Source organism: Hemiscyllium ocellatum, chromosome 17 (assembly GCF_020745735.1).
Source record: "Hemiscyllium ocellatum isolate sHemOce1 chromosome 17, sHemOce1.pat.X.cur, whole genome shotgun sequence".
Taxonomy (NCBI): Eukaryota; Metazoa; Chordata; class Chondrichthyes; order Orectolobiformes; family Hemiscylliidae; genus Hemiscyllium; species Hemiscyllium ocellatum.
In genome coordinates this window covers 74,362,489-74,484,528 of record NC_083417.1, presented here as the reverse complement: position 1 = coordinate 74,484,528, position 122,040 = coordinate 74,362,489, and the positions used below count along the sequence as shown (strand labels likewise).

The 122,040-nt window shown below is 46.2% G+C and overlaps 4 protein-coding genes across 11 annotated transcripts in view; 2 read left to right on the top strand and 2 right to left on the bottom strand.

The window, feature by feature from the left end:
- The window catches only part of ciapin1 (cytokine induced apoptosis inhibitor 1), an 18,239-nt gene extending 17,739 nt beyond the window's left edge, over positions 1-500 (bottom strand). Inside the window, exon 1 of the mRNA XM_060838305.1 lies at positions 158-500. The gene's annotated coding sequence lies outside the window, so the exon portion shown is untranslated. The remainder of the gene's footprint in view (positions 1-157) is intronic.
- coq9 (coenzyme Q9 homolog (S. cerevisiae)) lies at positions 190-19,781 on the top strand. Of its 3 annotated transcripts, none has more exons than XM_060838307.1 (9): positions 190-295; positions 2,273-2,411; positions 3,333-3,468; positions 4,311-4,453; positions 5,530-5,614; positions 7,895-7,999; positions 8,618-8,773; positions 19,039-19,092; positions 19,563-19,781. In XM_060838307.1, the coding sequence occupies exons 1-9, from the start codon at positions 250-252 to the stop codon at positions 19,596-19,598; spliced, it is 900 nt and encodes a 299-aa protein (XP_060694290.1). In that variant the 5' UTR covers positions 190-249; the 3' UTR covers positions 19,599-19,781. The 3 variants fall into 3 exon arrangements, with proteins under 3 accessions (XP_060694290.1, XP_060694289.1, XP_060694291.1); XM_060838306.1 differs by having other exon boundaries at positions 3,330-3,468; XM_060838308.1 differs by lacking the exon at positions 190-295 and adding an exon at positions 373-432 and having other exon boundaries at positions 3,330-3,468.
- A 3,956-nt stretch (positions 19,782-23,737) lies between these two features.
- On the top strand, positions 23,738-36,899 carry polr2c (RNA polymerase II subunit C). The gene is made up of 9 exons (XM_060837874.1): positions 23,738-23,911; positions 28,117-28,166; positions 28,645-28,713; positions 30,942-30,994; positions 31,402-31,530; positions 31,972-32,023; positions 34,438-34,606; positions 34,873-34,947; positions 36,551-36,899. The coding sequence occupies exons 1-9, from the start codon at positions 23,826-23,828 to the stop codon at positions 36,693-36,695; spliced, it is 828 nt and encodes a 275-aa protein (XP_060693857.1). The 5' UTR covers positions 23,738-23,825; the 3' UTR covers positions 36,696-36,899.
- Positions 36,900-38,041: 1,142 nt separating this feature from the next.
- On the bottom strand, positions 38,042-120,340 carry dok4 (docking protein 4). Of its 6 annotated transcripts, none has more exons than XM_060837868.1 (9): positions 119,983-120,340; positions 85,307-85,496; positions 70,416-70,523; positions 62,590-62,704; positions 60,919-61,038; positions 55,646-55,835; positions 51,146-51,284; positions 42,912-43,035; positions 38,042-40,177 (listed from the first exon to the last, which is right to left on the bottom strand). In XM_060837868.1, exons 2-9 carry the CDS (start codon positions 85,370-85,372, stop codon positions 40,068-40,070), a joined length of 972 nt encoding a protein of 323 aa, XP_060693851.1. In that variant the 5' UTR covers positions 85,373-85,496; positions 119,983-120,340; the 3' UTR covers positions 38,042-40,067. The 6 variants fall into 6 exon arrangements, with proteins under 6 accessions (XP_060693851.1, XP_060693854.1, XP_060693852.1 ...); XM_060837871.1 differs by having other exon boundaries at positions 38,042-40,174; XM_060837869.1 differs by lacking the exon at positions 119,983-120,340 and adding an exon at positions 108,076-108,113.
- Positions 120,341-122,040: the final 1,700 nt, after the last annotated feature.

The window sequence follows — 122,040 nt, the reverse complement described above, 5'->3', positions numbered from 1 at the left end:
ATCCCCCCTCTCTCTCACTTTCACCGTATCGCCCCCCCGCCTCTCTCACTTTACTCGTACCCCCCTCTCTCTTTCCCTTTATCCCCTTCTCTCTCTCCCACTCTCCTCACTTCCCTTACCCTTCTCCCCTCCTCCTTCCCCCTTCTCCCACACTCACCCTCTCTCGCGCTGGCTCTGTATCGGTTGCCCCGCCCCCTCTCTCCGACGTCATCACCCTGCGCCGCCCGCTGTGGAAGGACCCGCGGAGCGATGGCGGCGCTGTGGCGGCGCGGACTTCAGGGAGGACTGAGCATCGGTAATTCCCACCGCCCCCCGGGGATCGGGGCTCGGGGCCTGCCCCTGGTTACCGGGGCCTTGCTGGGACCCGGCTGCGGCGGTGAGCCGTCTCCGCCATCTCCTGGACCGAAAGAAGCCATTCGGCCCCTCGGCCCGGTGCTGTGACATTGAGTCCCTTCACCGACACAACAGGGGGCTCTCAGTGAGAGAGAGAGAGAGGGAGCTCCTTCCGAGCGGGGCCTCCCCCACCCCCCTCCCGCTCCCCCCACCCCCCCTCCCCCTCTCCCCCACCCCCACCCCCCCCCCCGCTCCCCCACCCCCTCCCCCTCTCCCCCACCCCCTCCCCCGCTCCCCCACCCCCTCCCCCTCTCCCCCACCCCCTCTCCCCCACCCCCTCCCCCTCTCCCTCTCCCCCACCCCCTCCCCCTCCCCCTCTCCCTCCCCCACCCCTCTCTCCCCCACCCCCCTCCCCCACCCCCTTCCCCCCCCCTCCCTCCCCCACCCCCTTCCCCCCCCTCTCCCCCCCCCACCCCCTTCCCCCCCCCTCTCCCTCCCCCCCCCCCTCTCCCTCCCCCACCCCCTCTCCCTCCCCCACCCCCTCTCCCTCCCCCACCCCCTCTCCCTCCCCCTCTCCCTCTCCCTCTCCCTCCCCGAGAGCTACAGTGTAGCTTTTCAAAATGGAGAGGGAACACCCATCCCTGGAGGAGGACATCCGGAGAAAGGAACGGAGTTAACTGTTCGAGTCCAGTGACTGTTCTTTTGTGAATTAGAAGCAACCAGGGAGTTTTAAAAAAGTCTTCTTCAGCCGATGACAAGTTTGGGGGTCGGCGTGTCAGGGGAGCGAAAGGAGTGAGCAGCAGATCAATGGAGACTGTGCCCAGAGGGAGAGAATCAGAAGGATAGACAAGATAATGGGTGTTGATAGAATGACAGTTTAGAAATGATAACTGTGACTGTGAATAGGTAAAAGTGGATTTTCTGTACTAACAGCGAACCCATTTCGTGACAGAACTGGGGTGTGGGGTCAGGTAATAGACAACAAAAGGTTTGGTCATGCTCTGAAATTGTTAAAGTTGATGGGGTCCTGGAGGCTGCAGGATCGCAGTGTAGAAAATGAGGTGCAGTTAGTTCTTCCAGTTTGCGTTGAACTTGGCTGAAGCACTGCAGCCGGCCCGAGGCAGCAACGAAAACCAGAAGAACAGCAGATGTTGTAAATGAGAACCAAAAGCAGAAAGTACTGGAAAAAGCTCAGCAGGTCTGGCAGCATCAGTTCTGAGGAAGGGTCACCGGACCCAAAACGTTTACTCTGATTTCTCTTCACAGATGTTGCCAGATCTGTAAGCTTTTCGAGCAACATTTATTTTTGTTTCTGAGACAGAAATGTTGGCCAGGGAAATGCAGGCAACTGGAAGCTCGGGGCAATTTTTGCAGGCAGATAAAAGACTGTCTGTATTTAATCTCCCTAGCGTAGTAGAGGTTGTATTTTGAGCAGCAAATATAGCAAACTAGATTGAGTGAAATGTCGGTTAATTGTTGCTTCATCTGGATGGTCTTTCTGGGGCTTTGGATAGTGAGAAGGCGATTACAAGAGAAGGTGCTGTGGGGAAATGTTAGGGATTGCAGAAGAGTAGACCAGTGCAAACAAGAGGGAACGGTCTCTGCAGAATGCTGACAAGAGAGGGAAAGAGGTGTTTGAGGTTTCATCCCACTTGCAGTGGTGGAAATAGTGACTTCTGATCCTTTGGATGTGGAGGCCAGTGGGGTGGAAAGTGAGGATGAGACAACAGTACTGGTGTCGGGGTGTGGGTGGGGAGGGCAGGCGTGAGGGCAGAATGTCAGAAATGGGTCAGACACGGCTTGGGATTCATAGAGAGAGCTTTACTCTATATCTAATCCCATGCTATATCTGTGCTGCAGTATTTCATGTGAGTGATTGGTTTAATGTTCTTTGTCATGAATGAATCAGAGAACTGAAGGCCTTTTTCTCTGCCAACAGTTGGTCTGTACTCACGTGATGTGATGCGTAGGGGTCTGCGATCATCACTGTATTTACGGGTGTCTGGTGAGGAGCAGGAGACCAAACATCGCCCTCAGAGCTCTCAGACGCACACAGCGACCCAAGAATCCTACTCCAGGTACAGTCAGCTGCTCCCACTCTAGTGTAGATCAGCTATAATTCTACATCATTCAGGATATCATAGACTTTACCTTCTACAGCACATCAAAACAGTTTTTAAATAAACTTTTTAAGAAATTTATTCATGGGATTTCTGCATTGCTGGCTGGTCCAGCCTTTTGAGAAGGTGGTTGTGATACTATGAAGTCTTTGGGTTGTAGGTGACAAAGCTGTTAGGTAGGGAATTCCAGGATTTTGACCCAGTGACGCTAAAGGAACAGCGATGGATTTCCAAGTCAGGATGGTGATGTCTGAAGCCTTTGTTTGGAAAGTGAAGAATCTTCAGTGAATTTCTGCAGTACATCTTGTGGACTGCTACTGATCTTGTGGCGGAAAGACTGAATGTTTGTGGATGTGGTGCCAACCAAGCAGGCTGCTTTGTCCTGAATGGTGTCATGCTTCTTGAATTTTGTTGGAGTTCCATTCGTCCAGGTGCATGGGGAATACTCCATAACACTTGTACTTTGTAGATGATGGACAGGCTTTAGGGAGTGAATTAGAGTGAGGGGTATGCTGGTCATGGGGTTACAAATTGTGATCAAATACAATTCTGTTGCTCCTGATGATCCACATTGTCAGGTGTCAGTGAGAATACAGACTTGGAATTAGATGAAGACTCTAGTTCTTACACCCTGTGTCTATTTGAATTGGGACTGTCACCAGTGAGATTGGATCAGTGATCTTCCAACCATCCTGGATCACGTTGAATCATGTTCCAGCACTGTCCTTGTGGATCTGCTGCAGAGAATCAATAGGATACATCTACTGCTCAGTATTTTCCAGGTTGGACATGATGTGACTCTTCTCTCACTGATGTGAAAGGAAATGATACAGGAACTGAGAGAATTTTATAACTGTTGCAGTCTCCTTCTCTCAGCAGCCAATCTGATCAGAACGGGGAGAAGGCAGAGGGCTTTGAATCTGAGGAACAGTTGAGGCAGCAGCTCCTATCTGCAGCCCTGGAATTTGTCCCTGTGTATGGCTGGTCAGTGGAGGCCATTGCAGAAGGGGCCAAGGTAGGAACCAAAATCTGATCTTGCTGTAAAATATGAAAAATATGTGTCTGCACATTCTTCCAAACCACTTGGTTTGACCTCCTGCTCTGGCAGTTTTTCAGTTAAAACTGCATGTATAAAAGGGTCACTCTTATTATGACCTGCTAATGTTAAAACAGCTCCTCTTTAAATTCTTCCCCTCTCACTTTAAACCTTTGCAACCAGTGTTTGACATATCCATCCTGGGGAAAAAGACTCCAACTATCCACCCTATCTATCCCTCTTATAATTTTATATACGTCTTTCAGGTCACCCCTCAGCCTCAACTCTCTAATGACAACAATCAAAGTTTGTCCAACCTTTCCTTACAGCTCATATGCTCCAGTTAGGACAACAACCCAATAAACATCCTTTTGCACCCTCTCCAAAGTTTCCACATTCTTCCTGTGGCCTGACTAAATCAGTTGCAATATGATTTGCCAACTTTTCTATTAAATGACCTGAACGATGAAGGCATGCCATACACCTTGTTTACCACCTTATCTGTTTGTTTGCTACTTTTTGGGAACTGTGGGCTTGCAACCCAAGATCCTCCTGTACATCTGTTCCTAAGGGTCCAACCATTTACTGTACACTTTCTTCATGCACATGGCCTAGTAAAATGCATCACCTCACACTTGTCCGGATCCATCTGCCATTGCTATGCCCAACCTTTCAACTGATCTATATCCTGCTGTATCTTTTGATAACCTTCCTCACTATCCATGAATCCACCAAGCCTCCCAGTGAGTGGCTGCTGGGATTTAAGATTCTAATCTGCTGCAGTGTAACCCTGTGTTTTCTGCCTGTTGTCTTGCCTCAAGGTGTTAGATCTGTCACCGGCACTGACTGGGATGTTCCGTCATGGTCCTGGGGAATTGGTTCTACACTTTGTGTCTCAGTGTAACAAGCAACTCTCTGAACAATTGAGTGATCAACACCAACAGGTGCAGCTGGGAGACCAGGAGTAAGTGTTGCAGAATGGCTTCAGGTTCCATGCTGTTCTATTGACTGGGAGTGTGATGTCGTACAAATGTGAAACAGAGGATCCCTATTATTGGCTAATACCGCAGAGTTCAAAACCACTGCAGATGATAGCTTTTACAGACAGTTTAAAGCATCAGGAAATTAAATAGTAAAGTGATGGGGGAAACTGTGGGGATGATTATCCAAAATCTAGTTAGTTCTTTCATGTGCTTTGGGTTAGAAAAACTGACATCCCCTCAGGACAAACCCACACCAACGTAGTGAATGGGGAACCGACTTTCAACAAGACCCCCTGTGTCTGCCATCGGCCAATGGTCATAGGAGAAGGCCCCCCCAGAGCTCACATCAATGCTGCAGTCATGCTCTCCACCATCCCTCTCCCCCCACCCCCCCAATCACCACTACCCCTTCACATCCTCTCCCTAAACTTTCTTCCCCCATTATACCCTTCCCACCCATTATTCCCTTACCCCATCATTCCCATCACCCTGTCCTCCCGTCATACCCTCCCCATAATTGCCTCCCATCTCCCCTCACCCCTCTCAGACCCTCCCTTGTCACACCCATCCCGTCACCCAGTCACATCCTCCTCTGTCACCCCCTCGTGTACTCACCTCATCACTGCCTCACAGCCCCTCATTCTCCCCCATTGTCCCCTCATTCAGTCACCTCTCACCTAATTTCACTCCTTACCCAATGTACCTACTTATTCCATCCAGACCCTCACCTCTTGCCTTCCCCCCCCTTCCCAACCCCCACCCACCCTTGTACCCTGTCGCCCCTCGTCCCACTGTCCCCTCATCCACCGATCCTTTCAGCCCATCAACCTCTCGTTCCATACCCCTCAAAACCTTGCCATTTCCACCTCACACCATCACTTCATCTGCTCTCGCCCCTCTCACTCTCGTATCCATATTGCTCATCCCTGATCCCCAGCCCTGTTAAAAACTGGAGTGAGATGACTCCCGGGGGAACCCCCGAAAATGCTCGGAGAAATCAGGAAAGTAGTTCTCAGCATCCAGTTCTTTACCGCTATGTCTTTCTGTTTTTACACAGAGCCAAGCAGACGGACAGGTTTCTCAAGGATGCAGTGGAGGCAAGGTTACGCATGCTGATCCCCTATATTGGCAGCTGGCCACAGGTAACACGTCTAGTCACCTAGCTCCAGTCTCGACCTGCCAGGTGACAATAATCAGCTAGGGCCTAGATAGTTGGGATATCATCCCCCCCTCCCCCATTGAATTCAGCGTCATAACCAACTGATGTCTTTGGACTCTATCCTGATCCAGTAAATTACATTTGGTTCTGAAGAGATTCAACTCGATTCTCCCAGAACACTGTCATCCTCAATTACTGTAAAGTCCCATCTGATTCACAAACGCCCGTTGGGGAAGGACAGGTCTGACCTGCATAAGAGTCCAAACCCTAAGCAATGTGGTTGACTCTTAACTGCCCAGAAATTGTTCCAGCAAGTCCACCCAGTTCAAGAATGATTAGGAATTGCCAACAAGTCCATAAACTACAAGACCATGAGACATAAAGTGGAAGTAGACCAGGTGGTCCGTTGAGTCCATTCAGCCAATCAATGAGATCATGGTCTATCTGATAATCCCCAACTCTACTTTCCTGCCTTTTCCCTATAATCTTTGATTAAAAATCAGTCTGTCTTCATCTTGAAGATATTGAGGATCCATCCTTGACAGCTCCTTGCAGTAAAGAATTCCTCAGATTTACGACCCTCTGTCAGAAGAAATTACTCCTCATCACTGTCACGAACGGATCATTCTTTATTCTGAGATTATGCCTTCTGACCCTGGACTGTAGTGGTTGAAGAATGCAGCTCACAATCACTTTCAACAGCATGATTAAAGATGGACAAAAAAATTGTCATGAATTAATTTTAATTTAAAAAAAATGTCTTGCCCCAACTTTCATGTCAGTTCCCAGAACGCCGTATCAGCCTTGGGTGAATGCTTCTTTGAGATAGTGCTCTCCAGGTGCTGAATCTGTGCAGCGTTCCTTCTTCAAAAGGGTATGAAGAGAAAGCAGGAACAGGGTACTGAGTTGGATGACCAACCATGATCCTATTGAATCGCACAGTGGGCTTGAAGAGCCAAATGGCCTACTGCTGCTACGATTTCTATGTTTTGAGGTATTCGATGGCTTCCTACCTCTTGAGGATTGAAAGTCTGCACAATAGCTGGTCTGTATCATGAATAAGAAATGTTTAGAGCTCTATGGGCCAAGTGCAGGCAGGTGGGACTAGTTTAGTTTGGGATTATGGTCAGCCTGGATTGGTTGGACCGAAGGGGCTGTTTCCATGTTGTATGACTCAATTCCTGACCCTCAGAAGGAGCAATTTTCCCTCAGTCCTGACTCTCAAATGGTGCAGTGTTCCCTCAAGCTTGACCATCATTCCTGACCCTCAGATGATGAAGCATTCTCTTAGCTCTGACTGTATTTCCAAGTCCTGACCTTGGACATCACATTGATCCCTCAGAGCCTCTGATAGAGCGGCGTTCCCTCAGTCTTGACCCTTGGACAGTGCAGCATTCCCTCAGGCCTGACCCTCAGATTGAGCAGCGCTCTCTCAGCCCTGACCCTCAGATGGAACAGCGATCCCTCAGGCCTGACGCTCAGATGGAACAGCGATCCCTCAGTCCTGATCCTAGGATGGGGGCAGCATTCACTCAGTCTTGATCCTCAGATAGACCAGTGTTCCTTCAGCCCTGACCATCAGAGCAACATTCCCTTGATTCTGACCCTCGGACAGTGCAGTGTTCCCTCAGTCCTGACCCTCGGACAGTGCAGTGTTCCCTCAGCCCTGAATCCTCGGACAGTGCAGTGTACCCTCAGTCCTGACCCTCGGACATTGCAGTATTCCCTCAGTCCTGACCCTCGGACAGTGCGGTGTTCCCTCAGTCCTGACCCTCGGACAGTGCGGTGTTCCCTCAGTCCTGACCCTCGGACAGTGCGGTGTCCCCTCAGTCCTGACCCTCGGACAGTGCGGTGTCCCCTCAGTCCTGACCCTCGGACAGTGCGGTGTACCCTCAGTCCTGACCCTCGGACAGTGCGGTGTTCCCTCAGTCCTGACCCTCGGACAGTGCAGTGTTCCCTCAGTCCTGACCCTCGGACAGTGCAGTGTACCCTCAGTCCTGACCCTCGGACAGTGCGGTGCTCCCTCAGTCCTGCATTGTTGAACTAGCTGAGAGTATTTGCCCAAGTCTCTCGGGTGAGGCATGAACAGACAGCACTCTGACTGAGAGGAGTTTGTGTCATGCCATCTAGTCACAGCCAGCTATCCTGAGCTAACAGGGATGTATCTTCCTGATCATTCCCCATGTGCACTGATGTTGGAATAATCCATGCACCACTGTTACCAAACACATACTGATCTCACAATCTCATTACTCTCTGACAGGCAATGAGTATTTTACTGCTGCCTCAAAACATTGCGGAGAGTTTGAGGAGCTTAACGGAGATGGTGGATGAGATCTGGTACTATGCAGGAGACAGGTCCATAGACGTGAGTAACAAATCCCAGCATTCCAGAAGGGGAACAAATTTGCAGGGTGTGTAATCTGTAGGTAAACCTGTTTGGGTATGGGACACGGGCTGCGGTGAGGTGGGTTTGTATGGAATGGTGTCTTGAAGAGAGTGAGTTTGCATGGGATGGGGGTACACACCGGGACAGTGTGTATGGGATCAGGGCATAGTGTGTGCAGCAAGGGGTTACACGGAGGGAGGGAGTGTAAATGGGGTGGTGTTTGCATGGGGTTGGAGTTGGCACAGGAGGGTCTAGTAGGCTTTGCTGGGATTTGCACAGGGATTACATGTGCATGGGGAGGGAGGAGGAACAGGGTGGGATTTGCACAGGGATTACATGTGCATGGGGAGGGAGGAGGAACAGGGTGGGATTTGCACAGGGATTACATGTGCATGGGGAGGGAGGAGGAACAGGGTGGGATTTGCCTAGGAGTCGGCTCAGCATGGAGGTGGCATTTGCAGATGGGGTTGGGATTTACATGGGGTGGGCTTGCATGGAGGTGTGGTTTACACAGGGATGAGATTTGCATGGAAGCAGGGTGAGGACCTGTGAACATCTAGTAACTGTGAACATTGTGCATTGTTTACCTGGGAGCAGTCGGGCTGGTACACCAAGCGAGCTATCTTGGCTGGAATCTACAACACAACAGAGCTGGTGCTGCTTCAGGATTCTTCCCCGGATTATGAAGATACCTGGAACTTCCTGGAAAACCGTGTTCACGATGCTACCAACATGGCCCATTCTGCCAAACAGGTGAGGACCCAGTCAGCATCCACATTGCCTGAGAGACAGCTCGGCCTGTCAGGGTCAACAGCTACGTTTGGGTCTACACGCGTTTTGCTTAATCCTCATACTCTGTGTTCCCCAAAAGCCACAGGATGGCTGCTTGTTACAGAAGCACTACCGCCATGCATTAACAGTATTCCCACGATATTCCCACCATTCCACATAGGATCGTAAGAAATAGGAATAAGAGCAGGAATGATATAACAAGCAAGGAGGTTTTTGGTGGATTTAAAAGTGTACAAATCCACAGGTCAGGATGATTATACCCCAGGCTGCTGTGGGAGATGAGGGGGCCCCTATCCAAATTTCAAACCCTTTCTGGCCCAGCAGAGATACCAGAGGACTGCTAAAGAAGGGCATAGAGAGACTCCAGGGAGCTACAGGCCGGTGAATTTCACATCAGTGGGAGGGAATCAGTTGGAGAAAATAGTTAAGGAAACATTAACTTCCAGTTGGAGAAGCGAGGATTAATCAAGAATAGTCAACAGAGGGAGGTCATGCCAAGCAAATCTAGTGCAATTTTTCAAGGAGTTGACAAGGTGAGTGTAGGGCAGTTGATGTTGTCGATGTGAATTTCTGCAAGACCTTTGACAAAGTCCCACGTGGAAACTGAGAAAGAAGATAGAGCTCATGGTATCCAGGGTAATTTGGCAGGTTGGATGGACCCAAAATGGCTTCCTAGTAGGAGACAGAGGGTGGTGGTAGAAGGCTGTGTGACTGGAACCCAGTGTGCATCGGCATACCACAGAGATCAGTGCTGGGTCCTTTATTGTTTGTGATATTCAGAAACGATGGAAATGAGAATGTGGGGCTGTGAGGGGGAAATGGTAAGTTTGCAGATAACACAAAGATTAGATGGTGGTTGTCAGTGAGGAGGACGATGTTGAGGAGTACAGGAGCATATCAACAGATTTGTCAGGTGGAATTTAACTCTGATAACTGTGAGGTGATGCACTTTGGAAGAAGTAACAAGACAAGGGAATACTCAATGATTGTCAGAACACTAGGCAGCTGAGAGGAACTGAAGGATGTTGGTGGCCTTGTCCACAGACCCTTGAAGGTGTCAGAACAGGTTAGATTAGATTCCCTACAGTATGGAAACAGGCCCTTCAGCCCAACAAGTCCACACCGACCCTCGAAAGAGTAACCTGCCAAGACCTATTCCCCAACATTATATTCACCCCTGACTAATGCACCTAACACAACGGGCAATTTAGCATAGCCAATTCAACTGACCAGCACATTTTTGGATTGTGGGAGGAAACCGGAGAACCCGGAGGAAACCTGTGCAGACACTGAGAGAATGTCTGTGTGGAATTTGCACAGTCACCCGAGGCAGGAATCAAACCCAGCTCCCTGCCGCTGTGAGGCACCAGTGCTAACCACTGAGCCACCGTGCCGCCCCTCAAATAGGTTAATTGGTTAGTTTATGAGGCATATAGGACACTTGTCTTTATCAGTTGAGGCATAAATTATAAGAACAGGGAGGTTGTATTGGGCTGTACAGGACTTTGGTTAGGCCTGTGTGTAGTTCTGGTCACCTCACGGTAGGAAGAATGTGATTGCATTGGAGGGGATGCAGAGGAGATTCACCGGGATTTGGCTGGGATGCAACACTTCAGCTATGAAGAGAGGCTGAATAAGCTTATGTTATTTTCTTTCTGTCAAAGAAGATTGAGGGGGACCTGGTAGAAGTGTTTAAGATTGTTCCTTAGTCAAAGGGTCACAAGCAAGGCAGTGTAATTTTAAAGTGAAAGGCAATAAGTGTAGCGATTTGGAACAAAATGTTTTCACCCAGTGGGTGGGAGAGATCTGGAATGCGCTGCCACGGAGGGAGTTGAGATAGGAAACCTCACAATTCAAGGCCTAGTCCAGGAAAATGGGACTAGAGTAGAAATTTCTTTGTAGTATCATAGAATCCCTACAGTCTGGAAACAGGCCCTTTGGCTCAATTAGTCCACATCGACCCTCCGAAGAGTAATCCACGCAGACCCGTTCCCCTACTACTGTGCATTTACCCCTGACTAATGCATCCAACCTGCACATCCCTGAACACTATGTGCATTTAGCACGGCCAATTCGTCTAACCTGCACACATTTGGATTGAGGGAGGAAACCGGAGCACCCGGAGGAAACCCACACAGACACAGGGAGAATGAGCAAACTCCAAACAGACAGTCACCCGAGGCTGGAATTGAACCCTGGTCCCTGGCGCTGTGAGGCAACAGTGCTAACCACTGAGCCACCATGCCATCCTTAATAGTAGGTAAAAGTATATTTCTGTCAGTACAAACTGGATAGGCTGAAGAGCCTCTTCTGTCCTTTTATGATTCTATGATTAAAGGTCACTTGGCCCTTTGAGCCTGCCTGAACACTCCTGACTACTTTTCTGCCTTTTCCCCATAACTCCTGATTTCCCCTACTGATCAAGGAACTATTCATCTTGGCCTTAAATATATATACCGACTCTGCAGTCATTGCTCTGCAGCAAGGAGTTCCAAAGACACACAACGCTGAGTCTTAAATTGGCACTCCTTTATTCTGAGACGATGCCCTCTGGTCCTCCATTCTCCTGTATGGGGAAACATCCTCTCAGCATTTACCCTGTCAAACCTTTTAAGAATCTTAAATGTTTCAATGAGACAATAAGGTCATGAGACGTTGAAAAGCTGGTTAAATGGAACTTTGTTTGTTGTTACTCACTATTCACACTCATCATGCTGCTATCACACTGTGCATACACTGTGACTCCCATGAAGTGTTTGCTCAATTGATGCATTCCCTTCGGAATTAGTCACTCCCTCCTTCTGCGGTCAGTCACCTGGAATAAACACCAGTGTTCTATTACTTTAAACTAATAGAAGAGCCATTATGGGGGGATGAAAGCTAAACTTAACAGGCGAATTAGGTTAGGCAAGAGATAATTGAAAATGTAGTGACAGACAATAGAAGCAATGTTTCAGAAATGATTGAATAGATGTATTTTAACAATTAAGAGACATTGCAAGGAGAGGATGCAACATGCATGATTGAGTAATAAAGTTAACAATGGTATCAAAGTCAAAGAAAAAGCTTAACATTGTACTAAGATACGTGACAGGTCATTGGGATATAATAAAAAAAAGCTTGAAATTAATAAGGAGGGAAATATTTGAATAAGAGAGCAAGTTAGCTAGAAATATCGCAGCGTGAGCTTTGATAGATATATGAAACAGAAAGGATTTGTACTAAGTGAGTCTAGAAAATTATTTTGCATTAGTTTTGTTGTAGAAGGTACAAGCAACATCCCATTGGTAGCTGTAAATCAGGAAATGGAAGGGAGGGAGGGACTTAAGGTAACTCCAATCACCAGAGAAGTGTTGTTGAGCGAATTGTTGGAGCTGTGTGCTAACAAGTGCTGATGACCTTTATTCGATTGGTCTTAAATGAAATGGCCAGAGAGAGAGTTAATATGTTGGTTCTAATTTTTGAAAATTTCCTTGATTTGGCGAAGGTTCTGTTATACTGGAAAATAGTGAATGTAATTCCTTTATTCAAAAAAAAAGAGGAAGACAGAAAGCAGGAAACTACAGATTTTTAGGCTTAACATCTGTCAGGGAAATTGTTAGGAGGTATTATGAAAGACAGAAGGAAGGGCAGAAAGGTAAGTTCACAGTAATCAGGCAGAATCACAATGGTTTTGTCAAAGGGAAATCACGTTTAGCCAATTTATTGGAATTGTTTGAGAAAGAAACCTGAACTGTGGAGAAAGGGGAATACATTTTGTAATAGATTTCCAGAAGGCATTTAATGAGGTGCCATACCAAACGTCATTGCAGAAATAAGGCTCCTGGTGTAGGGGGTAGCATGTTGGTGTGGATAGAAGATTGGCTGGCTAACGAGAATCAGAGAGTTTCCTGTTAGATGAGGAGAGGGTGGTTCTGTTGGAAATTCGGGGAATAGGCTCATTGTTTAAAAGTAATGGACCTACCTTTTTATGACCGAGATGAGTTATTTTTCTGTGAGGATTCCTCTTTAAAAGGGGGTGGCAGCAAAGTCATAGAAGCCAGACAGCACAGAAACAACAGGTCCATGCTGGCCACATTCCCAAACTAAACTCATCCCACTTGCCTGCACTTGGCCCATAGCTCTCCAAACCTTCCCTATTCAGGAACTTATCCAAAAATATCTCAAATGTTGCAACTGCACCCATGTCCACCACTTCCCATCGCAGTTTGTTCCACAAATGAACCACTCTCTGTGTAACCATGTTGTATGCTGAGCTATCCAATCAAAACTGCAGCATCCCTCACCATGTTGTGTGATGGATTGTCCCCACAGGTGCTGTGCTGATACATTAATCGGGTAAATTCGCTGCTAGTTTCCTCTTTTTAGGGTGGCATCTCAAGTTTCTGACCAGTTCCCATGTGGTACACAAACTCCATTTGCTATAAAGTCTTGCTGAAAAAGCTCTGGTCAAAAACAAGATGTATAACTGTAGTTTGATGGATTACATGATAGCAGTCAGGTATAAACTACTTGGGATTATGTTGTTCAGATTATGAGGGAGTTCTAGATGGTTTATCTCCTTCACGTTCCAGAGCTGTTCTCCAACCTCCACTGGGATTAGAGATAATTGACTGTGTGAGAGAATAGTGGGGACTGTGATTAAAGCCAACTGTGCGTGTATGATTGAGGGACTGTGATTGAAGCCCGATGACTGTGTGTGTGTGATTTGAGGGGGACTGTATTTGAGGCTGATGACAGTGTGTGATTGAGGGAACTGTGATTGAAGCCGACTGTGTGTGTATGATTGAGGGGGATTGTGATTGAAGCCCGATGACTGTGTGTGTGTGTGTGTGTGAGTGAGAGAGATTGAGGGGGATTGTGATTGAGGCTGATGACTGTGTGTGATTGAGGGGACTGTGATTGAAGCCAACTGTGTGTGTATGATTGAGGGGACTGTGATTGAAGCCGATGACTGTGTGTGTATGATTGAGGGGATTGTGATTGAAACCGATGACTGTCTGTGTGATTGAGGGGGACTGTGATTAAAGCCGATGACGGTGTGTGAGATTGAGGGGGACTAATTGAAGCCGATGACTGTGATTGAAGCCGTGGACTGTGTGTGTGATTGAGGGGACTGTGATTGTAGCCGATGATTGTGTGTGTGATTGAGGGGACTGTGATTGAAGCCGATGACGGTGTGTGTGATTGAGGGGACTGTGATTGAAGCCGATGACGGTGTGTGTGATTGAGGGGGACTAATTGAAGCCGATGACTGTGATTGAGGGGACTGTGATTAGATTAGATTAGATTACTTACAGTGTGGAAACAGGCCCTTCGGCCCAACAAGTCCACACCGACCCGCCGAAGCGCAACCCACCCATACCCCTACATTTTACCTCTTACCTAACACGGGCAATTTAGCATGGCCAATTTCACCTGACCCGCACATCTTTGGACTGTGGGAGGAAACCGGAGTACCCGGAGGAAACCCACGCAGACACGGGGAGAACGTGCAAACTCCACACAGTCAGTCGCCTGAGTCGGGAATTGAACCCGGGTCTCAGGCGCTGTGAGGCAGCAGTGCTAACCACTGTGCCACCGTGCCGCCCACAAAGCCGTGGACTGTGTGTGAGATTGAGAGGACTGTGATTGTAGCCGATGATTGTGTGTGTGATTGAGGGGGACTGTGATTGAAGCCGATGACTGTCATTGAGATTGAGGGGGATTGTGATTGAAACCGATGACTGTGATTGAGGGGACCGAGATTGAAGCCGGTGACTGTGTGTGATTGAGGGACTGTGATTGAGGGGGACTGTGATTGAAACTGATGATTGTGATTGAAGGGACTGTGATTGAAGCCGATCACTCTGCGTGTGATTGAGGGGACTGTGATTGAAGCTGATGACTGTGATTGAAGCCGATCACTGTGCGTGTGATTGAGGGGGACTGTGATTGAAGCTGATGATTGTGTGTGATGGGACTGTGATTGAAGCCGATGACTGTGCGTGTGTGTGTCTGTGTCTGTGCGTGTGAATGAGGGGCCTGTGAGAGAGATTTTGTGGCAGAGAAAGATTGATGAGGAAGGGAATGAAAGGTTATTTCGGGTGAGTGGGAATGTTGGAACCATGCTGTGACTGAATGGCTGAACAGGCTCAAGGGGCCATCGCTTAATTCATATGTCTATCTGACTATGCACTGACTCAGCTCAGTCATTTTGGGGTCGATCGCTCGCTCACTCTGGGATCACTCATTCGGTAGTGAGTTACTCCCAATGGCGTAGGATCACTGGACTCCATCACTCATGACTTCCTGTGGATTGAAGATTGAGGCTTTAGTTCAGGCGTCTTTGACAAGGAGGTTGAGTGAAGTGATTACGCCACAGTTGAAGAGGGTGAAGACATAACTGCCAAGCTGGTTCAGTGTGCTACATGCTTGATGTGGGAGGTCAACGACTCTGGTGTGTCTGGCTTGTATAAGTGTGGAAAGTGTGTGCACATTCAGCTATTGACCGAGCATATTGCAGCGCTGATGAAAGAACTCGAGGACCTTAGGCTCATCTGAGTGAACGAGTGGACAAGACCTTCAGCGAGGTTATTACACTGACCATACCAGAAGAGAGCAGAAGATGAGGAAGGCAGAGAGGAGACAGGTGCAAGAGACCCCCGGGGAAGTACCTGTCAGGAACAAGTTGAATCTTTTGGAAACAGTAGAGACAGATGACACTGCCAGACCGCGAGGTGGCCAGGTCTGTCAATCAAACGTTGGCGTGGAGGCAGAGCGGAAGAGTGGGACATCTCACAGAGCCGTGGGAATAGGGGACTCTATAGTGAGAGGAACTGACCGGGGTTTTTGTGGCAGTAGACAAAGTAGCGGGGGGGGACACACACTGGATGTTTAAGAAGGAAATTGGAGGGAAAGTTATAACAAGCGAAGTCAAGAAAGACAACTATATCAATGAGGCAGAAAACTCACAAAGGGATCATGCTGTAAGGCTGAGTGAAATAGAAGTTGATGGGAATGGGGAGGGCAGTAACAAATTAAAAATACTGTCTATGAACGCACGAAGCATTAGAAATAAGATGGATGAGCTTGAGGCTCTGTTGGAAATTGGCAGATACAATATTGTGGGGATAACTGAGACGTGGCTTCAAGTGGATAGGGCCTGGGAAATGAATATTCAAGGCTACACGTGCTATCGTAAGGACAGACTGACGGGCAGAGGGGGTGGGGTGGCCTTGTTGGTAAGGGATGATATTCAGTCCCTTGCGCGGGGTGACCTAGAATCAGGGGATGTAGAGTCAGTGTGGATAGAGCTGAGAAATACTAAGGGTAAAGAGGCCCTCTTGGGAGTTATCTGTAGGCCCCCAAACAGTAGTCTGGATGTCGGATGTAAGTTGAATCAGGAACTGAAATTGGCCTCTGATAAAGATGTTACTACAGTTGTTATGGGGGATTTTAACATGCAGGTAGACTGGGAGAACCAGGATGGTATTGGACCTCAAGAAAGAGACTTTGTGGAGTGCCTCAGAGATGGATTCTTAGAACAGCTGGTGCTGGAGCTGACCAGGGAGAAGGCAATTCTGGATCTGGTATTGTGCAACGAACCAGAATTGATCAGGGACCTCGAAGTGAAGGAGCCATTGGGAAGTAGTGACCATAATACAATAAGCTTCAATCTGCAATTTGAGAGGGAGAGGGTACAATCGGAAGTGACAATATTTCTGTTGAATAAAGGGAACTATGGAGCTATGAGGGAGGAGCTGGCCAAAGTTCAATGGTGCAATACCTTAGCAGGGATGACAGTGGAGGAACAATGGCGGATATTTCTGTGTATAATGCAGAAGTTGCAAGATCAGTTCATTCCAAAAAGGAAGAAAGATCCCAGGAGGAGGCATGGGTGGCCGTGGCTGATGGGGGAAGTTAAGAAACATACAAAGTTAAAAAAGAAAAAGTATAACATAGCAAAGATAAGTGGGAAAACGGAGGACTGGAAAGCTTTTAAAGAACAAGAGGATTACTAAAAAGGAAATACACAGAAAAAATGAGGTACGAAGGTAAACTGGCCAAAAATATAAAGGAGGATAGTAAAAGCTTTTTTAGGTATGTGAAAGGCAAAAAAATGGTTAAGACTAAGATTGGGCCCTTGAAGACAGAAACAGGGGAATATATTAAGGGGAACAAAGAAATGGCAGAAGAATTGAATTGATACTTCAGTTCTGTGTTCACTGGGGAAGACACAAGCAATCTCCCTGAGGTAACAGTGGCTGAAGGACCTGAACTGAAGGGAATTCATATTTGCCAGGAATTGGTGTTGGAGAGACTGTTAGGTTTGAAGGTTGATAAGTCCCTGGTGCCTGATGGTCTACATCCCAGGTTACTGAAGGAGGTGGCTCGGGAAATCATGGATGTGTTGGTGATTATTTTCCAGAGTTCGATAGATTTGGGATCAGTTCCTGTGGATTGGAGGGTGGCTAATGTTGTACCACTTTTTAAGAAAGGTGGGAGAGAGAAAGCAGGAAATTATAGACCAGTTAGTCTGACCCCAGTGGTGGGAAAGATGCTGGAGTCTATTATATTACGACACATGATGAAATTACGACACATCTGGATAGTAGTAACAGGATAGGTCAGAGTCAGCATGGATTAATGAAGGGGAAATCATGCTTGACTAATCTTCTGGAATCTTTTGAGGATTTTTTCTGAAGACAGACGAGGGAGATCCAGTGGATGTAGTGTACCTGGACTTTCAGAAAGCTTTTGCTAAAGTCCCACACAGGAGGTTAGGGCGCATGGTATTGGGGGCAAAGTACTAACTTGGATTGAAAGTTGGTTGGCTGATAGGAAACAAAGAGTAGTGATTAACGGCTCCATTTCAGAATGGCAGGCAGTGACCAGTGGGGTACCGCAGGGATCAGTACTGGGACCGCAGCTTTTTAGAATATATGTCAATGATATAGAAGATGGAAGGAGCAATAACATTAGCAAATTTGCTGATGATACAAAGTTGGGTGGCAGGGTGAAATATGATGAGGATGTTAGGAGATTACAGAATGACCTGAACAAGTTAGATGAGTGGTCAGATGCATGGCAGATGTGGATAAATGTATGGTTATCCACTTTGGTGGCAAGAACAGGAAGGCAGATTACTAACTAAATGGAATCAATTTAGGTAAATGAGCAGTACAGAGAGATCTGGGAGTTCTTGTACACCAGTCAATGAAGGTAAGCATGCAGGTACAGCAGGTAGTGAAGAAGGCTAATAGCATGCTGGCCTTCATAACAAGAGGGATTGAGTATAGAGGAAAAGAGGTGCTTCTGCAGCTGTACAGGGCCCTGGTGAGACCACACCTGGAGTACTGTGTGCAGTTCTGGTCTCCAAATTTGAGGAAAGACATTCTGGTTATTGAGGGAGTGCAGCGTAGGTTCACGAGGTCAATTCCTGGAATGGCGGGACTACCTTACACTGAAAAACTGGAGCGACTGGGCTTGTATACCCTTGAGTTTCGAAGACTGAGAGGGGATCTGATTGAGACATATAAGATTATGAAAGGATTGGACACTCTGGAGGCAGGAAACATGTTTCCGCTGATGGGTGAGTGCCGAACCAGAGGACACAGCTTAAAAATACGGGGTAGACCATTTAGGACAGAGATGAGGAGAAACTTCTTCACCCAGAGAGTGGTGGCTGTGTGGAATGCTCTGCCCCAGAGGGCAATGGAGGCCCAGTCCCTGGATTAATTTAAGAAAGAGTTGGATAGTGCTCTCAAAGATAGTGGAATCAAGGATTATGGAGATAAGGCAGGAACAGGATACTGATTACAGGGCGGCACGGTGGCACAGTGGTTAGCACTGCTGACTCACAGCACCAGAGACCCGGGTTCAATTCCCGACTCAGGCGACTGACTGTGTGGAGTTTGCACGTTCTCCCCGTGTCTGCGTGGGTTTCCTCCGGGTGCTCCGGTTTCCTCCCACAGTCCAAAGATGTGCGGGTCAGGTGAATTGGCCATGCTCAATTGCCCGTAGTGTTAGGTAAGGGGTAAATGTAGGGGTATGGGTGGGTTGCGCTTCGGCGGGTCGGTGTGGACTTGTTGGGCTGAAGGGCCTGTTTCCACACTGTAAGTAATCTAATCTAATCTAAAAAATTAAGAATGATCAGCCATGATCATATTGAAAGGTTATGCAGATTTGAAGGGCAGAATGGCCTACTCCTGCACCTATTGTCTATTGACTGTTTTCTCCTACAGGTTGAGTCGACTAGCAGAGCTGTTTTCCAGGGGCTGATGGGAGCTGCAGTGACAGTAAGTGTAAGCTTTTGGAGATTTACCATCTAAGTTACCTGCAGGAGGCAGGCAGGAAACTGCACTGAGTCACGTGGAGAGACTGAGGCCCCTGTCTCTCCCCCCACCCCAGCGAGGTGGTTCTTGGCCGGGTGATGGAAAAGGGGAGCGTTAACCTCTGTGCAATAGAAAAGACACTTTGGTGCCACTCTTGAAGGCTACGTATTGTCTGTGCCTCTTTCCCAACGATAGCCATGATGTGGGCAGGACAGCAAACCTTCCTGACCCCATGCCCTGTGTCCCATTACCCTGATCCCTCTGCAGTTTCAGCCCCTCCCCATCGGTCCTGGCCTAGGACCCTCCCTGCTCCAAGGATCCCCTTCCCCTTTGGGCTCCAGCGTGTCCCCTTGGGCCAGGCTCCTCTCCCCTCCCCCTCCTCCTCGGGCCCACACACAGCCACTGCTGACGGTGACTCCTTTTTCTGTTTGCAGTTAAAGAACCTGAGTGGCATTGGCCAGCACCAATGAGCAGCGTGTGGGCACCATAACCAACAACGTCTGGACCTGGCACCATGCAGACCTTGTTTGAGGAGAGGCTGCACACTGTGTACATGTCTGTGTGTGTGTGTGTGTGAACACAGTGTATATGAGTGAGTGAGTGGGTGTGCAATGAGTGTGTGTTCAAATAAAGAGCAATCAATGAGAAAATAACTGATCCTGTATCGTCCCATGTGACCTGCTGTCAGATACTGGAAGTGGTGTACATGAGTATAGCGGAGTGGTGCATATGGAGTCATAGAGATGTACAACATGGAAATACACCATTCTGCTTTTTCTCTGCTGGCCTCAGAAACCTCTGTCTGTACCTCTGACTACAGAATCCACTAACACAAATGATCTGTTGGAAGCCGACGTACCCCTTGTTGCATTACAGCCAGTCTCAATACCACAAACTTGGCTGTCCGTGCTACATTCCCCTGAGAATCCATCACCCCCTACATTTTCCAAAACAGCATATCTGTTTGAAATGGGTATATCCACAAAAGACCCCTGCCCTAGGTGCTGACCTCTCTTACCTTTTCTGGAGTTAACCCATCTATGTGACTGTATCTGAGACTTTCCCCCTTCCTCTAACTACCCTCCATCACATACTGTTGCTGTTGTAAATTCCTCATCGCTTCTATCTGTCTCTCCAACTGATCCATTCGATCTGATCAGATTCACATCCAACAGCATTTATGGCAGATATAATCCGCAGTAACTCTTAAACTCTCTTTAAACTCCCACATTTGATGAGAAGTACATATCACTGCAAAGGCCATTTTTGCTCCTTCACAATCTACACACCCAAAAAATAACACCGTCTTATTCCTCTACAAACACTGCCCCAGGTTAAATTAATAGCTATGGATTATGTTTGAAATTTAATCAAGAGACTTATCTCCAAAAACATATAATCAAGAAAGAACCCACTGTACTCACTACTGCAGCCTTTCTATTGGACAATCTTAGAACAATGATTAACTGATCTGATTCTGTGTTGTGAACTTCGCCCAGTCAGGTTCCTCCAAGATTAGCTGTGAAATTCACTGTTTGTTAATTTTTCCAGACGCACTTCAGGATCCAGAGACACATGAATTCAAAAACAGCAAAGGCAGTAACTGTGCAGGTTCTCTCTCTCTGTCGCTCTCTCTCTCTCTCTCCCCCCCCCCCCCCCGCACTGGCCTCACCATGTGCTTACTTTGTCTGATCTTCTCCCTTTTAAAACTGCTGTTATTTTGACTTAGCAAAACAGGCTTAGCAAGTCATGTACCTGCATAAGACTTTAGTGAGGTCACATTTGGAATATTGTGTGCATTTCTGGGCACTGCAATATAGGAAGGATGTGGAAGCATTAGGACAGGGTGTGAAAAGTTTATTAGGATGTTGCCTGGATTGGAGTGTATTAGCTATGAAGAGAGGTTGGACAAACTTGGATTGTTTTCACTCGAGCTTGAGAGACTGAGGGGGAACAGATGGAAGTGTATAAAATTTAGAGAGGCATGAGTAGAATTTTTTTCTCCCCCACGATGGAAATGTCAGATACCAGGGAGCAGGGACTGGGGGGGGTTGGTGGAGAAAGGTTTTTGTTTACTCACAGAGGGTGCTAGGTGCCTAGAATGCGCTGGTAGATGTGAACACAATAGCAATTATTAAGGGAACAGAGGAATGTGGACCATGTGCAGGCAGATGGGATTACATAAGAATGGCATCACGGTTAATACAGACATGATGGGTCAAGGAGCCTGTTCCTGTGCCATACTGTTCTACATACTATATAAATATAGTGGCTCCAAGAGCAGGTCAGAGTCTACAAATCTAACTCACTGACTGACCCCACATTCATGGACAGGTGCAACACCAACAACAATAAGTTTGACATCATCCAGGACAAAGCATCCTGCCTGTTTGGTACACATCCACAAATGTTCACTTCCTCTGTACTATCTACAAGATGCACTACAGAAATTCACCAAGGTTCCTTTAACATCACCTTCCAAACCCACAACCACTTCCATCTAGAAGGTCAAGTGCAACAGATACATAGAAACACCACCACCTGTAAGTTTCCCTCCAAGCCTGACTTGGAAATATATCACTGTTCCTTCACTGTTGCTTGGTCAAAACCCTGGAATTCCCTCCCTAAAGGCATTGTGGGTCTATTTTCAGACATGGACTGCATGGGTTTAAGAAGGCAGCTCACCACCACCTCATCAACGGCAAATAGGAATGAGCAATAAATGCAGGCTTAATCAGCAACATCCTTATTCCATGAGTGAATAAAACACAATGCTAGTCCACAGCGGTATCAATGATTTTAATGTGGGGATCAAATGTAGAACTTCCAAGGTTGCTGATGACACATAACTGGATGGGAATGAGAGTTATGATGAGCATGCAAGGAACCTTCAAGAGGTCTTGGATCGGCTAAGCGAATTGGCAAGTACATTCCAGACAGAATATAAACTGAATGTGTAAATTGTTAAATAAAACCAGAAACACAAAGTATTTCATCAATAGTGAGTGATTGAAAAGTGTTGATTTCCAAAGTGACATGATATCCTCGATTATGAATCATTAAAAGCTAGCATGCAGGTGTGGAAAGCAAATTGTGTCTCAGTCTTCAATGTAGGCAAATTTTGACGACAGGAGTAAAGATATCTTGATTCTGTTGTATAATCGCTGGTGAGACCATATCAGGACCATACCTGTGTCCAGTTTAGTCTCCTTATCTAAGGAGGATTAGGTAAGGGTTGCAGCAGAAGATCCCCATGATGCTGAGGGGATCATATGAGGAGATATGGAGGAATTGGACTGGTGTTCTCTAGAGTTTTGAACAAATATTTCCATAGCTCAATACAGGATGGATGTTTCCCCCTGCTTCTGCAGGTGAGTGCACAGAGAGGAACTGTCTGAGAATAAGGGGCTGGACATGAAGGGTTCAGGAGTTGCTTCACGCAGAGGAAATCTTTGCAAGTTTATACCACAACGAGCTGTGTAAACTAAATCATTGACTATCCTCAACTATAATTGATAGATTTCTGAATAGGCAGCTCAGTGGTTAGCACTTCTGCCTCACAGCACCAGAGACCTGGGTTCAATTCCCGCCTCAGGCGAATCTCTGTGTGCACGTTCTCCCCGGGTCTGCGTGGGTTTCCTCCCACAATCCAAAAATGTGCAGGTTAGGTGAATTGGCTATGCTCAATTGCCCGTAGTGTTAGGTGAAGGGGTTAAATGTAGGGGAATGGGTCTGGGTGGGTTGTGCTTCGGTGGGTCGGTGTGGACTTGTTGGGCCGAAGGGCCTGTTTCCACACTGTAAGTCTAATCTAAATTAAAGATCTTGAAGGATATTGGATAGGACAGAAAAATGGTATAAAGATCAGAACGACGGAGCACCTTGAGGGTATGAATAACTTCCTCCTTCTCCAATTGTGAACAATTCGGGAGAGTCAGCAAATGAAGTTCAATACAGAAAAGTGAGACTTGATCAGAAGAACATTAAAGGACAATATGAAATAGTGGTTGCACAAAAGATAGAAGAATACGTGCAAATAGTACTTTAGTAAAACACTGTTCACATCTTTGTGAAGCAGCTACATCCTGGGAAAATGCCCATGTATTAGAGTCAGAAGTGATTTCCAGGAATGGGAGACTTCAGCTGGGAATCGATTGAAGAAGTTGGAGCCTGGGCAGAGGCTGAGGGCCCAGTGACCCGCTGTGGAGGGTCAGCACATCACACTGAACACTCACACATCCCTCACACTGCTCTTCAGAGGGACAGGCAGAGTCAGGATCACCGGTGACTTTTAAAGCGGCAATTAGATAGGTACATGGATAGGTGCTGAAGCTCGGACAAATGTTCGGCACAACATGGTGGGCCGAAGGGCCTGTACTGTTCTCACAGTCCCGCAAGATTTACTGGGATAGTGGAGGACAGGGGTGCCGCGAGGCTGGCCGGGATAGCGGAGGAGCGGGTGCTGCGAGACTTGATGGGATAGCGGAGGAGAGGAGTGCCGCGAGGCTGGCCGGGATAGTGGAGGAGAGGAGTGCCGCGAGGCTGGCCGGGATAGTGGAGGAGAGGAGTGCCGCGAGGCTGGCCGGGATAGTGGAGGAGAGGGGTGCCGCGAGGTTGGCCGGGATAGCGGAGGAGAGGGGTGCCGCGAGGTTGGCCGGGATAGCGGAGCAGTCCTCCGGAGGACTCCTGCTACGAACACAATGCCGTATGCGAACCAGCCGACAGTGCGGATCACGGAGCTGTCTGACGAGAATGTGAAGTTCATCGTGGAGAACACCGAGCTGTCGTTAGTGATGAGGGGGGGGGGGGAAGGCTGGGGGGTGGAGGTGACCCTTGTCACCCCGTGCTGGGGGGTGGAGGTGACCCTTGTCACCCCGTGCTGGGGGGGGGTGACCCTTGTCACCCCGTGCTGGGGGGGGGGGGGTGACCCTTGTCACCCCGTGCTGGGGGGGGGGGGTGACCCTTGTCACCCCGTGCTGGGGGGGGGGGGTGACCCTTGTCTCCCCGTGCTGGGGGGGGGGGTGACCCTTGTCACCCCGTGCTGGGGGGGGGGGTGACCCTTGTCACCCCGTGCTGGGGGGTGGAGGTGACCCTTGTCACCCCGTGCTGGGGGGGGGTGACCCTTGTCTCCCCGTGCTGGGGGGGGGGGGGGGTGACCCTTGTCTCCCCGTGCTGGGGGGGGGGGGGGTGACCCTTGTCTCCCCGTGCTGGGGGGGGGGGGGGGGGACCCTTGTCTCCCCGTGCTGGGGACCCTTGTCTCCCCGTGCTGGGGGGGGGGGGGGGGACCCTTGTCTCCCCGTGCTGGGGGTGGGGGGGTGACCCTTGTCTCCCCATGCTGGGGGGGGGGTGACCCTTGTCACCCCGTGCTGGGGGGGGTGACCCTTGTCACCCCGTGCGGGGGGGGGGGGGGTGACCCTTGTCACCCCGTGCTGGGGGGGGGGTGATGACCCTTGTCACCCCGTGCTGGGGGGGGGGGGGGACCCTTGTCTCCCCGTGCTGGGGGCCGTGTGTTGATGGTGTGACCTGCACTGTCCCAGACTCTGTGACCAGGGAAGGATGGGAGTCAGTGTGAACACACACACACCCCCCACAGACACCCCCCCCACACACACACACCCCCCACAGACACCCCCCCCACACACACCCCCACCCCACACACACACACACCCGGACACACACCCACACACACACCCGGACACATCCCCACAGACACACCCCCCCCAACACACACACAGGGACACACACCTCCCCGGACACAGACAGACAGACAGACACCTCCCACATAGGGACACACTCGGACACGGCAATACCTTCTGGGGTTCACCTATTTTTGTAAAAGAAGTAAATCACTCCTCCAGCTGTAGTCTCTCCGTGGCCCCATGTCCCCACTTTTATATTCAAACCCCTTTGCAGTAAATACTGCCGTTCAACTAATTTTCCTAATCCCCTGTTGGAATATTATGTGCAATTCTGGTCTCCTTCCTATCGGAAAGATGTTGTGAAACTTGAAAGGGTTCAGAAAAGATTTTACAATGATGTTGCCAGGGTTGGAGGACTTATAGAGATTTATAAATGAGGGGCATGGATAGGATAAATTTGTTGCCTGGCGGGGACAAAGTTAAAAATCTCGCAACACCAGGTTACAGTCCATCAGGGTTAGTTAGAAGCACTAGCTTTTGGCGTGCTGCTCCTTTAGCAGTGCTTCCGTATAAACCTAGTTAAAAATCACACACCAGGTTATAGTCCAACAGGTTTAATTAGAAGCACACTAGCTTTCAGAGCATCACTCCTTCATCAGGTGATAGTGGAGGGCTCAATCCTAACACACAATTTATAGCAAAAAATAGAGTGTGATGTAACTGAAATTATACATTGCAACATTGGCTGTTAAGCCTTTCATCTGTTTGAATACCATGATAGTATCACTTCTTTCATGTGTAAATCACAAAACCTTTTTTTTAAAAAGTTGCATTAAAAGTGTCTGTCTATGCTATGATGTTTAGATTGATTCTAATCTAAAAAGTGAGGTAACAGAATTAACCCTGTTGGACTGCATCCTGGTGTTGTGTGATTTTTAACTTTGTACACCCCAGTTCAACACTGGCATCTCCAAATCACTTCCCTGGGGTCGGGGTATCCAGAACTAGAGGGCATAGATTTAGGGTGAGAGGGCAAAGAGACCTAAGGGGCAACTTTTTCACACAGAGGGTGGTACATGTATAGAATGAGCTGCCAGAGGAAGTGGTGGAAGCTGGTACAATTGCAACATTTAAAAGGCATCTAGATGGGTATATGAAATAGGAAGGGTTTAGAAGGATATGGGCCAAGTGCTACAAATGGTACTAGCTGAGATTGGGATATCTGGTCAGTATGGACAAGTTAAACCGAAGGGTTGGTTTACATGATGTACACCTCATCAAGTCATAGAGTTCCTGGGGACCTTCAGACTTTAGGTTGAATAATTTTCTCAGCAGCTTTTCCCTAGTGACAGTGATTATTTGAAGTCCATCACTGTCTATCACCTCTTGATTTGGAAAGGTTTCTAAGCCTGCAATACACTGAAAGCAGATGCACAATGTATGGGGAAGGCCTCAGCGATTTCCTTAATTTCCATTTTTGATTTTCCAGACTCACTGTTAAAAGAAGACCAAGACAAAACCTCTTCCTATCTGGTTTTGTACCCAGCTAGTTGGAGATCTCTTCTCCCCTGTTTTCGCCCACTTTTAGTCTCTCTGTAATTTTTTTAAGTTCATTGCTGGTTCTTCAATATCTGTCCAGTCCTCTGACTTATCACTTGTTTGAGAATTGTGTAGTATTTCTTTCAGTTGAATACTGACCTTAATTTTCCTGTTCACCCACAGATAATGCATCCTTCTCAAAGAGTCTTTTGTTCTCACCTGGAACAAATTTTTGTTGATTGTCATGAAATGTTTCTTTAATAGTCTGCCACTGTGTTTTAAGCCAGTCTCACTTTGGCCAGCTCTGTGTTTTGAGTCAGATATTTCCCTCTATTTAATTTTAGACTCCCAGTTGCGAATGTGAATGTGTAATTCTGTGATTGCTTATCACCTAGAGTCTTCTTTCTCATGTGATGATATAGTCACAGAGATCTACACCACAGTCTCCTGCACCAAACACAAACACCTAACCATTCTAATCCCATTCTCCAGCACTTGGCCCATAGGTTCCTGATTAGATTAGAATAGATTAGTTTAGATTCCCTACAATAGTGTGGAACAGGCCCTTCGGCCCAACTGGTCCACACTGACCCTCCGAAGAGTAACCCACCCAGACCCATTTCCCTCTGACTAATGCACCTAACACTCTGGGCAATTTAGCATGGCCAATTCACCTGACCTGCACATCTTTGGACTGTGGGAGGAAACCCACTGGGAAATATGCAAACTCCACACAGGCAGTCAGCCAAGGCTGGAATTGAACCTGGGACCCTGGCGCTGTGAGGCACAGTGCTAACCACTGATCCACCGTGCCACCCTGCTGAAGGGCTCTGGCCTGAAACGTCAATTTTTCTTGCTCCTTGGTTGCTGCCTGGCCTGTTGTGCTTTTCCCACAATACACTCTCAACTCTGATTTCCAGTATCTGCCGCCCTCACTGTCTCCATAGACCTGTATGGCTTGGCATTGCAAGTGCACATCGAAATATTCCTGAAATGCTATGATGGTTTCGGTCTCTACCACCGTGGCAGGCAGGAGTGAATCCTATCAAATAAAAACTGAAAGAACTGTGGATGCTACAAATGAACGAAAAACAGAAGTTACTGGAAAAACTCAGCAGGTCTTGTAGTATTGGGAGAGAAATCCGAAATAACATTTTGGGTTTAGAGTTCTGAGAAAGTGTCTCTCGACCTAAAGCATTCACTCTGACTTCTTTCTGATGAACAATAACCAGCTTTTGGTCAGCTCTTGAACATTCTGCCCTGAGGAGGTGTCCTTAGTACAGTCTATGACCATTAGTTCATAGGTTCCAGGTTTTGATCATCTGTTCCCTCAAACTACGTGCAGATTACTTCCGATCTTTATAGTTTTTTCTGGCAGGTTACTTGCAATGTAATTACTGTATCCAGGCTTTGATTATCTCCTCCTCTCAAACGACACATAGATTGTCCTGCAATTACTGTTTGGAAGCCGATAAACTACTCCCCCAAGTGACTTATCTCTCCAATATGGAAACTGCAATAAGGTCTTCTCATTGATGAATGAGGTCCTTAATTGACACAGCTATCTTCCCTCCTCTCCCCCTTTTCCCACCTTCTGAAAATGTACAATTTACTTAGTTTAGGAGCCATTGCTTGGAGCTATGTCTGTGTAAAGGTGAGCAGGTTTCTTGTTACCTGTGCTTGTTATGCTTGGTGTGGGATTTCAGGGACAGTTGGAGTGATGACACATGGAAGTGATGCAGTAACTCTGAGGGTGAATGCCATTCTGCTGTTCCAAAGGAGCGTCCTCATTGATCTCTCCTTCTCGTTTCAGAGTTGCAAATGCATTGCGACGAGTTCTCATGGCAGAAGTGGCAACATTGGGTGATTATATATCCTCACAAACATGTCTGCTCACTGTCTCTAAAATGCTCCCACTCATTCCCCTTCCCCTCCCCATCCCATTCCCCTCTCCACTCCCTGTCCCCGACCCTCCTCCTCTCCCTGTTCCTGTCCCCTCTCCCTTTCCTGCCTCATCCCCTCTCCCCTCCCCCTCCCCGTTGAGAAAGTGTCTGTGTCTATGACTATGAACTATCTATGTCTGTTTCTCTCACCCTCTGTCTGCACCTCATTCTCTTATCTCTTTTTCTGTTGGTCTGCCTTTCTTTCTGTCCCTCTCCCTCCTCCTGTCTTTGTCTCTCCCTTTTTCTGTCCATCTCTCTCTCTTTCTCCCTCTCCCCTCCTCCCCCTGCCTCCCTTTGTCTGTCTCCCGACCAGTCTGCGTCTCTTTTTCTGCGTAGTGTCTCAGTTGATCACTGACAGATGTCCAGGCTGCTTTCTGATGTTTTATTTTGTGTTGCAGCAATTGACTGGGTTCAGATCGATGCTAATTCCTCTGTACTACATGATGAATTCATTGCACACAGAATTGGTAAGTGGAGTCCAAACCATTCTGCCTGCGTCTGAAAGTGTGGGAATTACGGGGAATGGAATTGTTGTTATCCTTTTTGCCGGACATGGACGTCACTGGCTGGGCCTGCATTTGCTGCCCATCCCTAGTTGTCGTTGAGAGGTTGGTGTTGAGTTGCTGTATTGAACCAGTGCAGTCCACCTGCTGTAGGTTACCCACAATGCCCTTAGGGAGGGAACTCCAGGAGTCTGACCCACCGACACTGAAGGGACATGATATACATTTCCAAGGTGGTACTTGGTACAACGTTCCCGTACATCTGCTCCCCTGGTTCTTCTGGATGGAAATGGTCATGGATTTGAAAGGTGTTGTGTAAGGAGCCTTTACGAGTTGCTGTAATGCTGTAATCTTGTTGACATTGTGACTGTGGTGACAGGAGTGACCATTCAAGGCAGCCAAGCAGGCTGCATTGTCAATATGGACCACCGTCACAGAATCTGGGTCAGCTCTGCTCAAAACAAAACCCAGAAAATCAGACACTGGATTACTGGGGAGAGAAGGCGTAATGTTTCAGGTCGTTGGATGCTCATCAGAAGGCAGAAGAATAAAGGGTTTGTTGCAAATCCGAGTTGATGGGGATGGAGAAAGCAAAGAGAGTGGAGGGCAGCACACATGAAATGTTGACAATTGTTGATGGTGCAGGACCAAAGGAACTGACAATGGGACATAACGTACCGATGTATATGCAAAGATTCTGAAATTTTCGGAAGGGTTGCTATTTGATTGTGAGGGGACAACGTTTTCATACATTCAGATTTCTTTACTGGCGGATGTATGATCGTATTGATCGAGTCATCCAGCATGGAAATAGATCCTTTGCTCCAACCAGTCCATGCGGGCCATAACCCCAATCTAAACTTGTCCCTCCTGCCTGCGCTTGGTCCATATCCCTCCAAACATTTCTTATTCATGTACTTATCCAAATGTTTTCTAAACGTTCCAACTGGACCCGCATCCACCACTTTCTCTGGGTGTTAATTGCACACACGAACCACACTGTCTTTTAAAACAAAAGTTGCCCCTCATGTCTTTTTAAAAATCTTTCTCCTCCACCTTAATATGTCCTCTAGACTTGAAATTCCCCACCCTAGGGAGTAGACACCTTATCCATACCTTCTGTATTTGTGTTGACAGATGTGAAATTTGGATTATATGGAAGTGGAATTAGAATTCATCAACAATCATCTTTTAATCCACTATTCAACTTAAAGCTGCAACACATAAGGAAAACTTTAATTTTGTAAGTGCCGTGGTATTTAAATTGGCACCAGACAATAGCCGTGAATTAGCAACAAACATCGTTTAGAAATAACTGACACACACTTTTGCACAGTTAAAGCCATCACTCAAGGCAAGCGTGAACACAGCTGAATGGTTGTATGCTTGTCTTTAACATAACATTAAGTTCGTAATGGCTAAGATACTGTGAGATTTAATGGAGCACAAATCTTTATGTAGTAAAGCTGTTCAACATATTTAAAAATTGGCAGTGTTCCTAACAGTAGCACCCACCAACTCTTTGTCTGTATAATAACAGTGGAGCTTCTGCAACCTTAACAAAAGGCACCAGATTCATTTCAGGGAATTCAGTAACTTTAGAGATCTCCTGGTTCCCCACTATTCCTTTGTTGAAAAGTTTAAAACGGCCCTCTCTCCTTTGCAGACGCTCTTTCCCCTCAACCTACGCATTGTGGGCCCTTCAGCCCTTCTGCCCCCTCTTGGCAGTTCCAAGCCCACCCACAGAACGGTGTGCAGATCTGGTATCCCTGATGGGAACCATGCTCCTGTGCACCACCTTCCCTCCCTTTGCAGGTCCCATTGAGATTGGAGTAAACCAGGTGTACATTACACTCACTGGTAAAGCTGTGCAGACCAGATCAACGCACAGTGAACAGGTGTGGTCTAAACAGTTTCATGTAGCTGAAACATTACTCCTAATGTTTGTATAATCACCTTTTGGATATGGAGTACAGCATTCCCCTGGCCTTGCCGGAGGTGCTCCCCTGGCCTTGCCGGAGGTGCTCCCCTGGCCTTGCCGGAGGTGCTCCCCTGGCCTTGCTAATTCTACACGAGGTGTTCTCCCTGGAGCCTCCATGGCTCTTCATGTCAGTATTGAGAACAGCTTTGCACGTTTTGATAACAGTGCTGAGGCAATTTCAAACAATGGCTTTTTTTTCCTTCCATTTTAGGATTAATCCCCTTAACGAGCGATGACATTGTGGATAAGATGCAGTATTCAAGGGTAGGTCTGTACAAAGCGACAGGGTGTAGGAGGGGGTGTGTGTACAGGGTGATGAGGACAGATAAGGGAGGGGTGTGTGTGCAGGGTGACACGGAGGGGGAGGGAGGGGTGTGCGTGCAGGGTGACGGTGTAGGGGGAGGGAGGGGTGTGCGTGCAGGGTGACGCGGAGGGGGGTGTGTGTGCGTACAGGGCAACGGTGTTGGGGGAGGGGGGAGTGTGCGTGTGTGTGTGAGAGAGAGAGAGAGTGGGGGGTGGGCAGTCTGTCCATGTGTGTGTGTGTTTGGGACAGTGAGGCAGTCGGTCACCGTGACCACATCCCCCTGATTGATGGTGTGTGCCACTGAGGGCCTGTGCTGTTTAGCTCCGTGTTCAGTGCTGTCCCAGCTGAATGCTGCTGTCTTTTCCAGGACTGTACATGTGACGAGTTCTGCCCGGAATGTTCAGTGGAGCTGACACTCGATGTGAAGTGTAATGAAGATCAAACTCGACATGTCACCTCACGGGATCTCCTCTCCAATAATTCCCGTGTTATCCCTGTGAGTACAGTATTGAAGTCTCACCTGTTTCTGGCAGATATCCGCCAGAACCCATCACAGAAAGAGTAATTCCCGCATGACACAATATTGCTGTCGGCTGTGAGTGGCAGGTGGATTTTGTAGTTCCTCACAGTCAAGGTGAGATCTCTGCTAAGATACATCACGGTACTGGCAGCAGCTACTGGGAAAGAGGAGTATTTAGGTGGGTTCATTCAGTAAAGGACCATGCCCTGGGCCTCATGTCCTGATGGGACCGAGAGCCTGTGATAGTGTTTTCTAGGAGTGTGGATCTGACTGAACTAGGCCTATCAATGGGTCTTACACTGTTACAAACTCTGTTGTCAGGCCACCACATTATCAGCCCATCTTTACTGCTACCTCCACCAGATTAGAGCCATTAGTCATATCAGTAACTCCGTCCTTTTTGTTTTATTCCAATAGGTCACATCTCGGAGCAGGGACAATGATCCAAACGATTATGTGGAACAGGATGGTGAGGGAAATACATTGCAGAGTGACATTATGGGTTACCTGTGGGTATTGTACGCCTGAAAAAATCTCAAGCGACCCTGACTCAATGCTTGAAATTAACTGAGGCTTAGCGCATGTGGGGCGGGGGGGTCTTTGGAACATTGAGCCTGGCCCGGCTCTTTGGAAGAGCAGTCGTGTACAGTGCCAAGCTAATAAAAAGGTGGTGCTGGAAAAGCACAGCCAGTCAGGCAGCATCCGAGCAGCAGGAGAGTCGACATTTTCAGCATAAGCCCTTCATCAGGAATGCAGGAGAGCCCTCAAGGGGGCTGAGAAATAAAGGGAGGGTCTGGGGGAAGGTACCAGGGAATGTGATGTGTAGATGGAGGTGGGGGGTGGAGCAGAAAGGTGGGAATGAAGATGGACAGGTAGGACAGTTCAAGATGGCGATGCTGAGTTGGAAGGTTGGATCTGGGATAAGGTGGGGAAAGAGAAGATGAGGAAACTGGTGAAACCGACATAGATCCCGTGTGGTTGGAGGGTTTCAAGGTGGAAGATGAGACGTTCTTCCTCAGGCGTCAGATGACTTGAATGTAGCAGTGGAGGAGGCCCAGGACTTGCATGCCCTTGGCGGAGTGGGAGGGGGAGTTGAAGTGTTCGGTCACAGGGTGGCGTCCTGTCTCCTCAATGTAGAGGAGACCACTTTGAGAGCAACAGACACAGTAGATGACATGTGTGGAAGTGCAAGACGATCTCTGTCAGACGTGGAAGGATCCTTTCCTCTGTTTTTCCTGGGACCCTGTGGGTTCCTCCTCCTGAATACGTGTCCAAGTCCCTTTTAAAATAATTTATGAAATCCACTTCCTTCATCTTTCCAAATCAAACAATCCAAATCCTGAGCCCTGAGTACAAGTAATCAGCTGAAAATGTGTTGCTGGTTAAAGCACAGCAGGTTAGGCAGCATCTAAGGAATAGGAAATTCGACGTTTCGGGCATAAGCCCTTCATCAGGAAAATCAGTCCCATTCTGAAGAAGTCACATCAGATTTGTAAGATTAACTCTGTTTCTCACACCAAAGACATTGCCAGACCTGTTGAGTTACTGTCAGGAAAAATGTAAGAATGTCAAATTTCCAACAATTACTCCTCAGAGCAGCTGATCGTTGGCAACTCAGCAGTGATTGAGGTGTCGCCACGGCAACAGCAATGGGGAATTATAGGTTTCCAAAATCGGGATAATCCAAAAAGGCGAAAGTGAGGACTACAGATGCTGGAGGTCAGAGTCAAGATTAGAGTGGTGCTGGAAAAGCACAGCAGGTCAGGCAGCATCCGAGGAGCAGGAAAATCGATGTTTCAGGCAAAAGCCCTTCATCCCAATGTGCTGTGCTTTTTCAGCACCACTCTAATCTTGGCCCATAATTCAAAAAGGTGCTAGTCTCAAACAGATCCCTTTGTTTGCAGAGAACAGATCCCTGTCTGTGAATGTATGTCACTTTGAGTGAGCATAAATGAGCCACATAACAAGGTTAATGTGAGTGTAGCCTTTCGTGCACTCGGGTGTTCAGCAAGGCCTGCCCAATTGAGACGTCACATCGGATAACCGTGGTTTGAGATTTTCAAGTGAGGTCTGTTTGATCACGGTCAGTACTCTGTTTCTTCCCAACAAATGAAGAAACATGCTGCTTGATTCCATCTGCTGGTCAGTCTACGTATCTGGCATCACGTTAGTGCTAACATTCATGTACTCTGTTGTTCATTGGTAACACTTGCTGAACTATCCTGAGTGCAGCCTTCAAGATGAGTGATTCAACAATATGTGATAACCCAGCAGTGTCAGATCTGTACTAGCAGGTGACTGTTTATCTCTAACCTTCAAGTTTCCAAACTCTTCCCGTATCTGATGTTAGACATCCCTGTACACCTCCCTAAAGATCTTCACATCTTTGTTGGTGGATGAGGCCCAGAGTTGTCCCCAGTCCTGCCAACTGTGACTTATAAAGGGCTGAGGCCACGACCGCTCTGGGGTTAAGCTGACAATGTTTCAGCACTTATCCATTATTAGAAAACATGAGACCTGAATTACATAAGAACTCAACTTAATACCAGTGAGAGAAGTGTGCTCTGAGAGAAAGCACAGGAAGAATCTGAAACTCATTGGGAGAGATAGCGTGTTGTAAAGCCAGGATTGTTTGGAATTGAGATTGGTGCAGGACAGTGTGGAGTCTGGGAGACTGCAGGATTGGTGGTGGGGAGTGGTTTCTGATGAAGGGATGGTGATTATGAATGGGTGGTACTGGAAGACAGTGTTGCTGAGGAGGAGACCTAGAGGTTGTTAATCACAAGTCTGGGTGGTAGTGAACAAGAGTGGGTGTTGACAACATATTGGAGCAGCTGTGTAACATTGCTCATTCTGTCTCCTGATGGTTTCCTTCCCTACCAGATATTCTGATTGTGAAACTACGCAAAGGCCAGGAGCTGAGGCTCCGAGCTTATGCCAAGAAGGGGTTTGGAAAGGAACATGCCAAGTGGAATCCCACTGCAGGAGTGTCCTTCGAATACGACCCTGACAATGCACTGAGGCACACTGTCTACCCCAAACCTGAGGAATGGTGAGGATCACTCTGCCTCTGTGAAGGAGGGGGCCATCGCCAGGGAGTGGCTGCAAGGAGAGGCCCCTCAATCTTGGGTGGAGGGTGAGGGAGTGGGAGAAGGGATCTAGGTTAATGTATGGTGGGGAATTGATCTGATGAGGAGGGGGGGGGGGGTGAGTCTGTGATGGGGTGGTGTAGTCACTGGGGTCGGGGATGAAGGGAACAGGCATAAGCTTTGAGTTGTACTTGTTTCTAAGTACTGATCTTTTCCATTAAATTTTAAGGCCAAAAAGTGAGTACTCTGAACTTGATGAAGAGGAGATCCAGGCTCCCTACGACCCAAATGGCAAACCAGAGAGGTAAACACTTTTCCCTTTCTGTCATGGGGGATTGTCAGCATCCCTGGCTCGTCCCTAATTGCCACTGGCAAAGGTGGTGGTGAGCCTTGAACTGCTGCAGTCCGTGTGCTGGAGGGTGACCCACAATGCTCTTTGTTTGGGGTTTTCAGGATTTTGACCCAGTTGCACTGAAGGAGCAGCGATATATTGCATCACAGGTAAACAGATATATACTACCAGGTAAACAGATATATACTACCAGGTAAACAGGGTAGGAAAGAAGACATTTGGCACACTTGCCTTCATTGCTCAGAACATTGAGTTAGGACGTCGTGTTGTGGTTGTAATTGGTGAAGCCACTTTTGGTGTCCTGTGTACAGTTCTGGTTGCCCTGCTTTTAGAAGGTTCTTATAAACTTGGAAAGGGTGCAGAAAAGATTAACAAGAACGCTACCAGGTCTGGAGTGTTATAAGTAGAGGCTGGATAAGCTGGAACCCTTTTCCCTGAAGTGTAGGAGGTTGACGGAACTTGACTTTGGAGAGGTTTATGAGAACATGAGGGCCAATAATAATGTAAAAGCATAGGTTTTTTTTGTTTGAGTAGGGGAGTTTAAAACGATTTTTGAAGGTGAGATGTAAGTCAGGCTTGGGGAGTGGCTTGGAAGGGAGCTTGCAGGTGGTGCAGCATCTACCTGCTGCACTTGTCCGAGACAGAAGTAGTCATTGGTTTGGAAGGTGCTGTCTAAAGATTGTTGGTGAATTTCTGCAGTACGTCCTGTAGGTTACTGCGGTAGACCGTCAGTGGTAAATGCTTGAGGTTGTGGTGGCAGCGGGTGCTTTCTCATGGGTGTTGTCAGGCTTCGTAAGTTGTTGGAGCTCTGCCCATCCAGGAAAGTGGGACGTATTCCATCCCAGGACCTGTGCCTTTTAGATGGTGAGCAGGCTTTGGAGAGTTAAGAGGTGGGATTCCTAATCTCAGCCCCACTCTTGTAGACAGAGTAACTAACGGGGGAGATGGGAGTGCAATGTCAATGTCACTGACCTATTGGGTGGACTAGCTGGTGGGGTTTAAATTAAATTAATAAAGGAGTCTGGAATATAAAAAAAACAGTGTCAATTATGGTGACTATGAAACTAGAATTGTAAAGACCAATTTACTAATGTCCTTCAAGGAAGGAAGTCTGCTGTTCTTATACCTGCTCTGGTCTAATTGTGACTCCAGACCCACCAATGGGGTTGACTCTTAACTGTCCTTTCAGATGGTCTAGCAAGACAATGGGTGATTAAGGGTGGATAATAAAATGGTATCAATAATGCCCACATCCCATGAAGAAGGGAAAAAAAAACATAAAACTGGTTTTCAATAAAAATCAAAAGAACTGCAAATGCTCTAAATCAGAAACAAAAGCAGAAGTTACTGGAAAAGCTCAGCAGGTCTGCTCGCATCTGTGAGGAGAAATGAGGGCTAATGTTTTGGGTCTGGTGTCCAGCCCTGAGGAAGGGTCACCCCAACTGGGTATCATGAATGAAACGTAACTCGGAGAGTCTGTTTTCAAACAGTTTGACCTCTGGATCCTGAACGAGGGTGTGCTGTGTATAATGATTTTGCACCTTGTTCCCACCAGGTTTTATTTCAACGTTGAGTCTTCAGGAGCTCTACATCCTGAGACAATCGTCCTGTCTGCTCTGTCTGGCCTCAAGAAGAAACTGAGTGACTTGCAAACAATGCTGAGCCATGAAATCCAGAGTGATGTCCTCACCATCAACTAGCGAGAATCAGTCTGACGGGAAGGGCTGTGCCCAATCCTGCAGAGGTTGGGGGAAGGCGGAGGAGAGAATGGGAAGAAAAATGTAGCTGTGTCAGACCCCAGAGTTTGGGGCCATCTGACATTCCTGCACCCTCAGGTGTATAAGCAGCCCAGCTCTTGTTTACATTTTGCTCATTTGTAAGCACCATTAAATGTGTTTTGTCAAGTGCTGTCTGTTGCTTTCCTAAAGGCAAGAGAGTTCTTTAAAATTGACCCAGACATCAAGAGGACACAGTACAACTGGACGCTGCAAATTCTCAGGAGAAAGTGAGGACTGCAGATGCTGGAGATCAGAGCTGAAAATGTGTTGCTGGAAAAGCGCAGCAGGTCAGGCAGCATCCAAGGAACAGGAGAATCGACGTTTCGGGCATGCGCCCTTCTTCAAGAGTCATTCCTGAAGAAGGGCTCATGCCCGAAACATCGATTCTCCTGCTCCTTGGATGCTGCCTGACCTGCTGCGCTTTTCCAGCAACACATTTTTCAGCTGGAAATTCTCAGCAGGTGTGGAGGGAAAAATAGATTTAATGCTTCTGGAGGTTTTGATGAAGTGTTGCAGATGTGGAACAATAACTCAATTTCACTTTCCGCATGAATCTGTTGGCTGTTTCTGCTTTTTAAAATCAATTCGGAAACCTGGGAGCACAATATAACATCAGGAATACCATGAAATGGGGAGTTTGCCATGATTGAACTGATCTACCAGATGATATGAAAATTGGGAGTTGGTAGAAGGATATAGATGGGCTGGTTGGTGGCAAATGGAATTCAATCGGGATAAACGTTAGGTGATGCACTTGGTCAGGACAACTGGACAAGGGACTACATGATGACAGTAGGAAGCACCAAGGATCAGAGGGACCCTGCATGCCAGTCCTGTAAGATATTAGGGCGCCTAGATAAAGTGGTAACGAAGGCATGTGGTATACTTCCCTTTATCAGCTGAGGGATGGAGTTTAAGAGCAGAGGCATTATGCTATAATACATAAAATGTTTGTTAGGCTACAACTCGAGAACAGTGTGCAGTTTTGGCATCCACAGTTTCAGGATAGCACCAGACAGGGTTGTTTTCTTGGAATGCAGGAGGTGAGGCATTGTGATTGAGATGTATGAAATTATGAGGAGCAGAAGTCCAATTGGCAGATTGTTTCGAGGAGGTGTGAGGGAATTGGGAGATGGAGCTTAAACAGGGGAGTTGCTATGCAGTGGAGATGGGAATGACAGCACCAAGTTTATGGTGTAAACAGTTTTTGATTAATATCACTAAACGCAAAGGAAAACATTTTTCAACTTTATTGAAAAGCTGCTGGTTCACGTCACATGCTGTCAGACCATGAAGAAGTTTCATGTGGATCAATTCATGCTGTTAATGAGAGACACAGCTCAGCATTAGGTGGAGATGGGACACAGGGATTTGGGTACAATGTGTGTTGTAGCCCATCCCTGAACAACTGACCATTCACAAATCATGAGCAGAGATTACGTTCACATTTTAATGAATGTGACTAGTGCAGGGCTCAGCCATGTTAGTGTTCACTGTGGTTGCTGCTTCTCTTTCAGGCTGCTGTCAGTGCAGTGTGGGCACAGCAACAGGAGGATGCAGCATTAATCTTGTTCTATATGACAGGAACTGCCCTGGCAAGAGAGTTTTGGGCTCAGGGAAGAACTCACTGCATGGTTGCACTGAGTTTTGACAGTGCATTGAGGGATATTTGAATTGACCTGTCACAGATGTGTTTCAGCCTGTGTGACAGGGCCTTCTCGGTTATAGCATTGCATCAATTCTTAACTGCCGTCGAGGTGGCTGTTGAATCTCCGTTTGCTGACTGGCCCAGTGGGACTGTTTGCCCCCCACCCCAGCTCCCAGGAGTGTCCTGAAGAGGCCTGGAGGTGGTGATTGGGTAAAACTTATCTCCTGCTGACATGTTGCTGAGGGTCGCTTGAGAAAAAGAGAGCGGGTTGGGTTGCTGGTGAGTCAGCACCTCCCACCATTCCTAAAAGCCTGTCTGAGGGCTAGGACAGACCACTCACATTGGCCATAACCCAAGTGTCAGCCTACTTTCCCCATTCCAGCCTTAAATAATGCTTCTCAGTTGAGTGTCAAGGTTGCATTGCCCTCGTGAATTTCCACACCATGATTTTCCATGGTCAGCTGTGACCCACAGGCTGGGAGGAAGGGAAGTGAGGCAGCAACTCTCACAAGGGCTGACTTGCAAGGAACCTCCTGCAGGTTTGGCTTTGAAATCAACAGCTGGCCTCTTCCTGTGCCAGATCACATCACCAACTTGTTGCTGTGTCCTCCCCATCACTCGAGGTTGAACCTTAGCACTGCAGTGTACAGAAGGGAGGAGAGTACTCCCTAGGTTTGCAATGTCTTCTTCAAACATTAATGTTTAATGACATGAACAGAGTGTGAAACAAGGAAATGGGCAACTTGCATTTTCCATTACTATGGAGTGGTTAAGTTAATCTGGTGTGTAAGAGGAGTGGGAGAGTTTGGAGTGACAGTTACTAGATGGAATGATATCAATTGGAGATGGCCAGTCAGCCTGTGGTACAGGGGCTGGGGCTTAGATCCTGCAGTGAGAGTCTAGGGACTCTGCACCCTGCTGACTTCAGGCTGGTCCAGTGGAAACAACTGTCAAACACTTACAGAAATTCATTGCAAACACATGTAGAGCAACATGTCAGATGCTGAGAGATCGGAGACTGAGGAGGAAAAGGTCAGCAGCATTTGTCTCGTTTTGGACTGCATCAAAGTTGAACCTTGAGGTCCAAAAAAAACTCGGAAAGCCCTTCTACAAATGAACGGAGTACCTATTATAAAGTGACTGATTGGATTCCAGCATTTGGAAGGACAGCATATTCTCAAATTTTGGATCAGAGGGTCTCTCGTGTCAGGCCAGTCCCTGAACAGGCACCAGGATTGTATTCACAATAAGAGTTTTTGCCAGTGATGCTACTGAAGACAAAACCAGCTCTGTCCTGAGTTAGGTCATTGAGTGACTGTGCATACTGGCCTTCCCTCTCAGGTCTGCTCCTTGTGCTATGTCTGAATGGTCTTGTGCTTCGGCCTTTACTCCAGATATCTTCAATGTTGTCAGAGGTGCCAAAAAAAAACACCTCCAAGACTTCTGCCAGTGCCTTCCTCTCCCAATCCTGTCAAGTGCAGTGTTTCTTTATCTTGTTCCACATTTGTACACAGTGGGTAAGATGAGGGATCAGGGTGGGGGGAGGGGGGTTGCGGGGGGTGCTTTGTCCCAATTTCCTGTTGGTCCTTATTGAAAGGTGTGGCTCAGCCCTCTCTGCAGATTGAGACAAGCTCTGTCCAGATCACTCACTGAGTGGGGAATTGTGGCGAGAGTGTGCACTCGCTGCTTAAAGGACTTGCTTGTCCAGGGAAGGAGTCCATGTCACCTGCTGCCTGGCCTGTGCAGTATAACTCTGCTGAAGAACCAAGAGAGGAAACTCATTCACTTCCTATTCAAGGTTACATAAAGATCACAACACTCAATAACAACAAATAAACATTACACTGCAACAGAACATTAAACAACAAGTTTCGCTTTAACTCTCCTCTCACTCCGTCTCTTCTTCCCATCACTCTTTCAGGATCTCTAGATGTCTTTCCCTGGATAATTCAATCATATAGAAGAGAAGGAGTCTGTCATGTCTGTGAAAGAGGAAATCAATATCCCCCCTTCCATCCACTTTAAAAATGTAGAAAATAGGACAAGGAGCAGTAGACTGCTCTGCCATCCAATATGGTCTTGGCTGATCACCCAACTCTATACCGTTCCCTCGTTCTCAGAGTTTTGATAAAATGTTTAGCTCAGGTTGGGGTTCTGGATGTAGGTTTGCTCACTGAACCTTCCAGCTCAGTGAGCAAACCTACATCCAGGCCCCCTTTCTCCCTTTGGTTCCCTTTACCTCTGACAGCTATATCAAAATCTGTCTTGAAAACATTCAATGTTTTGGCTTTCTGTGGGAGAGAATTCCACAAGCTCACTGTTCTCTGGGTGAAGAAATGTCTCCTTAATTCAAAATGTGGACTTACCTTAGTCCACCTGACAAAGGAGCAGCGCTTTGGAAGCTTGTGATTTCTAATAAACATTTTGGACTATAACCTGGTTTTATGTGACTTCTGACCTTATCCAAAATAGCCTATCCCATGGCCTTAGACTGTGACCCCGGGTTCTGGAATCACCTGTGATCTGGAGCTCCCTTTTTGCATTTACCTTATTAGGATTTTATAGGTTTCTATTGGAATACCCCCTCATTCTTCTAAACTCCAGTGAATGTAGTTCTAACTGAGGAATCAGTCTGGTAATCAGCAGGCTTTCCTCACAGCCTGCAAACTTATCTTCAACATATTGCCTAATTCCTTTTTGAAAATTATGATCAAATCTGGTGTCACAACGCTTTCAGATCATTGGAACTCATTTCATAAAACGACATGAACATACCATTAGGAGTAGGAGAACATCATTCAGTCCTCCCTGGCTACTCTGTCTTGATGAGACCATGGCTGATCTGATTGTGGGGTCAGTTCCACTTTCCTCTCTGTCCCACATGGAATCTTTGACTCCTTTGTTGACTGTAATTAAGAAACTATGGCTCTGAGGTCGACACTCTCCAATAGGAGGCAACATCCTCCAGCACTCTCTCTGTCTAGATCATTCAGAATCTGATGTTTCTCCAATATCAACTCTTTTTCCAGTAATGCACAGGTTAGGTGAATTGGCCATGATAAACTGCCTTCAGTGTTCAGGGATGTGCATTAGTCAGGGGTAAATGTAGAGGAATAGGGTAGGGGAATGGGTCTGGGTGGTTTACTCTTCAGAAGGTCAGTGTGGACTTGTTGGGCCAAATGGCGTGTTTCCACACTGCAGGGATTCTATGACTCACTCTACTAAACTCCAACAGCCATTGGTCCAACATATAGATCCAACAGCTGTGGCCAAACAGCTGTTGCCCTTGCACTAAAAATAAGCATCAACATGCTATTTATCTTCTTACTTAGTTGTGGTACCTGTACACTACCTTCTTGTGATTCATAGACTCGGACACTCAGATCCCTCTGCACCTCCGATTTCTGCAATTTCTCTCTGTTTAAATAATATGCTATTTTTAAATGTATGTTTGGGGATGTGGCTCTAGGATTGGACTTATCAACCATCCGAGACCCACAGAACCTGTAACACAAATGTTCTAGCTGAACAATCAGAGCAAATGATTGCTGAAGATGATGCTGTTTTTCTATTTTACCTGTCAAAATGGACAAGTTGACTTCTTATTATAGTGTACCTCATCTAACAGGTTTGGCTCTGAGCCACAGTACAGGGTTAGATACAGAGTAAAGCATCTTGGACACTGTCCCCAAACACTCTCAGTAACGTACAACAATAGATCATGGAATCATACAGTCACTTACAGCACAGGAGGAGGCCATTCAGCCCAAGTTCAATTCTAGCTTTCTGTAGATCAATCCAGTCAGTCTGCTTCTGCTCTCGATCCCTTTGAGGCTAATTATCTCCAGTCTCCATCTAATTTTCTTTTGAAATTATTCCCCATCTCTAATCTCCACTGTCACCACACCCCAACTCATGGGCAGACAACTCCAGGTAATTACCAGTCACTGTATAAAATACTCCCTCCAGATCTCCTGACTAAGACTGTGTTGCCATGATTTGCTTATGGCAATGGTTTTCCTCTGTGTTCTATATCTAAACTGTCATCATCCTTTCTACCTCAATCAGATCCCCTCTCAAGCACTCTGAGTTAAACAGCCCAGTTTCTTCAGAAGAACTTTGTAGCTAAATTCCTTCATCCTTGGACCAATTCTGATGATGCACCTCTGCACCGTTCTGAAGACCCTCACATCCTTCCTAAAGTGTGGGGACCAGAACTGACCTCCCTGCTTTTTGTTTTCAATGTCCCTATTTATGAAGCATTTCAGACTGAGCAAAGTATGTCTCAGTCTTGTCAGAGGGTCAAGGGTTACAAAGGAAAGATGAGGATGTGGGGTTAGGACCACAATCAAATCAGTCATGACATTACTGAACGGTTCAGCAGACTGCAGGGATTCCTGACCCTCTTCTTGTTCCTATTTGCTGTGACCTGAGCTCAGTATGTGACTGCACTGGAACAGTGAGAGCTGACTACAACGTGCACTCCTTACGATTACTGCGGACCATTTCCCTGGTGTGCTGTGAGCTTGTGATGTGGTGCCAGAAGGCACTGCGGGGGAGCACAGCACTCGCTGGAGATGGGAAGTGCTCCACTTCTGCACTCTTGTTTAATATCTGTAAAACACAACAAACACAGTGACATGAAGCCAGCTCTAAATGGGGACTGTTGGCTGACGCAGACTGGGAAACTAAATCAAACATTATGTCATTGGATAAACTGGGCTATCATTAAACATTAATCATATATTTCACAGTTGTTAATCGTTCCTCCAATGTAGAGAAATTCCATTGTTCATATCAGAAGGAGAGGGAAAATAACAAAGAGATGCCAGCAGAGGGAAGGAAATGATTGCTTGAAGCATCTAATGTCTTAACCAGATCAGGGATCAGACTGAATTTTATTTCCATCAATTTGGATCATAGTGCATTCAATCAAGACTTCCCAGGGCATGTTGGTTCATGAAATGTACAATTTCTGCCATTTGGGAAGCCCAGCACATTTCCTATGTCCTGAGTCAGACTTGAGAACATCATAGCAAAGGATTCTCGGAGCAAGAGTAAGCATAATATTTCACAATTCACATTCAGTTTAAGGGTGAGAAAGCAGTGCTTTAAACGTAAGTAAAGGCATTTCAAAGGTAAGGAGATAGAAACCACCAGAGTATCTGAAAAACCAAATTGGTTCATCAATAATTGGTTAAAAAAAAGAACTTTACTTACATCTGATAGACTGCAGTGGACTGGGAAAATAAGTGAAGATGGTGGGGAAAAGGGGTAGGATACTTACAGAGATATTCCAAAATTCTCCACAAAGCATAATTTAATTGAGAATGAAAGATTTCATGAGAGGAGAAAAATCATCTGGGCTAGATATGGAACCTAAGGAAGTTAAATAAAAGATAAATAATATCGTGAAAGTTATCGAGCAGTTTTGGGAACAAGCAGTGGGTGACTAAAAATAGATTACTGCCGTAAACTGGCAAAAAATGTTAAACCAGCTATAAAAGAGCTTCTAAAGTATGTACAATGGAAGAAAGCAGCTAAAGTAAATATTTGTCTCTTAGAGGGTAGGATTGTGAGATGATTCCTTCTTCATAATTAATATCTCCAAAACAAAAATGAGGTGACAAAAAACTGGGACAAACTGGGGTCAAAACAGGAGGTGGCACCACCAGGAGAGTCATCAACCAGGAACTGAGAGTCAGTCCAATAGTGACCATGAACTGAGAGTCAGTCCAGTAGTGACCATGAACCCAGTGTTGAATGTCCATCTGGATAACTGATGTCAATTTCAGGATGACAAATTGACTTCTATACTGGGCATTCAAGTATTTACAATCTATAGCTGAAAATGTGTTGCTGGAAAAGCGCAGCAGGTCAGGCAGCATCCAAGGAACAGGTAACTCGACGTTTTGGGCATGAGCCCTTCTTCAGGAATCTATAGATTTACAATCTATACTCCTGATTTGGATGAAGGGACTGACTGTATTGTTACCAATCTAATCATAGAAAGGAGAGCATATAGGGTGGAGCCTGCAAAGAGATATCAATAGGTTAACATGGAAACAGAAACTAGAAATTGGAGTAGTCAACTCAGTCCCCTGTTCCTGCTTTCTCCCTATATCATTTAATCCCTTCTTGAAAACATTCATTCATTTGGTCTCAACTGCTTCCTGCGGCAGAGAATTCCACACGCTCACCACTCTCTTGGTGAAGACATGTCTTGTCATTCCATATCTTTAGACTGTGGGACCTGGTTCTGGACCCTTGGTCATCAGGGACATCTCTTCTGTGTTTACCCTGTCACATCCTGATACAAGTTTATGGTTTTACATGACATTACCCTTCATTCCTGTAAATCTGTCTCAGCATTTGTCAAAATTTAAGTGGCTTTGAGAGGCTTCGTGCTATGAGCAGAGATTGAGTAAATAGGGCCTCTCCTCTCTGGAGATTGGAAGAATGAAAGATATTCATATTGGAATCAGTTAAATACCAGGAGTGTTTTACATCATAGATGCTAAGAGGCTTTTTCAGCCATGGTAGCACTGATATGATGATCATATACTTAGATAATATGGCACAGAAAGAGCTTATTCAGCCCAGCCAGTCCATGCTAGTGCTTATGGACCCCTCAAGCCTCTTCCAAATTTTTTTCTCATCCAAATGTACCATTTTATCCCTTGATTACCTTCTCCATCTTTTCCCTATCCACTTCACTTTAAACCATCAACATTATTCACTCTAACACCCCACAGCAGCGAGTTCCACATTCTCACCACTCACTTGCCTCTGAACTCCCCACAGGATTTCTTGATGATTATTCACAGAATCATGGAAACAGGCCTTCAGCCCAACAAGTCCACACCGATTAGTCACCTCTAGCCTTGCGTTTCCCCATGTTCTCTCTGTATAGAGTCGTAGAATCATAGAATTATACAACACATAAGCAGACCCTTTGGTCCAACTCATCCATGCCATCAGATAATCAAATTAATCTAGTTTCTTTTTCCAACATTTGGCCCATATCCCTCTAAACCCTTCCTATTCATGTACCAATCCAGATGCCTTTTAAACATTGTCATTGTATCAGAGTCTACAACTTCCTCTGGCAGCCCATTCCATACACGCACCACTCCCTGTGTGATAAAGTTACCCCTTTTACATCGTTCTCCTCTCACCTTAAACCCATGCCCTCTAGTTTCCTATCCTAGGAAAAAGACCTTGGGTATTCACCTATCCATGCTCCTCACGATTTTATGAACCTTTATAAGGTCACTCTGATGCTCCAGAGCACCAGCCCCCACTTATTCAGCCTCTCCCAATAGCTCAAACCCTCCAATTCTCTTAAAGAAGGTGACCATTCAGCCCTTTGAGTCTGTCCCTCTTCAAAATTGGGTGAAAGGTCACCCTGTCCCATCTCCCAATTGCCTGCCCCTCCCTACCTTTCACCAAAGACAGTAGACCCAGCATCCTAATGGGTATGAAACTTCCTCACCCAGAAGGCTGGAACCCTTCCTTCCAGAGAGCATTGTGCAGGCTGGGTCTGTGTTCAAAGCTGGGGATTGAAGCAAAGCAAGAGGGTTGGGCAGGGCAGTGAAACTGGGGAAGTGCTTTGCTCTTGTTTACAGGTGGATTATGTTTGAAGTTGCCTGTGGTGGTTAATCTGCTCCAATCCACTCACCACAATGCTCCGGAACATGTTGTGCATCATTGCCCTCTCTGCATGCTAGATTTCACAAAAATCTGTGGAGGCCTGGATATTATAGAGGGTTGTCAAAGGATATAGCAGGATATAGATCAGTTGCAGATATGGGTGGGTAGTAGCAGATGGAGTTTAATCTGGGTAAGTGTGAGATGCTGTGTGTATACAGTTAACAGCAGGACTCTTAACAACATTGATGCACCAAGGATCTTGGCATCCTAGTCCACAGCTCCCCGAAAGCGGCCACATAAGTAGATAGAGTGGCAAAGACAACATATGGCATACTTTCATTTATTGGTGGGGACATAAGAGTCAGAAAGGCATGTTGCAGCTTTATCAAACTTTGGTCAGGTCACACTGTCAATTCTGGTCTTCACCTTACAGGAAGAATGTGGAGGCTTTGGAGAGGATGTAGGGGAGGTTGACCAGGATGCTGCCTGGATTAGAGGGTGTGAGCTATAAGGAGAGTCTAGAAAATCTCGGGTTTTCTTCTCTGGAGCAGCAGAAGCTGAGCGAAGACCTGATTAAAGTTTATGAGATGCACAGATGGGGTTGACAGTCATAAGCTTTTTCCCAAAGTTGAAATGTCTAATTTGAGAAGGCAGGCATTTAACGTAAAATAGAGAAAGCTCAAAGGAGATGTAAAGTGCAGGTTTTTTACACAGAGAGTGGCAGATAGAACCATAGAGTCCTACAGCACAGAGACAGGCCCTTTGGTTCAAACTGGGGATAGTAGTCGGAAACTGAGAAACAAAATTTTAAGGAGATCTTAGTTATCTGTAAGAATAATAGGGTGGTTACAGTAGGGGATTTTAACTTCCCAAACATAGACTGGGACTGCCATAGTGTTAAGGGTTTAGATGGAGAGGAATTTGTTAAGTGCGTATAGGACAATTTTCTGATTCAGTAAGTGGATGTACCTACTAGAGAAGGTGCAAAACCTGACCTACTCTTGGGAAATAAGGCAGGGCAGGTGACTGAGGTGTCAGTGGGGGAGCACTTTGGGGCCAGCATCCATAATTCTATTCATTTTAAAATAGTGATGGAAAAGGAGAGCCTGGATCTAAAAGTTGAAGTTCTAAATTGGAGGAAGGCCATGTTTGATGGTATTAGGAAGAACTTTCAAAAACTGATTTGGGGCAGATGTTTGCAGATAAAGGGAGAGCTGGAAAATGGAAAGCCTTCAAAAATGAGATATCAAGACTACAGAGACAGCATGACCCTGTTACGGTGAATGGCAAGATTGGTAGGTGTAAAGAATGTTGGATGACTAGACAAATTGCATTAAAAATGACACAACACCAGGTTATAATCCAACAGGTTTATTTGGAAGCAGTGGCCTTTGGCGTGCTGCTCCTTCATCAGGTGGTTGTGGAGTTTAAGATCGTAATTCTTACGATCATAAGCAGTTCTCCGAAAGCTAGTGCTTCCAAATAAACCTGTTGGACTATAACCTGGTGTTGGGTGATTTTTAACTTTGAACCGGCACCTTCAAATTATAGTGAAATTGAGGTTTTGGCTAAGAAAAAGAAGGAAGCATATGTCAGGTATAGACAGCAGAGATCAAATGAATCCTTCGAAGAATATAAAGGTAGTAGGAGTATACTTAAGAGGGAAATCAGGAGGGCAAAAAGGGGACATTAGATAGCTTTGGTAAATAGGGTTAAGGAGAATCCAAAGGGATTCTACAAATATATTAAGGAAAACGTGGTAGAGAATAAGCCTCTTAAAGATAATCAAGACAGCCTTTGTGTGGAGCCACAGGAGATGGAGGAGATATTAAAGGAGCATTTTGCATCAGTCTTTACTGTGGAAAAGGACATGGAAGATATAGAATGTGGGAAAATAGATGGCGACATCTTGAAAAATGTCCATATTACAGAGGAGAAAGTGCTGGATGTCTTGAAACGGTTAAAGGTGGATAAATCCCCAGGACCTGATCAGGTGTACCCTAGAACTCTGTGGGAAGCTAGAGAAGTGATTGCTGGGCCTCTTGCTGAGATATTTGTGTCATCAATAGTCACAGGTGAGGTGCCAGAAGACTGGAGGTTGGCTAACATGGTGCCACTGTTAAGAAGGGTGGTAAAGACAAGCCAGGGAACTATAGACCAGTGAGTCTGACATCGATGGTGGGCAAGTTGTTAGAGGGAATCCTGAGGGACAGGATGTACATGTATTGGGAAAGGCAAGGACTGATTCGGGATAGTCAACATGGCTTTGTGTGTGGGAAATCATGTCTCACAAACTTGATTCAGTTTTTTGAAGTTTTAACAAAGAGGATTGATGAGGACAGAACGATGGACATGATCTATATGGACTTCAGTAAGGTGTTCAACAAGGCTCCTAACTGGATAGCAAGATTAGATCATACTGAATACAGGGAGAGCTAGCCATTAAAATTCAGAACTGGCTCGAAGGGGTGGAGGAGTCCAGAACTAGAGGTGGCATTGAAGGTTTGTTTTTCAGACTAGAGGCCTGTGACCAGTAGTGTGTCAAAAGGATCGATGTTGGGTCCACTGCTTTTTGACATTTATATAAATGATTTGGACGTAAACATAGGAGAATAGTTACTAATGATCAAATGGGTCAATGGGCTGAGGAGTGGGAGGTGGAGTTTAATTTAGATAAATGTGAGGTGCTGCATTTTGGAAAGGCAAATCAGAGCTGGAATTGTACACTTAATGGTAAAGTCTTGGGGAATGTTGCTGAACAAAGAGACCTTGGAGTGCAGATTCATAGCTCCTTGAAAGTGGAGTCGCAGGTAGATAGGATAGTGAAGGCGGCGATTGGTATGCTTTCCTTAACTGGACAGACAACAGATTTTAGGAGTTGGGAGGTCATGTTACGGCTGTGCAGGACATTGGCTTAGGCCACTTTGAAATATTGTGTGCAATTCTGGTCATCCTTCTATAGGAAGGATGTTGTGAAACTTGAAAAGGTTCAGAAAAGATTTACAAGGATCTTGTGAGGGTTGGAAGATTTGAGGAGGAGGATTTGGAGGAGACTTGAATAGGCTGGGGCTGTTTTCTCTGGAGTGTCGGAGCTGAGGGGTGACCTTATATAGGTTTATAAAATCATGAGGGGCATGGATAGGGTAAATAGACAAAGTCGTTTCCCTGCGGTGGGGGAGTCCAGAACTAGAGGGCATAGGTTTAGGGTGAGAAGGGAAAAATTTAAAAGGGACCAAAGGGGCAATTGTTTCATGCAGAGGGTGGTGCGTTTTGTGAATGAGCTGGCAGAGGAAGTGCTGGAGGTTGGTACAATTGCAACATTTAAAAGGCATCTAGATTAGTATATGAATAGGAAGGGTTTAGAGGGATATTGGCTAAGTGCTGGCAAATGGGACTAGATTAAGTTAGGTTGTGTGGTCGGCATGGACGAGTTGGACCAAGAGGTCTGTTTCTGTGCTGTACATCTTTATGATTTTATGACTCTGTGGCCCATGCTGACCAAAACGTCCACATATGCTAACCCCATTTCCCTGCACTTAGCCCATATCCTTCTAAACCTTTCCTATCCATGTATTGTCCAAATGCCTTTTAAATTTTGCTAATGTACTCACCTCAACAACCTCCTCTGGCAGCTCATCCCAAGTGCATCCCACCCTCTGTGTAAAACAATTGTCCCTCAGGTTCCCTTTTATTCTTTCCCCTTTAACCTTAAACTGATGCCCTCTACTCCACTATTCCCTAAACCTGAGAAAAAGACTGAGCAGTTTCACCCCAGCCATGCCTCTCAGGATCTTATATACTTCTATAAGGTCTCTCTCAGTTTCCTACACTCTCAAGAAAAAAGTCTTTGCTTAACCAACCTTTAACTCAGTCCATTGAGTCGAGGCAACATCCTTGCAAATTTCTTCTGCACTTTTTCCAGTTTAGCAAGGTAATCAAAACTGAGCACAGTATTCCTCACCAACATCTGTATAATCACAACATAACTTCCCAACTTCTATGCTCAGTGCCCTGACTGATGAAGACCAGTATGCCAAAAGCCTTCTTCACTGCCCTGTCTACCTGGGACTCCACTTTCAGAGAATCATGTACCTCAACCCCAAGGTCCCTCTGTTCCTCTACATTCCTTAAGGCCCTACCATTCACCATGAAACCCTTGCCTTGTTTTGACTTTCCAAAATGAAAGACCTCACACTTATCTAGATTAAACTCTATTTGCCATTTCTCAGCTCATCAAGGTCCTGCGACAATTCCTGATGACCTTCCTCATTGTCCATGATACTGTCCTTTTTTAGTGTTATCTGTTAACCTTCTAATCTTGCCTTATACATTCTCATCCACATCATTGGTATAGATAACAAACAGCAATGCGCCCAGCACTTAATCCTGAGGCACTCCATTAGTCACAGGCCTCCAGTCCGACAAGCATCCTTCCACTATTACCCTCTCCTTCCTACCATCAAGCCAATTATGCATCCAATTTGCCAGCTTGCCCTGGATTTCATGTGATCTAACCTTCCAGAGCAGCCTAACATGTGGAACCTTATCAAAGGCCTGATTGAAATCGATATAGACTATGTCTACCACCCTGTCCTCATCAACTTTCCTGGTCACTTCATCGAAGAACTTTAACAAATTTGTGCAGCATGATCTCCCACTCCCAAAGCTATGCTGACTACTCCTAATCAAACCCTGCCTTTTCAAATACATCTTATCTTATCCAATCTTATCTCTCAGAATCTTCTCAAGTAAGTTACCACAGCTGTTAGGCCATAGCTGTTCAGCTTACTGGCCTATAGTCCCTAGGGTTTTCTTTGTGGCCTTTCTACAACACTCACTACCCTCTGGAATGCCTGGAATGTATTGCCAGGGGTAGTGGTGAAGGCAGACATGAGAGGTGCTTTTAGACAAACACATGAATAAGCAAGAAATGGCTGAGTATGGACCACGAGCAACCAGAGGGGATTAGTTTAACTTGGCATCTTGTTCGGTACACCACTGTGAGCCAAAGGCCTGTTCCTGTGCTGTTCTGTTCTAAGTTCTAGATGTTCTAGAAAGAACTTGTACTAACTGTCATATTCTTCTCCATGTCCAGGACCTTGTATTTATGTTGCTCTGCGATACACAGAGTGGCTGTGTGAACCCGTTGATAAATCTCTTCCCCCTGCCTCGTCTGGAATGTGAACAGTCCTTCCCCAGTGTCACATAAGCTGCAAAACACAAAGACACCATTCAGTCAGGGGGAGGCACTGAAGGCAGTGCTGGAGGAGACATTGTCATAGAGACAGCAATGTCCACAGAGAGAGAGAGAGAGAGCGAGAGAGAGAGAGCGCGAGAGAGAGAGAGAGAGAGATCCCACCCTCCTCACCTCAAGCCCATATCCTGCCCCCATCCCCTCTCTCACCCTGATTCTCCCAACACTATTCTGCTCCTGACACCACCTCCTATCCCCAATACTTCCACATCTCTCCATAATAACCCCACTCCTCCCCCTCATCCATTAGCATTCCTCCTTCCCTCCTCAGCCAGACTACCCCCTCCACTCACTCACTCCACTCTTCTTTCTTCCTACCTCTATGACCCTAATCCCTCCTTTACCTTGTCCCCCAATCCCTCTATGCTGTCTCCCCCTCTTTTCTCATCCTCCCCATGCCCCCATTGCTCTCTCAATGTTATCCTTCTTTGTTTAAATTCTCCCAACCGCCCACAAGGCTGGACTGATGTGAAGATGGAAATAACCGACACCACTTTTGGGAAAGTTGAGCTACAGGCATTCTACACCAGAACCAGCTCCAGGCGCAGGCAGCTGAAGGTGGTTGGGCCAAGGACACCTCCATGAGGAACACCTGCAAAGATGTCCTGGAGATGAGATGAGTGACTTCCAACACTACAACCATCTTCCTTTGTGTCAGGTATGACCCCAACCATTAGGGAGTTTGTCTCTGGATTCCAACTCTGCCTGGGTTCTTTGCTGACACATTTGGTAACATACAGCTTTTATGTTAAGGGCTGTCAATCTCACCTCACCTCAGGAATTTAGCTCTCTTGTCCACGTTTGAACCAAGGCTGTAATGAAATTCGAACTCAGTGGCCCTGACAAACCCAAACTGGGCATCACTGAACAGATTGTTGCTGAGTAGGTGCTGCTTGATAGCACTGTTGGTGACACCTTCCATCACTTTACTGAGCAATGTGAGTGGTCGAGAGTGTGGTGCTGGAAAAGCACAGCAGGTCAGGCAGCATCTGAGGAGCAGGAGAATCAATGATTCGGGCATAAGCCCTTCATCAGGAATGAGGCTTGTTCATTCTCGTGCTCCTCGGATGCTGCTTGATCGGCTGTGCTTTTCCAGCACCACACTCTTGACTCTGACCTCCAGCATCTGCAGTTCCTCACTTTCTCCTGATCATTGAGAGTAGCCTGATAGGGTAGTGGTTGGCCAGATTGGATCTGACCTGTTTTTGAGTAGAGGACATACCTAGGCTCTTCCATCATTGAGGCTGGGGATATTTGTGGAGCCTACATCTTCAGCTTTGTAAATTGTTCACCACCATTCACATTCCTGACTGGATTGCAGTGCTTAAATCTGATCTGCTGGTTGTGGGATTGCTTAGCTCAGTCTATCACTTGCTGCTTATGCTGTTTGGCTCACAAGTAGTCCTGTTTGGTGACTTCACCAGGTTGACATCTCATTCTCGGGTATGCCTGGTGCTACTCCCAGCATGCCCTCCTGGACTCTCCATTGAACCAGGGTAAAGGGCAGGGATATTCCAGACCATGAGGTGACAGATTGTGCTGGAGTACAATTCTGCTGCTTTTGATGGCCAGCAGCACCACATGGATTCCAGGCTTGACCCCAGGATTGTCTGCTTCCTTGATTAGTCATAGTGACAGAAATTGGAGAATAGAGTGAAAAATAGCAGATGGAGTTCAATCTGGGCAAATGTGAGGGGATGCATTTTGGAAAATCCAATTCAAGAGCAAACTATACATTAAATGGAAAAGCCCTGGGGAAAATCGACGTACAGAAAATTGATCTGTGTATTCAGGTCCATTGTACCCTGAAGGTGGCAATGCAGGTCGATGGAGTGGTCAAGAAGGCATACAGCATGCTTTCCTTCATCGGACGGGGTATTGAGCACAAGAGTTGGCAGGCCATGTTACAGTTGTATAAGACTTTGATTCAGCCACATTTGGAATGCTGCGTACAGTTCTGGGCGCCACATTACCAAATGGATGTGGATGCTTTTGAGAGGGTGCAGAGGAGGTTCACCAGGATGTTGCCTGGTATGGAGGGCGCTAGCTACGAAGAGAGGTTGAGCAGATTAGGATTAGTTTCATTAGAAAGACTGAGGTTGAGGAGAGATCTGCTTGAGGTCTACAAAATCATGAGAGGTATAGACAGGGTGGAGAGCAAGAACCTTTTTCCCAGAGTGAGGGACTCAATTACCTGGGGTCACGAGTTTGAGGTGAGAGGGGAAGATTTAGGGGAGATATACATGGAAAGTTCTTTACACAGAGGGTGGTGGATGCCTGGGACAGAGGTGGTAAAGGTGCAATAGCGTCATTTAAGCTGTACCTAGACGGATACATGAATGGGCAGGGAGCAGAGGAATACGAATCTTTAGAAAATAGGTGACAGATTTAGACAGAGGATCTGCATCAGCACAGGCTAGGATGGCCAAAGGGCCTGTTCCTATACTGTAATTTTCTGTGTTCTTTGTTCTCTGAAAGTAGGATATAGGTATCACACAGAATCATAAAATCAAACAGTACGAGCAAAAATATACTACTACCTGCATTAATCCCCTTCTCCCACACTAGCCCCTATCGCCTTGAATATTATGACATTTCAATGCTCATCCAAATCCATTTTAAAGATTGTGGGGTTTCCTCCTCAGCTACTTTCCTAGTGCATTCCAGACCCCGTCTACCCTATGGTGAAAAGTGTGACGTCAAATCCCCTGGAAACCTCCTGCCTTTCGTTTTTAAATTATTTCCCCATTTTCTTGACCCTCAATTAAGGGGAACAGCTCCTTTCTATTCACCTTGCCCATGTCCCTTATGATCTTATATTCCCCTATCAGATTTGCCTTTAACCTTCTGTGCTCCAAAGAACACAACCCAAGCTTATTCAGCCTCTGTTCATGGCTGAAATGTTTCATCCCAGGCAACATCCTGGTGAATCATGTCTGTACTCTTTCCAGTGCAAACACATCCTTCCTACAGTCGAGAGTGTGGTGCTGGAAAAGCACAGCAAGTCAGGCAGCAACTGAGGAGCAGGATAATCGATGTTTTGGCCATAAGCCCTTCATCAGGAATGAGAGGCATCCTTCCTATAGTGTGGTGACCAGATCTGCACACAGTACTCCAGGTGTGGCCGAGCTAAAGTCCTATACAGGGCGAAAGTGAGGACTGCAGATGCTGGAGATTAGAGTCGAGAGTGTGGAGCTGGAAAAGCACAGGCTGGTCAGGAATCAGCAGGAATTTTGCCCGAACATTGATTCTCCTGCTCCTTGGATGTTGCCTGACCTGCTGTGCTTTTCCAGCACCACACTCTTGACCCAAAGTCTTACACAGCTCCATTATGACCTCCCTACTAAGTATTGTACTAACATGTGCACAAGCACTCCAAATCCCTCTGTTCTCTGAACTTCCTATTGTCCTGACATTCATTGGCTACTCCTTTGTCTTGTTCCTTTTCCAAAGTCTTAAATTCCTTCTGACTAATCCACTTACATCTTCTTGTAACCCAACACCTTCTGATTCACTGATTACCCCTCCAGCCAGTCTTTGTGTTATCTGCAATCTTACTTACCACCTCTCTCATGTTCTTATCTACACCATTTATGAATATCACAAACAATAAGGAATGCAGCACAGATCCCTGGACACTACACACCAGCTTCCAATCACACAAATGGCCTTTTACCACCACCCTCCTTCTCTCTCTCAGATTTGGATCCGGTTTGCCAAATTATCCTGGTTCCCACGATCTGTTTTTAACAGGGACCTTGTCAATAGCCTCGCTGAAATCCATGGAAACTACATCAACTGCCCAACCCTCATCCAAACACTTGATCATTTCCTGAAGAATTCCACCAGATTTGTCTGGCATAATTTCCCTTTGACAAAACTATGCTAACTATTTCTGATCAAACCCGGTTTCTCTAAATTTCTATCCCTCAGAATCTTCTCCAACAATTTCCCTACCATGGATGTAAATATCACTGATGTGTATTTCCTGGGTCCATCTCTATCACCCTTCTTGCAAACTGCAGACAAAGCTTGTTTAAGAGACTTGACCATATCTAGATGGTGCCATACAAACAGGATTTCTTTCCTTGAGAGTTCTCTTGATGACATGCTTTGTCAGAACTGTTTGCTATTTGTGATGAAGGAAGTTCAAAGTTCAAACTTTACAGGTTGCCTTTATCTTTCCTTCTTCCCATGCTTTCACCCAATACTTTTGGCCTCATTTCGTCCCCTCAGCCTGTTCCCTTGTCCTCCATCCTCGTGTCTTCTCCCCTCTCCCAGTCTCCCCACTCCCACTCCTCAGATATATGTTCCTACCGTCCAGCTTCAAAGGTGAAGCGTGTGTTGTCACGGCCGTATCTACGCAGTGAGCACAGGGGCCAGCTGAGCAGTTTGTTGCGGGTGTTGTGAATATCCCAGAGGTAGATGTTCTCATGCGTGATCTGCATCATACACTCTCCATAGACATCCAGGTTTGGGGAGGGGATGAGGTAAACATTGAAACGCTCTGTCAGGAAGATGACAAAGACTCCAATCAGGACAAAGTGCTGGCTACCTCAATAACAATAACAATGGCAGCTACATTGACATCGAAGAACTCAATAATAACAATGATGGCAGCTACATTGACATGGAGGCATCCACACCCCACCACTTCACAAGAGCTCAAATGAAATACAGACAGGACAGTGATATGAAAAGTTTATAACAAAGGAAAAATGACAGCCAGTTTGTGCAAAACAGGATCTGACAATCAGTGAGGGTCTGTGATGATCTATGAAAAGATCTGTGATGATCTGTCATGAGCTGAGAAAATCTGTGAAGATCTGTGAGAATTGAGAAGATTTGAGGATCTGTGAAGATTCACGATGGTCTATGAGGATTAATGACAATCCATGAGAGTCTGTGTGGATTAGTGGTGATCTAGGATGATTTATGATGATGTGATGATCTGTAAGAATCTGTGGTATTCTATGAAAGCCTGTGAGGATCTGTCAGAATATCTGTGATAGGCTGTGAGGATCTGAAAGTATCTCTGGGAATCTGTGATCTGTGTGGATCTCCAAATCTGAGAGAATCTGTGAAGATCTGTGATGATCTATGAGGATCTATGATGATCTGTGAGAATCTGAGAGGATCTGTGGTGATCTGTGATGATGTGACGATCTGTGAGTAGTTATAAGAAAATGCCACGATTCTATGATGATCTGTGAGAATCTGCCATTCTGTGATGATCCATGAAGATTGAAGAAGTTGTGAGAATCTGTAAAGACCTGTGAAGATCTGTGGATGATCTGTGATGACCTGAAAGGATCTGTGAGAATTGTCACAAATCTCAGTCTCAGTTATAGAGTCATAGAGTCATAGAGATGGAAACAGACCCTTTGGTCCAACCAGTCCATGCCGACCAGAAATCCCAATCCAATCTGGTTCCGGACTCCCCGACCCCAGGGAAAAAAATTTGTCTATTTATCCTATCCATGCCCCTCATGATTTTATAAACCTCTATAAACCCTTCAGCCTCCGACGCTCCAGGGAAAACAGCCCCAGCCTGATCTGCCTCTCTCTATAGCTCAGATCCTCCAAACCTGGCATCATCCTTGTAAATCTTTTCTGAACCCTTTCAAGTTTCACAACATCTTTCCAAAAGGAAGGAGACCAGAATTACACGCAATATTCCTTCAGTGGCCTAACCAATGTCGTGTAAAGCCGCAACATGACCCTCCCAACTCCTGTACTCAATACTCAAACCAATAAAGGAAAGCATACCAAATGCCTCCTTCAGTATCCTATCTACCTGCGACTCCACTTTCAAGGAGCTACGAACCTGCACTCCAAGGTCTCTTTGTTCAGTAACACTCCCTAGGACCTTACCATTAAGTATATATGTCCTGCTAAGATTTGCTTTCCCAAAATGCAGCACCTCGCATTTATCTGAATTAAACTCCATCTGCCACTTCTCAGCCCATTGGTCCATCTGGTCAAGATCCTGTTGTAATCTGAAGTAACCCTGTTTGCTGTCCACTACATCTCCTATTTTGGTGTCATCTGCAAACTTACCAACTGTACCTCTTATGCTCACATCCAAATAATTTATGTAAATGACGAAACGTAGAGAACCCAGCACCGATCCATGTAGCACTTCACTGGTCACAGACCTCCAGTCTGAAAAACAACCCTCCACCACCACCCTCTGTCTTCTACCTTTGAGCCAGTTCTGTATCCAAATGGCTAGTTCTCCCTGTATTCCATGAGATCTAACCTTGATAACCAGTCTCCTATGGGGAACCTTGTCGAATGCTTTATTGAAGACCATATAGATCACATCTACTACTCTGCCCTCATCAATCCTCTTTGCTACTTCTTCAAAAAACTCAATCAAGTTTGTGAGACATGAATTGCAGCTGCTGTTGATATATGGGAGTTTGCAATTCAGAAAGCTCAGCTCAGTGGTGTGCCTGAGTGCCCAGCTCCAAGGACGGCAGCCTGCCTTTCTTGAGGAGCATTCATGAATTGTTCCTAAAAGCTAAGTTTACATTCCAGATTTATTAATGAATTGAAATTTCACCAGCTGCCAGGTTGGGAATTAAGCCCACGCCCCTTGAACATTAACTTGGGGCTCTGCATTACCAATTCAGTGAGGTTTCCACAATGCCATCATCTCCCTTTTTTACAAGGCATCTTATAGGTTTTGACAATGCAGTATCAAATACATCAATTAATCCAGATTGAGTTTGTACATCAACAGTGTCCCCCCACCAGCTCATTACATTCTTAAAGCACACAAATACATTTGTCAAAAATGAATTCCTTTTCACAAAACTCTGTTGACCTTGTCTGATTCTCAGTGTCCGGCTACTATAGGAGAAAGTGAGGTCTGCAGATGCTGGAGTATCAGAGCTGAAAATGTGTTGCTGGAAAAGCGCAGTAGGATTCCTGATGAAGGGCTTATGCCCGAAACGTCGAATTTCCTGTTCCTTGGATGCTGCCTGACCTGCTGCGCTTTTCCAGCACCACATTTTCAGGCCTGACTACTGTACCTTTAATTATGGATTTGAATCTTTTCTCAGTGACACGACTTTTTCCCAGCTGACCGATAGTCTCCTGCTTTTTCACTGCCTCATTCCTGGAGCTGAGGTGTTATACTTGCAGGCTTCCAATTTTCTGGTATTTTGGTGTTTTGGAAAAATTACACCCATTGCATCCACCAAACCAAAACCTCTTCTTTTAAGACCCTAGGATGTAGGCCACAGATACAGGGGACCTGTCAATTTTCAGTCATAGAATCCCTGCAGTGTGGTAAAAGGCCATCAGGCCAAACCCTCCGAACAGTAACCAACCTAGACCCATTCCCCAACCCTATTACTCTACATTTACCCCTGAGTAATTCACTTAACTTAAACATCCCTGAACACTATGGGCAATTTAGTATGGCTAATTCCCTTAACCTGCACACCTTTGGAATGCAAGAGGAAACTAGAGCACTCGGAGGAAACCCACGCAGACACAGGGAGAATGAGCAATCTCTACACAGACAGTCACCCAAGGCTGGAATCAAACCTGGGTCCCTGGCACTGTGAGGCAGCAGTGTGAACCACTGAGTCATTGTGCCTAGTTCTATTATCTTGCCCAGTACTTTTTCCCTAGTGATCTTGATTGTTGTAAGTTCTTTTCCTCCCCTTTCTTCTCCTTGAGAAACCTGCTTTTATTCCATTCTCAGGACCTTTTTGTGTCTTGTACTGTGAAAATGGATACCAAGTACTTGTTCAAAGCCGCTAGTATTTCCTCATTTCCCAGAATTCATTGCCATGTCACCCTCTAAGGCACCAACACTCACTTAAGTTACTCTTGTCCTTCATCTATACTGGTTGAAGCTATACTGTTTCGTGTTTTTTGCCAGTTTCCTCAATTACTTCACCTTCTCCCTCTTTGATTTCCTCAGCAATTCTTTCCTGCTTTCTGAATTCTGCATAACTTTCTGACCCATCGTTAATCCTTTCAGCATCATATATCTTTACTTTGAAAGGATGCTAATTCCTTCACTATGGTTGGTTCATCCCGACTAGCAGAGCCTTTCTTTCACAACGGAGTCAGTTTTTTGTTACATTTTAAAATATCCTTTAAACGACTTCTTCTGTAGTGTTTTAACTTTTAAGTATTTTCCTGTTCCATTTTGGCTGACTGTGTCTTTATACACCTCTACTTGTCTTTACTGACACTTAAGACATTGTTTCACACTCCAGCTTCTCACAATCAAGACCAGGTCTTTTCCTAGCAGCACGTTATGTATTCCTACACTGAAATACTACAGCAATTTAAAAAGTCACTTCACCGCCACTTTCTGATTAGATTCCCTACAGCATGAAAACAGGCCTTTCATTCCAACCACCCACACTGACCCTCTGAAGAGTAACCCACCCAGACCCACTTCCCTCTGATTAATGCACCTAACACTGTGGGCAATTTTAGCACGGGTAATTCACTTATCCTGCGCATCTTTGGGCTGAGACAGGAAACTGGAGCATCTAGAGAAAACTCATGCAGACACATGGAAAATGTGCAAACTTCACCCAGTCACCCGAGGCTGGAATTGAACCTGGGACCCTGGTGCTGGGATGTAGCAGTGCTAACCACTGAGCCACCGTGCCACCCTCTCCAGGGTAGTGTGACGATGCTGTCACTTTAAAAGGTTATTTTGTCTTGGTTTCTTTTTTGAAAAAAGGTCATAAAAGACAGGCACCTAGCAGTTTACCAGAACCAATAAACTAAACTACTGTGAGACCTTCATGTGTTTTTTTTTTATACAGTTGAACAATGGAAACAGACCAAATTAGTATGACCAGCTCTCACAGACCAGACCTTTTATTTAGTTGTGGTATCAGCAGTTGTTTGGGGTCTTTGAAGAGTTAGAAAGTTCAGTGAATGGTTCCTAGCTGCTACTTTCTCTGAAATCTCTCTTGGTGTTTTCTTCTCCTGGATTGGAGAATTGCATGTAAGAATCTGTTTCTGAACTTTTTGCTAAGTGGTGTGGGTATGGCACGTATATTGTATTAGCAATAGCTCCTGTATCTATTACACAGATCAGTTTTCCAATAGTCGTTATGCTAAATTCTTCTTTCTTTTGTTTTTATTTTAACTATACTGTTTCATTCAATGAGGTTTTACTTAACACACGGTAGTTTGACCAGTCGCACAACATCTGGAACACAGCACTTCACATCTCCCTTTAAAATAAGAGAAAGGTTGGGTGTAGGCTACCTGCTTAAAGTACTTTGAGGGGGTCTGATCTGGTCCATAACTGTAATTAAGAATGGGCAATAAATGCTTGGCCTGGATAGAAATGAACATGAAATGCTGGCTTAGGTAGTGACACCCAAGACCAATAACCAAAAATAAAGAGATCATTCAACCATACACACAGACATACACACACACACACACACACAGATACAGACAGACACACACACACACACAGATACATACAGACACATCCAGACACAGGCGTACACATATACAGACACGCACAAGCACAAATACACACACACACACACGAACAACACTTAGACTGATTGACAGGGTGAGATTCTCACCGTTTTGTTCACACATAACACCAGCAGCAAGCAGATCTGGCTCGCCCAGGGTGATATCGTTGAGTCTTGCCCCGAGACATTCGATGGAGAGAATTTTGTACCATTCCTCAGCTTCCAGCTCTGTGAGCAATCGTATGATCAGTTATACTGTTCTCGAAACATTAAATCACAAAACATATCTCCATAAAGAAGAGGACAAATGCCACTTTGCAGGATACATTGTCATAGAGGTACAATCCACAGGCACGGACACACTCATTGCTGTGTGTTGCCATCTAGCTGCTGGTAACATCACCCAAAGCCTGAGAAAAAGATGTCTCACACCAACAGCACTTGTGATGCCGAGCCACCTTGGGTGCAATAGTCACCCGACTGAAATGTTCCATTTCTGGGCAGAACTTTACATGAGGAGAAAGTGAGGAATGCAGATGCTGGAGATCAGTGTTGAAAAATGTGGTGCTGGAAAAACACAGCAGGCCAGGCAGCATCCGAGGAGCAGGAGAATGAATTCCTGAAGAAGGGCTTATGCCCGAACCGTCAATTCTCCTGCTCCTCGGATGCAGCCTGGTCTGCTGTGTTTTTCCAGCCCCACACTTTTCAGAATTTTACATGAGCATGGATTCCTCCCTTAGGAACCCTGACACCAGTAGGTGAGCAATTTTCTGGAAAGCCTATCACAGATTCTCACTGGGGTACGGTGTCTTTCTCTCTCTCTCTCTCACACACACACACACACACACACACACGTTGGGGATCTCCCATACAACTGACTCTCATTGGGTTCCAAGTTCCACACAAACACAGCCTCTCATTGGGGTATGGTGTCCCCCCATATACGGACTCTCAGTGGGGTACTGTGTCTGACACACACACTTCCTCTCTGGGGTAAGGTGTTCCACATATAGACCGACTCTTACTGCGGTACTGGCCCCACAGCCTCACTGACTCTCATCGGGGTACGGTGTCCCAGACACACACTGACTCTCACTGAGAAAATGAGTCCTACACATACACTGACTCATGCTGGGGTATGGGATCCCACACACACACACAGTGACTCTCACTGGGGTACAGAATCCCACACACACACTGACTCTCTCTGGGGTAAAGGCCCCACACACACACTGACTCTCTCTGGGGTAAAGGCCACACACACACACACACACACACACACACACACTGACTCTCTCTGGGGTAAAGGCCCCACACACACACTGACTCTCACTGGGGTAAAGGCCCCCCACACACACACTGACTCTCACTGGGGTAAAGGCCCCACACACACACTGACTCTCTCTGGGGTAAAGGCCCCCCACACACACTGACTCTCACTGGGATATGGTGTCCCACACACAATGCCCTAGTGTTTACTCTGTTTAGCTCAGTTAAGGTTGTATATATTCTGTGACTTAGCTCCTCTGACCTGTCCCAGCTGTGTGTAGGGATCACATGGTACTATTGATGTGCCTCTGTCACACTCACAGTATTTCTGTGCAATGGTCACAGTTTACCTGTGTTGCATGACGAAGTTGCTAGATAACATTGCAGTGACTTGTGTCGTCCTCAGTATACCTGGATCATACTCACAGCATGTGTGTGTCATACCCATACAGTGTGTGTGTGTCACATTCACAGTTTACGTGTGATGCACTGACAGTGTGTGTGTCATACCTGAGTCACAGGTAAAGGTGCGGGACGTGTCATCGCTGAATATGAGGGCTACAGCCTGGCGTTTAGTGTCCTTCGGTAAGCGGGTAACGTTTTTAACATTGCTGATCTCGGTCACCTGGCCATGGAGAGAACATCACACAGAGTCAGTGTGTGAGAGAGAGAGAAACATACACAGAGCTACACAGAAAGATAGAGAGAGAAGGATGAAGACAGGGAATAACAGATGAGTGAGAGAGAAGGACACATTGAGAAAGAGAGAGAGCGAAATGGGGTAGGGAGAAAGAGAGAGAGAGAGAGAGGCGAAGAGAAACAGAGTGTGGGAGACTTAGAGAGAAGCAGATATCAACTGACAAAGGAAGTCATGCAAACGTAGACCCAGAGTGAGAGGAAGAGAATAACAGACAGAGTGTAAGACAGAGAAGTGACAGAGTGAGTCAGATAGAGTGTGAACAAACCGAGAGCGAAAAGAAAAACAACAGAGACAGAGAGAGAGAGTTGGCATTGTCAGCAACTGGAATAGTGCAGAAAGAAATTCATAATGACCTCAGGAAAAGTGAATTACTTCACGGTTGGCATCTGGAACCCAGTGCAAGGCACCATGACACTGGGCTCAGGTGGTACCCCAGGAACCGAGCTGCATCAGGTGGTAGTGTTGGCATTAAATCAACAAACAGTCAAACCAGCGGCACGGGGGCTCAGTGGTTCGCACTGCGGCCTCACAGCACCAGGGGACCCAGGTTCGATTCCAGCCTTGGGTGACTGTCTGTATGGAGTTCGCACCTTCTCCTTGTGTCTGTGTGGGTTTCCTCCTGGTGCTCCAGTTTCCTCCCACAGTCCAACGATGTGCAGGTTAGGTGAGTTGGCCATGCTAAGTTGCCCATAGTGTTCAAGGATGTGTAGGTTAGGGGTAAATGCAGAGTAATGGGGAATGGATTTAGGTGGGATACTCTTCAGAGGGTTGGTGTGAACTTGTAGGGCTGAAGGGCCTGTTTCCATGCTGTAGGGATTTGATTCTATTCCATTCAAAAACAATGCCCAGGCAATGGAGACTACTGCTTTCATGTTCGGCTGCTAAATGAGGAACATACAGGATTACGGCAAGAGTGGGCCATTCGTCCCTTCGAGCCTATTCTGCTATTCAATAGGATCTCAATGGTCTGGCTGTTGTCTCATCTCTGCTTTCCTGTCTGTCCCTTATAATCATTGACTCCCTTAACAGTCTAAAATCTGTCAACATGAATACATTCAATGACCCAACGCCCCAATACTCCCAGGGAATTGAATTCCAAACATTGACAACCCGCAGAGAGAAGGAATTCCTCATCTCTGGTTAAAATGAGAAGATGCCTCAATTTTAAACTTTGTTCTCTTGATCTCGAGTCCTTCCTATGAGGAGACATCTCCCCAGTATCCAGCCTCACTTCCTCAGGATTTCCAATGTCTCAATGAGATTCCGCTGTTTCTTCTAAACTGCAACCGGTACAGGCCTAACCTGGTCAGCAGTTTCCCATAATGCAAACCTTCATCATCAACATCAGTAAAGTGAACCTTTTCTGAGTCCCTTCCAATGCAAAAATATCATTTTTTTTTTAAACATGAGGCGGCCAGTACTGGACATAATACTCCAGATGTAAATCTGCAATTCAAATCCCTGCTTTTACATTCCATTTTCTTTGCAATAAATGACAGGAAATGACAGCTCTGAAGAAGAGTCATTGGACTCAAAATATTAACCATGTTTCTCTCTCCACAAATACTGTCAACATTTTACTTATCTATCTAAAGACTACGTTGACTTGTTTTAATCATGCTATGCCTTTGTAATGATTGAGACTGCCTCAAAACAGATTCCTCAACCAAAGTTGAGAGGTTAATTGGGCAGCAGTTTCTCTGCCTTTTGTCTCTCTCCCTATTTTTTGGAAGGCTGAATTAGGCAGTTTAAACTCCTGAAACCAAAGGAAAATCAGACCATGTATATTCACTATCGCTTTTAGAGGGCATTTCAGAGGGACCCTACTGATGTGAGACTGGAGCCACAAGCTAAACACCAAAGGATTAAAGGAAACAAGGCCAGAGGGTATTGGGGATTAATAGGTTCATTGTATAAAGTCCATGAAGACATGCCTGATGTTTACATAACGGTGGAGCTGGGATGCTTTACCTTCTCCACTCTGATATTTTGACGTGATCCCCAGTTTTCTGTTCAGTTACAGTGCCTCAATGGGCTGCTTTATTTTTGCATTATCCAATTACAGTCCCACTGCAGTTTATTGTGGAGACATTGTGAAAGGGTGAAAGAGATTGTGAGAGTGAGAGAGAGAGAGTGGTTGAAAGCATGAAAAAAGGTGTGAGAGAAAGTGTGAAAGGTTGTGTGAGAGTGTGCGCCTGAGCGATTGTGATTGTGAGAAGCGATTGTGAGAAAGAGTGAGAGAGAGTAAGAGTGTGTGAAAGCATAAAAGAGAGTGCGAAAGAGTTTGTGAGAGAATGTGAGAAAGTGTTTGAGAGCATGAAAGAGACCGAGTGAGAAAACATGTAAAAGAGAATGTGAAAGACTGAAAGTGTGTGAAAGACAGAGTGTGAAAGTGAGTGTGAAAGATTGTAAGACAGTGAGCGAATGTGAGAGGGTGAGAATGTTGAAAAGTGTGAGTGAGAGAGAGAAATTGAGAGTGTGTGTGAATGTAAAAGAAAAAACGAGAGAGAAAGAGAGCTTGAAGGAGAGTGTGAGAGATTGTGAGTGAATGTGAGAGACCGAGACAGAGAGAGATGGTGAGAAAGTGGAAGTGAGAGAATATGAAAAATTATAGGAGAGTGTAAGAGAATGTGAGAGAAAGTGTGCAAGCACGAGAAAGATAGTTTGAGACATTGTGAGATACAATGTGAGGAATTAAGGGCTATGGGGAGAATGCTGGTAAGTGGAGTTGAAATGCCCATCAGCCATGATTGAATGGTGGAGTGGACTCGATGGGCCGAATGGCCTTTTACTTCCACTCCTATGTCTTATGGTCTTAATAATAGAAACCCTACACTGTGGCAGTAGGCCATTCGACCCACCAAGTCTGCACTGATCCTCCAAAGAGTATCCCCACCAAATCCACCCCTCTACCCCATAACCCTGCAATTCCCATGGCTAATCCATCTAACCTACACATCCCTGAACACTATCGATAATTTAGCACAGCCAATTCACCTGACCTGCATATCTTTGGACTGTGGGAGGAAACCGGAGCACCCAGAGGAAACCCAGGCAGCCAAGGGGAGAATGTACAAACTCCACATAGACAGTTGCCTGAGGGTGGAATCGAACCCTGGCACTGTGAGGCAGCAGTGCTAACCACTCAATCACTGTGCCAAATATGAGAGGCTGTTAGAGTGAGCATGAAAGATTGTGAAAGAACAAACAATGACAGTACAGTACAGGAACAGGCCCTTCAACCCACCAAGACTGTGCTGACACATTATCCCTTTCTAAACTAAAAACCTGTTGTCTGTACATGGCCCATATCATTCCTGAAGAAGGACTTATGCCCGAAACGTCGAATCTCCTGTTCCTTGGATGCTGCCTGACCTGCTGCGCTTTTCCAGCAACACATTTTCAGCTCTGATCTCCAGCATCTGCAGTCCTCACTTTCTCCATGGCCCATATCCCTCTGCTCCCTGTTTATTCATATATCTGTCAAGATGCTGCTTAAACATTGCTTTTAAAACCACCTCCCTGGTGATGCGTTCAGCCATGCTCTGTGCAAAAAAAACCTGCCTCTCACATTTCCTTTAAACTTACCCCCTTTTACCTTAAACCTATGTCCCTTAGTAATTGACATTTCTATCTTGGAAAAAAGCCTCCAACTAGCCACTCCATTGATGCCTCTCAATATTTTGCAAACTTCAATCAGGTCACACCTTATCCTTTGACTTCCAAGTGAAAACAAACCAAGTTTGTCCAATCTCTCCTCATAGCTAATATCCTCCATACAAGTAATCATCCTGGTAAACCCTGTACCCTCTCCAAAGCCTCCATATCCTTCTGGGATGTGGCGACCAAAATTGTACACAACATTCCAAATGTGGCCCAACTAAAGTTGTGTCAGCTGTAACACGACTTGACACTCCATTTCCTGCCCAAAGGCGGCAAATATGCCATCTGCCTTCCTGACCACCTTATCCACTTACGTTGTCACTTCCAGGGAACTGTGGACCTGTATGTCGAGATCCCTCTGCATGTTGGTGCTGCTAAGGGTTCTGCCATTCTTTCCACCTGCATTAGATCTCCCAAAATGCAACACCCCACATTTGCTCAGATTTTAATCCATCTGCCATTTCTCTGTCCAAGTTTCTAGCCAATCTGCACTCTGTCTATATCCTCTGTCATTCCTCTTCACTATCCAGAGTTCCTCAAATCTTTGTGTCATCCGCAAACTTACTAATCAGGTCACCCACATTATTCTCCTACCATTTCAGCCAGGGTCACAGCACTGATCCTCTGGCGAACACCTCTGGTTACGGGTCTCTGGTTAGAAGAACACCCTTCCACCATTACACTCTGGCCAGTTCTGTATCCATCTCAGCAGCTGCCTTATTCATTTGTGGGACTTGGGGATTACTGGCTGGCCAGCATTGATAGCCCATCCCTCCTTGCCCTTGAGAAGTTGGTGGTGAGCTGCCTTCTTGAATCGCTGCAGTACACTTGCTGTGGGTTGACCCACATTGCTGGTATGGAGGGAATTCCAGGAATTTGACCCAATGACTGTGAAAGAATGGCAGTATATTTCCAAGTCAGGGTGGAGTTGTTTGGAGGGGAACTTGCAGGTGACGGTGTTCCCGAGAACCTGCTGCTCTTGTCCTTCTAGGTGGAAGTGGCCGTGGGTTTGGAAGCTGCTGTCTAAGGATCTTGCGTGAATTTCTGCAGTGCATCTTACAGATAGTACACACTGCTGTTACTGAATGCTGGTGGTGGAGGATTGAATCAAGCAGGTTGCTTTGTCCTGGATGGTGTCGAGCTTCTTAAGTGTTGGAGCTGCCCCCATCCAGGCATGTGGGGAGTATTCCATCAGACTCCTGACTTGTGTCTTGGGTAATGGTGGAGAGACTTTGGGGTGTCCAGAGGGGAGTTACCCACTAGTCACAGACCTGGTCTTGTAGCCATGGTGTTTATGCGGTGAGTCCAGTGGAATTGCTGGCCAATGGCAACCCCAAGGATGTTGACAGTGAGGGATTCAGTGATGGTAATACCATTGAATGTCAAGAAGTGGTGGTTAGTGTCTCTTATTGGTGATGGTCATTATCTGGCATTGTGTGTCGTGAATGTTACTTACCACTTGTCAGCCCAAGCCTAGATATGTCCAGACCTTGTTGCATTTGAGCATGGAGTGCTTCAGTATCTGAGCAGCTGAAGATTGTTGGGCCTAAGACACTACCCTGAGGGACTCCTGCAGTGATGTTCTGGAGCTGAGATGACTGACCCTCCCCAACCACAATCCTCTGTGCCAGATGTGACTTTAACCAGCAGAGAGTTTGCCCCCAATACCCATTGATTCCAGTTTTGCCAGGGCTCCATGATACCATACTCAGTCAAATGTAGCCTTGGTATCAAGGGCTGTCACTCTCATCTCCCCTCTGGAATTCAGCTCTTTTGCCCATGTTTAAACCAAGGCTGTAATGAGATCAGGAGCTGAGTGACCCTGGTGAAACCCAACCTGGGCATTACTGAGCAGGTTGTTGCTGAGCAGATGTTGCTTGATCACATTGCTAATGACCCCTTCCATCATTTTACTGATGATGGAGAGTAGACTGGTTGGGTGGTAATTGGCTGGGTTTGATTTGTCCTGCTTTTTGAATACAGGACATACCTGCTGGTCAATTTCTCCACATTGTCGGGTAGATGCCAACAAGCTTGGCTTGGGTTGTGGCAAGTTCTGGAGCACACGTCTGTTCACCTTTTTTATCAGCTGGCTGTGAGGGACCCCGCCAAAGGCCTTGCTAATGTACATATCAACATTTACTACCCTGCTGTCTTCAGTTAGGGTTCTCACATGCACTCAAATGTGCTGACATAATACATTCTCTCTCATACGTTCGCGCTCTCTCACACACACTCAAACAATCACTATCACTCTGTTTCACAGTCTCTGATGTTCATATACGCTCACTCATACCCTCTGAACTAGGCAACATCCTGCTAAACTCTGTACCCTCTCCAAAGTCTCCATATCCTTTTAATAACGTGGTGAGCAGAATTATATGCAATATTCCAAATGTGACCCAACTAAAGCTTGATACAACTGCAACATGACCTGCCAACGTTTATACTCGATGCCCTGACCAATGAAGGCAAGCATGCCAAACACCTTCTTGGCCACCTTATTCATTTGTGTTGCCACTCTCAGGGGATTGTGGAGTGAGCCAGACACACAAACATTCTCGTGTACACTCATAAATTCACCCTCACATACCTTCACCCACACACACACACACACACACACTCTCTCACATACACACACACTCTCACATACACACTTAGACTCATCAGAATCAGTCCAATCAAAACAGGCTGAATAGCAATAAACACTCAGTCACCTTAAATGATATGAAGACAGTCACAGAGGAAGACAGGGGGTACATAGAACATAGAACATAGAACAGTACAGCACAGGAACAGGCCGACCATGATGCCATTCTAAACTAATCCCATCTGATTGCACATGTATCCCTCTATTTCCTGCTTACTCATGTATTAAATGCCTCTTAAACATTGCTATCATCTCTGCTTTTACCAACTCCGCTGGCAGTGTCTTCCAGGTATCTTCCCCACTCTGTGTAAAATACTTTCCTCTCACATCAGTTTTGGTCACCACACTGTAGGAAGGATGTGGAGGCATTGGAACGGGTGCAGAGGAGGTTTACCAGGATGTTGCCTGGTATGGTAGGAAGATCGTATGTGGAAAGGCTGAGGCATTTGGGGCTGTTTTCTTTGGAGAAAAGAAGGTTTAGGGGTGACTTGATAGAGGTGTACAAGATGATTAGGGGTTTAGATAGGGTTGTCCATGAGAACCTTTTTCCACGTATGGAGTCAGATATTACGAGGGGGCATAGCTTTAAATTAAGGAGTGGTAAGTATAGGACAGATGTTAGGGGTAGATTCTTTACTCAGTGAGTCGTGAGTTCATGGAATGCCCTGCCAGTATCAGTGGTGGAGACTCCCTCTTTATGATCATTTAAACGGACATTGGATAGGCATATGGAGGATAGTGGGCTGGTGTAGGTTAGGTAGTCTTGAATCTGCGCAACATCGAGGGCCAAAGGGCCTGTACTGCGCTGTATTTTTCTATGTTCTATCTCCCTTAAACTTTTCCCCTCTCATCTTAAACTTATGCTCCCCAGTACCTGACATTTCTACCCTGGGATAAAGACTCTGACTATCAGCACCTCTCATAATTTTATATACCTCCACCAAAATAGGACATGCTAGCAAAAACAATGCAAGTTTGCCCAACTTGTCCTTATAGCTAACATGCTCCACCCAGATGACATCCTGGTAAATCTATTTTGCACTGTGTCCAAAGCCTCCACATCTTTCCTGCAGTGTGGTGACCAGAACTGCCCACAGCACCCCAAATGTGGTCTAAGGTCTTATACAGCTGCATCATGACTTGCCAACTTTTATACTCAAAAGAGAGAGACACAGAGAGTGACAAAGGGAGACAGGAGTTGAGAGAGAATGTGAGCGAGAGAGAGAGAGAGCGAGAGAGCGAGAGAACGAGAGCAAATGAGAGCGAGAGACAGAAAGCGAGAATGAGAAAGGATAAGGATTATGAGGTCACCCTGGTTTTTACCTTGGGACTTGCTTTGAGGTTGGCTGCTTTCTCATCGGGATATTTCTCTAACCTTCGGGGTCCTTTGCTGGACGATGTTTTGAAGATGAGCCAACACCGTCGGTAGATCTGAAAGGAGAAAGAGCACTGAGCATTTTCCTGATCTTCTAAGAGTCATAGCACAGGATCCCCTGGAATCTGGGCACAGGATCCTCAGAACCTCGGAGATCCAGGCTGAACGCAAACAAACCTCACCTCAGAGATCCAAGCCCACTGACCCCAAACATCAGCCCCATCCCACAGGGCACAGTGCAAGGGTCTGGGTGAAGGCCAGGTTGAGGAACAAGGTTAGCGAGAGGGTCAAACTGAGGATAAGGATAAATGTGAGAGTTTAGGTGGAGGTGGGGATTAGGATGAGGGTCAGTCTGGCAGTCAATATGTGATGGAACATTAAATTGTGTTAAAAGGCAGTATGTCTCCTCCAAGTTCCTATTTCTAATGGCCCTAGGACAGGCCCTTGGTAAATATCTAACACTCAAGCAGTTACAGGTTAGGTGGTCAGCGTCATCTTTTTGGGAACTAGCCGTGCACAAGTTGGCTGCCATATTTCAAACGTTACAGTAGTTACTCTGCTTCAGAGGTGGATGAATTGTTCTGTGAATGAGGTGTGTAGGAAGGTTCCACAGTGGTGTCGGGTGCTATTAAATGCACATATTTCTTCCATTCCCACGAAGGCAGCTCACCTGATGATCTGAAGGTTTGTGTTCACCTAGTTGAAGAGAACACCACTGCCAGGGCAAGACCAGACACTGTAGAAAGTTTGGGATTGAGGGCAGAGTCTTGAGGCTACTGTCCTCACAAACTGACCAACCAAATGAGATTGTTCCTTCAAATCGTCAATTCTCAAGCCCATCTGGTTTCTTCTCAGGATGACATTTGTCGAGTATTGACAAAGGTGAGCTGCTTTTTGGGCCTTGCAACCCCTATCTGTCTCATTTGACTCTCTGACTCTGGAAACAGCCCTCAGCAGCATAACGTGGCAGCGACAAGTAAACAAACAAGGTGGAAGCCTCTGCCATTACATCAGGTAGTAGGGTCTCAATCAAACAGAAGGATGAATGATAAAACAAAGAATTGTGGATGCTAGAAATCTAAAACAAAAAGAAAAATTGCTGAAGAAACTCAACAGGCCTGACAGTATATGCAGAGAAATGTTTCAAGTTCCAGTGAATTTCTTCAGAACTAGATATTTGTCTTGAATATCCTGGGTGAAACATTGTCTGACCACTCAAAGTCAAAGGATGACTTCACACTGAGAAAGGCAATTCAGTTGGGCTAAGGAGGAAACATTGATCAGGGACTTGGTGCAATGGAGAATCAGGACCGAAAACAAATACGTTAGTTTTAAAAGTGAAGTGAGGCCACATAAAAACAGAGGAGCCATGAAGAGAGTGTGAACCAATCATTTTCGCGAGAAAGGTTCCTTCCCAGCTGAGTGTGACACCATGAAGCACATCCAGAACAAGCCAAAGAGAAGACCTTACAAGATGGAGAAATTCCAGTGGTGTGTTGCCTGGGTGAGCTCACTGGGCTGCTGATGACCTAAAACAGGGAATAGAGATTAATAGAGATTTTAACAGGAGCTAGGTGGAAAAGGAGAGACCAGCTGAGGGGTTTGATCTCTCAAATTAAATAGAATTCTTTTATCCAATTACCTGTCAAACCTGCCAGAAGATTCCAGTCAGGAGACAGTTTGGATTGGAGAGCAGGCCCATTGCTGACAAAAGGTGAAACAGACCAGATCCACATTCCAGAGCTGAAAATGTGTTGCTGGAAAAGCGCAGCAGGTCAGGCAGCATCCAAGGAACAGGAGATTCGATATTTCGGGCAAAAGCCCTTCTTCGGGAATGAAGATTTTCCTTGCAGATCCACATTCCAGCCTTGTTCAAGTTGAAAACAGCGCAGAGTGCTTTGGGACAACTTCTCAAAGGTAACCTTCTCGACAGTTGGAACAACCCTGTTAAACAGGCCTGAGATATTTTGTTCATCGAGAGATCCAGATGACAGCCTGGTTCTTCAACTGGAGTTTCCGTCCATTCTCCTTTCAGAGAATTCAGCCGATTAGAGTCTGAGCGAGCTCACAGGATTCATATTGCCAAGCTTACCTCTGAAGGAGCTAACAACATGTTAGGGAAACTGCCCCAGCAGTTATCCCTGTAAAACAAAACTAACAGAAATTTGGAGCCATAGGATCATACAGAACAGAAGAGGCCCTTCAGTCTGTGCTAGTCCCACTTTGCAGCACATGCCCCATAGCCTTGAATATTATGACACTGTTTCCTACATGGGTCCTTGTCAAAGGCCTTGCTACCTACCCCCAGCCCCACCCCCAACCTCCTAATTATCTCTCAGCCCCCTTCCCCCCACTCCGCCGCATTCCTGATGAAAGGCTTATGCCCAAAATGTCGATTCTCCTGCTCTTCGGATGCTGCCTGACCTGCTCTGCTTTTCTAGCACCACACTTTTTGACCCTGAAATTTATATAAACTGCCCTACCCTCATCTATACATTTGGTCACCACCTTGAAAAAAACCTACCAGAGTTGGTACAAACAAATTGAGACATATTTGAAGGGATTGTGTTCCAGGGTGATAGGCTAATGAGGTACATGTTACAGCAGGAAGTGATGCAGGTCTACATTATCTTTTCTCTCAGAGTATAATTGGGATCAACAGTACAGAAAAAAAAGCTTCTTTGGCTTATTGTATCCATACCAGTTAAAACCAACCATCTAGCTATTGCCTTATGCAGCTTTGTGGTGAGTAAAACCACAGGAAGATGGCTCTGAATTGAAATATTAATTTCAATTCAGCAGACTCTTGAGCAGCAATATTAGAGAGAGCAGGGATCACAAAGTGGACATTGGTATATGAAAAGCTTTGAAGGATTTTCAACAGACAAGAAAGGAAGATGTAGCTTCACGGTTAAAGTAAGTTAAAATGCAACAGGACATTGCACACAGCAATTGTAAATGTTGGAACATGGTGGAATCAGAGTATAAGGCAAATACTGACAGGCCCAGTCAGCTGATCAGTAAAAATTGTTTTAATTTCTGTAAGGTTCAAAGTAGGTTTGAATGGGCAGTGTGACCAGAGAGGAAAAAAAATGAGGTCTGCAGATGCTGGAGATCACAGCTGCAAATGTGTTGCTGGTCAAAGCACAGCAGGTTAGGCAGCATCTCAGGAATAGAGAATTCGACGTTTCGAGCATAAGCCCTTCATCAGGAATAAGAGAGAGAGAGCCAAGCCGGCTGAGATAAAAGGTAGGGAGGAGGGACTAGGGGGAGGGGCGATGGAGGTGGGATAGGTGGAAGGAGGTCAAGGTGAGGGTGATAGGCCGGAGTGGGGTGGGGGCGGAGAGGTCAGGAAGAGGATTGCAGGTTAGGAGGGCGGTGCTGAGTTGAGGGAACCGACTGAGACAAGGTGGGGGGAGGGGAAATGAGGAAGCTGGAGAAATCTGAATTCATACCTTGTGGTTGGAGGGTTCCCAGGCGGAAGATGAGGCGCTCCTCCTCCAGCCGTCGTGTAGTTGTGTTCTGCCGGTGGAGGAGTCCAAGGACCTGCATGTCCTCGGTGGAGTGGGAGGGGGAGTTAAAGTGTTGAGCCACGGGGTGATTGGGTTGGTTGGTTCGGGCGGCCCAGAGGTGTTCTCTGAAGCGTTCCGCAAGTAAGCGGCCTGTCTCACCAATATAGAGGAGGCCACATCGGGTGCAGCGGATGCAATAGATGATGTGTGTGGAGGTACAGGTGAACTTGTGGCGGATATGGAAGGATCCCTTGGGGCCTTGGAGGGAAGTGAGTGTGGAGGTGTGGGCGCAAGTTTTACATTTCCTGCGGTTGCAAAGGATATATTTCCCTCCCCTCCCCTATCAGCGTTCCGCAAGGACCACTCCCTTCGTGACTCCCTTGTCAGATCCACACCCCCCACCAACCCAACCTCCACCCCCGGCACCTTCCCCTGCAACCGCAGGAAATGTAAAACTTGCGCCCACACCTCCACACTCACTTCCCTCCAAGGCCCCAAGGGATCCTTCCATATCCGCCACAAGTTCACCTGTACCTCCACACACATCATCTATTGCATCCGCTGCACCCGATGTGGCCTCCTCTATATTGGTGAGACAGGCCGCTTACTTGCGGAACGCTTCAGAGAACACCTCTGGGCCGCCCGAACCAACCAACCCAATCACCCCGTGGCTCAACACTTTAACTCCCCCTCCCACTCCACCGAGGACATGCAGGTCCTTGGACTCCTCCACCGGCAGAACACAACTACACGACGGCTGGAGGAGGAGCGCCTCATCTTCCGCCTGGGAACCCTCCAACCACAAGGTATGAATTCAGATTTCTCCAGCTTCCTCATTTCCCCTCCCCCCACCTTGTCTCAGTCGGTTCCCTCAACTCAGCACCGCCCTCCTAACCTGCAATCCTCTTCCTGACCTCTCCGCCCCCACCCCACTCCGGCCTATCACCCTCACCTTGACCTCCTTCCACCTATCCCACCTCCATCGCCCCTCCCCCTAGTCCCTCCTCCCTACCTTTTATCTCAGCCTGCTTGGCTCTCTCTCTCTTATTCCTGATGAAGGGCTTATGCTCGAAACGTCGAATTCTCTATTCCTGAGATGCTGCCTAACCTGCTGTGCTTTGACCAGCAACACATTTGCAGCTGTGACCAGAGAGGAACTCTAGAACTTTTGTCGATGATGAGTAGTATCTTCTTAATATGTAAAAGGCTGCTGTAAAACATTATTGTATTGCCAGATCCATCTTTGTCCATTAATACTGTGAAAGGGCCAGAGGATGGTGTGAATGAAGGACATGTTGCCAGGGTTGGAGGACTTGAGCTATAGAGAGAGGTTGAATAGACGGAGGCTGTTTTCCCTGGAGCATCAGAGACTGAGGGGTGACTTATAGAGGTTTATAAAATCATGAGGGGCATGGATAGGATAAATAGACAAAGTCTTTTCCCTGGGTTGGGGGAGTCCAGAACTAGAGGGCATAGGTTTAGGGTGAGAAGGGAAAAAAGGGGCAATTTTTTCACGCAGAGGGTGGTACATGCATAGAATGAGCTGCCAGAGGAAGTGATGGAGGCTGGTACAATTGCAACATTTAAGAGGCATTTGGATGGGTATATGAATTGGAAGGGTTTGGAGGGATAAGGGCCAGGTGCTGGCAGGTGGGACTAGATTGGGTTGGAATATCTGGTCGGCATGGACGAGTTGTACATCTCTATGACTTTATAACTCTATGTGCAGCAATATCGATGCTATCTGTCTCTAATTCCAGGTGAAGATCTGACAGGATGTAGGAGGAGAAGGAGAGACCAGTTGAAGGGCTTTGATCCTCTGGAAGGCTCAGGCCATCCCTGGGTGTCTGAAATTATACAACATTTAACGTCCAATTATCTGTCAAACTGAAACATGTTAAAGTGCCACGGAAGTGCAGTGTAATTTCATAATCACTTTGAATTGGATGAAATCTGCTAATCTCAAGTCTCTCAAATAGCTTGAGCCTCCTGCAGTTTGAGTTCCAGATTGGTTCCAACAAGCCATTGGAACTGGACACAGTATTCCAACACAGGTATAACTGTTGCCTTTTACAAGCTCAGCATCAACTCCTTGCTCTTCTCCTCTACACCCGGATTGGTAAAGTTTAGGATACTGTGTGCTTTATTAACTATTTTTTCAATCTGTCCTGCCACCTCCAACGATCTATGTCGATATACAGCCAGGCACGGTTAAAGCCTGAAATCTCCAGCCTTTGTGCTGCTCCTGGCTCTGACCTGGGCTGCCCAGCCACCATTGATCACAGCACCAAGACCCACTGCCGACAGCCCTGGATATTAGACACTGATATAGCCCCTGTCCTGGATCCTGTCCCAGGGCTTCCTGCTGCTCTCTGTCACTTTCTTAAAAAAAAAATCAAATGTCAGATTTGCCGTGAACAAACCAAATGAATATTTAATTAATTAATTTTGTTGTTTCCAAAAACTTCAGCACCGCTTGCCTCCCCAACAAATTTCTCCACTCTCACAATAACCACCTCGCCCAACACTCCCAGTCAGGGTGCCCATCACTTTATTTCACCAGACGCAATGACATTGGCATCTTGTGAACGGACAATGTGCTTTTGATCATTCCCATAGCCCGAGGTTCAAACACAGAGCTGTGTCAAAGGCCAGCAGATGGCAGCATTGATCCAAGCTGCAGGGCAAGCAGTGATGATCATAGAATCCCAAAGTGCAGAAAAAGGTCATTCGGTCCATCGAGTATGCACTGGCCCTTTGAAGTGCATCCCACCCAGCCCCAGTCCCCCCCATCCTATCCCGGTTTCATTCTTACCATCACCAAACCGCACGTTTTTGAAGTGTGGGAGGAAACCCACGCAGACACGGGGAGAATGCACAAACTCCACACAGTCACCCAAGGCTGGAATCTGAACCTGTGTTCCTGCTGTTGTGAGTTGGCAGTGCTAACCACTGTGCTGCCCATGATGGTCTGTATAGACTTTCAAAGTGAAAGTGGCACAATGTTGGAGTGTGGAGCTGTGGCCATGTAAGCAGCAGCTAAAAACAATTCAAACCAGGCAAATGTCCAGACTTAATCTTCATTTCACTGCAGCAGAGGGTAGTAATAGTGATACTGACAGCAAGATCCTTGTGAACAGACAACGGGGAAGGTACTGACCTCATGACAAGCCCAATAATCCAGACTTTATCCAGAGGCTAGGTCATTAGGGCTAGGGAAAGGAGGCATTGACCCTTGAGCCCACACTAGGCTCCCCAAGGAGAACTGAGTCAGTCTCATTGCCTTGGGCAACCTCCAAGGTCCAGCATAAATATTTTCCTCAAGTGGCCATTTGACATTAATCGTCATTTCCACCTTCCCCACCCTCATGAACAATATGCTCCAGCTCATTATCACTTACTTCATTCTCACCTTGACATTCAATGGTATTCCCCTCACTGAATCCCCATCATCAGCAACCTGGGGATTACCCATTGACCAGAACATTAATACACAGTAGCTACAAGAGCAGATCAGAGGCTAGGAATACTGCAGTGAGTAACACACCTCCTCACTTCCCAAAGCCTGTCAACAGCTACAAGGCACAAGTCAGGAGTGTGGTGGGATCATCCCCTCTACATCGGTGGGTGCAGAGCCAACTCAAGAAGCTTGACACCATCCACTCACGCCATCCTCAGACAGGACTTTCCAAATGCACAGCTACTTCCATTTAGAAGGAAAATGGCAGAAGACACATAGAAACGCCACCCCCTCCAAGCCACTCACCATCCTGACTTGGAAACATATTGCCATTCCTCCAGTATCGCTGGGTGAAAGTCGTGTAACTCCCTCCCAGAGGATATTGTGGGTCAACGCGCTGCAGATGGACTGCAGCAGTTCACCACCACCTTCTCAAGGGCAACTAGGGACGGGCAATAAATACTGGCATAGTCAACTATGTCCACATTCCATGAGAGAATAAATGAAACCTCAAGCCCTAAGTTTCCTAATGTGATTGAAATGCCCCCCCACTGTGTGTGTGTGTGTGTGTGTGTGTGTGTGTGTGTGTGTGCGGGGGGGGGGGAAGAAGAGGTCTATGGAGGTGGGGCTAACCCTGGGGAATGGGGCTGACTCTGGTGTAGGGGAATGAGACTGTGAGGAGGGCATGATCCTAAAGAAGGCTGATCTTGGGGGAGAGGCTGACCTGTTAGGGAGGAGCTGACACTAGGGGAGATGTTGACTGGTGGGGTTGACCTGCAGATGGGGTTGACGGGGGAGGTGCTAACCTAGAGGAGGGGTTGATCTTGGAGGGAAGGGGCCAATAATTAGGAGAGGGTCCGATTCTGACGGAGCGGCTGACTCATTATTGTCCAAACGCATGAAAAATCACCAGGCAAAGATGCATAATGGGTTAGACCATAGAACAGCCAGAATATCAGGAAGTATTTGTCTCAGGTTGGGACTAGCCTTTGTAAGCCATGAGTAGTGGCCCTAATTTGGTGTTCAACAATAAATGATGTTCTTTTCCAGTTGGAGTTCCTGAGTTTACTGCACAATGGTTAGGTCACAGCTCAAGTACGGTGTGCAGCTCTGGGATCTACATTTTAGGAGGGATACACAGGACAAAATGCAACATAGAACAGTGTAGGCCCTTCGGCCCTCAATGTTATGCTGACCTTTTATCCTACTCTAAAATCAAACTAACCTACATACCCTATATTTTACTATCATCCATGTGCCTATCAAAGAGTCGCTTAAATGTCCCTAATACATCTGACTCTATTACCACTGCTGACAATGCATTCCATGCACCCACCACTCTCTGAGTAAAGAACTTACCTCTGACAACGCCTCTAAACCTGCAGGGGAGATTTACCTGTATGTTGCCTGGGATGAAGGGTTTCAGTTATGAAGAGAGATTGGAGAAACTGGAGTTATTTTCTTACAGCAGAAGAGATTGAGAGGGGACACGATTGATTCTGAGGGGTGTAGACAGAAACCTTTCCCCTTGATGGAGGAACCACTGACCAGGGGACATACAGGTAGTTCTCCTTTAACGCTCCAGTTGCATTTCAGCTAAACCTTGTTTAATACAAAATCACTTAATAGAAATAATGGGGCACACAGGAAAAAGGGAGTTGGGTCAGACCAGCAAAACATATCACTCAAAAATCACCAAAACGCCTAACACAAAGACAGCCCGAATGAAGGTTTAAGTCATATTTATTAATGAAACAAAAATAAAATTAATGCATTACATTGAAACAATATTGTTAATGCAGGGACAGAGGGTCATCATCACCATTATTGAGTTCAGTTGACATTACTGAAGTAGATGGCTGTGGTTGATTGTCTGCTGACTGGGCCTTGGTTTAAAACAGACATCCCGTTTTCGCTGCTTTACCCTTCTTCTTCTGTCTTGAAGGAGCTGTTCATAGGTTGCCAGGTGTTATCTTACTGAACTAACAGTTACCCTGCTGTGCTCTGAGATCTTCATAAATGGATAAGGCTTATCTCTTTTATGCTGAGAAAGGTTGTCCCAATTGCTTTTTTGTTTGATCTTTTATCCAAACACATAGAGGCCTCTCCATCTCCTCAAGTTCCTTTGGCTGTGACCTCACAAGTTTACTGACACTCAGACTTGTTCCAGCAATACAGCTTGCTTTAATCTGTTCAGTGTGTTGCCTCTAACGGTGTGTAAGGTAGACTCCCTCATTCCTGTTAAGCAAACTCTTTCACATGTTCGCTCCTAATGCTCAAATTGCTTGATCTAGCTTCTCTTCCAGCGTTATTTTCCATTCGCCACCTGCACGTTTAATCCCAGGATGCTTCTTGCCAACATTCTTTTCACTACCTTTTTTTTACAAAACTGGAGGGGCACAATCTCGGAGTAGATTGTGTGGTAAGCAGGCACAAGAACAAGTTAGAAAGGCAAATGATATAAATAAGAGTAACGCAGTCCTGCAGGACCTATACAGGGCTTATACAGAAATGATACAAGAATATCCTTGTGTCACAGGGAAAGCAACGAACATTCATTAGCTTAATCTTTGAGGTAGAAAATAGAACAATACAGTTCTGAACAGGCCCTTCAGCCCTCGATGTTGCGCTGAGCTGAGAACTGATCTAAGCACATCACTTTACACGATCCCATCATCATCCATCTGCTTATGCAAGAACTGTTTAAATTCCCCTAATGTGGCAGAGTTAACTACATTAGCAGGCAGGGCATTCCACGCCCTTACCGGTCTCTCAGTAAAGAACCTCTCTCTGACATCTGTCTTAATTCTATCACCCCTCAATTTGTAGTTATGGCCCCTCATACAAGCAGACATCATCCTAGGAAAACGACTCTCACTGTCCACCTTATCTAATCATACAGTCATAGAGATGTACAGCATGAAAACAGACCCTTCGGTCCAACCCATCCATGCCAACCAGATATCCTAACCCAATCTAGTCCCACTTGCCAGCACCCGGCCCATATCCCTCCAAACTCTTCCTATTTATATACCCATCCAAATGCCTCTTAAATGTTGCAATTGTACCAGCCTCCACCACTTCCGCTGGCAGCTCAGTCCATACACATACCACCCTCTGTGTGAAAAAGTTGCCCCTTAGGTCTCTTTTCTATCTTTCCCCTCTCACCCTAAACCTATGCCCTCTAGTTCTGGACTCCCCGACCCCAGGGAAAAGACTTTGTCTATTTACCCTATCCATGCCCCTCATAATTTTGTAAACCTCTAGAAGGTCACCCCTCAGCCTCCAATGCTTCAGGGAAAACAGCCCCAGCCTGTTCAGCCTCTCCCTGTAGCTCAAATTCTCTAACCCTGGCAACATCCTTGTAAATCTTTTCTCAACCCTTTCAAGTTTCACAACATCTTTCGGATAGGAAGGAGACCAGAATTGCATGCAATATTCCAACAGTGGCCTAACCAATGTCCTGTACAGCCGCAACATGACTTCCTGACTCCTGTCCTCGATACTCTGACCAATAAAGGAAAGCATACCAAACGCCTTCCGCACTATCCTATCTACCTGCGACTCCACTTTCAAGGAGCTATGAACCTGCACTTCAAGGTCTCTTTGTTCAGCAACATTCTCTAGGACGTTACCATTAAGTGTATTAGTCCTGCTAAGATTTGCTTTCCCAAAATGCAGCACCTCGCATTTATCTGAATTAAACTCCATCTGCCACTTCTCAGCCCATTGGCCCATCTGGTCCAGATCCTGTTGTAATCTGAGGTAACCCTCTTCGTTGTCCATTGCACCTCCAATTTTGGCGTAATCTGCAACCCTACTAACTGTACCTCTTACGCTCGCATCCAAATCATTTATGTAAATGACAAAAAGTAGAGGGCCCAGCATCGATCCTTGTGGCACCCCACTGGTCACAGACCTCCAGTCTGAAAAACAACCCTCCACCACCACTCTCTGTCTTCCAACTTTGAGCAAGTTCTGTATCCAAATGGCTAGTTCTCCCTGTTTTCAGTGAGATCTAACCTTGCTAACCTGTCTCCCATGGGGAACCTTATTGAACGCCTTACTGAAGTTCATATAGATCACATCTACCGCTCTGCCCCCATCAATCCTCTTTGTAACTTCTTCGAAAATCCCAATCAAGTTTGTGAGACATGATTTCCCACGCACAAAGCCATGTTGACTATCCCTAATCAGTCCTTGCCTTTCCAAATACATGTACATCCTGTCCGTCAGGATTCCCTCCAACAACTTGCCCAACACCGAGGTTAGGCTCACCGGTCTATAGCTCCCTGGCTTGTCTTTACTGCCCTTCTTAAACAGTGGCACCACATTTGCCAACCCCCAGTCTTCCGGCACCTCACCTGTGACTATCGATGATACAAATGTCTCAGCAAGAGGCCCAGCAATCACTTCTCTAGCTACCCACAGAGTTCTCGGGTACACCTGATCAGGTCCTTGGGATTTATCCATCTTTATGCGTTTCAAGACATCCAGCACTTCCTCCTCTGTAATATGGACATTTTGCGAGGTGTCACTATCTATTTCGCTACTTTCTATATCTTTTCCACAGTAAATACTGATGTAAACTCCTCGTTTAGTATCTCCCCCATTTTCTGTGGCACCACACAATGGCTGCCTTGCTCATCTTTGAGGGGCCCTATTCTCTCCCTAGTTACTCTTTTGTCCTTAATGTATTTGTAAAAACCCTTTGGATTCTTCTTAACTCTATTTGCCAAAGCTATTTCATGTCCTCTTCTTCCCCTCCTGATTTCCCTCTTAAGTATATTCCTACTGCCTTTATACTCTTCTAAAGATTCACTCGATCTATCCCGTCTATATCTGACATATGCTTCCTTCTTTGTCTTAACCAAACCCTCAATTTCTTTAGTCATCCAGCATTCCCTACACCTACCAGCCTTCCCTTTCACCCTGACAGGAATATGACATCATGGTTCTGGAACTCAATCCCTTGACCAATAAAACCTAAAACACCATGTGCCTTCTTAACAGCACTATCCACCTGGGTGGCAACTTTCATGACCTATGTACATGGACTCCAAGATCCCTCTGCACATCCACAATACCAAGAATCTTTCCATTGACCCAGTACTCTACCTTCCTGTTATTCTTCCCGAAGTGAATCACGTCACATTTAGCTGCATTGAACACCATTTGCCACCTCTCAGCCCAATTCTGCAGTTTATCCAAGTCCCCCTGCAACCTGCAACATTCTTTCTCACTGTCCACCACTCCACCGACATTAGAGTTGTCTGCAAATTTACTAATCCATCCACCTATGCCTGCGGCCAAGTCATTTTTAAAAATAACGAACTGCAGTGGTCCCAAAACAGATCCTTGTGGCACAGCACTTAGTAACTAGACTCCAGGCTGAATATTTTCCATCAATCACCACTTGCTGCCTTCTTTCAGAAAGCCAGTTTCTAATCCAAACTGCTAAATAACCCTCAATTCCATGCCTCACATTTTCTCCAACAGCCTATCATATGGAACCTTATCAAAGACTTTACTGAAGTCCATGTATACCACGTCAACTGCCCTACCCTCATCTACATGCTTGGTCACCTTCTCAAAAAACTCAACGAGGTTTGTGAGACATGATCTGCCCTTGACGTTTCCATGTTGACTATTTCCGATCAAATTTTTGCTTGCTGGATGATTATAAGTCCTATTTCTTGTAATCCTTTCCAAAACCTTTCCTACAACAGAAGTAAGGCTCACTGGTCTATAATTACCTGCGTCATCTCTGCTGCCCTTCTTGAACAAGGGCACAACATTTGCAATCCTCCAGTCCTCTGGTACTAAATCTGTAGACAATGACGACTCAAAGATCAAGGCCAAAGGTTCAGCCATCTCCTCCCTAGCTTCCCAGAGAATCCTCAGAAAAATCCCATCCGGCCCAGTGGACTTGTCTACTTTCACATCTTCTGGAATTGATAACACCTCCTCCTTACTAACCTCAATCCTTTCAAGTCTAATAACCCATATCACATTCTTCTCCCCTACATTATTCTCCTTTTCCTGAATGAAAACAGATTAGAAATGTTCATTTAGCATCTCTCCGATCTCCACAGTGTCCTCACTCAACTTCCCACTTCTGTCTTTGACTGGCCCTATTCCTACCCTAGTCATCCTTTTATTCCTCACATACCTGTAGAAAGCTTTAGGGTTCTCCTTTATTCTGTTTGCTAAAGACTGCTCGCGTCCCTCCTTACTCTTCTTAACTCTCTCTTAAGTCCTTTCTACCTGATCTGTAACTCTCCATCGCCTCATCTGTACCATCTCGCCTCAATGTCACATAAGACCCCCTCTTCTGCTTAACAAGAGATGCAATTTCTTTAGTAAACCACGTTTCCCTGACCTTATCACTTCCTCCCCACCTGACAGGGACTTACCTATCAAGGACATGCAGTATCTGTTCCTTAAACCAGCTCCACATTTTAATTGACCCCATCCCCTGCATTTGCTACCCCATTCTATGCATCCTAAGTCTTGCCTAATCGCATTATAATTGCCCTTGCCCCATCGATAACTCTTGCCCTGTGGCAAGTACCTATCCCTTTCCATCGCTTAACCAAATATAACTGAATAATGGTCACTCTCTCCAAAGTGCTCACCGGCCACTAAATCAAATACCTGGCCTGGTTCATTACCAAGCACCAGATCCAGTGTGGCCTCCCCTCATCGACATACTGTGTCAGGAAACCCTCCCGTTCACACTGGACAAAAAAACTGATCCATCTGACGAACTAGAGTTATAGCACTCCCAGTTAATGCTGGGGAAGTTAAAGTCCCCCATAATGACCAGTCTGTTCCTTTCACTCCTGACCAGAATTGATTTGCCAATCCTGTCCTCCACCTCCCTGGAACTTTGTGGAGGCCTATAAAACACTCCAAGCAGTGTGACCTCTCCTCTCCTGTTTCTAACCTCAGCTCACACTACCTCCGTAGACAAGTCTTCGTCAAAAGTTCTTTCAGCCACTGTTATACTGTCCTTGACTAACAAAGTCGCAACTCCCCCTTTTTTTACCATCTTCCCTGATCTTAATGAAAGGTCTAAACCCTGGAACGTGCAACATCCATTCCTGACCGTGTTCTATCCATGTCTCAGAAATCCAAGTCCCAGGTGAAGCTGCTCAATGTATTGCTGTATACCTCTCACATACTCCGAGAACAGCTGACATTGACACATGCGCAAAATGGCTCAGAGACGGCGCTGACATCAACGCATGTGCAGAACGAAGCACGTGAAACGATCGCCGCTGGAATCGTGCTATTGCAAACGGAGGTAAGTGTTCTGGGAAATATCTTCCCCTAATTCTTCAGCAACATTATACCCAAATCGCCCTGCCCAAACACAACTTATAGGAGAACTGTCTGCACATTTAAGGTAAACGGCAGAAAGTTTAGACGAGATGTGAGGAATAATTTCATCATCCAGAGGGTGGTGGAAATCTGGAACTCACTGTCTGCAAGGGTGGCAGGGGCAGAAATCTTCGTAATATTTAAGAAATATTTAGATTTACACTTGTGATGCCAAGGCATACAAGGCAACGGCCCAAGTGCTAGAAAAAGGCATTAGAACAGTCAGGGGCTTTGTTTTTGACTCGATGGCCTGAAGGATTTTTTTCGCTGTGTGGAACAATGCGCCAACCAGTGCCAGCCAGTGTGTGACTCCCAGTGCCAGCCAATGTGTGACTCCCAGTGCCAGCCAGTGTCCGGCTCCCAGTGCCAGCCAGTGTGTGACTCCCAGTGCCAGCCAGTGTCCGGCTCCCAGTGCCAGCCAGTGTGTGACTCCCAGTGCCAGCCAGTGTCCGGCTCCCAGTGCCAGCCAGTGTCCACTTACCCCTAGTTTCCGGCTCCTCATCCTCACGTATCCCTGTTTCACAATGTCATTGAAATTTGAAGCCATCTTGTTGTTGGGGGACGGGGGCTGCTGCCAGCTCGTCAGTGCTGCTGCTTGGACCCTCAAACGCCCCTTCCACAAAGCCTCCACTCAACCCTGCCACCGCCTCTCCATTGAGACCGGAGCTCTCCTGGTCAGAAAACAAAACCACAGCAAAAAGATCAGAAACACAAACTCCACCCCTGACAGCAGAAGGAGGGGTGGGGGAGGGGGGAGAGAGAGAGCTGGGAAAAGGGGTGAGAGATGGGGGGTTTTGAGAGAAGGAAGGGGAAAGGAGGGGAGATAGAAAGGGGAAGAAGAGTGAGTGGGGAGAGGTAGAATGGGTGAGGAGGGGGAAGAGAGAGAGGAGAAAGAGGGAAGAGAAAGGTAAGAAGAGAGAGGATAAAGGGGGGAAGAGAGAAAGGGGAGTGAGAAAGACTAGGTCAGTGAGGGGGGGGGGGGGGGGGGGGGAGAAATTGAGAGGGGGTGGTGGTGAGAAAGAGAAAGTCCAAGAGACAGACAGTGAGCTCAAAAAAAATGGAGGGAAGGTGAGAAGGAGAGAGAGGAGAAACAGACATTGTGGAGCAGAGTGGGTGGGAATCCAGAGTGGATTAAAAATTCCTGGCCCTCTCTGCCTCTCACAACTGAGATGAATCTTACATTGTCTTGGCTAAATTTCAGTTGTGTTGAGTTTTTTTTTGAGGGCTTCTCTCTGCCAGGCTGAACAACACCTCTCAGAGTATTTTACCAAACCCACCTCATTAATGACCTACCCTGCCCCTAAATGCCTGACTCTGATCCCAGTCACCATCCCAGAATAATCTGGCACTCACCAAAATGGTGCCATGATTGTCTAACAAGGAACTGGAGGTCCTGGTTCAGGGGATGATGCAGAGAATTGGCACCCTCCTCCCAGAGGACTGGCACAAGAGGGTCCTGACACCACATGGTATGATGCCTGAGTGCCCCGCAGCGCCAGGGACCCATGCTCAACTCTACCCTCAGGCAACTGCCCGTGTCGAGTTTGCACGTTCTCCCCGTGTCTGCGTGGGTTTCCTCCGGGTGCTCCCCGGAGTTCTAAGATATGCAGGTTAGGCGGATTGGCCATGCTAAATTGCTCAGAGTGTTGATGGAAGGATGTGCATGCCAGGTGAGTTAACCGCAGGGTTACAGGGACAGGGTTGGGACTGAGTGGGACACTCTCCGGAGGATCGACGTGGACTGAATGGACTGGGCGTAGACTGGGCTGCTTCCACGGCACCAGACCATGCCAGCCTGGTCCAAGGGTCTGTGCCAGGAATGATCAATGACCTTCTCTGGTCTGATAGAGTAAGTGCCACACCCATCTCACTGGTACCTCAAGTTCTCTCAATCTCTATGACTGCACCCACCAAGCCTTGTTCTTTACTGCTCTCAGTAATACCTGCAACCTCAGTTGCTGTCAGCCTACAACTATCTCCCACATAAGTAAACTTGCATGGCCTCAGTGCTGCTGACTCACTCCCTCTGAATAGGAGCACTGGCACAAACAGCTGTGCCAACCACATTCTTTTCACTTAATCCCTCCCTTTCTCATTACAGGAGAAGACTGTCCACAATAATTCAGAAAGGGGCCAGATGGAGGGGTGTCCGACATTAAACTCTTAACTCCCACTAGGAGGCAGAATCCTGTATCTTGTGGGCTGGGATCATTGGTGGGAATGCAGAAAGAAACAGTGTCCCACTAACAGAGTATGTAGCATTCTTCATTCACTGCTGCTCTCACAGTCACCTGACAACAGGTCACTGTCAGTGTCAATGACAATGTTATTCATTTCATACAAATTGTAACCATTGACCCCGACAGCTTCTCTCTGTTATGTCCTGCAGGTGACAGTGGGATGTCCATGACCTAGGATCGTAGCATCTCTACAGCGTGGAGGCGGCCCATTCGGCACATTGAGTCCACACCACCCTCTGAAGAGCATCCCATCCAAGACCCACTTCCTTATCCAATCCCTGTAACTCTGCATTTCCCACATCTTGTGCTCCTAACCTGCACATCCCTAGGCACTATGGGCAATTTTCCATGGCTAATCCACCTAACCTGCGCATCATTGGACTGTGAGAGAAAACTCACAGATACAGAACCCAGGTCCCTGATGTTGTGAGACACCAGTGCTAACCACTAAACCACCATGCTGCCCCTCTGCTGGGAAATGGTGTGGTCCAGCAGAAGCCAACTCCTTGACCTCTGAGGGTGGTGGATCCTCAGAGCACGCAACAGCAAGTGTCCTCCTGCATACCCACCAGTTCAGGTCCTGACATGGCAGTGAGAAGGTTAAGTTTGGAACATTCAGGAGCACAAGCTGGAGAGCACTTCACTGCCACAGCTCTGCAGCTGGCCAAGGGAGAAATGTCCTAGTCGGCTGGCCACTTGCCCCCCAGTACATCTGGGCTGCCTGGACACAAGGGCCCTGGGGTCACACTGTGGAGCAGGCTTCCTTCACCCCAGCTACAGAATCAGGGATAACTGTAAGATGTAGTGGGAGGGAAAACCTTTGAGGGCAGTTTGGTGGAATGGGTGACAGCACACTATATAACACCGCAGTCGCATTCATAAAAGTGTTTTTAGTTTTGTGCCAAATCCATTTATTTCACTCGCTGTGTAATCCCCATGCAACAAAAAGCTGACTTCATATCTCTGCAGGATGTACCACTGATCAATGTCTGTTGACAGCCTGCTATAATTTACAACACAAGAGGTCATTCAGCCCATCAAGTCTGCACTGGCTCACTGTGTAGATTAGAACAAAGAGCAAAGAAAATCACAGTGCATGAACAGGCCTTTTGGCCCTCCAAGAATCTGTATCCCTCTGCTCCCTGTCCATTCATGTATCTGTCCCGATACAGCTTAAATGACGCTATCGTGCCCACTCCTATCACCTCCACAGGCAACACATTCCAGGCACCCACTACCCCCTGAGTAAAGAACTTTCCATCATCTCTCCCTTAAACATTTCCCCTCCCACTTTAAACTCATAACCCCTAGTAACTGAGTCCTCCACTCTGGGGAAAATTAAACTTTCTTGCTATCCACCCTGTCTACACTTTCATGATTTTGAAGAGCTCAATCAGGTTCCCCCCTCAACCACCTCTTTCCAATGAAAATAATCCTAACCTACTCAACCTCTCCTCAGAGCTAGCGCCCTCCATATCAGGCAACATCCTGGTGAATCTCCTCTGCATCCTCTCCAAAGCATCCACATCCTTTGGCAATATGGTGACCAGAACTGTGTACAGTATTCCAAATGTGGCCAAACCAAAGTCTTATACAACTGTAACATGACCTGCCAACTCTGTACTCAATACCCAGCATGCCGTATGCGTTCTTGACCACTCTACTGACCTATGAAGCCACCTTCAGGGAACAATGGACCTGAATACCCAGATCTCTCTGGACATCAATTTTCCCCAGGATTTATCCATTTCCCGTACAATTTGCTCTGGAATTGTATCTTCCAAAATGCATCACCTCGCATTTGTCCAGATTGAATTCCAACTGCCATTTCTCTGCCCAACTCTCCAATTTATCTATACAGTGCTGTATTCTCAGACAGTCCCCTTCACTATCTGCTACTCCACCAATCTTAGTGTCATCTGCAAACTTGCTAAGGAGGCAACCTACACCTTCCTCCAAATCATCACAAGCAACAGTGATCCCAGCACGGATCCCTGCGAGATACCACTGGTCACGGATCTCCATTTTGAGAAACTCGTTTCCATTACTACTCTGTCTCCTGTTGTCCAAACAGTTCTCTATCCATCTAGCTAGAACACCCTGGACCCCGTGCAACTTCACCTTCGTCATCAGCCTATCATGGGGAACCTTATCAAATGCCTCACTAAAGTCCATGGATATGACATCTACATCCCTTCCCTCATCAATCAACTTTATCACCAGATTAATCCAGTCAGTCCGACTTCTCTCCTTATCCCCAATGTGAGGTTATTTCCCTCGAGTCTTCATCCAATTTCCTTTTGAAATTATTTCTTTTCTCTTTCCCCAGACCCACTGCATGGACAGTGGGTTCTAGGTCATTATCAATCACTGAGGCAATAGATTCTTTTTCATATATCCCTCCTGCATATTCCTTGTGTAATCCACTAATGGGAACAGCTTTCCCATGATGACTGTGTCCAAATGTGTCACAATCCTGTCCATATTCATCAAATCTCCCCTCAAACTCATTCAGGGGCAATGTTAACACCCCAGCTTCTCCAATCAAGCTCGGACTTTTCTCTCTGGAGAGAAGGAGGAAGAGAGGTGACCTGACCAAGGCATACAAGAAAATGAGAGGAATAGATAGAGTCAATAGCCAGAGACTTTTCCCCAGGGCAGGATTGATTGGTACGAGGGGTCATAGTTTTAAGATATTAGGGGGAAGGTACAGAGGGGATGTCAGAGAAAGTTTCTTAATGCAGAGAGTTGTGAATGCATGGAATGCACTGCCAGTGATGGTGATGGAAGCAGAGTCATTGGGGACATTTAAGCGACTGCTGGACATGCACATGGATAGCAGTGAGTTGAGGGGTGCATCAGTTTGGTAATTATATTTTACATTATGATTAAAGCTTGGCACAACATTGTGGGCCAAAGGGCCTGTCTGTGTTGTACTTTTCTATGTTCTATATATAAATTCCCTCACCCCCAGACCCATTCTGGTGAATATCCTCTGCACCATCTCCAGAACTCTCACATCTTATCTAAAGTGTGAGGAACACAAATGGACACAGAACTCTTATTGTGGCCTGACCAGAGTTCTATAAATATTTGATCTAACCTCCCTGTTTCTGTTCTGAATCTCCATTGATCAAGTTCCCATTGCTTTTCTATATATTCTCTTTTATGTCCTGCAATGAACTTTGAAGTTAGCAATGAACCCCCAGCTTTCTCTGTCACTGCTCACGCTTTCAGTCTAGGTCTTTAAACCTACATTTGCCTCTCCATATCCCTTCTACCAACACACGTCCCATTAAATTCCATCTGACATGTCTCCACCCGTTCTGTTAGCCTATTAATTTCATGAGGCTAACACCATCCTCACTGATCGACACTCCTCCATGTTTAGTATCACTGGCAGATTTATTGCTACATTCTAGTGGTCCTTAGTAAACATCCTCCAGTCAGTAAAATCACCCTTTAGCATGACTCCCTGTTTGGGTTGAACCTAGCTTTTGAACCAGTCTGAAACTAACCTGAAACATTACTCTGAGCTGCCAGCCTGGTTTTTAATGTAACACATGATCAGGTCTCATAGAACATCGAACATTACAGCGCAGTACAGGCCGTTCGGCCCTCGATGTTGCGCCGCCCTGTCATACTAATGTGAAGCCCATCCCACCTACACTATTCCATGTACGTCCATATGCCTGTCCAATGACGACTTAAATCCACTTAAACTTGGCGAATCTACTACCGTTGCAGGCAAAGCATTCCATACCCGTACTACTCTGAGTAAAGAAACTACCTCTGAAACCTGCCTCATACCTATCTCCCCTCACTTTAAAGTTGTGTCCCCTCGTGTTTGCAGTCCCCATACTTGGAAAAAGGCTCTCCCTATTGTCCACCCTATCGAATCCTCTAATTATTTTATATGTCTCAATTAAGTCACCTCTCAACCTTCTTCTCTCTAACGAGAACAGCCTCAAGGCCCTCAGCCTTTCCTCGTAAGACATTCCCTCCATACCAGGCTACAGCCTAGTAGATCTCCTCTGCACCCTTTCCAAAGCTTCCACATCCTTTTTATAATGCGGTGACCAGAACTGTACACAATACTCCAAGAGTGGCCGTACCAGAGCTTTGTACAGCTGCAGCATAACCTCCTGGTTCCGGAACTCAATCCCTCTATTAATCAAGGCCAAAACACTGTATGCCTTCTTAACAACCCTGTCAATCTGGATGGCAACTTTCAGGGATCTATGTACATGGACACAGAGATCTCTCTGCCCATCCGCACTCCCGAGAATCTTACCCTTAGCCCAGTACTTTGCATCCTGATTACTCCGTCCAAAATGTTTCACCTCACACTTGTCCACATTAAACTCCATTTGCCACCTCTCAACTCAGCTCTGCATCCTATCTATGTCTCTCTGCAACCTACTACATCCTTCCTCACTATCCACAACTCCACCTACCTTAGTGTCATCTGCAAATTTACTAACCCACCCTTCTAGGCCCTCATCCAGGTCATTTATAAAAATGACGAACAGCAGTGGACCCAACACCGACCCTTGCGTCACACCACTGGCAACTGGACACCAAGGTGAACATGTTCCATCAACTACAACCCTTTGTTTTCTTTCAGCAAGCCAATTACTGATCCAAACTGCTATGTCTCCCTCAATCCCATTCCTCCACATTTTGTATAATAGCCTACTGTGGGGAACCTTATCGAACGCCTTGCTGAAATCCATATACACCACATCAACCGGTTTACTCTCATCTACCTGTTAGGTCACTTTGTCAAAAAAACTCAATAAGATTCATTAGGCACGACCTACCCTTCACAAAACCGTGCTGACTGCTCCTGATCAGATTATTCTTTTCTAGATGGTTATAAATCCTATCTCTTATAACCTTTTCCAACACTTTACCAACAACTGAAGTGAGACTCACTGGTCTGTAATTACCAGGGTTGTCTCTACTACCCTGTTTGAACAAGGGAACCACATTTGCTATCCTCCAGTCCTCAGGCACTATTCCTGTAGACAATGATGATTTGAAGATCAATGCCAAAGGCTCGGCAATCTCTTCCCTTGCTTCCCAGAAGATCCTAGGATAGATCCCATCCGGCCCAGGGGACTTGTCTATTTTCACACTCTGTAGTATTTCTAATACCTCTTCCTCGTGAACCTCAATCTCTTCTAGTCTAGATGCAAATATCTCTGTATCTTCCTCGCCAACATTTTCATTTTCTATAGTGAAAACTGTCAAAAAATATTTATTTAGTGCTTCCCCTATCTCCTCTGACTCCACACACCACTTCCCACTATTATCCTTGATTGGCCCTAACTTAACTCTCGTCATTCTTTTATTCCTGACATACCTATGGAAAGCCTTAGGGTTAACCCTGATCCTATCCGCCAACAACTTCTCATGTCTCCTCCTGGCTCTGAGCTCTCTTTTTAGGTCTTTCCTGACTTCCTTGTAACCCTCAAGCTCCCTAACTGAGTTTTTGCATTTTGTCCTAACATAAGCCTCCTTCTTCTTCTTGACCAGGGATTCCACTTCCTTAGTAAACCACGGTTCACGCGTTCTATATCTTCCTCCCTGCCTGACAGGTACATATTTATCTCGGACACACAGGAGCCTTTCCTTGAATAAACTCCACATTTTTGATGTGTTCATCCCCTGCAGTTTCCTTCCCCATTCTATGCTTCCTAAATCTTTCCTAATTGCATCATAATTTCCCTTCCCGCAGCTGTAACTCTTGCTCGGTGGAGTACACCTATCCCTTTCCATCAATAATGTAAACCTGACAGAATTGCGATCGCTGTCTCCAAAGTGCTCACCTACTTCCAAATCTAACACCTGGCCAGGCTCGTTACACAGTGCCAAATCTAAAGTGGCTTCGCCCTTGTTGGCCTGTCTACATACTGTGTCAGGAAGCCCTCCTGCACACACTGGACAAAAACTGACCCATCTATAGTACTCGTACTGTAGTGATCCCAGTCAATATTTGGATCGTTGAAGTCCCCCATGACAACTACCCAGTCTCTCTCACTCCCATCGAGAATCATCTTTGCTATCCTTTTCTCTACATCTCTTGAACTATTCGAAAACTCCCAGCATGGTGACTTCTTTCCTGTTTCTAACCTCAGCCCATAACTACCTCAGTTAACGAGTCCCCAGACATCCTTTCTACAACTGTAATATTGTCCCTGATCAACAATGCCACACCTTCCCCTCTTTTACCATCTTCTCTGTTCTTACTGAAACATCTGAATCCCGGAACCTGCAACAGCCATTCCTGTCCCTACTCTATCCTGTCTTCATAATGGCCACAACATCGAAGTCCCAGGTACCAACCCACGCTGCTAGTTCACCCACGTTATTTCGGATGCTCCTCGCACTGAAGTACACACACTTCAATCCAGGTTCTCACTTGCCAGTGTCAGATTTTGGAACTCCCTACTCTCATCCTCTTCTGGACCTGTCCTACAATTTTGGTTCCCATCCCCCTGCTGTATTAGTTTAAATCCACCTTAATAGCCTTAGCAAATCTCCCCCCCCCCCCCAAGGATATTGGTACCCCTCTGGTTTAGATGAAGACCATCCTGCATATAGAGGTCCCACCTACCCCAGAAAGAGCTCCAATTATCCAAAAACCCGAAACCCTCCCTCCTGCACCATCCCTGTAGCCACGTGTTCAACTCCTCTCTCTCCCTATTCCTTGCCTCACTAGCACATGGGACGGGCAACAAACCACAGAAAACAACTCTGTTCATCCTAGCTCTAAGCTTCCATCCTTGGTCCCTCAATTTCTGCCTCAAGTCCTATCTCTCTTCCGACCTATGTCGTTGGTGCCAATGTGGACCACGACTTGGGGCTGCTCTCCCTCTCCCTGAAGGATCCCAAAAACTCGATCAGAGACATCACAGACCCTGGCACCTGGGAGGCAACACATCAACCGTGAGTCTCTCTTGTCCCTACAGAACCTCCTATCTGTCCCCCTAACTATCGAGTCTCCAATGACTACTGCTCTGCTCCTCTTCCCCCTTCCCTTTTGAGCAGCAGGTGCCCCACTGCTTTCCCCTGGTAAGTCGTTCCCCCCGCCCCTCACCCCCCAACAGTTTCCAAAACGGTATAATTATTGTTGAGGGGAATGGCCACAGGGGATCCCTGCACTGCCTGCCGGTTCCCTTTCTGTCCCCTAACTGCCACCCATCTGTCTTTTTCTTTCATCTGGGGAGTGACTACCTCTCTGTAAGTCCTGTCAATAACCCCCTCTGCCTCCCGAATGATCCGAAGTTCATCCAACTCCAGCTCCAGTTCCCTAACACGGTTTTCTCCTCTCTGGATTACGCGCAGGTCCTTGATGATTACTGACTGAAAAGTGCCAAAGCAATAATTATCTTGCCAACTCAGTTAACCTCACTTTGTCAAATACCCTTGCTGAAAATCCAGCCCATTCCACTCCCTGGCCATCAGAGAAATCTGACTCACTAGTGACCCACCAGAACTCTTCTGATGAAGTGTCACAGAATCTGAAATGTTAAGTCTGCTTTCTCTCTATGGATGCTAAATTTCTCCAGCAATTTGTTTTGTTTCAGATTGCCAGCATTTGCAGTTCTTCATTTTCTCTGTACCTGTTCTGATAGAATCCTCTATAACTATTGCATTTCTACATCCTTCTCTTCCCTGCCTGCGTTCCTGATGAAGGGCTTATGCCCAAAACGTTGATTCTCCTGCTCCTCAGATGCTGCCTAACCTGCTGTGCTTTTCCAGCACTTCACTCTCAACTCCTCCCTGCCTGGAGTCAACTTAAGAGTTGAAAAGGGTAGCACTGCAAAGGAACAGCAAGTAAGGCAGCATTCCAGGGGCAAGAGAGTCATCCTGTCGGGCATCAGGAATGTGGAGGGGAAAGGAGGCTGAGAGATAAGTAGGAGGGGTGGGGGTGCAGCTAGGGGAAAGGTAGACGGGAAGGTGATAGGTGGATGCAGGTGGGAGATACGCTGGGAGATCAGAGGGGTTTGGCAGCGGGGTGTGGGTCTTATTGCACTCCTGCAAGGCGACATCTTAAACTGAGTATTTGTATGTTCCTACACCCCTATTAATGATCTGTCCTGCCACCTTTAATGACTTATATACATATATCCCTCGGTTCCCTACGCTTGTAGCCCCCATTAAAAGTCAACAATTAAATTGTCTCTCCATTTTATTCCTCAAATAAGGTGTTACCTCATGCTTCTCCACATTGAACTTCATCTGCTCCCTGTCAGCCCATTTCACCAACTTGTGCTGGAATATCTTTTTGCAGTTCAACTTCGTGTTCCTCACACTTTACAATCATTCAGATGTTATGTATAACCTACAAACCTAGCCCCCTAAGGTCTAAAGCATTTTTATGTAGCAAGAAAAGAAAATTTCTCAATACTGACCCCTGGGGAACTCCACTACAAAGCTCTCTCCTGACTGACAAAAGATCCATTAAATATTACTGTGTTTCCTATCCTTCAGTCACTTTCAGATCCAGATTGCTGCTGTCTTTCTTATTGCATCAGCTTTCAAAGAACAAAACACAATCCAGCTCGGGAACAGGCCCTTCAGCCTCACAAGCCTGCACTCAGGCATTTGGCTCTTCCTTCCTTTTCTATTCATATATTCATCCAGCGCATCTTGAATGTTACCCTTGAGTTTGTATCCACCACCTCCTCCACTTCACCCTGAGTATGAAAAACTTGCCTACACTCCCCCACCCTGGCACCTTGAACCTACGTCCCCTAGTAATTGATCCTCTCCCCCCTGGGAAAAAGCCTCATACTTTCCACTTTATCCACAATCTTACAGACTTCTGCCAAGTAGTCCCTCGACCCCCTGAGTTCCAGTGAAAATAAATCCAATCTACCAACCTTTCTTCATAGCTAAAATCCTCAAAACAGGCAACATCCTGGTAAACCTTTTCTGTACCGTCTCCAAAGCAGCTACATCCTTCTGGTAGTGTGGTGACCAGAACTACACACAACAAGTGTTGTGTGACACTGGGTCAAATGTCTGTTGGAAGTCTATGCACATCACAGCCACAGCATAACCCTGATCAACCCTCTCTTACCTCTTCAAAAATATACTTCAGCAATTTAGTTAACCATGATTTATCCTCAAGAAATTCATGCTGGCTCTCATGGTTTGCCTGCAGGTGTTCAGGTGACTGGCCATATTGTCCCAAGTTTATTATTTCTAAAAATCCCAGCACCCATACCAGATAAACCAACTGTTCTGGCAGTACAGGGAGCACAATGAAGGCTTACCAGACTGATTTCTGGAATGGCAGGATTGTGGTATAAAGAGAGATTGGATTGATTACGACTGGTAGAATGAGGAACTTATAAAATCCTGACAGGACTGGACAGGGTAAACATCCAGGGAAGGATGTTCCTGATGAGCAGGGAGTCCAGTACCAGGGGTTTAAAGATATGCAGCACACTGTTTAGGACTAAGATGAAGAGAAATTTCTACATGCAGACAGTGACGAGCCTGTGAAATTCTCTGCTACAGAAAAAGGTAGAGGCCAAAACATTAAATATTTTCAAGGAGTTAGATATGATTCTTAGGGCTAAAGAGATCAAAGTGTGTCCAGATAGGCCGCTCAAAATGATGGATTTATGATCTATTTAACAAGAATAAACAACAACTGAGGCATGCTGGGAGATGGAGGCAAACCTTGACCAAAGTGACTGTGCTAATAAACATGCTGCAGAATCCAGACAGGCTGCAGCTATACACATACAGCATGTAAGTGACTGGTCCTGAACACACACACACCATGGCTGCTGGGGGAAAAAAAAAGGAAAAAAAAAGAAAAAAAAGAAGAAAAAAAAGCAAAAAAAATGTAAGTGTCTGGAAGCTGCAGACCACACAATACACAGTACACAGTACACACCCGAATTTGGGTTTGAATAGGGTTGACTGGAAACACCGGGGTGTGTACCAGACAATGGTGGGGGCTACGTGCTGCCCAACAGCTCAAGGAATGCATGCCTAAGGACTACCCTACCATCGACATGCCAACACCTGGCTGGGTCTGATCGATCAGGGTGAACGAACCTGCTCAATCCAGTAAGGACCCACCCAAAAAGGCACAAACTTTCAGGTATAAGAATTGCCACAATACCATGCCGAGCAACAGTAACTGGAGACCAACCACTGGGAAGGGAAGACACCCCTGAGAGACCATCGGGAGAAGATCAGACAACCATCACCACCTGGATCAAGGCCAAGATTTAGTATGGGGTACATGATCATCCAGAGTTAAGCTAGATTTGTAGTGTAAATCATTAGTTTATACTGTATTTTGTTGTTATAATATTGTGTCAAACAAATGAATAATATTGTTTATGATTTAGAGTTGTCTAGCAGTTCCTTTGCTCGACAAAAAGGAATGGAGAGAAAATAGGAACAGAAAACAGATTGTGATGGTCAGTCATGATTGTATTATTTGATGGAGCAGGCGTGAAGGGCTGAATGGCCAATCCCTAATTTCTATGTTTCTATTTAAAATTTCAGGCACCTGCTTGTCACAGGCCACTTGGGTGTTTTCCTATTTTCTTGGTGGTGGAAATTGAATAAAGATTCGTACACATTGTGTCTCTCACTGTGTCTCACACCTGCACACACACACCATGGGTGCTGGGAAAAAATAAGCACTACCGCAGTTAGGCGGTAGTGTGGGGGTTTAAAAAAAAGGGGAAAAAAAGAAAAAAAAGAAAAAAACATAAAATTTCAGGCACCAATTCCGAGTCTATAGAAAACTGAAACATTACGGCAAGTGCCTTCACAATATTGATCTCACTTCACTCACAATCCTTCAAGCACCTTATCCGGCCCACGGTGTATCCCCACGGCCAGACTCACAGAGTGTCCCCACGGCCAGACCCCCCCGGAGCGTCCCCACGGCCAGAACCACCCCAGAGTGTCCCCACGGCACGTCCCCCTGGCCAAACACCCCCAGAATGTCTCCACGGCCGGACCCCCCCAGAGTGTCCCCACGGTCAGACCCCTCCCCCAGAGTCTCTTCATGGGCAGACCCCCCCGGAGTGTCCCCACGGCCAGATCCACCCCCCCCCCCCCCACCCGAGTGTCCCCACGGCCAGACCCCCCAGAGAGTCTCCAACACCTTCTACCTTTTTAGCTTTGTCCCTTGGATTGCTTCTGGAAAGAAAGTGGCAAATTCGAGTGGAGGTGACACAGAGGGCTGCGCAGGAAATGTTGTCGACCAGAGAAAGCTGGAGCCATTAATCTACAGGGAAGCTCGGCAGCTCAGCAATCCTTCAGTGTGTCATGGGCACTGGAACCTTGCTGAACCAGCAGCCACAGTCTCCAGGATAAGTGAGAGAGGGAGGCTGGGAATGAGCTTTGGTATTTAGACATGAAACATCAAGACAGGCTCCACAAGATTTTCTGACAGAAACTGAGAAAAAGGCTCTGCAATTAGCGTCTGATCATTCACCCCATCCCCCTCCTTTGCCAGTCAAGCTCTCCCCACCACCCAAGTTCCCATAGTGAGCCTCAGTGTCATCTTCCTTCAGTGCCTGGAGGAATTGTCAGCAGCTCCCTGTGACAACTCATTGAAACACAGTAACAGCATCAAATCGCCAACACCCAGATCGTCAGCAACCATGCAAATTGTGTAGCAATAAACTGGGTTGAGGAACATTCCAGGTTTGACCAGAGACCAACAATCTGGGAGGTTTGATGCTCTTTGAGTGGAATCCAGCAATTTGAAAGCTGTAATTATCAGGCTCACATTCCTCAGCCCCAGGCTGCGACAGACATAGAACAGATGATCTGTGGGGGAGAAAAGGGAAACGGCAGCACTCAGTTCTGATGTGACTCAGAGTTTTGGATTGTTTTGTGTCATACTCTACTACAGCAGAGAGTGACTCCACCAGAGGAACTAGATACACTCAGGCATCAGTAAGGCAGTAATGAAAGTCATATATTGATGAATTATTGCTCGGTGAGCCAGAATGTAACTATTGCAAAAAGCAGGCATGAAGTTGATGTTTTTTGTCTTGCTGACTTGCAAGAAAATCAACTTGATCAAGGAACAAGAATTTATTTGAGTTGTTTTCATGGAGTTGCAGCAGAACCTATAAACTGCCTTTAGTTAACTGACTAGATTCAAACCAGGCAGGTCAACTCTAACCAGCCAGGAGATTGCTGTGGCAAACGCAGCAGTGATGAGCAGACCTCCTGACCCTTTCCACAATGAAAAGGGCATAGTATACTCTACTTTGGAGAAACTAAACACAGCTGAAAATGTGTTGCTGGAAAAGCGCAGCAGGTCAGGCAGCATCCAAGGAGCAGGAGAATCAATGTTTTGGGCATGAACCCTTCTTCAGGAATGAGGAAAGTGTGTCCAGCAGGCTAAGATAAAAGGTAGGGAGGAGGGACTTGGGGAAGGGGCATTCGAAATGCAATAGGTGGAAGGAGGTTAAGGTGAGGGTGATAGGCCAGAGTAGGGGTGGGGGCGGAGAGGTCAGAAAGACGACTGCAGCTTAGGAAGGTGGTGCTGAGTTTGAGGGATTTGACTGAGAGAAGGTGGGGGGGGTGGGGGGGGGGGAGGGGAATGAGGAAACTGGAGAAATCTGAGTTCATCCCTTGTGGTTGGGAGGTTCCTAGGTGGAAGATGAGGCACTCTTCCTCCAGCCGTCGTGTTGCTATGGTCTAGCGATGGAGGAGTCCAAGGACCTGCATGTCCTTGATGGAGTGGGAGTGGAAGTTGAAGTGTTGAGCCACGGGGTGGTTGGGTTGGTTGGTCCGGGTGTCCCAGAGGTGTTCTCTGAAACGTTCCGCAAGTAGACGGCCTGTCTCCCCAATGTAGAGGAGGCCATATCGGGTGCAGCGGATGCAGTAAATGATGTGTGTGGAGGTGCAGGCGATTTTTGGCAGATATAGAAGGATCCCTTGGGGTCTTGGAGGGAAGTAAGGGGGGGGGCGGGGGAGAGATGTGAGCACAAGTTTTGTATTTCTTGCGGTTGCAGGGAAGGTGCCGGGAGTGGAGGTGGGGGGTGTGGACCTGACGAGGGAGTCACAGAGGGAGTGGTCTTTTCGGAACGCTGATCGGGGAGGGGAGGGAAATATATCCCTGGTGGTGGGGTCTGTTTGGAGGTGGCGGAAATGACGACGGATGATACGATATATATGGAGGTTGGTGGTGTGGTCAGTGAGGACCAGTGGGCTTCTGTCCTGGTGGTGATTGGAGGGGCAGGGCTCAAGGGCTGAGGAGCAGGAAGTGGAGGAGATGCGGTGGAGAGCATCGTCGATCACGACTGGGGGGAAATTGCGGTCTTTGACGAAGGAGGCCATCTGGGTTGTTCGGTATTAGAACTGGTCCTCCTGGGAGCAGATGCAGTGGAGACGAAGGAATTGGGAATATGGGATGGCGTTTTTACAGGGGGCAGGGTGGGAGGAGGTGTAGTCTAGGTAGCTGTGGGAGTCGGTCTGTTTATAGTAAATGTCCGTGTTGAGTCGGTCCCCGAGATAGAAATGGAGAGGTCTAGAAAGGGGAGGGCGGAGTCGGAGACAGTCCAGGTAAATTTGAGGTCGGGGTGGAAGGTGTTAGTAAAGTGGATGAACTGTTCAACCTCCTTGTGGGAGCACGAGGCAGCGCCGATACAGTCATCGATGTAGCGGAGGAAGAGTGCCTCATCTTCTGCCTAGGAACCCTCCAACCACAAGGGATGAACTCAGATTTCTCAAGTTTCCTCATTTCCCCTCCCCCCACCTTCTCTCAGTCCCAACCCTCGAACTCAGCAACACCTTCCTAACCTGCAATCGTCTTTCTGACCTCTCCGCCCCCACCCCACTCCGGCCTATCACCCTCACCTTAACCTCCTTCCACCTATCGCATTTCCAATGCGCCTCCCCCATGTCCCTCCTCCCTACCTTTTATCTTAGCCTGCTGGACACACTTTCCTCATTCCTGAAGAAGGGCTCATGCATGAAACGTCGATTCTCCTGCTCCTTGAATGCTGCCTGACCTGCTGTGCTTTTCCAGCAACACATTTTCATCTCTGATCTCCAGCATCTGCAGTCCTCTCTTCCTCCTTGAAACTAAACACAGACTGGGTGACCACTTGCAGAACACTCCAACCTTCAAGATGTTTTAATACAGTGTCCTGTTTGTATGTCCACATGCCTGTGCTCGGCATGCTGCAATGCTCCAGCGAATCACAGCGAAACCTGGAGGAGCAACATCTCATTTTCAAACTTGGCACTTTACAGCCTTTTGGGCTCAATATTGAGTTCAACACCTTCACAGTGTGAATCCATTTCTTCCCTTCCTTTTAGCTTTGCTGGTTACAGTCTCTGCCAAAAGGTGTGGCGCTGGGAAAGCCCAGACAGAGAGGCAGCATTCGAGGAGCAGGAGAGTCGACGGTTTGAACATTAGCTCTTCATAGGAAGGGGGATGGGCAAGGGGGCTGAGAGATAAATGGGAGGGACATAGGACTTGGGGTAGGTAGCTGGGAATGCGATAGGCAGATGAAGGTTAGGGTGAAGGTGGTTGGGACGGGATGGATAGGTGGGAAGGAAGATGGACAGGTAAGATAGTTCAAGAGGGCGGTGCTGAATTGGAGGATTGGGCCTAGGATAAGGTGGGGGGAATGGGGATGAGAAAACTGGTGAAATGGACATTGATCCCATGCGGTTGGAGGGATCCAAGGCAGAAGATGAGACTTCCTCCAGATGTCGGGTGGTTAGAGGTTGGTGATGGAGGAGGCCCAGGACATTCTCTGTCACCAAGAGCTCTCTCCCCTCCTCTCATACTCCAGTGGGACTATCTGTTCTATCCAGTCTGGCAGGTAGACACACCATTTTTGTGCCATTCTCACATTCCAATCACTTAATCTTAACAATCAACATCCCTTCTCCTCCAGCACTCCTCCCTCCTATTGTTGCCTCCTCCACACTTCACTTCAGCTTTGATAAAGTGTCATCTAAACTTGAAACATTAGTTTGATTTCTCCCCATGCATGCTGCCTGACCCGTTGTGATCTCCAGCAGTTTTTGTTTCCAGTATAGGTTCCATCATCTGCAGTAATTTGCTCCTGGAGTGCGTGGGCAAATTCCTTTTGGCAACACAGAACAGTGTCTTGTTCATTCATATATGCAGTTTCTAGCACATGCAACTTAATCACACTACAAACCAATCTCTCAATCATAATTTGATTTCAGGTGCCTTTCTTAGCTCAGCCAGGATTACAGTATTTACTAAATGTTGGCCAATAAAAGAATCACTGTTAAAGTTGGAGTTAGAAACATAGAAAACATAGGCAGCTCTTTGAGCCATCATTCAATATGGATCGTGGCTGATCATGCAATCTCAGTATCCCATTCCTGCCCGTTCCCCGTACCCCTCGATCCCTTTAGCCGCAAGAGCCACATCCAGCTCCCTCTTGAATCTATCTAATGAACAACAACTTCTTGTGGGAGAGAATTCCACAGCTTCACAACTCTCTGTGGGAAGAAATCCTTCCTCATGTCAATCCTGAATGGCTTATCCCTTATGCTCAGACAGTGATCCTTGGTTCTGGATTTCCCCAACACCAGGAGCATTCTTCCCACATCGAGCCTGTCCAGTCCCATCAGGATTTTATATGTTTCTCTGAGATTCCCCTCATGATTCTAAATTCTAGTGAATACAAGCCTAGTCAACCAAGTATTTTTTTCATAGGCCATCCTGGGAATTTGCTGAACTTCCTCTAGAGCAAGAATGTCCTTCCTCAGACTAGGAGACCAAAACTGCACATAATACTCAAGGTGTGCTCTCACCAAGGCCCAGCAGAACTGCAGCAAGATATCCCCACTCTGATACACAAATCCTCTGGTTATGAAGGAAGCATGTCATTAGCTTTCCTCACTGCCTGCTGCACCTGCATGCCAACCTTCAGCGACTGACACTCGGGTCACAAAGAGATACAGCACGGAAACAGACCCTTCGGTCCAACCTGTCCATGCCGACCAGATATCCCAACCCAATCTAGTCCCACCAGCTAGCACCCGGCCCATATCCCTCCAAACCCTTCCTATTCATATACCAATCCAAATGCCTCTTAAATGTTGCAATTGTACCAGCCTCCACCACTTCCTCTGGCAGCTCATTCCATACACGTACCACCCTCTGTGTGAAAAAGTTGCCCCTTAGGTCTCTTTTATATCTTTCCCCTCTCACCCTAAACCTTTGCCCTTTAGTTCTGGACTCCCCGACCCCAGGGAAAAGGCCTTGTCTATTTACCCTATCCATGCCCCCTCATGATTTTATAAATCTCTATAAGGTCACCCCTCAGCCTCCGACGCTCCAGGGAAAACAGTTCCAGACTATTCAACCTCTCCCTGTAGCTCAAATCCTCCAACCATGGCAACATCCTTGTAAATTTTTTCTCAACTCTTTCAAGTTTCACAACATCTTTCCGATAGGAAGGAGACCAGAATTGCATGCAATATTCCAACAGTGGCCTAACCAATGTCCTGTACAGCCGCAACATGACTCCCAACTCCTGTACTCAATACTCTTGACCAATAAAAGAAAGCAAACCAAACACCTTCTTCACTATCCTATCTACCTGCGACTCCACTTTCTAGGAGCTATGAACCTGCACTCCAGGGTCTCTTTGTTCAGCAACACTCCTTAGGACCTTACCATTAAGTGTATAAATCCCGCTAGGATTTGCTTTCCCATCTCGTTACATTTCACTTTTTCATAAACTGCCACCATTTAGACAATAATCTGCCTTCCTGGTTTTGTGATCAAAATGACGAAAAGCAGTGGACCCAGCGCCGATCCTTGTGGCACACTCTTTAGTCACAGGCCTCCAGTCTGAAAAACAATCCCTCCACCATCACCCTCTGTCTTCTACCTTTGAACCAGTTCTGTATCCAAATGGCTACGTTTTCCCTGTATTTTGTGTGATTTAACCTTGCTAACCAACCTACTATGAGGATTCTTGTCAAACGCCTTACTGAAGTCAATGTAGACCATGTCCACCGCTCTGTTCTCTCCAACCCTCTTTGTTATTTCTTCAAAAACTCAAGTTTGTGAGACATGATTTAAAGCAAAGGAGATGGAGGCCAGTGCAGTTGCATGCTCCTCCTGAAGGTATATTGGTGTTAAGGTCACTACTGGGGGCCCTAATGACTTTGCCTGCGAGAAGTGCACCAAGCTCCAGCTCCTCACAGACTATGTTCAGGAACTGGAACTGGATGAATTTTGGATCATTCAGGATGCTGAAGGGGTGATAGAGAGGGATTATAGGGAGGTAGTCACACCCGAGCTACAGGACAAAGGTAGCTGGGTGACCTCAGGAGAGGGAATAGGCAGACAGTGGCCGTTCCCCTCAATAATGTGTATACCGTTTTGGATACTGTTGAGAGGGGGATAACCAGGTCTCTAGCATTGAGCCTGGCTCTATGGAATGGAGGAGAACAGGAGAGCAACAGTGATAGACGATTCAATCATGAGACAACAGACAGGAGATATTAATAGTCACAAGCAAGACTCCCGGATAGTGTGTTGCCTCCTGACTGCTAGGGTCAGGGATGTCTCTGATTGCATCTACAGGAACCTTAAAAGGGAAGAGAGAGCAGCCAGAAGTCATGGTACACATCGGTACTAGTGACATAGGTAGCAAATGGGAGGGGAACACAAAAAGAGAATAAAGGGAGTTAGGTTGGAATCTAGAAAGCAGGACAAGCAGAGTAATAATCTCAAGATTGCTACCACTGCCACGTGTTAGTGAGGTGAGGAATAGAGAGTGAGTGCAGCTGAACACACGGCTGCAGAGCTGGTGTAGGAGGGAGGGCTTCAGATGCATGGATCATTGGGGTATCTTCTGGGGAAGGTGGGACTTGTACAAGGAAAGACAGGTTGCATCTGAACTAGAGGGGTATCAATATCCTGAGCAGGTGGTTTGCTCAAGCTCTTCAGGAGGGTTTAAACAAGATTGGCAGTGGAGGGGTAGGGGATGTGAGCTGCACACCAGATGATGGAGCAAGTAGTGAACAGCCAGATGGTGCAAGCAGAGAGTCTGTGAGGAGGGATAGGCACTTGATAAGGAAAAGATGCAGTCAGTGTGATGGGTTGAAGTGTGTCTGTTTTAATGCAAGAAATATTAAGGAATAATGGTGACGAACTTACAGCATGGGTCAGTATTTGGAACTATGATGGTGTTGGCCATACGGATCAAGGAATATCTTACCCTCCACTCATTCTTTAACCCAGCCTTAGCTAACACTATCATTTCCTGCTTAATGAAATGGTTTTAAAAATACTTTAAAAATCAGTCAATGTTCGGATACAGAATGCACTCAGAGGGGGATTTCAATGTCCATCACCAAGAGTGGCTTGAGACAAAAAAAACCTGCAGATGCGGGAATCCAAAGTAGACAGGCAGGAGGCTGGAAGAACACAGCAAGGCAGGCAGCATCAGGAGGTGGAGAGGTCGATGTTTCGGGTATAACCCTTCTTCCGGAATGGGGCCCTGCCTGATCCTTGCTTCCTCAGTCTTAAGTAAACTTCCTTCTTCTTGACTAGACGTTCTATATCCCTTGTCACACAAGGTTCCTTTCACCTGACCATCCCTTCCATGGACAAACCTATCCAGCACTCACAACCTATCCAGCTCTCTAAACAACTCCCACATTTCTGTCATGCATTTCTCTAAGAACACCTGTTCCTAATCTAGGTGCCCCAGTTCCTGTCTCATAGCATTGTAATTCACCCTGCCCCAACTAAATACTTGCTCCTATCCCTCTCCATGAGTACAGTAAAGGTCATGGAATTGTGATCATTATCACCAAAATGCTGTAAGTTTTGTAAGTTTGAGACTCATTGCTAATCTGGGTGCAGGCTCTCAAACTGATCAGGTTTGCATCCAAACTGTGGTAAGACCACATTGTGTGAATCATTCCTATCTTCTTCAACAATCCCCAATCCAAGAAGATTGACCACCCAGCATCAGCATCCAGTATCACTGGGACAGAAAGCTCTTCAATTTTGGACATGTCTGGGCAAAGACAAATTAACCCCCAGGGTCTTCCACCTCCCTCAGTCTGCAGACGACCACTGTGCACAGGATGCGCAATGGATGCCTGAACCTTTCAAAACCATGTGTACGATATCTGGTGTCCTCTAAAACATCACCATGACAAAAGGTCCTCCACCAAACTCCCTGGGACAACTGAGTATCCCTCACACACATGCAGCACTACCCTATTACAGCAGCCTCTTCCCCTAAGGGAATAGCATCAATGAAGAGGTCTAGCAGCACATCAATGTTGCAACAATGTGCCTTTGACCACTGACATCTCTGTAATGTCAAAGTCCTGGCGTATTTATTTGTTGTTTGCTTTGGAATGTGGGTATCAATGGCCAGGCCAGCATTTATTGCTCATTCCTAATTGCCCAGAGAGCAGTAAGAGTAAACCACATTGCTGTAAGTCTGGAATCACATGTAGGAGAAAGTGAGAACTGCAGTTGCTGGAGATCAGAGCTGAAAATGTGTTGCTGGAAAAGCCCAGCAGGTCAGGCAGCATCCAAGGAGCAGGAGAATCGACGTTTCGGGCATGAGCCCTTCTTCAGGAATAAGGCTCATTCCTGAAGAAGGGCTCATGCCTGAAACGTCGATTCTTCTGCTCCTTGGATGCTGCCTGACCTGCTGCGCTTTTCCAGCAACACATTTTCAGCTGGAATCACATGTAGGCCAGTCCAGGTAAGGATGGCAGATTTCCTTCTCTAAAGGATATAGAGTCACAGAGACAGAGATGTACAGCATGGAAACAGACCCTTCGGTCCAACATGTCCATCCCAACCAGACATCCCAACCTAATCAAGTCCCATTTGTCAGCACTTGGCCCATATCCCTCTAAACCTTTCCTATTTATATACCCATCCAGGTGCCTTTTAAATGACAACATTTGTACTAGCCTCCACCACTTCCCCTGGCAGCACATTCCATACACGCACCACCCTCTGAATGAGAACGTTGCCCCTTAGATCTATTTTATATCTTTCCCCTCTCACCTTAAACTTATGCCCTCTAGTTCTGGACTCCCCCACCCCAGGGATAAGATGAGTGAACCATATGGAGTTTTCCAACAATCAACAACAGTTTCATCGTCATCATTTGACTCAACTCCAGACTTCCATTAAACTTAAAATCCACCATCTGCTATTGTGGGCTCCCTTCTCCAAGCTCACCAGTGGCCAATTCCGAACAGAAAAGGAATATGGGGATACACGCAAGGTGGCTCGCAAAAATGGGGTCACTGACACCACTGAGAACTCATCATGATACTTCCAGATCCAGGAGGAACAAGGCTCTTTGAGACTGAGTGACCTCAGTGTGAGCTGAAACAGTAGCGGCAGAGGAAGAGGAAAGAAGCTAATCTAGTGCTCAATTTCCATCTCCCCACACGATGTTACATCCCCAATGCAGAAAGCCTATGAATCCAAAATTGGACTCCTCAGTAATCTGAAGCCTGTCGATTCTGCTTGACTGACTGATGACACAGGATAGCAGCAGTGTCTCACGAGCCAGCACTGATAATATAGTGAGCAGGTCCATCCAATCTGCATGGAATAACCAATCTGTTCAGTAACCTCATTTTGTCATCATCGTCAAGTGGAACTTTCATATTCTTTGAAATTATTGCAATTGCAACTGAATGAATCAAAATACCATTTCAATCAACTCAATCCCATCACTGTTGGTCGATATGCAACCACTGCCCAACAGGGCTCTATGAAACCACTCTGTGATGAGTATACTCAATATCAGTTTGGAGCTTCTTATATCCAAGACTGTGCTATCAATATCATCATTTTCACTTCCCGAGCTTTCTATGTCGTGAAGCTCCGTGGAAGGCTTCACTTTTTACAATGGAATGATATCCACATCTGACTGCCTGTTGACCCTTCCATGGGAATTCCTGGGGTTCATTTAACTGTTTATCAACTGCCCAGAATTACCTTCAGTCTCACTCCTTTTGTGTCTCATTCTTTTCTTGCCTCGGAAAGGCCACAACGGTCGTGTTCGTGCAGTGGCAATAATTGAAGTAGTGGCTTTCTTAGGACTTTATTTTTTAACCATCCAACATCTGATCCAGAGAATTGAATTCTGACGTGCCAAATCCAGTTGAAACCAGGAGCCTGTCGATGTGTTGTAATTTAGCACAGCCCAGTAATTTAAAAAGGGAACACTGCATCACAAATCTTCAGGTTGAATTTCTACAACTTTGTACACAGTTATAGAGTCATAAAGGTCTACAGCACAGAAAAAAATCCCTTTGGCTCATTGAGTCTGTGTCGGTCAAAAACAACCACCTAACTATTCTAATCCCACTTGCAGCAATTGGGCCATCGCCTTGTACATCTTTGCATCGCAAACATACATCTAAATACTTCTTAAATATTATAAAGGGTTTCTGCTTCCTCATAATTTCATACATCTCAATCATGTCCCATTTCAATCTTTTCTGCATTAAAAAAAACACCTCCAGTCTGTCCAATATTCTTTCATAACTGAAACTCTCCAGGCAACATTCTGGTAAATCTCCTCTGCACCCTCTTCATCCCTCCTCTCATGTGGATTCTAGGACTGCATACAGTGTGGCCAAATCAAGTGTGTATACAATTCCCTGTTCTTCAACTCTATGCAAGTGTCCCATGTGTCTCCTTCACCACTTTATCTTCCTTAATTAATGTTAACTTCCATGATATATTTCTCTAAGGTCTGTCTTTCAAAATCTGACCAGGTCGGGCATGAATCTAATAAATCACCTTTCTGGAAAATTCCATCTATAAAGCTTGGCAGAAGTTCCAAATTTTCCTCAGTGAACATATTTTGCATCTGCTTTTCGTCAGGAGGGACAGTACCAAATCCATAACTTGATTTTTCTTGGGGGTTGGGGGGGGGGGGGGTAACTCCTATCCACAGATCCACTTCATTTTTTTTAACGATCATTGGACATCAGAGAACATTAGTGAGAAATCAGATCCTGATATTTTGCATTTGGGTTAAGGGTCTTAGTTTCCAATATACACCTTCAGGTTGTCATTCTCTGCTACCCTAAGTCACCTGGTGAAGTTTTGTGGGGTGATGACGCACCCTGGTTCCAACTCACCCACTGGCCATGGTTGAGTCTCTCTCTCTATATATATAATTGCTCTCAGTACTTAATTTAATAATGCCTTCGATCTATGTGCCTTAACAACATAATTAACATGGTAGATAATGTAGATGAAGAGAAACTGTCCCCACGGATGAAAGGATCAAAAACTAGCGGACTTGAACTTAAAGGCATTTGTGAAAAAAGCAAGCGACTCACCAGGAGAAACTTTTTTAAATACAGCAAGTGGTTGGAGTTTGGTCTATGCGGCCTTAGAGCGTAAGGGAAAGAGTTTCAATCAAGATTTCCAAGGAGGAGTTGGATGAGCATCTTAAAAGAAAGAATGTGCAGGGTTATATGGTGAAGACAGGGCAAGATAACTAGTTGGATTGGGAGGATTCAAGTACAGGAGTAGGGATGTCTTACTGGATTTGTGCGGGCCTTGGTGAGATTGTACCTGGAGTATTGGGTGCAGTTTTAATCTCTTTATCTGGGGAAGATATTTTGGCTTTGGAGGAAATGCAACAAAAGTTTACCAGACTGATTTCTGGGATGGCAGGACTGATGTTTGAGGAGGGACTGAAAAGGTTAGGATTATATTCACTTAGATTTCGAGGAATGAGGAGAATCTCAGAGAGATCTATAAAATTCTAACAGGACGAGACAGGTAAACACAGGAAGGATGTTCCTAATGGTCAAGGAATCCAGAACCAGGGGTCACAATCTAAGGATATGGGGTAGGCCATTTTGGACTGAGCTGAGGAGAGATGTCTTCATCCAGAGTCTGGGGAGCCTGTGGAATTCACGACCACAGGAAGTGGTTGAGGTTACAAACATTGAATGTTTTCAAGGAAGAGTTAGATGTAGGTCTTCGAGATAAAAGGTTCCAAGGGTCTGGGGAGAAAGCAGGAACAGAGTTTTGAATTGGATGATCAGCCATGCATGGTGGAACAGATTCAAAGGGCCAAATAGCCTACTCCTGCTCCTGTTTCTCTTGGTTTCTACACAATCTCTCTGTGCTGTAACCAATCCAGGTATTCACTTCTTTACTAATCCCATTCTCACTCCTTTGGTCTTGTACTATGAAATTTCTGGCCATTTAATTTCTCCTGCCTCCACCTATCACAGATCTTCCATCTTGTTCATTTTCCTAGTCCCTTCCGTAAGCAATGTTTTCCCACTGTAGCACACTTCCTGCACTGCTAATATTGCCTGCATTCTCTATATTGTTGCGGCCCATGATGTGTTTTGGGCATTAAGCCAGATGTTCAGGAGCTTTCTCAACACAACTGACTCATTGAGAAAAGTTAATATTTGATAGTTCAAAGTAGACATAAAACAAAAGATACTGTCACCCAAGTAGACCCCTATTACAAGCTAGCTCATCAGATGAACATCCTTTAATTGTTTTAATTCACAATATTGCAAGATAGGAAATGTTTAAAAAGCCCGACCTCAAAAGGCAGTAATCTCAGGATTACCCCCAGTTCCACATGTTAGTGAGAGCAGCAATGGGATAGGTCAGTTGAATGCTCGCCTTGAGGGATGGTGGTGGAGGGAGGAATTTCAATCCCTCAAATACTGGGACGGAGTTTGAATAAGATGGCCATATCACAACTCAGTAAGACAGGGACCATTATCTTCACATTCACTTCAGATTTAGTCTACTGGGGGCTGGGAGTCTGAGCAAGGATACAGGAACGAGGGAAACAAAGATAGATAATGAAAGGTAGGTAACAGTAAATAGCAAAAGTAGAAAATTGGGAGAAATAGGGGAAGCAACAACTAGTGTCATAGTACATCCCTCAGTGGAGAGGGAGGATGAACATGGTACAGGAAAACTTTCAAGAGGAGAGAAAAAAAAGAGAAATGTAATTGTAATCAGGGAAAGTATAATGAGGGGAATAGACACTGTCCTCTGTTGCCAGGACTAAGAGTCGTGAAGGCTATGCCTGGTGCCTGGCTTCAGAAGATCCCATCTGGGCTGCAGAGGATCTTGGACATGGAGGCGAAAGATCCACTTGTACTGGTCCATCAATGATACAGGTAGAAAGAGGAAAGAGATTCTGCTGAGGGAATCTGCGCAGCTAGGGGCTAAATTAAAAAGGAGAACCAAAAAGGTAATAATCTCCTGATTACTGCCCAAGCCACGAGCAAATTGGCACAGGGTCAACAAATTTGAAGAGGTAAACGCATAGCTCAAAGATTGGTGTGGGAGAAATGGGTTTGAATTTAAGGGCCATTGGCACCAGTACTGGGGAAACAAAGAGAGCTGCACCGATGGAATGGACACAGATAACAGGACAACCAGGGGAAGGGGAGCAGTCAACGCAGGACTGAAGGTGCTATACTTAAATACACGCAGTACAAGAATCAAGGTAATGAGCTTGTAGTGTAGAACTAAATTGGCAGGTATGATGTTGAAGGTATCACAGAGTCATGTCTACAGGGAATTAGGGGTGGGAACTAAATATCCAAGGATTATGTCCAATCGAGATGACAGACAGATGGACAGGGTTGCCTTGTTAGTAGGAAATTACATTAAATTGATAGCAAGTTACGCAGAGTCAGAAGGCAGAGATTCTGTGTGGGTAGAATTGAGGAACTGCAAAGGAAAAACAACTGTGTTGGGAGTGGTGTACAGGCCTCCTAGCAGTAATTTGGATGTGGGAGAGAAAATAAATCAGGTGATAGAAAAGAAATACACTATTACAAAATCATGGGGGACGTCAATATGCAGGTGGACTGGAAATATAAAGTTGGTAGTATATCTCAAGAAAAGGAATTTATGGAATATCTGGGGAACAGACAATTCTGCATTTGGTGGTGTGTAATGAGGTAGGTCTGATGAGGGAGCTTAGGGTAAAGAAAGCTGTTGGGATCAGTGACCATAATGTGATAGAATTCACCGTGCAGTTTGAGAGGGAGACGGTGAAAGCAGAATTAATGGTATTACAACTGAGTTGAAAAGTATGGCCCCGGAAAAGCACAGCACATCAGGCAGTATCTGAGGAGCAGGAGAATCGACGTTTCAGGCATAAGTCCTTCATCAGGAATGTATGAACAGTCGATTGTCCTAGTCCTCAGATACTGTCTGATCTACTGTACTTTTCCAGCGTCACAACTTTCTATTCTGATCTCCAACATCTTCAGTCCTCACTTTCTCCTAGTCGGTATTACAACTGAGTAAATGCAAGTAGAAAGACATGAGGGAGGAGCTGGCCAGAGTTGATTTCGAGGGAGAGCCTATCAGGGAGGACAATGGCAGGAGTTTCTGAAGGTGATTCGGGAAGCACAACAGAAATTCATCCTGAGGAGGAAGAGCCAAACAAGGGGAGGACGAGGCAACCATGGATGACACAGGAAGTCAGGGACTGGATGAAAGCAAAAGAAAAAGCATACAATGTGGTAAAGAATAGTGAGAAGCATGAGGCCTTAAAAAAAAGCAATGGTTCACACAAAAAGCAATAAGGGAGAAGGGCGGCACGGTGGCACAGTGGTTAGCACTGCTGCCTCACAGCGCCAGGGACCTGGGTTCAATTCCCGACTCAGGCGACTGACTGTGTGGAGTTTACACGTTCTCCCCGTGTCTGCGTGGGTTTCCTCCGGGTGCTCCGGTTTCCTCCCACAGTCCAAAGATGTGCTGGTCAGGTGAATTGGCCATGCTAAATTGCCCGTAGTGTTAGGTAAGTGGTAAATATAGGGGGTCTGGGTGGGTTGCGCTTCAGCGGGTCGGTGTGGACTTGTTGGGCCGAAGGGCCTGTTTCCACATTGTAAGTAATCTAATCTAATTATGAAATATGAAAATACGTTAGCTAGTAATATAAAAGAAGATTGCAAGTGTATTTTTAGGTACCAAAGAGATAGACAAGAGTGGACATTGGACCCCTGGAATAGATACTTTGCATCAGTTTTCAGACTGGAAGACAGCAGCAGCATACCTGAACTTCAGGCAGAGGTGAGTATAGTGGCCATCACTAAGGAGAAGGTGCTGGGGAAGCTGAAAGGTGTGAAGTTGAATACATCACACCAAATGAACGACATGCCAGGGTTCTGAAAGAAATAGTTCAGGAGATTGTAAAGGCATTTGTGGTAATCTTTCAAGGATCACTGGAATTAGGGAGGATCCCAGAGAACTAGAAATGGTGAATGTAACACCTCTGTTTAAGAGGTGAGGAGGCAGAAGAAAGGAAGCCATAGCCTGGTTAGCCTGACCTCGGTCATTGGTAAGATTTTAGAGTCCATTAATAAGGATGAGTTTGCAGGATACTTGGAAGTGCATGAGTAAAATAGGACTGAGTCAGCATGGCTTCATCAAGGGGAGGTCATGCCCGACAAATCTGTTAGAATTCTTTGAGGAGGCGACCAGCAGCTTAGACAAAGGAGAACCAGTGGATGTGATCTATTTGGATTTCCAAATGGGTTTTGACAAGGTGCTGCACAGGAGGCTGCTCGATAAGGATAGAGTACATGCTGTCAGGGACAAGGTACTAGCACAGATAGAGGATTGGCTGACTGCAGAAGGCAGAGAGTGGGGATAAAGGGAGTCTTTTTCAGAATGGCAATTGGTGACTATTGGAGCTCCTCAGGGACCATAAATATTCACGTTATACATTAATGATCCGGAAGAATGAACTGAGGCAGTGTTGTTAAGTTTGAATATGGCACCAAGATAGGTGGAGGGCCAGGTAATGTTGAAGAATAATGGAGGCTGCAAAAGGACTTGGACAGGTTAGGAGAGTGGACAAAGAAGTGGCAGGTGGAATATAGATTAGATTAGATTAGATTCCCAACAGTGTGGAAACAGGCCCTTCGGCCCAACAAATTCACACAGACCCTCCAAAGGGTAACCCACCTAAACTTATTTCCCTCTGACTAATGCACCTAACACGATGGACAATTTAGCATGGCCAATTCACCTGATCCGCACCTCTTTGGACTGTGGGAGGAAACCGGAGCACCCGGAGGAAACCCACACAGACACAGGGAGAATGTGCAAACTCCACACAGATAGTTGCCTGAGGCTGGATTCGAAACTGGGACCCTGGTGCTGTGAGGCTGCAGTGCTAACCACTGAGCCACTGTGCTGCCTCATAATGTAGGCAAGTGTGAGGTTATGTGTTTTGGTAGGATGAATAGAGATGCAAACTATTTTCTAAATCAGAAATCTGGAAATCTGAAGCATAAAGGTACTTGGGAGTATTAGTTCAGGGTTTTAAGGTTAACAAGCAGGTTCAGATGGCAGTTTGGAAGGCAAATTAGCATGCATTTTAAACGGGTCAGAATTCAAGAGATGTATAAGGCTCTGACCAGAACGCATTTGGAATATTGTGTGCAGTTTGGCATGCCGTATTTAAAGAAGGATGTGTTTGTAGGGGGTCCAGAGGACATTTTCATGAATGATGGGCTTGTTATGCGAAGACTGGTTGAGGATTCTGGATCTGTACTCAATGAAGTTTAGAAGGATTGGTGGTGTGGGGGGAGTCTTTTTGAGACTTAGAACACAGAAGACTAGAAAGAGTGGATATGGAGAAGATGTTTTCCCTAATAGGAGAAATAGAACCTGACGGCACGGCCTCAGAATGAAGGGATGATCCTTTAGAACTGAGATGACGAGCAATTTCTTCAGTCAGAGGGTAGAGAATCTGTGGAACTCATTGTCACTAAAGGCCATGGAGGCCAAGTCATTGAGAGTTTTAAAAACAAAGATAGTTAGGTTCTGGATTAGTGAGGGGATCAAGGATTATAGGGAGAAGACAGACAAATGGAGTTGAGATATATATTAGCCATGATAGAATGGTGAGAAAATTTGATGGGCCGAATGGCCTAATTTTGCTCCTTACATGATCTAAAATGTGCAAAAATATGAAAAAAAACTAGAAAAGTAAAGGGTGCTATTTCTGGATGCATGGGGCATTTGCAATAAAACAGATATATGAACAGCACAAATACTTCTGAATGGGTACAATATGATTGTGATTATGCAGACATGACTACAGGGTGACCAAGGCTGAGACCTGAATATCTAAATGTTTTCAATCCTTAGGAAGGACAGGCAAAAAGGAAAAGGAGGTGTGATGGCATTGTTACCGAAAGATGAAATCCGTGGCATTGAGAGAAAGGATACTGGCTCAGAAAATCTGGCAGTAGAAACAGTTGGGTGGAGCTAAGAATAAGTGGTCAAAAACATTATGTGCGGTTGTTTATTGACCTCCATACAGTAGTGCTGCAAAGGACAGGAAATTAGGGATGCATGTAAAAAGCATGCTGCAATGATCAAGGGTGCCTTTAATATATATTTACAAGGATCAGTTAACTCAGTTGGCTGGCAAACTGATTTGCAAGTTTGGCAAATTTGAAACTGGGGTCCTAAATCTAAACAAAGGAAACTCCAAAAATATGAGAGGTAAATCAGTTATGACAGATTGGGTGACCTGATTAAAAGACTGATGATGGACAGACATTGGGTAATATTTAAAGAATGCAATAATTTCAGCAATTACACATTCATTTCTCATGAAGAAAAAACAATAGGAAAGTGGTTCAACCGTGGCTGATAAAATAAATTAAGGGTGGTATCTTGTCATGTAAAGTTGCAGAAAAAAAAAAGCAAGCCTGGAGACTGGGAGCAATTTAGAATTCAACAAAGGAGTACAGGGACTTAAAGGAGGAAAACATAGTGTGAGAGTAAATTTGCAAGGAAAATAAAAGCGAACTATAAAAGTTTATGTGAAAAAAAAAGATTGTAAAAAGAAAAAGATTCGTGAAGGCAAATGTGTATTCTTTACAGTCCAAAACAGAAGAGAAGAGAGAGCAGAAAATGGGGAGCATTTAAACAATTACTTTAATTCTGTCTTCATGGAAAAAGACACAAATAACCTGCCAGAAATGTGGTGTGACCAACGGTCCAATGAGGAAAAAGAAATTGAATAGAAAAAGTGTTGGAGAAATTAATGGGACAGAAGCTGATAAATTCTGAGGGCCTGATAATCCACATCCCAGGGTAATAAAGGAGGTGACCCTAGCAATATTGCATGCTTTGGTTGTCACCTTTCAAAAGTCTGTAGATTATGAAACAGTCCTATCAGATTGGAGGATGGCAAATGTTACCTCGCTATTTAAAAAAGGAGGCAGACAGAAAAGCTGGGAATTATAGACTGGTTAGTCGGACATTAGCAGTTGGAAAATGCTGAAGTTTATAATTAAAGGATAATAGGGCACTTCAAGAATCCAAACAAGATTCTTACATAAAGTCATCATAGATTTATGCTAAATGTGAAGCATCCATTTCAGTAGGAAAAACAGAATTGCAGACTATTATTTAAATTGTGAAAGATCTGAAAATGTAGTGTATAAAAGGAAACTGGGTGTCCTTGTATAACAGTCACTGAAAGCAAACACGAAGGTGCAGCAAAAGAATTTGAGTACAGGAACAGGAATGTCTTTGTGCAGAATTACAGGGTCTTGGTGAGACCATACCAGGAATATTGTGTGCAGTTTTCATTGCCATACCAAAGGAAGGATATACTTGCCATAGAGGGAGTGCAGCCGACATTCACTAGGCTGGTACTGGGGATGGCAAGAGTGTTCTAGGAGAATTGGTTCATCTGGGCCTGTATTCACTGGAGTTTAGAAAATAGAGAGGAGATCTCATTGAAACGTATAAAATTCAAACAGGGCTGGACAGACTAGATGTGGGACATTCTTCCTGATTGGAAAATCTATAATCAGAGGACACAGTGTCAGGGTCCAACACAGGTCATTTAGGACTGAGATGAGGAGACATTTCTTTCCTCAGAGGAAGGTCAGCCTGTGGGGTTGTCTCCCATAGAAGGCACTGGAGGCTAGGTCATCGAATATATTCAAGAAAGAAACAGATAGAGTTCTCAAAGTGAACGTTATCAAGGGGTATGGGGAGAGTGCAGGAATACAACACTGAGATAGAAAATTTAGCAGCGTCGTGAGGTGGCACAGTAGCTTAGCGGTTAGCACGGCTGCCTCACAACACCAAGGACCTGGGTTTGATTCCAGCCTCGAGTGACCATTTACGTGGAGTTTGCACATTCTCCGCATGTCTGTCTGCTCGGGTTTCCCCCGGGTGCTTTGGTTTCTTTCCACAGTCAATAAGGGGATTAGCCACAGGGAATGCAAGGTTGCAGGGATAGATTAGGGGATGAGTCTAGGTGGGATGCTGTTCGGAGGGTCGATATGGACTCAACGGGCCAAATGGCCTGTTCGCACACTGTGATTGTGAACTTCATGATTTTCTATTAAATGGTGCATTATGTTTTATGAGCTGAATGGCCTACTGCTGTGTTGAGAGTGGTGCTGGAAAATTGCAGCAGGTCAGGCAGCATCCAAGGAGCAGGAAAATCGATATTTCGTGCAAAAGCCCTTAATCAGGAATGAGGCCTCATTCCTGATGGGCTTTTGCCTGAAATGTTGATTTTCTTGCTCCTCGGATGCTGCCTGACCTGCTGTGCGTTTCCTGCCAGCATCACTCTAATCTTGACTCTAATCTCAAGCATCTGCATTACCCACCTCTACCTGGATTCAGCTGTGCTTTTTGTCACACGTTCCTGACTGTTACCAAGACATTACTGAGAATTTAAACTATACAGTAGATAAGAGCTGAGGATTTGAACTTGAATTTTGCCAGTCTAAACAGAATCAGACCAACACTTATGAATCTGCCTGTTCTGAACTCTTGAAAAGTTAGCTCTGTTTCTCTCTCCACAGATACTGCCAGATCTGCTGAATTCCTCCAACATTTTCTGTTTTTAATTTCAGACTCCAGCATCCATGGTATGAATGTGTGCCCGTAACATTGTATTCCCTTGCACAGTTTGCCTGCTTTTGTGTGTGAGCACGTATGTGTGAACTCATGCATGGGTGCCTATGTGTTTATATGCATCTATGTTCATACACACGTAAGCGTATGCGATTGCATTTGTGTTTATGTGCGCATTTGTGTGTCTGTGTGAATGTATACGAGAGTGCATGAATGTGCATGGGCATGTGTGCATATTTGTGTATGTCTGAGAGTGTGTGTGTGTATATGATTTTCTGTGTGTGCATCTAAGTATGCATGAATGGTTGTCTATGTGGATGCGTGTGTGTATATACACAGGTATGTATATGTGCTTGTGAGAGTGTGTGCATATGCACATCCATGTATGTATGTGAAGATGAATGAGCAGATGTGTGCCAGCGTACACAGCAGCATTGGTCAGTGTATTTGAGTGTCAATTTGTATCTGTCAGTGTAATGTGTGTCAGTCAGTATCTGTATGTATGTGCCAGCCAGTCTCTGCATATGACTGTCTCTGTATGTGTCTGAGTGTAAGCATCTACGTAAGTATGCATGTATGTGCCTGTGTGTGTCACAGCGTATGTCAGTGTCAGTCTGAGAATGTTAGAGGGAATGTGTCAGTTTGAGTCGGTGTATCAGTGTCAGTCTGTGTGCCAGTCTGTTAGTGTGTGCACTCACTGTGTCAGTGCATGTCTATGTGTCAGTCTTTGTGCATATCAGAGTGTAAATGTGTCAGTCTGTGTCAGTGTGTCAGACTTTGTGCATGTTAGAGTGTGTGTATCTGTGCACTCGGTCTGTGTGTGAATGCATCACTGTCTCTCTCTGCAGTCAGTGTGCGCCTGTACAGTCAGTGAGCATGTGTCAGTCTGTGCATGTATATGTCAGTATCCCCGTGTGTGTCTGTGCAGTGTGCGTCAGTCTATGTGTCAATGTGTCCCTGTGTGCCTGTGCAGTCAGTGTGTGTCAGTCTGTGTATATGTGTCAATGTGTCCCTGTGTGTTTTTGTGCAATGTGTGTGCGTCAGTCTGTGTGTGCGTCAGTCTGTGTGTGCGTCAGTCTGTGTGTGCGTCAGTCTGTGTGTGCGTCAATGTGTCCCTGTGTTGTCTGTGCAGTCAGTGTATGTCAGACTGTGTGTATGTGTCAGTGTCCCGGTGTGTGTGTCTGTGCAGTCAGTGTGTCAGTCTGTGTGTATGTGTCAGTGTCCCTGTGTGTGTGTGTCAGTGTCCCTGTGTGTGTGTGTCAGTGCAGTCAGTGTGTGTCAGTCTGTGTGTATGTGTCAGTGTCTGTGTGTGTGTGTGTCAGTGCAGTCAGTGCGTGTCAGTCTGTGTGTGTGTGTGTGTGTGTGTGTGTGTGTCAGTGTCCCTGTGTGTGTGTCAGTGCAGTCAGTGCGTGTCAGTCTGTGTGTGTGTGTGTGTGTGTGTGTGTCAGTGTCCCGGTGTGTGTGTCTGTGCAGTCAGTGTGTCAGTTTGTGTGTATGTATCAATGTCCCTGTGTGTCTGTCTGTGCAGTCAGTGTGTGTCAGTCTGTGTGTATGTGTCAGTGTCCCTGTGTATGTGTGTCGGTGCAGTCAGTGTGTGTCAGTCTGTGTGTATGTGTCAGTGTCCCTGTGTGTGTGTGTCAGTGTCCCTGTGTGTGTGTGTCAGTGCAGTCAGTGCGTGTCAGTCTGTGTGTGTGTCAGTGCAGTCAGTGCGTGTCAGTCTGTGTGTGTGTGTGTGTCAGTGTCCCTGTGTGTGTGTTACAGTCCCTATGTGCATGTGCAGTCAGTCTGTGTCAGTGGTCATAGTCTCAGTGTCTATGTCTATGGTGTAGGGGTATGTGAGGGAGCTCAGGTATAAACCCCCCCCCCCCCCCCACTGAGTCTAATTGCTGTGTCCAGTATCTTTTGGTTAAACAGGCAGCTTCAGTCGGTCAGCTCTGTCCCTCCAGCTCAGAACAAAGCTGCTCCTCAAGCACTTACCTGCAGGCTGTAGGCGGTTCTGTGATTCTGCCGGGGCCGTGGATCAGGACCGTGTTGCTCGCCCCATTCAGGGCAGCCGGGGACGGGGTGGCTCCATATTCCACAGGGTCTGCAGACAGCGAAGGAGTGAACACCAGGCAAGCACTCAGTCCCGGCTCCCCGGCTGGACTGTCATCCTGCCAGCACAGTCTCCTCCCTGTCTCCGGGGATAATCAGCCCAGCCCGGCCCTGCCCAGTTGACAGCAGCGCACTCACATCAGCCCCTTCTACAATGTTTACTGGAAAGGCTTCATTCTCCTGGAATCAGCAACGAAACACCGTCCCGAGGCGGAGATGTGGCTGCAGCCGGCAGGAGACAGGGTCAGAAATCCGACCCAGTGCACGGCAGCACACAAACCAACCAACCAACCCTGCGGAGCATCAACCCTGGACAGGGGGAGGAGACACTGCAGCCTGTGGCTCCCCCTTTAACCATTAAAGGGATCTCTCCATCCAGTACAGCAGAGGCCCTTCAGCCCATCGAGTCTGCACCGACCTACCTCCCCCTCAATCTTCACTAGTCCCACTTATCCGCACTAGGCCCCAACCTTGAACGTTATGACATTTCAAGTGGCTCATCCAAATGATTTTTAAAGGTTGTCAGGTTCCCCACCTCAACTCCCCTCCCAGGCTGATCATTCCAAACCTCCACTACCCTCTGGATGGAAGTATTTTCCTCAAATCCATTTCTAATCCTCTTTCCTTTCACCCAAAATTTATGCCCCTTGTCATTGAACCTTGGACTAAGAGGAACAGCTGCCTTCCATTCACCATAGTCCCATGCCTTTCATAACCTTACATACTCTGTCACAACCTCCCTCCATCTTCTCTGCTCCAAAGAAACCTAGCCTAGACCAGCCCTTCTTCAGAGCTGAAATGCTCCATCCCAGGCAATAGTGTGGTGGCCGGCACCATATACAATACTCCAGCTATGGTTGGATCAAAGTCCTGTGTGGCTCCCTGCTCTTACAAGTTACATCTCAACTGATAAAGGCCAGCATCTCATATATATTCTTAGAGACTCTATTCACCAGTCCTGCCACTGACAAGGGTTTGACAACAAACACCCCAAGATCCCTCTGTTCCTCTGAGGTTCGAGTGTCCCGTTATTTATTAACCATGTCTCTAACAGTTACTCAACAGTTTTGTCACCTCCCGTTAGGAGGAAGAGAGCTGGGCACAAAGATGGGTGTGAGGGAATAAAAAGCCACAAGGAAAGAAAGCCATGAAGGAAATTTCATCCATCAAACACTCTTCAGAGAGAATCAATCCTGATCACGAATGAGAACAGACACTCTTGCCTTCAACAATCAGAGCAAAGCAATCGAGTACATGTTGCACTGAGAGAGTATCAGAGTTACTCTGATACACTTGGGGAGAGACCGCACTGCTTGCTCACACTCAGAGAAATAGCATCACACACTCACATTTGGAGAAAATGGGATATCTTCTCTACAAAGATTGTGTGGTGGTCACCCTTACTGATACTGTTGATATACAGTTGGCAGATTGGTAACGATGAAGCCAAGTATGTTTTTACCTTTTGTTGGTAACCTCACTATCTGCTGCAGACACAGTCAAGCACCTATGTCCTTTAGGACCCTCCTGGCTTCATCAATAGTGCTGCTGCCAAACCACTCTTAGTGGTAGACATTGAAATCCCTCACCCAAAGTGCAATTTGTGTCCTGTTGTTCAACATGGAGGATCTTCATTGGCAGAGGCAGGGCAGTGCATAGTAATCAACAGCAGGTTCTCTTGTCCATGTTAAACTGAAGCCTTGAGAAATTATGAGGTCCGGAGTCAACATTGAGGACTCTCAGGGCAATTCTCTCTTGACTGTACTGTCTTTTCTGCTGGGTCTGTTCTGCTGGTGCAACAGGAAATATCCAGGGATGGTGATGGTGATGTCTAGGACATGTGAGTATGACTATGTTAAGCTGTTGCTTGACTAGTTTGTGAGACAGCTTTCCCAATTTTGGCACTAGCCTCCGGATGTTAGTGAAGAGGACTCTGCCAGT

What these genes read in the sequence shown, in the direction of transcription:
- coq9 (XM_060838306.1), top strand. Translation starts at nt 250, where the DNA reads ATGGCGGCGCTGTGGCGGCGCGGACTTCAGGGAGGACTGAGCATCG. An exon ending in TCAGGGAGGACTGAGCATCG is followed by an intron (nt 296 to 2,272) that starts GTAATTCCCACC and finishes CTCTGCCAACAG; the next exon opens with TTGGTCTGTACTCACGTGAT. An exon ending in ATATTGGCAGCTGGCCACAG is followed by an intron (nt 5,615 to 7,894) that starts GTAACACGTCTA and finishes ACTCTCTGACAG; the next exon opens with GCAATGAGTATTTTACTGCT.
- polr2c (XM_060837874.1), top strand. Translation starts at nt 23,826, where the DNA reads ATGCCGTATGCGAACCAGCCGACAGTGCGGATCACGGAGCTGTCTGAC. An exon ending in CGATTATGTGGAACAGGATG is followed by an intron (nt 32,024 to 34,437) that starts GTGAGGGAAATA and finishes CTTCCCTACCAG; the next exon opens with ATATTCTGATTGTGAAACTA. An exon ending in TACCCCAAACCTGAGGAATG is followed by an intron (nt 34,607 to 34,872) that starts GTGAGGATCACT and finishes TTAAATTTTAAG; the next exon opens with GCCAAAAAGTGAGTACTCTG.
- dok4 (XM_060837868.1), bottom strand. Translation starts at nt 85,372, where the DNA reads ATGGCTTCAAATTTCAATGACATTGTGAAACAGGGATACGTGAGGATG. An exon ending in ACCTCAAAGCAAGTCCCAAG is followed by an intron (nt 62,705 to 70,415) that starts GTAAAAACCAGG and finishes CTCCATGGCCAG; the next exon opens with GTGACCGAGATCAGCAATGT. An exon ending in TTCACCTTTGAAGCTGGACG is followed by an intron (nt 51,285 to 55,645) that starts GTAGGAACATAT and finishes TGTGTTTTGCAG; the next exon opens with CTTATGTGACACTGGGGAAG.